This window comes from Anabrus simplex, chromosome 11 (genome assembly GCF_040414725.1).
Source record: "Anabrus simplex isolate iqAnaSimp1 chromosome 11, ASM4041472v1, whole genome shotgun sequence".
Taxonomy (NCBI): Eukaryota; Metazoa; Arthropoda; class Insecta; order Orthoptera; family Tettigoniidae; genus Anabrus; species Anabrus simplex.
Window position 1 is genome coordinate 124,459,029 of NC_090275.1, and position 144,179 is coordinate 124,603,207.

General features: G+C 40.8%; 1 protein-coding gene and 1 long non-coding RNA gene across 2 annotated transcripts; both read left to right on the forward strand.

The window, feature by feature from the left end:
• The first annotated feature begins 12,381 nt into the window (after nucleotides 1-12,381).
• Nucleotides 12,382-121,608, forward strand: LOC137502686 (mite allergen Der p 3-like). Its single transcript, XM_068229629.1, has 3 exons — nucleotides 12,382-12,482; nucleotides 43,334-43,492; nucleotides 121,453-121,608. The coding sequence occupies exons 1-3, from the start codon at nucleotides 12,390-12,392 to the stop codon at nucleotides 121,606-121,608; spliced, it is 408 nt and encodes a 135-aa protein (XP_068085730.1). The 5' UTR covers nucleotides 12,382-12,389.
• Nucleotides 121,609-126,027: 4,419 nt separating this feature from the next.
• LOC137502714 (uncharacterized) lies at nucleotides 126,028-127,349 on the forward strand. The gene is made up of 3 exons (XR_011018841.1): nucleotides 126,028-126,761; nucleotides 126,850-126,942; nucleotides 127,022-127,349. It is a non-coding gene; the product is annotated as an uncharacterized lncRNA (long non-coding RNA).
• The last annotated feature ends 16,830 nt before the right edge of the window (nucleotides 127,350-144,179 follow it).

The following is a 144,179-nucleotide window of genomic DNA, read 5'->3' on the forward strand; positions in this document are numbered from 1 at the left end:
ACCCTTGTTATAGTGACGAAGAAATTAATATTTTACGGATGGCAGAGTGGTGTCCGATAGCTAGTAACAACTGGATGATTAATCAGGTCGGTACTTCTTCTGGTTTGTTAACATTAAAACATAAACTTGGCCTTGCTGATGATTTTAGACGATCAACGCAAAACAGGAACTTGTTCTGATCCGTGATCGAAGTGATTACAATTCTCTTAAAGCAGCAGAATCACCAGTAGTCTCGAAAATATATCTTCATCGTATATTGTACAAGATTCCACATGTAACATTATCTGATCGAGAAAAACTTCGATTGTACAACGTTGTAGAAAATGAGACACCATTACCTATAAAATTTTCGAAGTTGGGAGCTGCATGATTATCCTGTTTACCACCTAAAATCAAACATAGCTGGGCTGTTAAAACATCACGTTTTACTGAAAATCCTTTGTATATTATTTGTGCATTTCAAACCCATCGTAATTTGATAGCTCACAGTTGATCACTGTAACACTCCATCTCAACGGAATTACGTATCCCTACGAAGGCATGGACATTAATTTTGAGAAAAATAAATTTGGGTTGCTCTATGAGATGTTTTGCAAATTCCAACCATCCTATTATCAGAAAGAAGATCGTCCACTGTTTTCGCCTAAAGAATTTAAAAATGAATCACCGATTGTAGTTATAGACTGTTCTTATCATGAAGAATCTAGAAGAGAATAAGGGAATCTCCTGTCGATATTCGTTTAGAATTTGAAATATCTGAAAATATTCCTGCTAACACAACAGCCTATTGTCTTATTATTCATATGAGTTATGTCACTAACAATCCACTAATGAATATTGTTATAAGGATAGCCCTTCATCATAATCATTAGTGTGTGCTTCTAGACCGTACACTACGGAACAGAAAGACTGCACAGTTTACATACAATCGTTTTGATAACAAACAAATCTGTGAATGTGCCTCACTTACTTGAGTGAGACTATTAAGATGTTCTATAAACATAGAAACTTATATCAGATGCCATAATACCTCATTCAGTGATTACCACCAGGTATTTAATCTAGGCACGCTGCTCCCTTCGCAGATTCTTTTTGGGACATCCTATCTCTCTGCAGTAAGATGACAAACGATGTAGCTTCATGCAGACGCTGTCGACGACATTTCAAGCATCGAAGCGAAAATCATATCGAATACGATTGCGATGGCCCTAACACGAAGTTTGTAAACTGTAGACAGTTTCTTTACAGTACCTGATATTGATTCAGAAAGGAAATAGAAACATGGATGACATTAAGGTAAGAAGTGCATCAAGTCCTTTGTGAAGCATAACATGGATAGCATAACATACTTTGAAGACTTAACTTCGTAAACAATTATTTTTTAATTTGAATTTTGTTGAGGGCATTACACTTTTGAAAGCATGCTACCTCTTTACAGTAAGATGTTAAGGAGTACAGCAAACTTGTCGGTAGCATAACCAAGACTGTATTATAAACGGTAGAAATTTGTTTAATTTCGTAGATAATTATATGTGTGTCTGCGGATCCTCACAAATAATGGACCACCTACTGTTTGAATGTGCAGCATTTGAAAGCAGAACGCATGACTTGAACCCTCATTTAAATTATTGCAACATTGCATTATCAAAACTGCAACCTTACCAAGAGGTACACAAAACAACACAAAAGCACGAACAAAGAACAAAATGAAAACAAACACAATACTCACCGAAAGGGCAGTAGCACAAAAATGAAGCGTGGAGGGCAAGGCATGAATCAAAAAGGGCAGGATCTTATCATTAAAGGTTGACAGGTTGCCAGGTTAATATTACTAACTACCAAATAAGAGACCAGATTAAATTTAAAATGAAGAAATTTTACTTAATAAATAAATTTAAGATAGTTTAAAAACAGTTAAATTTTACATATATTCTTTTTTTAAACCATAACGCAATTACAACTTAAAGGTGAAACACCATTATATCATTAATTCTAAATTAAGGTAAAATGAATCTGCTAGCCGTGAAGTTAATGTAAAATCTTTCACAATGTCACTAGCATGATGTGTAATTCGTATATATTCCTTTCTTTTTTGTTTTAATTTTAGGTGCTAACATATGGACATATGGACATATGAACAAAACACTCAAATTTCAAATACGTAAATGACCTTGCAGTTAATGAAAAATGGTTCAGAATGTCACATGCATGATATGATAATTATAAATACCCTTTGCTTTGATTTGTTTCAACTTCCGACTGTAAAATATGGGCCAAACTCTGAAATTCCAACCAGGTAAATTACCTTGCAGTTAATGTAAAAATGGTTTAAAATGTCTCTAACATTAAAATTTATTAATTAAAATGCTTTTATTTTACTTTCTGTACCACAGGTGAATGATATGGCTAACTTTTCTGCCTATCCTGCTGTGTAACACAATCTGCTGAAAAAATACACAGGGCAGGTTACACCAAGCACATCAATAATACCCAGTTAAGAGGTTAAATTTGCCTGGTAACTTCCACAGTTAAGCAAGAGTTCCAACAATGGCCGATAATGTAGATAACTTCTCAATACACAAGCAGACATGCCAGATAGATAATTAAATACTCTTAGACGCTTTCATGTTAGAATTCCATTATGCCAAATAAATATTAGTTCCCATTTTCACGTCACAGAAACCCCTGTATCATTTGTTTAAGTAGCCATGCTCTTACAGATATTTTATTAACTTCATTTTCCGCCCATTTGATACATGAATTCATTTTCATAGTAAAATTGAATTTGTATTTTAAATATAACCGTAGTATAGTATGTAAAATAGGGTTCCAAACAGCTTTGGATGTTCAGTAATAATAATAATAATAATAATAATAATAATAATAATTACGCAATAAAAATTTCGTTAAATTTAACATATTCTGTTTACTGCATTCCCTTTCCGTCCTCACACCTATCAAACATTTTCCTAGTCGCCACCATTTTATTTTTATGAAACTCTGAAGAACTTATAGTTCTGAGAATTTAGAGAAGGCTGAATATTCAGCCAGCATTATGTAAATATGATCGAAGCTACAAAGTTTACAACCGGCGAGCTGGCCGTGTGGTTAGGGGCGCGCAGCTGTGAGCTCGCATCCGGGAGATAGTGGGTTCTAACCCCACTATCGGCAGCCCTGAAGATGGTTTTCCGTGGTGTCCCATTTTCACACCAGGCATATGCTGGGGCTGTACCTTAATCAAGGCGACGGCTGCTCCCTTTCCATTCCTAGACCTTTCCGGTCCATTGTCGCCATATGTCCTATCTGTGTCGGTGCGACGTAAAACAAATACCAAGAAACAAAGTTTACGAGGAGATGCCAACATCTCAACCGTCTGAGCCACTCAGCCTGGCAGGGTAAGGGAGGTGATGGTATACAATTTCTACTTACTAGATTGTATGCCCAAAACAGCCTTGATTAAATTCCAGTCCTCTCGGCAGTGTTCGTATAGAGTGAGGGCATATAACGAAGTTGATGGTGACGTAAAGCCATGAGCAGACATATCGTACAATTCGACAGGGGAAGGCTTTTACCCTCTCCATTTCTACTATCACATATCATGTCATTCATTTCATTTTATCTTCCCTGGTGAGGCTGGCGTCAGGAAGGGTATCCGGTTATAACAAGCAATCTTAAAAGATTCATCTCACCACAAACCCGACACCGTAGAGAAATGGAACAACGAATGGACACATTTTAGGTCATAACGTCCTGCACCCTTAGCCAGCAGTCCGCATTTCAAATCACCCACTCTGTGACGTCACAGCTCTTTCAGGAGAAGGACTTACCGTTCGGTTATGTAAAGAAAAGCATGCATGTTTAATTAGCCTGCGCTTATTATGTCCAGCTCCGTCACTACACCAAGGAGGAGACGGGCAAATAGCCTGTGAGTGCGTGAGTAATCCGTTTTAAAATAACTTGCAAATTCGCCGTCGGAGTGTACCTTAAGCACTATCTAATCCCCTGTTTATTTCTCTAGCGGGATCCAATAGTCATTCGTTTACAGTAACCCGTGAAGTCGAGGCGAGAGTGCACTGTTATGTCTCTAGCGGGATCTGATAGCCTTTTGATTACAGTAACTCACGAAGTCGCCCCGAGAACACATTGATATGTCTGTAGCGGGATATGATAGTCATTTTTCACTCTGTGATCTCACAGATCTGTCAGGAGAATGCTTGCGCGTTCGGTTATGTAAGGATAAGCATGCACTTTTAAATCATCCGCGCTTATTATGTCACAGCTCCGTCACTACTCCAAGGGGAGACAACAAAGGGCGTGTGTGAGGTTAGGTTACCGTTCGAGGCCAAGGTTAGGTTAACACACGTGTTAACCACACCTATAAGTCACCTCACTAATTCGGCTCCTCTAAGTTTAACCTGTCAGATGTTAGGTTGGCGTTCCTTGTAACGAGGTTAGGTTAACGCATCATAACCTCAACTACCAGTCACCTAGCCGATTGGACTCCTCCATGGGGAGGCTGTGTGTGAGGTTGGTTTAGCATTCATGTGCAAGGTTAGGTTAACACGTCGTAATGACATGTTAACCTCATTTGCAGGTCACCTAACCGATTTATGGCTCCTCCATCAGCGCCCATCAATTCGGCTCCTCCAAAGGGGTCCGTGGTCTTTCTGACTTAGCATTTCTAAGAAGGGCCCGTCCGATTCGGCCCCTCCAAAGTGGCCCGTGCGTATTGACCTCGTACGGAAGGTTGTGGCGTCATAACCTCACCTATCGGTTTAAACATTCCAGGTTGACCAGTGAGGTTTGCATTGCCTTCGTACGTATGCGTGTGACGTCATAACCTCACCAAGGGGGTCAGAAAGTACTTCAGATCATTCTATGACCAATTGGGCCCTTCCAGTGGAGTCTGTGAGGTTAGGCTTGCTCTCGTACGCAAGGCCTTACTACTCAACTAGGTGTCATTGACCTCGTGGGAAAATGCTGACTCGGCACCCATTCTTTCCGAACATGCATTGCTCATCTACAAACTTCGTCATTCGAAGATTGTTTTAAATGTTAACATAGTGAACGAAACCGTTAAACATTTAATAATTGTAAATGGAATATATCTGTCTGTTAGGTCATCAGCCCATAGGTTGGTTGGATCCTCAAATAGCACCACCAAAGGCTATGCAGTTATAGGGAAACCGCAAAAACCAATGGCAGAGCCCAAATGAGGCGTACTGAGGTAGTTTGCCATTGCTTTCCTCACTGGACCAGAATATGCCATTGCAGCACGATTGACCCTATGAGCAACACCTTGCATAACACTCAGACACTATTTGTGCTCCGAATGTCATTACTCAGCATCACCCACACCCCAGTAGCTTGCATATGGCCACAGCCATGGATGAGACTGGGACTTCAGTGGAAGCTACACTTTGCTCTGACCTGTGCGAAGAGACGCATACAGAAGTACTGCATCCATCAAGAAATGGCAATAGGTGGAAAATGTAATGTAATATACGAGTTGGTTTTCATATTATTGTGATAACCCACTGATAGACAGCAACTACGTTCGTAGCACATTGGGCGAGGCGTCTGAATTAATTGCGCTCCCGCCATGGATGGGCAGTTAATTTTCAGCCATTGGAGTCTGTTCAATATTTTCTGTATTTAGAAACGTCCCCCTGGGACTGGTTTTAGATTGCTTTGAGTTCTTCTGTATCCGTGAGCTTCGTCGATTGTAAATTTATTTACAGCTCCCTGTGATTAGTTCCTTTACTTTACAAGCTCATGTTTCATAGTGCCAACTTGGTCTCAATATATCCACTTCCTTATGTAATAAACTATTGACTTTTATTTGTCATTTATCTTGCACCCCTTGAACATATTGGAGTAGTCTTGTAAGCTCTACATTAAGGGGCTTAATGCTTCGCAATTTTCATTGTTATTACTGGCATTGCTGGAATTTTACAGGTTGATGAGCCATGGCCCTTAAACGGAATCACCATTTCACTTGCCCGTCTTCCTCGACAGGATGATCCTGTTCCTGTTGATAGTCCTGCAACAATCATGGGCTGGGGACATACAGACGTGAGTACCAAGCGAGTTAGTTTGTAGAGTTAACTGGTAATTAAAACTTTTCTCGTGATCTTTGCTTCATCAGCCGTTCTTATCACAAGGAATGGGAAGGTATCCGGGGCATAGTTATTCCTACACATATTTATAAGCTATTTTTTTCAAGGTACACGACGTGGTAAGAGTCGTTTGTTACTTCAAAAAGAAGGCCGCACGTAGGTTTAGCGAACGTCCTTCGAATTATGCAGTAGTATACAAAGGGACACAGATGCAGCAAACACTGTGTTAACGTTTTATGAATCGATCTATTCCTTAGCGACATAAATCCGCTCTAGGTCCTGGAATCACCTAGGAACTGCTGCTTCAACTAGTTCATCGTTTCATTTATTTATTTTAATGAAAAGCATGCAAAAGAGAACATGTCTCCTTTTACAATATAGTTTAAAATATAGCAGTACATACTGTATGTGTATAAATAAAGTTGTAGGAATCCGCTGTCTGTAATTTCTTTTATTTCGAAATATTCCAGACATTTTCCGTTATAGGCTCGTTTTTAGTTTTTCGTGTATGCTTGTCTGCGTTCTGCCAACACGTCGAAAAGGCTGGATAGATGTAATATACTTATCTAGCAGCATGTTTTGATATGCATATGAATTAAGAACAGAGTGGGGGTTTGCAGGGAAATCGAACTATTTATTTCATATTTTATCATACAACATTGATTTTCTGTAAAATTTGTAGACTCTATGTGAAACGTCCCTTCATTTTGAATAAGTTTTGTTACTCTTCAGATGACAGAAAAATTACTATTTTCTACTGGTTTCATGCTCTGTGTCGAGTACGGAGATTCTGGCTCCTTGCCGGGGTCATTTCTGTCATAATTCCGGTAAACTCGTGATTGTTCGTAGAAGGAGAGAGAGAGACGTCAAGCTACTAAGCGTGGCTGTCAATATTTCAAGAGTACTCCGGTGTGTAGCCCATTATTTCACAGCGTAGGGTTTTTTTTGGCAATTGCTATAATTTTTACTGTCTTTCTCTTCTTGTCCTTCCGTTTCCTGTTTTAATTTCTCGCATCTTCCCTGTCGCTTTATCCTTAAGTAATAACACCGTAAGTCATCTTCGTATCTGAATAGTAAGAATCCCTGCACATAAATTCCGTCTCTGTCACTGCTTTCCAAAATACGTAACTCATATCATCTAAACATTTATTGAGGGACATTTCATACATCCACATCCTATCAGGCTCTCCTCAGTTATCCTATCTTCAATTTTCTAAACTGTCCTTCTTCCTTAACTTTTGCCTATGTATGAGAGTGCTAATTCCGAAACTTGAACTCACCTTCGTTTCAGTTATACTTTCTTCCGTGCTGTCTATGAGTTCTCCGCATAACCTACCTGTCGTTCTTTAGTCACTGGCTGTGTACCAGAAATGCCTAATGTCATATTTATACCTGGAACATAGTTCGTTATTTTATCAAGTATTGGAAATAGCACGGCTTGGAACAGCTGATCACAGCATGTAGGTCAGCGAGACAGTGTGAAGCTAGGAGCAAGTGAGAGAGAAGGGTACATGTCATCGACTCGCCTGGAATATTCTGGATCATTTTTAATATCTCGGCAATCAGTTTGAGATGTCGTAATAAAAATCACATCACTGTGAAGCCCATTAACTAGACGTCACCATATTAAAATTTTATGTTAATCGACCTACAGGTTACTGAGAAAGTGACTTGGAAAAAAGCACATTTTTCTGCAAGTGAACTGCAGTGGCATATAAAAGATAGGGGTCAACGAAACAAGATCAGTTATACATCGTAACTGAACCACGGCGGTATGTGAAACTCTATCGTCCGTAATACTGTTCGCCGGACTTCAATTGTGCGTTGATACTTGGTAATATTCAGCGTGTTCCGAAGTAACTCGGACATAAATTTCTCAACCTGTGTTAAGATTAAGGTTTGACCAGTGCTACATGAGACTTGTAAAAATTTGCTACAGATGATACTGTGACTTGAGCATTTGACCAAATGTTATTCAGACTTAGGAATTTTGTATCTGTGAGTTTTATGACATAGTAGAATTCTTGATGTCTCGAACTTGACATATTTTCGGTGATTAAATTATCGAATGTGATGTATTTATGGACAGTCATACAAGACGATTCATTGAATATTAAGGCCATTTTCCAGTAAGTTTAGACTATTTATTTATTTATTTATTTATTTATTTATTTATTTATTTATTTATTTATTTATTTATTTATTTATTTATTTATTTATTTATTCACGAAGCACAAGATACAGCTACACTGAGCAAATTTCACTTGCACTGTCAACAGACTATTTAACAAACGTAAACTTTCATGATAAAACATAAGAAACATAACAAAATATAACAAGATCAGGTACACAGCCTACTAATAACAACTGTCCAAATCGAAAACTATGAGAATGTCCATGTTCATAGCCAAGTCGTCGTGCGTGAAGATGGCGGTATAATCCCTTCACATCAACTTATCTTTAAGATACTATTTACACACCTCTCGAATACACTTTCATTTGATGCTAGATCAAGCTCTTGTCTCCTATTAATATTGTTAAAGAGTGTTGAGAGGCGGATTAGGAAAGATCGTTGAAGTATTGAGTGCTGAGTGTGGGGAATGTGGAGAAGGTCTTTGGTTCTGGTGGAGCGGGAAAGAACACGGAGAGAGAAGAGTGAGACAAGATGTTCCGAGCGGTAATGTCCATTTAAGATCCCGTGAAGGAATCTCAGGTCAGATACCTGTCGCCTGATGTGCAGCGGTGACATATTAATTGCCATTAATACCTGCTGCATAGAGAGATTTCTGAGCTTGGGGTTTCTATTCCTTAAAATTGCAGCAAAGAAGGACACTGCTCTGTCTAACTGCTTAGTATTGGAGGGGGAGGCTGTTGTCCAAATCCGAGAGTAGTAGTTTAAGAGAGGTTGAATGATCATGAGGAAGAAGTGACGAAGAGCAATGGGGTCAGAAATATCTGTGAAGCGATAGAGAATGCCTAGTAATTTCATAGCCTTGATTGTATATGTTTCTATATGGGTCTTAAATTGTAATTTTGTATCTAATATTACACCTAGGTCACGCTGTTGCGTAACCACGGTGATGGGCTTGTCGAGTAGGTAATATGATGTCGGTAGAGGAGATTTACGTGGTGTTATGGTCATGTGGCTGCCTTTTTGTTGATTGGGGGTAAGTTTCCAAGTACGGTACCAGTTCGAGAGGGCATTAAGTGAGTACTGTAGCAGAGCTGCATCTACTGGATTCCTGATCTCCTTAAATATCTTGCAGTCGTCAGCAAAGAGTAGGATATTCGCTGTTACGTTGAGTTTGGACGGCAGATCGTCCATAAACAAAGAAAACAGCAAGGGGCAAAGAGTACTGCCTTGTGGAACACCGGAGGTGACTGGTAACCATGAGGATGAAGTGCCTAATAATAATAATCGTATGGCCACAGCTACCGTTTGCAGACATTTCGATTTGACGCCATCTGGCTGTCTGCTCGTCAATTTCGACGTTCCGGTTTACTCTGTCTGCCATCTCTCTTGGGCGTCTATGGCTGAGATTTAAGGAATTTTGTCGGGTAAATACCAAATGTATCACCAGAAATCTTTTACATGCCGACATCGTACGACATGGAGTGTCGAATGGACTTTTTTTCGCCCTTCAAAAATCCGACTACCTCTGGCGGGTTTGATATTACCACTCTCTGCCAACGGTTATGTAGGAAGCCAGCAAGAAGGGTCAGAAGACTGCCATGTATATTAAATCGTTCGGATATTTTATGGAGCAAAAGAGTATGGTCTACAGAATCGAAAGCCTTCGAAATGTCTACGTAGCAGATATCCAGCTGTGATTTAGCTGCAATGGCGTGTGAAGCAAAGTTATGCAGAGTGGCCAGGTTTGTTAGACAAGAGCCACCTGGTAGAAAACCATGCTGCTTGGTTGAGATATACGTCAAAGTGAATGCGAGGAGACGCTGGTGTATAATTTTTTCAAAGATAAAGGATAGTGTGGGGAGAATATAAATTGGTCGGTAAGATGAAACATTAAATTTGTTGCCTGATTTGAGAAGTGGAACAATATTTGCCTGTTTCCAGGTAATAGGAAAATAACCCGCGGCAAAACATCTGTTAAAGAATTTAGAGAGAGGGACGCAAAGAGTGCTGGCAGTATTTTTTAGGAAAAGAGGACCTATAGTGTCGGCACCGGTGGCTTTGTTGGTACGAAGAGTTTGAAGAAGGTTATGAACTTCACTTGGTGTGGTAGTTATGCTTGATAGGGTTCTGTTTGAAGCTGTACCAACGGGAGGAAGCGGTTGGTTTTGTAAGGAAGGGGAGAAGTTGGAGAAGAAATACCTGTTGAACTGTTCATTGCGATCGGCGCCGTCTGCTGTTGTATCGTTGTGGTTCACGCTGACAGGAATCCGCTCCGTCCTTCTCCGTGTGTTAATGAGACTCCAGTAGCGCTAGGGATTGCTGCGGACGTTTTCAGTGACAGTGTCTACGTGTGTTTTGTAGTCTCTTCTGACCATAAACCTCGCATGGCGGCGGATTTTAACGAAGGTATTGTGAGTGTGTGGGTTAGGGAGTCTTTCCACAGGCGCCAAGCTCTCTTCTTATTAAATAGTAACAGTCTGGTCTCTTGTGATATCCAGTGTTGATATTTGCTGGTAGTAGCTCGTTGTGCAGGTACGAAGTCTTTAATTGCAGCTTGCAGCACGAGCCGATTCGATATCAGCTATTTCGAGCGGACTCCAGGGAAGGCATTCCAGGGCACGACACATTGCAGGCCAGTCGGCACGGCGCCAGATGTAGGTAGGGCGGTAGGATGTCCTGCTGTGAGGCTTTGAGGAGGGGTGGGGAAGGAGGAATGTAGCATCGAGAGACTGGTGGTAGCACAGGAAAAGGTTCCTGCCTGGGGTTATTGTTTTAAGTTCTAATGAGGAGAGAATGAAGTCCAGGGTGTTGGGTCCACGGGTTGGGTACATATTAAACTGTTTCAGTCCGAGGCCATTAATAAAACTGTCTATAAAGTATGTGTCACAGTTGTTACCTGACTGTCCAGTAGTTGGAGAAGACCACTTTATAGACAGGTTAAAGTCGCCCATTACAATTACTTCACCATGTGGGAGAGCTGCAATAACTGAGTCCAGGGACTGTTCAAGGTCACAGAATGGGCTGTTTGGTGGTCTGTAGTAACATCCCACAAGTACAGGGCGTCGAGAAAAGAGTAGCTCCGCCCACACTAACTCACAGTTCCGTTCGAGATCTGTCTTACGTTTACACGGTAAAGCATTGTTCACTGCTAGCAACACTCCACCACCTAGAGTAGCGCGATCACGACGGAATATGCTGTAATTAGCACTGAGTGGTAGTTCACTGTCACTAGCCCACGAGAGCCATGTTTCAGTAAGTCCGATCACGTCAACTTCTCTTAAGTCTGGCTGGGATAGTTCACAGTCAGACGACTTATTGTTTAGGCTTTGCACATTGTGACAATAGATGTTTATGTCTGTTTTCATTTCACAAGTGGTGGGACCGGGGTTTAAGTGGACATCTCCAGCGAGCAGTAGGAGGCAAAGCAAGCCCCTAATCGCTGAGCGACCGGGCCTAGGCTTGTTCGGCTCAGAGCTAGTAGGGAGGCGCCTGTAAGTGTGGAAAATGGCGCATCCAGTCAGAGGGAACGCCGGAATGTAGTAGTTTCTCTCTGCTAGTAGCCATGCAAAAGGAGAACTCACTTTTTCACTTGCACACACCGATTTCTTAACTTAAAGAGCAACAACTCTGATTATTACCACACAAACAACACAAACTGCAGCAGCACTAAGCTTGCGCGTGTCTCCTCTAACTTATAGGTTGAAGGAAACTGACATTTATTATTTACTTAATATTTGGCGTAGCAAGATTCGTGTGCGTCTCGCACTGCACAATACGACGATTTTTTATATCATTCTCAACTAAATAACGCGAATCTAAAGTGAATGTGATTTTATTTTCTTGAACATAGAATGAACTGGGAATAGTGTAAAGAGAAAAACCGTGCTTTTCATTCAAGGTGTCGAATATATTTACTCTAAACTGTTTTTCCTTTAGTTCAATTTAAGTGATCGACTGTGGCACGAACTGTGTTACTCAGTGCTATCGTTTCTGACTTCAAACATAAAATCGTGTTAGTTCAAGACTCTTTAAAAGTCAAGTGTCAATTGAACTTTCTCGCGTCATTATGATCTAACGCGTGGCAGAGAAATCTTGATGAAGTGTTGCTTTCACCATGTTGACCTGAACGAGATACGATGCAGGACGAAGCGGGAGATGGTACATCACATCAGTGGAATTCATCGATGCTGTACTACACCTCATCAGTTCTAGCTCGAATAACATCTCAGGTGATATGTGTGCATTTAATCAATACTATTTGAACTATAAATACAGTGATAAATATTGAAGTAATTTCAAAAGGTGTTAAATTCAGTCACCTACTCATAATACGACTTCATGAGTTGACAACTTTATTTTCAAGTGAACATTCAAAGAACTCTGAAATTCATAATTTTCAGTGATAATTTTTTCTTAATATTCAATTGAATATTCAAAGAACTCGGAACTTTAAAAAAGTTTTCCCATAATGATTTTATATAATTGCTCAGTGATAACAATTCTTAAACAGACTGTAGGAATTTCATTAGAAGGACTATAGGATTCAAGAAGAGAATAATTTAGGTGTTGTATTGAATTTACGAATGCTATCATATTTTTAAAAAAATACTATAGGAAATCTGAAAAAAACATTCTTTTTCAGGAACGTGATTCATTTTCGTTTACTACAAAAATATTTTGAGATTTTGAAAGTCAAATAACAATTCTTACGAGAAAGGAGTTACCATTAATTTGGTTTTACCGGCGGAATAGTACAATTCCCTGCATCTCAGACAAATTGAATAAAATAGAATAGAATACTCCCGTCTCCCAGTTCCGGATCACCTGAAACTGGGGGGAGAGCATTCGTTTATTGCAATTCATTAAATTCGATACATGACTTACATTTCTCTCTCACAATTATTGACTACTAGCTGATATACCCGTGCTTCGCTACGGGATTCTCAGAAAGACTGATTTTGTGGTTTTCCTAATTGAAATCAACATAGGTCATTACAAAAACGTAAGTATGAATGTAGCGATTAAAAGCAATGATATCATATAAAATACTCGATCAAATGGAAAGCCGCACGTTTTATCACTTTTAACGAACAGTGCTGCGGTTAGATTGCGGTCCAAAGTTCCAGAGTTGAGGTGACCAGGCCGCAGATTGCCATGAACACTCATCTGACATTATTCCGTTAAATATGCACACTGTTCATTCCAATCAGTGCCTCAGGGTAGGGATTGAATAGCCCGAATGCTATGATGATCCAGTGTGTTACGTACCAGTAGTATCAGAAAATTTATAAATCAGGGGAATGGCATGCTACTTCCCATCAATATTCAGGCAGGCTGTTAAACTCTGTACGACTGGGCGAGTTGACCGTGTTGTTAGCGGTGCGCAGCTGTGAGCTTGCATCCGAGAGATAGTGCATTCGAACCCCATTGTCGGCAGTGCTGAAGATGGTATTCTGTGGTTTCCCACTTTCACACCAGTCAAATGCTGGGCCTGTACCTTAATTAAGGCCTAAGGCACTCCTAGCCCTTTCCTATCCCATCGTCGCCATAAAACGTCGGTGTGACGTAAATCAAATAAAACACTCTGTACGTAGCAGTAATCCTATCTACCGGAGATGAGGGGCAACAGAAGACACAAAGCACGTCACGACAAACAATGGTCAATGTAATGGTATTGTTGATCAATGTTATGAGCTTTCTATATTGTAGGCCTTCACATTTAGTTTTCTTTCGACTATGCGATTTGTAAAATATTTTATACCGTAAACTGTAGTTTCTTATTCTCCGACTTAACATACCGATTTTCATTAAATACTGTTTACCTATTTTCTCGTTACTCGGCGCTGATATGGACTTAGTTACAAAAATCCAAATCACGAATATCTTTGTGATCTTAGCCAGTACGGTAACAATGTATAAGACATGAATGATAGGAAAAATAATACTATATAACCTTAGTTATGTAGCATTCATCGATTACACCTCTAATAAGAAATATTTGAGAATTATATTTTAGGCCTTCCCCTAAACTACCATTTCACTCGCCGTGAATAAAATAATTTACAGCCTAGACTATAGCGACTTATTTCCTGACATTGCATACCGATTTTCATCAAGATAGGACTACTAATAACAACAATATTTGAGAATTAAATTTTAGGCGTTCCCCTAAACTACCATTTCACTCAGCGTGAGTAAAATGATTTATAGCCTAGATTGTAGAGGCTCATCCCCCGACTTCACATACCGATTTTCATTAGACCACTATTAACATAAATAGTTGAGAATTCAATTTTAGGCCTTCCCCTAAACTACCATTTCACTCAGCGTGAGTAAAATGATTTATAGCCTAGATTGTAGAGGCTCATCCCCCGACTTCACATACCGATTTTCATTAGACCACTATTAACATAAATGGTTGAGAATTCAATTTTAGGCCTTCCCCTAAACTACCATTTCACTCAGCGTGAGTAAAATGATTTATAGCCTAGGTTGTAGAGGCTCATCCCCCGACTTCACATACCGATTGTCATTAAATTCTCTTCAACCGTTTTCTCGTGATGCGTGTACATACATACAGACAGACAGACAGACAGACAGAAATTACGGAAAAGCAAAAAGTGCATTTTCTTATTACTATGGACATGACCGATACAGAAATACCATTATTTTCAAATTCTGAGCAATGTACAGACAAAACTCTTATTTTATATATATAGATTACTATACTAAATATAAATGATTTTTTTGCTAGGGGATTTTACGTCGCACCGTCACAGATAGGTCTTATGGCGACAATGGGATAGGAAAGGCTTAGGAGTTGGAAGGAAGCGGCTGTGGCCTTAATTAAGGTGTGAAAATGGGAAACCACGGAAAACCATTTTCAGGGCTGCCTACTATCTCCCGGATGCTATAATTTATTTTGTCTTAGACGTTAACAATATTATATATTCTAGGACAACATGTACCTTAGCTTACTTAATACAACAAGTAGGGTGGGGGAGGGGAGCACGTGCCCCGGGCGGCAGATTTCAGGGGGCGGCAAAATTTTAAAAGTATATTAAAAAGAATAGAAGTTATTTAATTTTTCAAAATAATAATACCACAATTAATATTGTTTAATTTTATTATCGACTTTATTACACTGAGACTGTATACCAAGTCATTTTCTTCAAAGACACGACACAAAAAGTAACGTAATTCAGGGTCTGTAGTGAGTCTTATACTGTTATGCCTACTACTGATATGAACAATTAGTAGCCTGAGCGCTAGGCAGAGGGGTCAGGGACTCTAAAACAGTCTGATCTTGACGCGATGCGCTAGCATCTCATCTACCTGACCCCCTTTCTGCTTCCAATAAACAGTAAACTAAACAGACACCTGCAGTCTGCACATGTAGCATGCGTACACTGTTGTCTGCGTGTGTTGATACGAACCGACAGTTGTTTTATTTTATTTGCATTTAGTATTTAGCTATTAGTGTTACTGTTCATCAGCGATTGGAAAACGGAGTTGTTCAGGACGATTTGAGCTGCGTTTTTATCAGGTTCCAAATTATGGATGGCAGAAAACGACTCAGTGGAGCCGAGTATACAAAACTTGCCAAAGAAAAAACACCAAAATTATAAGCATTTTTTTAAAAACCTAATATTGATGAAGATGAAGGTTCAAAAGGAAAATCAGGTAAGTAAATATTAATTTTTATTTCAATAATTAAATTATAGCATATTACGGAAGAGACGAATTAATTGTGCCTTATAGGACTTTACGGCAAATTTTTAATATTTTATTTTGTAATATATAATATTACTGATTGAATTTTAATCCCGGCTTTTAATATTTTAGATGACGTTGAAGCTGGAGAGGAAGGCACGCAACATGTCGAACTTTAGAAGAAACTCAGTCCTACTGGTGAAGCGAATGAAAATGAATTATTATCTCGTCCAGAGCCTACAACTGGTCTTCAAGAAACGTACGAATTTTCCTGGTTCATGGCCACATAGTTTTTCAGGTTCTGAAAAGTGTTACATAACAAAAATGAGCTTTGAAAAAATCTGATCGAGCCCAATTTAAGTAATAGCAGCAGAGAAGGACGTAACTTAACAAAAGATTGGTTTTATAAATTCTCAAAAATGGAGGAAAAGTAAAGAGATCATGGTTAGGCTATAGTGAAAGTAAGAAAGATCTATATTGTGTTCAAATCAAGTGCTTTCATTAGGTAAATAGAAAGGACTTAATAATTTGAGAAAACTCAGTGAAAAATTGCCCGAACATGAAAATTCATCCAACCACAAACTTTGCTTTTGTACGTGGAAAGCTTTAGAATCTTGTTTAGGAAAGGGAGGTATTGCTGTAGAACTCCAAAACCAGGTCCATCAAGAAGAGTCTCACTGGAAGGTGGTATTGCGCTGCATTATCGATGCTAATCTATTCCTAGCAAAGCAAGGGAGTCCATTCCTACGAACTAAAGAAGACTGTGATTTCAGCGACCCATCCAGTGGAAAGTTCTTGAACACAGTAGAACTTATATCGCATTACAATGTCCCTCTTCTACAACATATTGAGCGGCATAACAAAGGGCAAATCTCGTATTTCTAACATAAAACACAATATAAGTTCCTAGAAATTATTGCCAATAACCTAAGGCAAAAGGTAATGCAAGGCATTTTCGATGCGAAATATTATTCCTTAATATTTGACTGCACTGCAGATATCAGCCACAGTGAGCAAATGACTCAAGTAGTCAAAACAAATACATCCGAGGTAGAAGAACGTTTTATTGATTCTTTCCCAGTTAGTGAAAAAACAGATGAAGGTCCCAGCCAAGAAATCCTAAAAAGATTAGACCAAGATGGACTAAACTTAGAGAACTGTAGAGGCCAATCCTACTACAATGGGACAAATATGGCCGGGAAGTGTAAAGTAGTTCAGTCCAGACTACTTCAGGAGAACGAGCTAGCATATTTTGTCCCATGTGCTGCTCACTCCCTCAATTTAGTTGGTGCTAATGCAGCCAGTGATACTATTGGGGCTCAGAATTTTTTCGGAACTTTGAACAGTATGTATTCTTTTCTTGCGGCTTCAACTTCACGCTGGGAAGTTCTCGGAAAATATGTGCCACTGACACTGAAACCTGAAAGCAATACAAGATCGTCTGCAAGATTAGATGCAGTCGGACCTGTGTATAAACAGTACGGTAAAGTTGTGCAGGCTCTAGGGGATCTTAAAAACCATGATCTCTCAACACCTCAAACTAAGAATGAGGTCATTCCTCTTTTAAAAATATTCAGAAACTTGAATTCATCGTTTTCACATGTTTTTGGCATGCTTTGTCCAAAACGTCTATAATGTCAATGAGTTTTTGCAAAGAAAAGATGTGGAAAGCTTTAGAATCTTGTTTAGGAAAGGGAGGTATTGATATAGAACTCCAAAACCAGATCCATCAAGAAGAGTCTCACTGGAAGGCGGTATTGCGCTGCATTATCGATGCTAATCTATTCCTAGCAAAGCAAGGGAGTCCATTCCTACGAACTAAAGAAGACTGTGATTTCAGCGACCCATCCAGTGGAAAGTTCTTGAACACAGTAGAACTTTATGTCCCTCTTCTACAACTTATTGAGCGGCATAACAAAGGGCAAATCTCGTATTTCTAACATAAACTTCAAGGAAACTTCAAGGTCTTTTAACGCTCTTCAAGTCTTGAAGAGAGTTTGCTCCATCTGAGGCCAGTACTGAGGGTAAATTCTTAGCATACACGAGTGATCTGAGTTCTCAGAAGAAAGAAAAATGCCTGATGAGCTGTGTGGCGATGAAGCTCCGAAAAGTACTGAGAATGTGTACCAATAGGTATGTTAGAGGTTATTGACCTGATGATTACGGAACTCAGTGACAGGTTTAAGGCTTTGGACAACATAAACAGCAAGTTTGGATTTTTGAATGGAGTTCGAATTAAAGAAATGCAAGCAAAAATTCTTAAAATGAAAGCAGAATAATTGGCAAATATTTACACTGCTGATCTCAACATTGAGAATTTAAATTTGAAATGGAAAGTTTCAAGTACCACGCTTTATCAGCTGACGAAAATTTAAAAGAACAACATCAAGAGAAATGTTAAGTCTTATTTATAAAAATAAACTAGAGGAAGGCTATCCTAACATTACTACTGCACTGAGAATGTTTCTCACGTTGCCAGTTAGTGTCATCTGGAGAACGAAGTTTTAGCTAACTCAAAATCATCAAAAACTACATGAGAAGTACAATGGGACAGGGGAGACTGTCTGTTCTAAGTATAATATCAATTGAACACAAACGAGCATCCCTTATCAACTTTGAACACATTATCATTACATTTGCAGCTAAGAAAGCTCGAAGAATTCAATTTTGGGGTACAATACACAATACATTTTTGCGCAGTTTCAATTGAGTTACACTACAAACAAATTACTTGTATTATTCATGTATAAGTGTATTAATATAAGTGTTTTAATACAAGTGTAATGTATGTATTAATATGTATAAGTGTATAAATGTAAGTGTTTTTCATAAATAAAACTTAATAGTATACATATGGAGTGTAATTTCAACGGCCACATCTAAAAGATAGCTTACGGAGGTATTATATTTCAGAGGTAGGGGCAGGGGGAGGGAGGGGAACCGGGGACGGGGGGGGGGGCGCAAACTGATCTTTGCACACACACACACACCCCCACCCTGATAAATCTGCTAGTTCCGGCCCTGTTCAAGAAAAAAAACGTACAACTAGAATTTCAAAATTAAAATGAATTAAGGCAATACGGCACACTGGCACCCTGGCGCAAGGCCATCCATATGGAGGACAGTCATCTCACCTGACTGACACAGCAAGTCACAACATTCCACTTGTACCTCTCCTGACACGATCCACTACCACTTGTACAGTCATCATATTACATCACTGCTGAGCTTGTGTCTTACATCATGTTTCTACTCAGTGCATTATTTTCATGTTACCTCTCATTACTCACTATACCATATATAATTCAAGTCTACTTGTCTATTATCACACCCATCAAAATCACATTTAATCACTACATAATCTCCCTTCTGTCTCCCACTTTCTACAAATACATCAAACTTTGGCCACACTCACTCTTAGCTACAGTCACTCAAATACCGACACTCACCAACAGATCAACCTCTTGTACCAGTAACAACTCCACTCCGTCACCTTCCAAATTATATATGATTTACAAACAAAAGGAAACCAATAACAAGCGCACTCCACCACCTACTAATTTCTACATACTCTTCACAAACCAGACCATCTTTCATAATTTATAATCACTGCAGCTATCACTCAAGATAACACCCGACCAACTCCAACCCCTAACAAAATCACACTTCACAACTAAATTCAGTAGGCCCTATACATTTTAAATCCAATTCACCCTACATTTCGAATACTCACTCCACTTATATCTTACTAATGTTCTCTGTTCATATTTAAAGTATTGTTTTACTTCTCGTTTACAATCGTCTCTCAGTAACTAATGGCAACTGGGAAATGATGAGACGCTGTCCAATTTTTTTATCTGAATGTCCTTAATATAAGTTAAAGCTTCCCTAGATGCCAACCCCAAGTCTATAACACTCCCTCCAGCCTCGACTATGTATGTTAGGTTAGCTGATTCGTCCCCCGACCAGCCCCCATTCAAAATGTATAATTCCTCTATCGCACATATTTCCAGTAATTTCTCTCCATTTTTGTTACACTCCTTGTCTTTGCTTCTCCGTCTTTCTATTAATATTCATCAATTTATTTATCGTATAATGGATTATTTACGCCAAACCTTACGTTGAAATCACCCATTATAATTATTCCCGCTTCTTCATTTCCTAATTTGATCTGGTTTACATCATCAATGACCTTTTCAAAGAAGTTTTTCTTCTCAAACGGGGACCTTGATGGATGGTTGTAACCAAAAACAATGAAACACTCTCTCCAACTCTGATTTCCTTTCTTTACCTTTACCCAAATCATTTCTTCACATCCCAATTCCCATATCTCTACCTGCTTGCATATTTCGTCTCTTACGATCACTGATATCCCTCCCTTTCAGACTCCTTTTATATTTTGTTCTACTCCAGACTTTAAATCCCGGTATTTGCACATTGTTGCCAGGAGGTAGCAGAGTCTCTACTATCCCAATAATCTCACTATCTCGCATTAGATCTCTAAATTCATCATTTCCCAGTTTGTTCAGTATACCCTCGATATTTATTAATCCTACGACCCAGTCTAGTTACTGGTTCGTGGGTATATCTGATGTCGCCAAGACCTTACTTCTCGTCATTCTTGCTTTTTCTAACTGTATAATGGATCCATTTGGGGAGCTAATTATTTCTTCTTCCAACCCCCTAGCTTCCTCAGGCCTTGTCAACACTTTTTTAGCCCAAATGTCTTTCAAATTTAACGGTGGCTTACGTTTCTTTTCTTCTTTTCTCCCTGGGTTGTCCTGCCTCCTTAGGGACCACCTCTTCTTCTAGAGTTGATTTCCTGCGCTGTTGATACTTGGTTTAGAGCGCCGCGTCATCTTTTTCACTGTCCCTGCTTTGTTGATTGCCGCACACACCTGTTGACTCGGTTCTGTTGTCGTCACTCCCTAGTCCACTGGCCTTCGCACAGCTGACTAACTGTCCATATCCGGCTCCACGAATCGCCCGCTGTTTTAAGCCTGTTACCACGGATAAATGCTTTTAGCCCCGAATGCCGCGCCTTTCCTTGATGAAAACGTAATGTTCGCATATTTTCCATTTCCCCTTGGTCGAATTATTTTTAATCCATATTTTTGTGCCTTTCAAGCTCTTTGCAGTATCCAAAAATTTTCGAACCTTCAAACTAGATAAAATACATACTTTCACTGGTCTTCTTCCCATATTCTTTCCTAATCTAAAGGCACTATCGATATAGCTCTCATTGCACTCAACCTTCAGTTTCTCCCTGATTAAGGATAGTATTCTGTCTAACATACCATTAACCCTCGAACCGGCAAGCGGTTTACCTTCAAGCGGCAAACATTTAGGCGAGTTTTTAAGCAAATTTTAGAAAATTCATAAAAATGTTGTTTTTCAATTCAGTTTTATGTGTAACATGTCATTTTATTCAGAAAAGGACGAAGAATACGATAGTAGGAAATTAAACTTACAAATTTAGTATTCTGAAACAGTATGGGAGAAGTATCCAACACACGCTAAGTATTCCAAAATAATCCGAAAGTTCTGGGCAACGTGTACGTAAAAATTAATATTATACGACGATTTTACTATATACAAAATTTACACAATTTTTTGCTGATTCAAAATATGTAAAAAGGTTTCACTACACTGAAGTATTGTAAAGTAAAATAGAACTGAAATAATAGACACACCGCACCAACACGTGAGTCTACTTATTCAGATTCATCCTCGCTCCCTTCGGGGTGGCTCCTCTTTCTTCCTGCTTTCATATTCCTCCAAAAATGTTTTAATTTATGGTAGTACTGCTTATGGACACCACAATTACATCTTGGGCACCAGAAGTGCGTGCGTGCCTTTTTTCTGCAGTAGAACAGACAAGGCTCAATCGCAGTTTCTTCTCGGGGAGGCGTACCAGCTTATGTCCCATTTCTCCTGAAGGTCCAATTGGAATGTTTGAAGAGTTCCTTCATCTATAAGACCTTCGACAATACTAACCATAAATTCCTCACGTTCAAGGGGTTTGTAGGTGTTCAGACTATAGAGTATGTAGGCATCAAAAATTACCATTACCAACAGGTTATATAATATTTCTTTCCAGTCGAAACGTTTTAGTGACATGACTTTAGAAAAATATGGATATATTTGCAAATTTGATGTGCACCACTATTTTTGAATGGTGTTTTTAGCGTTCAGACCCATATTTACAACTAGAGAAACGCATTTTTTCAATTCTGATACCGTAACGTCAACCCATCTTTGCAGACGAGAATAAGGACCCATATTTTTGGAATTCGTTTTATTTCGAATAATTTCCTGTGCGTATTTATTAGTTTCAGTAACTAAAAGATTCCAAATAGGTTGGGGAAAAAACAAATAGGAATATGTTAGAGGAGGACTGTTTCTCGGAGGGCATTTTCATGCACCTGCGTTTCGAACCTTGAACTTCTCTTCCACTTTTATTTCTGGCTCTGGAGGATAAACTCTTGTCCACTTCGGTTCTGTTTGGTCAACTGCATTTCCGTCATTATCATTATTATCATCAGTGGCTGGTTCATTGTGTTCCAGATCATCGTCAATATGTGTCGATACGACTTAGTCTAGGCTCATGTAACTCGCCACTACCTGACGAATTATTGTCAATTTCATCGTCAATTCCTTCTAAAAATACGTCCTTATCATCTTCGTCGTCCAGATCAAACAAACAATTACGAATTTCACTACTTCCTGACAATTCACTCATTTTGCGCCACGAAAGCTAATGCACATCGGACAACCACAGCAAGCACAACATAATGACCGTCTAAAAAGCGTTCTCGTTTTTCTACGTGTATATCGCACACTCTGTCACCCTGAACTACTTCAGAATTGTGCTGTATTATAGAGTAGAGTTTCTTCTTCAACATGATGCAAGATATGTCATAAATATGTTGAATGCCAAGGCGCTATCTCGGAATTAGTCAGCGCTGGCGTAATGCATCTCGATAGCGTCTCTGCCGGTTGAGTAACAGGGAAATGAGTCGCGATCGCGACGACTGCCGGTTCCAGGGTTAAAGTTATCTTCTTCTGTTTCTACCAGTCCATAGATTATTATGTTTCTCTTCCTAGCTTCCTTCTCTCGTGTCTCTTCCTTTTCTTCGAGATTCCTTAACCTTTCTTCTATCTCCAGGACTTTCGTCCTCATTTCGTCTATGTCGTTTTGTTCTGCAATACGCTCTCTTTGATATCCTTGAGTTCTGTTTGTATGAAGGTCTTCAAATCCTTAAATTCATTTTTTCTTCCTTTAACATTTCCTTGGACTTCTCCGCTTGGCATTCTTGCATGACCTCCTTGAGCTTCTCAATATCTTCCCATGACAGCCCAGGCTTAGGATTTAACTCCACTCCACCGATCACTAGTAGCGCCATCACCACTAATGAAAATACTATTTGCGTGATGTTGACACTGTTTTGCACCATTTGATTTGATTTCACTTTTCATCTGCCCTGGCATCTGCCAATAGCACACTTGTATTGATCAATTGAAACTCCCATGTTCGCACACTCCTATACCTTTCACGCGCTCAGCAGTACGCCCTTACTTCTCGCAAGCTGAAGTGCAACTGACAAATTTAATAAAGCTAAGAGTAGAAATTAACCATCTACTATTTCGTTCTTCAATTACCTTCCTCTGTAACGGCTCCTAAGAACCGCTCACTCCCTAACACCTATCTCATGCTCCTGTTCAAACATCATTTCCTTGTACATAGAAAGAGTGGAATATAATAGATGGCGCCTAGGCTAAAAGGGCTTAAATCGGAGCCACCGTTATAATAGATGCCGACTCCAGCGTAAAAGGGCTTAAATCGGAGCCACCGGTATGGTAATGTATGACGCCGTATGTGGTCAAGCCTGGATTGGAACCATGCCAAAAATAATAGATGATACACGAACGTAGAAGGAGCCTTGATCTGAACTACGCTAGTAGTAATAGGGACTTTATTTGGAGCTACCCAATAACACTTACAATACGACTTCCATACGCTGGCAATTAATTCTTCTGGTAAAAATTACAATACCTCATCATCATGGACAATTTAATAGCTGCCATGGAAGCACTCAGGCTCAGCATAAGTGATCAGAACGCTAAGATAGACAGGACAAATAGTCAAGTAGCACAGGTAAATAGGCAATTGAATGAATCCACTGCGCAATTGCAAACGCAGATAGTCGAATCTAATACTCAATTAAATGCTCAGATTGATAGACTTAACACCCAGGCGATTGAACCCAATGGTAAAATTGATGCTAGAGTTGAAGAATTAACTCCTAGTGTTAATAAAAATATGGAAGCTAGGTTTGCACAAGCTCAGTCAATTCTAGATTAAAAATTCGCGGAGGCTGATAAAGCTATTAATAATAGGCTAGAGGAATTTAAAGCTGCCCTGGAACAAAGATTTATGGGAGCAGGCGTGCGCATGGAAAGGAGATTTGCCGACTCCAGCGCAAAAGTAGAGGAATACATTAAAACTCAAGTAATGGAGTTTCTCGAGAAAGATATTAGAACAGTTCTTCCGTCGGTACAATCTTTCGCTGCTGACTTAAAAGAACTTAAAACTGAATTTCAGGAATCACACAGTAACATCTCTCAAACACAGCTTAATCTATCCCATGTGCAAGAAAATCTTAGACATTCACTTAAGGCTGATGTTAGTAAGTTAAAGAGTGAGGTAGGACTTATGAAAAGCACCCAGAGAGAGTTAGGAAAACGTATTTCTGGAAAATTGGACAGTGCACACACGCAGATAACAACATTTTGTAAGGACTTACAGAATATTTGAGTAGACTTGCAAACAGAGATCAAGAATCGATATCACGTTGTGCAATCTAAGCTAGAAAATATTTAAGATGAGGTAACTCAGCTTATATCGTCAAAGTTGGCGCCGCTTAATCCAGAATATTGTGTGAAGTCAAATGGGGGCACGACGCTCAGCAATGAGTTACACGACTTATGATGATGAACTCAACTTAAACAGCGAGATAAAAGTACAATGAACCTTGGTACTTCGAGGGATGTCCATAACACGACAACACTTATTGAAGTCCACGAAGAAAAACCGATACATTTTCAGGACGCGATGAATATATGGACCGAGAATTTATATTAAATGTCGAAGATTATTTTCAGGAAAATTGAATAGACGCTGATAGGAGACTTTGCATCGTAGAAAAACTACTAGAGGGTAGAGCTTTGTAGATTAATGTCAAAACTGATGAGGATTTTAAAGAAGCTGTTTTGAAAGGTTTTTGGGACAAAGAAACCCAGCATTTAGTCAAAATGCAACTCTACTCTAGGAAATGTAACACCTCCGTTAGTACTCCGACTACTACTTGATGCAACTCAAAAAGTTACAATTCCTAGATCCTCCATTGCCTGATCTAGAATTGATCCAAGTACCAACTTTACAATTTCCATCCCACGTGCAGGAGAAATTAGTCGCTGTGAACATTAAGACGTTGGAACATCTTTGCGGAGACTAGACACAGCAAACACGCAATCTAAGACCACTCGAATCAAGGAAATAGTTGCCAATTCTACCGAATTGATGATTCTGGAAAGAGATAATCTTAGACCTAAGGAAGAAAATAGAAATAGTCAATCTACTTCAAATAGATCTAGAAGATTCCAAACACCACGTAATATAGATAGGAACCCCTATAAACCACGAACTTCTTGGAGGAGACCGGAGAAAACTTCAGATGAACTTAGGGATTCGAGAAGAGAAGAATTAGAGAGAAAGTGGAAAGACACTAGGGAGTATATGATAGATAAGAACCGTACTCAGGAGGAACCGGGAGCCGCTTCTCCGGAATATCAGAGATACTAAGTGTCACAGAATAAAACCGATCAGGATGCCAACCTAACTGGAACAAAAACTCCAAATCCCCAATAAGGAGATTGTCTGAGAAGCAAGGAAAGGAGGAACAACTGGATACTTGTACAACAACCGTATATTATTGGCGCATTGATGACAATGAGTTACTTTATGAAGACGTACAATCACGTGTACCGATTATATTGAGATCTTTACCTGTTATTTCTACACGTATTGGTGATTTAAACGTCATTATTCCGGAGCTCAGGTATCCCTTATTTCGGATAAATTGATCGAATCACTTCATAATCAAAGTAACATTCATCTTTTACCAATAGCACAGATCAAAGTGACAGGAATTGTTCCAGATAATAGTATCAGGTGCAAAACGCAGGCTTTTGTTGAATTCAAGATCAATGGCAAGACATTTGAGCACATTTTTTAGTGGTGCCACCTCTCAATTGTAACATTATTTTGAGCTCTGATTTCAAGATCAAACACCGAGGAACTAGAAATTATGATGTCAATCTTGTCAAATTCAATAATACTGATTCTGTAGTACTACAGCTGATGGACAGAGGGGACGTGGAAGTTCAAAGAATAGGAGCCCAAATCGAAGACTCTGGTGGTGACTATATTTTGCCCGCTGAAAGCGAGGAAGCGCCAGCTGCAGGTAATAGTAGAGGGGGGATCCTGTAGTGGACGATATAGAGTCCCTACTACGAGAACATTCCATTGTCGGCCCGGAGTATTTCATGTCCTTAATGAGTGTGGCTGAAGACCCAGAGCTCAGTCTACAATTGGAGAGAGTCAAACAAGATGTTCTGAAAACATTTCCTCCTGTATTCGATAAAAACCGGGAGAGATCAAAGGTTCCGAATACCACTTAAATGTGACTAACCATTTCCCGTTTAAGGGATATCATATCCCTGAAAAGTGTCGGGACGACGCCAGGATGCTGATTCAACGAATGAAAGATGGAATAATTTCGCCTTGCGTGACACGGTACATTAATCCTCTGGCCACAGTTAGAAAGCCCAATGGCAGTATTAGAATTTGCTTGGATCCTCGCGTTCTCAATGAACGTATGATACTTGAGTACGATCGTCCTCCTCTTTTCAAGGACATTATCCGCAGATTTCATGGCAAGAAATTTATAGCTGCTTAGACGGGATTTCATCCTATTATCATATCCACATTGTTTCTCAATGGAGACTGTTCACTGATTTCATGTCACATATGTCTTCAAAAGACTCCCTTTTGGAATTTAGAACTCGTGGGCGGTGCTAATTCGACCATTAGGGGAGCATCTTTCAGATAAAATCAAAGCTATCTCAACTACTTATGTTGATGACATTCTGATAGCCTCAGACACGCTAGAACAACACGTCAAGGATGTTCATTGAGTACTGCGAGAACTACAAGATTAAATTTTTAAAATCAATGCACAAAAAGTCAGTTATTTCAGACTTCGGTCTTGTTTTTAGGAAATATGATCAGTAGAGATTGAATTCGACCTAACCAGCTAAGATACAATGCATCATAGACTTTCCAAGATCCCAAAGGAAAATAATGTAAGACAATTCTTAGGCCTTTGTCAATTTTTCGTGCAACATTTTCCAAGGTACACCGAGACTGTTGCACCTCTTCACCAACTATTATTGAAGAATAATCGGTGGAAATGGTCTGAAAAATGCGAAACGGCCTTTAATGCAACATAAAACATGCTGAAGAATTACGTTCAATTAGTTTACCCTGATTTTTCTGTACCATTCTTCATTGAGTGTGATGCTAGTACTGTTGGCATTGTTGCAGTCATATATCAGATCCTGATCATCGATTCTTGATTTCTTGCATGAGTCGAAATTGAGACCCCATGGGAGGTCGTACACCATCACCGAGCTAGAAGCCTTAGCCATTGTGTATTCACTTCAGTACTGGCATAAGATTATATATGGCAATCCCATCGCAAACTATACCGATCATAAACCATTAACTGTTATCCTTTCTTCTGACATGACCATTAAGAGAGTTACTTTTTATTCAACAGTTTAACCTAACAGTTATCCATAGACCAGGTCGCAAGAACATTTTAGCTGATGCACGTAGTCGAAATCCGAACTAAGTCGTTGTCATCCAACGCCTACAAGCAGTTGGCGTACTGTTTAACAAAAGTAAATGTAATTTCGTGTTTTAACCCATGGAAGTAATGAAAAAAATTATTATGATTTTAATAATGTTGAGTCTGTTAAAAAGATTGAAAATTGCTGGTCGATATTGAACTTTAAATATGCCAAACTCCTAACGTTTGCCTGTCTCATTCTGGTCTTTGTTTGCGGCTTCTTGCCATTGTTATTACTGCATGATGGTCGCCGCTATCTTATCTTATCAGATGACACGTTATTTATTTGGGTGGCTTTGATGATTATGATGAGATGATGGCTTGGCGACAATAGTAAAATAAGCGGGTTCTGCCGCCGCCTCCGCCTCATGGCTCCCAGAGGCCCCCTCCGCCTCCGCCTCACGAGTGGCCCTCCCAGAGGCTTCCTCCGCCTCCCCCTCCCGAGGGGCCTTCCCAGAGGCCTCCCGCGGGAAATTTGAATTGGAAAAAAGCCACGTGCTTTTTGACAGCTGTCATCGACAACAACGCATCGCTAACCTCACTGCTGCCATCTTGACGGAACTAAACGTCAGTGGTACCAACATAACTTAACGAGAGCGAGATTTGTATAGGTAAACAAAGCCACGTGCTTTTTGACAGCCACGTGCTTTTTGACAGAAACAACGTATCGCTAACCTCAGTACTGCCATCTTGACGGGCGTAAACCTCAGTAGTACCAACTTAACCTCACTAGCGCGAGATTTGAATCGGTAAACAAATCCACGTGCTTTTGACAGCTATCATCCGCCATCTTAAAACTACAGAGCACCGTGCTGCCCTCTTTATCGCAGTAGCTGCAAATTCGTCACCTGTCATCCGTAGTGCTGCCATCTTAACGGGCCTAAACCTTAGTGCTACCAACTTAACCTTACTAGCGCGAGATTTGAATCGGTAAACAAATCCACGTGCTTTTTTGACAGCTGTCAATCCATAGAGCACAGTGGTGCCCTCTTTAGCTACTTACCTTTGAAATGTGGTGGCGGATAATTTGAAAAATGCTTTTTGACAGCAGCCATCTTTAATCAAGAGAGCACCGTGCTGCCCTCGTTAGCTAGATACCTTTGAAATGTGGTGGCAGGCAATTCCACGTGATAGCAGCGATCTTTAATCAAGAGAGCACCGTGCTGCCCTCTTTGTGGCGGTGGCAAATTCCACGTACTCTTGTTTGGAAACAAACTCACGTGCTTTTTTCTGACAGTTGTCATCCGCCATCTTGCATCACAAACCTCAGTGCCGCACTCTTTAGCTAGATACCTTTTGAAATGTGGTGGCGGCAATTTGAAACATTCTATGTGCTCTTGTTTGGAAACAAAGCCACGTGCTTTTTTGACAGCTGTCATCCGCCATCTTTAATCAATAGAGCACTGTGCTGCTATCATGCGGGCAATTTCGTCAGCTGTCATCCGTCATCTTTAATTCACAGAGCACCGTGCTGCCCTCTTTATGACATGCAGTAGCGGTCAATTTGAAAAGTTCTGTTAGCTGTCATCAGCCATCTTTAATCTATAGAGCTCAGTGCTACACTCTTTAGTTGAAATATGGTGGCGGATAATTTAAAAAGAAAAATTCTACAGCAGCCATCTCTCGACGTTAATTGCACAAGATGGTGGCTATACATGACTCTTTAAAGGTGCTTATGCAAGATGGCCGCTATACATAGGTGCTTATGAGGCTCCCTTGGGATGCTTGCGCAAGATGGCGGTTATACAAGGCTCCTCATGAGACGCCCTAGGGGTGCTTGCGCAAGGTAGCAGCGACAAGACGGAGAATATACACAGCTCCTTTTGATACGGCCTAGAGGTGCTCACACAAGATGTTGGCTGCTCTGATGAAGAAAGCTAGCTTTGCATCGTGCAGGTATCTTTACAGCACTAAACCTCATTCCTTTGAAATGTGGTGGCGGGTAATTTGAAAAATTCTACGTGCTTTTTCTTAACAGCAGCTATCTTTAAACAATAGCGGCTATACATAAGCTGTTAAGGCCTCCTCTTATTTCAAGGCATAGCTCTATCGAACAATTTTTAAACCTGCATCGGGATAGCTAGAGTAAGCACGTGCTGCAGTGATGACGTCATTATGCATGTTTAGACTTGCAAATCACTAAAGAAACATAACAAGACTAGAATCGAACACTGTACTCTATGCCGTTAACTTTATCATGTGATCGGAACATTGATTTAAGTGTTTAGAACACTAAATAAGTGATCAAGACTAAAATAGAACACTGTACTCGGTACAACATGTGTTTAGAACATGTCAGAGGATACCTTTGTTCTACGAAGATTCCTTGTAGGGCTAATAGGTTAAAGGGGAAAAGAGCAAAAGGGCTAATGCGCTAATGGGCAAAAGGGCTAAAGGGCTAATGGGCTAAAGGTCTAGGGTGCCTCTCCTCTCTTTATCCGGGCTTGAGACCGGCTCTACAACTAGAGGCGGATTTAACACCCTAAGGAAGGGAGAATGTTGGGAAATAATCTATACGAATATAGCTACTCGATCGACTATATACTACAGATGGATGACTTAGTTGAGGGTAAGCGCTTACTTAATAATACCTGCACGACGTAATTCATGCTCTATTTCAAAAATATCTTCTTTGTACTGTGTGTAACCAGCATCATGATAGGCTCTTAGCAGTTGTAAACGTTTTACGAGTACGTTGGTGTCTTTACAGTGTCTTATATCTACATAGGGTAACAGAGGCTTGTTGTGAACTTTGAGTCTATATGCAGACAGTTGATGTGTAGGGACTTGTTTTGATGTAATACGTGCTTCAGCAGTAGCGTTTCTAGGTACAAACTTAACTTGTTCCGATAGCGATGAAGCGTTGAAATTTCCTTCTTCTTTACCTTGCATCTCTTCTTGAGATGTTTGCTCTGCGACAGAACGTGTAGTAGGCTTAGTAAATGAAGTAAACATCATCAAGCTGTAATGCCAATGAAACGTTAATATTTTCTTCTTCTTCTACTACTTTCCCTTTACTACTGTTTTGATCAACATCATTATCCTTATTATCATAATCATGATCTTGCCTCTCTTCATCTTGAAGTTTGTGCTTAGTAACAGAACTTGGAGCAGGCCTAGACAACAAGGGAGAAATAAAAATATCTCGCAGAGGTGAACTTTTTAAACATAAATCAGTGTTCACTGGAATATGGTTGAGCTCTTTGTATTTTGTTCCCGATGAAGCTACATTACACGCGGCTTCATGACGTTGAGCGTTGTATGCGTTCTTGAACTCTCTTCTACAATGTTTGCATTGAAAAATTGTCCTACATGATATCTCATGACGTCTCCTGTGATAGCTTCGCGAAAATGCTTTTCCACACTCTTCGCAAATATACCTAGAAATAGGTTTTCCCATGACGGACTTTTATCTTCTGCTAACAGATTCTTCTTTAAATCTACTTAACATTCGTTACTCTCTACTTCGATGATGCGAGAAGCTTAGCGATTAACAGTAAACTAACACAAAAGCGTATAACCAAGGTAGCAACAGTAAAGTTTAAGCACGTCAAGATAGCAGCAGTGAGGTTAGCGATGTTCTGTTGTTGAATTTTAAATTCCGCGCTACGACATTCCATAAGGTGGCAGCCTAGACGTTTAGCGCCGTAAATATGGCAACAGTGAGGTTAGCGATGCTCTATTTTCCTTCAAAATTAGGTTAGGGTCCGTCAAGATGACAGCTGTCAGAAAAAAAGCACGTGGCTATGTTTACCAAACAATAGCACGTGGTCGTGACGTCACGGTCATGTAATCAATCCTTAGCTCTGCGTCGTTAAGAGCAGCATTAAGATTAGCTGAACAGAGCAGCAGTATGAAAAGCAATGTTTTAAAGCGTATACACATCACCTATCGATTTTACATGCATCAAATATCGCACTAATCTTCTTCCGCTAGATCGTGCTGCTATCTTAGCATAACCTACACGTATGAACTTAAAGTATAAAGAATAGCCATGTTTCAAAGCGTGTACACATTACCTATCGATTTTGCATGCATCGACTCTCGTACTAAACTTCTTACGCTAGATTGTGCTGCTATCTTAGCATAACCTATAGGCATTACCTTAAAGTACAAAGAATAGCCATGTTTCAAAGCGTGTACACATTACCTATCGATTTTGCATGCATCGACTATCATACTAAACTTCTTCCGCTAGATTGTGCTGCTATCTTAGCATAATTTATACACATGAACTTAAGGTACAGAGAATAGCCATGTTTCAAAGAGTGTACAAATTATCTATAGATTTTGCATGCATCAAATATCGCACTAAAATTCTTCCGCTATCTTAGCATAGCCTATACGCATGAAATTAAAGTACAAGGAATAGCCATGTTTCAAAGCGTGCTCACATTACCTATGATTTCACATGAATCGACTATCATACTAAACTCCCTCCGTTAGATTGTGCTGCTAACTCAGTATAACCTATACCCATGAACTTAAAGTACAAAGAATAGCCATGTTTCACAGCGTGTACACATCACCTATCGATTTTGCATGCATCAACTATCGTACTAAACTTCTTCCGCTAGATTGTTCTGCTATCTTAGCATAACCTATACGCATGAACTTAAAGTACGCAGAATAGCCATATTTAAAAGCGTGTACACATTACCTATCGATTTGCATACATCAACTATCACACTAAACTTCTTCTACTAAATTGTGCTGCTATCTTAGCATAACCTATACACACGAACTTAAAGTACAAAGAATAGCCATGTTTCACAGCGTGTACACATCATCTATCGATTTTTCATGCATCAGCTATCGTACTAAACTTCTTCCGCTAGGTTGTACTGCTATCTTAGCATAACCTATACGCACGAACATAAAGCACAAAGAATAGCCAAGTTCAAAGCGTGTACACATCACCTATCGCTTTTGCATGCATCGTCTTTAGTACTAAACTCTTTCCACTAGAGCGTGCAACAACCTTATAAGTATGCTGCTAACTTAGTATAACTTATACGCATGAACTTAAAGCATAAATAATAGCGATGTATAAAAATCTTGTGAACATAGCAGCAGCAGCAGTAAGAATAGCAATGTTGTAAAGGCGTGTACGCATTTCCTATCGATTATACATGCATCAACTAGAGTACAAAACTTACCCCGCTAGAGTGTGCTTCTATCTTAGCATAAGCTATGTGCACGGATTTAAAGAACGAAGAATAGTTAAGTTTCAAATTGTGTGCACAAAACCTACCGATTTTGCATGCATCAACTATCGTACTAAACACATCCCGCTAGAATGTACATCGATCGCATGTGTTTGCGCTGCTACTTTAGCATGACCTATGCGAACGAACTTAAAGCACAAAGAATAGCGATGTTTGAAAATCTTGCGAACATATTAGCAGTAAGAATAGCAAGGTTTAAAAGCGTGTACATATCACCTTTTGATAATGCATACATCAACTATTGTACTAAACAACTTCTACGCGAGCGTGTGACCATCGCTTGTACGTGTGCTGCTATCTTAACATAACCTATGTGCACGAATTTAAAGCATAAAAATAGTTATGAGTAAAAATTTTGTGAACATAGCAGAGTGTTTACTACGTAGGTGCAGTCATTGAACTTTGCATGCTGAAGCAGCATACTACGTGACCGTGACGTCACGACTACATGCTCCTGTTTGGTAAACATAGCCACGTGCTTTTTTGACAGCTGTCTTCTTGACGGCGGTAAACATCAAGGCTGCCACCTTATGAATGTTATAGCACGGAATTTAAAATCCAACAACCGAACATTGCTAACCTCACTCTTGCCATCTTGATCGGCTTAAACCTTACTGTTGCTACCTTGGTTATACGCTTTTGTGTTAGTTTACTGTTAATCGCTAAGCTGTTCGCATCATCGAAGTAGAGAGTAACAAATGTTAAGTAGATTTAAAGAAGAATCTGTTAGCAGAAGATAGAAGTCCTCATGGAAAAACCTATTACTAGGTATATTTGCGAAGAGTGTGGAAAAGCATTTTCTCGAAGCTATCACAGGAGACGTCATGAGATATCATGTAGGACAATTTTTCAATGCAAACATTGTAGAAGAGAGTTCAAGAACGCATACAACGCTCAACGTCATGAAGCCGCGTGTAATGTAGCTTCATCGGGAACAAAATACAAAGAGCTCAACCATATTCCAGCGAACACTGATTTATGTTTAAAAAGTACACCTCTGCGAGATATTTTTAATTCTCCCTTGTTGTCTAGGCCTGCTCCAAGTTCTGTTACTAAGCACAAACTTCAAGATAAAGAGAGGCAAGATCATGATTATGATAATAAGGATAATGATGTTGATCAAAACAGTAGTAAAGGGAAAGTACAAGAAGAAGAAGAAGAAAATATTAATGTTTCATTGGCATTACAGCTTGATGATTTTACTTCATTTACTAAGCCTACTACACGTTCTGTCGCAGAGCAAACATCTCAAGAAGAGATGCAAGGTAAAGAAGAAGGAAATTTCAACGCTTCATCGCTATCGAAACAACTTAAGTTTGTACCTAGAAACGCTACTGCTGAAGCACGTATTACATCAAAACAAGTCCCTACACATCAACTGTCTGCATATAGACTCAAAGTTCACAACAAGCCTCTGTTACCCTATGTAGATATAAGATACTGTAAAGACCCCAACGTACTCGTAGAACGTTTACAACTGCTAAGAGCCTATCATAATGCTGGTTACACACAGTACAAAGAAGATATTTTTGTAATAGAGCATGAATTACGTCGTGTAGGTATTATTAAGTAAGCGCTTACCCTCACCTAAGTCATCCATCTGTAGTATATAGTCGATCGAGTAGCTATATTCGTATAGATTATTTCCCAACATTCTCCCTTCCTTAGGGTGTTAACTCCGCCTCTAGTTGTAGAGCCGGTCTCAAGCCCGGATAAGGAGAGGAGAGGCACCCTAGCCCTTTAGCCCTTTAGCCTATTAGCCCTTTAGCTTTTTAGCCCTTTTGCCCATTTGCCCATTAGCCCTTTTGCCCATTCGCCCTTTAGCCTATTAGCCCTACAAGGAATGTGCGGTAATCTAATCTTCTTAGAACAAAGGTATACCCTGATATGTTCTAAACACATGTTGTATCGAGTTCAGTGTTCTATTTTAGTATTGATCACTTATTTAGTGTTCTAAACACTTCAATCAATGTTCCGATCACATGATAAAGTTAACGGCATAGAGTACAGTGTTCGATTCTAGTCTTGTTACGTTTCTTTAGTGATTTGCAAGTCTAAACATGCATAATGACGTCATCACTGCAGCACGTGCTTACTCTAGCTATCCCGATGCAGGTTTAAACTTGTTCGATAGAGCTATGCCTTGAAATAAGAGGAGGCCTTAACAGCTTATGTATAGCCGCGATTGTTTAATGATAGCTGCTGTTAAGGAAAAGCAAGTAGAGTTTTTCAAATTACCCGCCACCACATTTCAAAGGAATGAGGTTTAGTGCTGTAAAGATACCTGCACGATGCAAAGCTAGCTTTCTTCATCAGAGCAGCCAACATCTTGTGTGAGCACCTCTAGGCCGTATCAAAAGGAGCTGTGTATATTCTCCGTCTTGTCGCTGCTACCTTGCGCAAGCACCCCTAGGGAGTCTCATAAGAGCAGCGGCCATCTTGTGCAAGCGTTCTTAAGCTGCCTCATAAGAAGCTATGTATAGCCGCGATCTTGTAGAATTAGATAGCTGCCAATGCCAAAGGGCCTAAGTAGGGATCGAACCGTCGATCTCATCATTAGACTATGTTTTTCTTATGCTATCATGTTCCTGATACTGCAAACCCAGGTAACAGGTGGAAAAATTTTATCCGTCTTGCTCTACGATGCACCGTTTTCGAGATATTTAACATTTTGCATTTAAGCCCCAAATTTAATGAATCTAACCAGCACGGTACGTTATACTCTCTACCATAGCTAGACCTGATCATGTTACGAAGACTTGCTTCAATACAAGCTAAAACAGAGCAAATGCCAAAGGACCTAAGTAGGAACCGAACCGTCCATCTCATCATTAGACTATGTTTCTCTTGTTCCTGATACTGTGAACCTAGGTATTTGGCGGAAAAATTTTGTCCGTTTTGCTCTACGACGCACCGTTTTCGAGATATTTAACATTTTGCATTTAAGCCCCAAATTTAATGAATCGAACTAGCATAACACGTTAGCCTCTAAGCTAGCTTTCTTCATAAGTGCAGCGGCCATCTTGCGCAAGCACCCTTAAGGCGTCTCATAAGGAGTCATGTATAGAGGCCATCTTGTGTCCACCATCTTGCGCAAGCATCCTTAGGGCATCTCTAGTCATCTTGTGCAAGGACCCTTAAGCCACCTCATAAGAGCAACCGCCATCTTGCGCAAGCATCCCTAGGGCGTCTCATGAGGAGCCTTGTATAACCGCCATCTTGCGCAAGCATCCCAAGGGTGCCTCATAAGTACCTATGTATAGCGGCCATCTTGCATAAGCACCTTTAAAGAGTCATGTATAGCCACCATCTTGTGCAATTACCGTCAAGAGATGGCTGCTGTAGAATTTTACTTTTTAAATTATCCGCCACCATATTTCAACTAAAGAGTGTAGCACTGAGGTTTGCGATGTAAGATGGCGGATGACAGCTGACAAAAAGCGCGTGAGTTTGTTTACTAAACAAGAGCAGTGGAATTTTTCAATTTGCCGCCACCACATTTCAAATGTATCTAGCTAAAGGTGGCAGCACGGTGCTCTCTTGATTAATGATGGCGGATGACAGCTAACAGAACTTTTCAAATTGACCGCTACTACATGTCATAAAGAGGGCAGCACGGTGCTCTGTGAATTAAAGATGGCGGATGATAGCTGACGAAATTGCCCGCATGATAGCAGCACAGTGCTCTATTGATTAAAGATGGCGGATGACAGCTGTCAAAAAAGCACGTGGCTTTGTTTCCAAACAAGAGCACATAGAATTTTTCAAATTGCCGCCACCACATTTCAAAAGGTATCTAGCTAAAGAGTGCGGCACTGAGGTTTGTGATGCAAGATGGCGGATGACAACTGTCAGCAAAAAGCACGTGAGTTTGTTTCCAAACAAGAGTACGTGGAATTTGCCACCGCCACAAAGAGGGCAGCACGGTGCTCTCTTGATTAAAGATCGCTGCTGTCACGTGGAATTGCCTGCCACCACATTTCAAAGGTATCTAGCTAAAGAGAGCAGCACTGTGCTCTCTTGATTAAAGATGGCTGCTGTAAAAAAAGCATTTTTCAAATTATCTGCCACCACATTTCAAAGGTAAGTAGCTAAAGAGGGCACCACTGTGCTCTATGGATTGACAGCTGTCAAAAAAGCACGTGGATTTGTTTACCGATTCAAATCTCGCGCTAGTAAGGTTAAGTTGGTAGCACTGAGGTTTAGGCCCGTTAAGATGGCAGCACTGCGGATGACAGGTGGCGAATTTGCAGCTACTGCGATAAAGAGGGCAGCACGGTGCTCTGTAGTTTAAAGATGGCGGATGACAGCTGGATTTGTTTACCGATTCAAATCTCGCGCTAGTTAGGTTAAGTTGGTACCAGAGGTTTAGGGCCGTCAAGATGGCAGCAGTGAGGTTAGCGATGCATTGTTGTCGATGACAGCTGTCAAAAAGCACGTGGTTTTGTTTACCCATTCAAATTTCCCGCAGGGGGCGGAGGAGGCCTCTGGGAGCCCTGAGGCGGAGGCGGCGGCAGAACCCGCTTATTGTACTACGGGCGTCTGTAAATGTCAGTCCTGGGGTGTGTTCCGAGTTCTGTTATTATGCGGGAACGCGTTATGTATCTTTTCCATTGATATTTCCTAATTTGGTTGGGATAGTTACCCACCTTGTTTTATTATTATTAAATCTGGTTTCCTTTAATTATGTAGTTCTTTTATTCGCGGTTGGAGCCACTGATTTTTAATTTCTAACATTAGTGCGCAGGAAAATGTACGCCTCTATTTCCGATGATTAGAGCCGACAATAGTCTCACAACATAAGGTAAATGTCAAGAGTGTTAGCACGACCAGGGATAAAATAAGCAAAGGACTACTTACGAATAATCCCAACAAAAGGCCGTCGCTGATTGAGGAAGCTCTGTGTACAAGAGGTCTAGCGAATCAACTAAAATAAGCTTAATTAACTAATTGGCTGAAATAATAACTCAAATTAAATTGATCAAACAAAATTTAATTAGGTAAATAATTTAAGAATTTTCGACCTCAAAAATAATTTCTTTTTTTATCAATTTCCACTGCACAATGAACGTGAACACCTTTCAGAATAATTAATCAAGGATATCAATTGAAAATAAATTATTTTAACACTACTCAACTTGCCAGGAGGCAGAAAATCTTTTGAACAATAAACAAACGTAGATCAATAGAAGATCAATTTTTTTTTTGCTAGTTGCTTTACGTCGCACTGACACAGATAGGTCTTATGGCGACGATGGGACAGGGAAGGGCTGGGAGTGGGAAGGAAGCGGCCGTGGCCTTAATTAAGGTACAGCCCCAGCATTTGCCTGGTGTGAAAATGGGAAACTACGGAAAACCATCTTCAGGGCTGCCGACAGTGGGGTTCGAACCTACTATCTCCCGAATACTGGATACTGCCCGCACTTAAGCGACTGCAGCTATCGACTCCTGCTCTACAAATCGACTATACGACCTATTTGGGGCACTGCAGCCAAGTCGCACCTGTAAAAAGTGCTGCGCACGATGGTAGGAAACCAATGACGACCTGCATGAACGGTACCAGCTCCCCACCATACGTAGTACAGCTGTGAAGTTTTACGATGCGCTCACTGAGAGTAAAAATCCGCTGATTAGAAACTTAGGGAACTATGATACCCCAGGTCTTCGGTACCGATACTGATACTCTAACCCCACACCACCACTAAGGAGTGCAGAACACATTCTGGTCAGCACGTAGCTCGACAAACTACCAAACAGAAATGCAATACTAGATAGAAATATTAAGAAAAAGCACCCAAGGCCCAAATTGGGTCGAAGGGCTAAAATTCCCCAATGGTACCGGGATCTCCCGGAACCGATGAGAATTTTGGCTGCCATAAATAAGAATACGGTGCAATAACTATGGTAATCTTGCTATTGATATCAGGGATAGGTAGAATTTACTACGACAGGAAAAATCCGTAATTGAGAAGTGGATTTTATGAATGGATCGAGTAACCTAACGAGTATTTGGGAATCAGAATGATATGGTTAGGTAGAGACATGCAGTAGAGCCATGTTGTTTGTGTCATTGGGAAAACAAGAATGAATATTATGGTAGACTAGGAAGTTAGGTATCGTCATGATGAGATAATATGTGATCCAGTAAAGTGAAGGTAGTTTTATTTTAGTGTTATGCGCCGAGATAAATGTGTCTATGAGAAGAGATTAAGATATTTAAAAGGAAATGGCTACGTTAAGAAAGTATTATGGTTGAAATAAATGAACTAGGTGTTGTATTGAAGGAAATTAATAATCGTCGAAGAGAACTGATGTGAGGAAGGCACAGAAGAGATGGAATTAATGAGAAATGTGTGGAGCTTAAGGCTGGATCTTGTACAGGCGGTATTGAGATCTCATCGAGGGAGCAAAAAAGTATAATGTTGACACATCTAACCTAGATTAGTGAATGTAAAGCCAAGTCCATAGTATTGGATTCAAAGAACTGAATATACGTTAGAAGAGACTTATACTATCTTCATAGTTGAAAATATATTTTTAGATGAGAGCTGTAATCGATTAAGAATGAATAGAATTAGAATTCTGTTAAAGATTTTCATTTTCTGAGGTTACGACATATGATTGAAGTACCGGTACTCAAATTATGTACGGTTAGGCTAATAGATGCAAGATTTTTACTTGGCAAGGAAAGCTATGAAACTTAGCACATCATTCGAAGGTAGTCATGATAAGCAATCATGTTGGGAACACAATTTAGTGGTCAGGAATAATTTCAAATTTAGGAAACTGGCAGATAGATTTGTGGTAAATAAGATTGTTTCAAGGAAAGTCTGTGGACAGTATTTAAAAGGAGTAAGTTCAGTCACCGGAATAATATATCATAATGTTACGTTAGCTCATATCAAACAGGTGATGATCATAATTGGAAAACTAAAATGTACCCTATTTGCAAATAGAACCATTCCCATGTGATTAATTTGATTTTAAGGCTTATGCAGTGAACCATTATTCTAATTTTCTCTTTCCTAAACATTTTATTTTGCTTTAATAAATCGTATAGTTAAGATTAACCATATGTGGTGAAATTATTTATAGGTAGGAGTTGTAGAATAGTTAGTAGGTGTAAATGAAAAGCGATATCTATCTGTTCATGTTGTTAAACCTAGTGCGTAGGGTGGAGACGTCCATCTGGGGGATTGATAGGCCATAATTTTTAAGAGCACCGTACCACTCTTCAGACTCCACGTTAAACGAAGGTATTTACCTTAACTATACTCTGAGATCATCTGAGCTGTCGGAGAATTTTAATACGCCTCTACTGGACGCAGTAAGGTGCATTGGAAAATAACAGTTTAGCCCACCTGTAGTAGAAAGGGTGTCTACGTATCTTGTTTGGATTTGCTCTTGTGAACATTGAAAACCCTGTCAATATTGCTATTATGAAACAGCCGAAGGGTTTGATATTATTACAACATTCCCCCTGTTCAAGTAAAGTTTGTTAATTGGTTCTCCGGGTTTCGACCGTGTTTTTTTAACATAGCGCAACGTAATTGGTGACTCAAGCTTCTGCGATCACCTGCCTTGGCGAACTCTTCAACGATAGAACCGTCTGGCGGCGAACTGTGGACCTCAACATTAAGAATGGTGCTTGCATGGTTTGTGCATCAAAACCCACCGTGATGTGGTAGCCGTTATCCATCACTTTTTGTTTTGGTGGGTTTTTTGTAACTTTCACCAAAATTTACTTGCAACTTACTATCCCAGGAGTATATTATAAGGTATTCTGTTGTATGGTTTCAATCTTGAGTTCTGAAACACCTTTCGAGAAGATTTCAAGGTAGCAACGTCCTTCTAATATATTATCTTGGACTTTATTCGAAGAAATTCTGGCTGTGTGAAAGACTACCTCGTATTATATTTTGAAAAATCTGTGGAAATTAAATGAATTTACTCCTATGGCCTCTTTTTGAAATGACTAGCATCTTGAATGTCGGAAGTAATTTGTAGGACTTTCTAAAGGCAGATTATCTGCACGTAATCAGGAAATTTGGTGTTTATTTGAAAGTAATATGTAAAATGTTTTGAGTCATAACCCAATTGAAATGTAACAGAATATGTGATCATCACCACCACCAGAAATCTATTTCGTACTGATGAGGAAATGGGTACAGGATTAATTCGATGCATGTCGTTTTGGATGTTTACGGGTAAGCTATTTTGTTGCTTTCTGTGTTTATGATTATTATCCTTGTGTAATTTTATTTGAGTTTTATTTGTTGAGGTTAATGTTTGGGAAAGTTATAATCTTGATCATATGCTTCTTACTGTTTGGAGTTTCTTTAAATTATCTCATTCTGGGTTGCTGTTTAACTTTAATGTTATTCTTGATATATTTGAATGCCTTTAGCCGTACAAGGAATGATCGGGTCGAATTAACTGTTTAATGAGCCTGTATTTGGCGATTTCAAAAGTATTTGTTCTAGACAATGACTCAGGAAAATTTAAAGGTAATTTTTGTGAATGTTATGTGAGTGGAACCAGGTGCCTCTACCGTTGCTTCCTATATTACTTCCTCTTTATTTGTTTTTCCGGGATTAATAGCTGCCTCTGTAAATCCCTGGTAGAGTGTCGGCCTCCGGATCCCAAGACAGCGGGTACAAACACGGCAGGGGTAGTCGGATTTTTGAAGGGCGGGAAAAAGTCCATTCGACACTCCATGTCGTACGACATCGGCATGTAAAAGATCTCTGGTGACACATTTGGTATTTACCCGACAAAATTAATTAAATCTCAACCATAGACGCCCAAGAGAGATCCGGTTTACTCTGTCTGCCATCTAGTGGGCCTAGAGTAAAACGGAACGTCGAAATTTACGAGCAGACAGCCAGATGGCGTCAAATCGAAATGTATGCAGACGGTAGCTGAGGCCATACGATTATTATTATTATTATTATTATTATTATTATTATTATTATTATTATTATTATTATTATTATTATTATTATTATGGGATAATTAGAGTTCTATGAATTTTCTTATATTTTAATTATTGTCTTGGGGGTTTAAAATTTCTTAACCTTAATTCCCTTGTTTGGTTTTTCTCTGGTTTTGAGCAAGTCTTGTTGCTGGGACATGCCTACCTTTCTTCATGGGTAGGATTTTGTACTCGATGTTGAACTGACAATGATCACGTGAAGTGGAATGGTGATTGTTATTGGTGAAGTTATTTTACTTCATTCATTCATTTTCTAATTTATCCTTCCATTTAATTTTAATATTATTACTGTTCGAGTTCTGCTGTTTCACAACCTCTAAACACAAGTGCAGTAATAGATTTCTAGGGGAAACTTAAAATTTTAGTCAGTTTAATTCGGCCTTGAAAACATAGGAAATCCATGGGATAATAAAATGGTATTGTACAAATTATTTAAGAAAATCATCATTTAATTGTAAGTTTCAATACTTGAATGTAAGTTATCAAGTCTGAAACTTTCAGAGAGCAGTAGAATTTGTTCAGTTCATTACATTATTTTCTTAATTTTATTCATGACTTGTTTATTGGCCTTCTGTAAGATTGGTATTCCTTAGTGTTGATTGCAACCATCAATTCATTTGGGTGTTGGTGTTTGTAATTACACTTGTTGTTGTCTTGTTATTGTGGGAGTTTTCTGGCCACAAGAATAAATAAAAAGAACACCAAAATAAAGACATGCATCGGCCGTTTTCGATTACTTTATATGGCACACCCTCCTTTTCGGTTGCTAAGGGAGTTCTACATATCCTCCCCCCCCCCACAATACTTGTTTCGGGATGGTAGATCATATGTGATGCACGTTTGGTTGAGAGCTAAGCTAGAACATCTCGGTCAATTTCGAAATTTTCTTTTCCACCACTTCTACCCCCATATGCCGGCGTGGGATTTAAACGGCATTCGGGGTGTCATCATTCATTTCAGCGACCCCGAAAGCAATGCATTGGACACCAGTGTTGGTGGTTTTTTAATATTGTTTTAAAGTGACCCCTCTCTAAGGATGCTACGGGTGTCTTAAGCTCACAATATATTTTTGCAGATAGTAAGTAGTAACTTTTGTTGACATCGAACCTGAAGACATGAACACACACACATACAGATATTTTTACTTATATAAATAATTTTTCTTGCAGCTCCATGGAACTCTTCCTGCTATGCTGATGAAGAAGGAGGTGGTTGTAATCAGCCCCATCTTCTGTTGGGTCTCGTATAGTTGGGCGTTCATCTTCGTTACCGACCAAGAGATATGTACCTTCATTCGTCCTGGGGACATTCCGTCAGGCACCTTTGAGGTTGGTTATCTCATATTTCCTTCAATAAATTTTCTGAAAGAAGTAGTACAATAATGCAACACATTGTATTACTCGGCCAATTTCGATTTTAAAAATTGGAATTTTTTTTGGGACATCCTTGAATAGTCGCGCTTCGTCTCGTAGAGCTTCATTAATTTGCGATAGGTGGCAGCGCTGGACACGACTCGTCGAGGCAAAGACATATGGTACATTTTTGTTTTCGCCATGAAGTTTGAAGTTACTGTACTAGAACTTGTAACCGTATCAGTTGGTTACTAACTTTCTCTCTATATTATTATTAATAATTCTATTCATGATATTTTATATTCAGATTTTCATCATTTTGATTGTATTATTGATTAAATATCACGCATCCCATTTCATCTAATCGATAAAAAATAATGCTACATTTTAAAACACATTGATATTTCAACTTGTAAGTGAGGAGATGTAGAAGCTAGCATGGTGTTGGGAAACGAGACTAATTTAGAAGATATTGCGACAGGCAAGAGGAAGTTCTCGTAAAGTTTCGACCGTTCTGGCGTGGGCAACCGTTTTTTTGGGCGGTTTGTGGGGGAGGGGGGGGTGCGAAGAAGTCGAGAGTCCCACGGCGAAAACTATGCCCTTTTGCTCATTTGTTTCCAAGGACTACCGGATGAGTCGGAAAATATCAATTCATGCATTGACGGGGGAGAAAACTATCTGAATTTGAGGCAAAACATCCTTCAAGCCAGAGCAGAAAGTAATATGGAGTGAAATAAATTTATTTAGTGAAGGTGAAGAGGAAGAAGTTTTCTTAACAAGCGGCGCTTTTGAGGGTGTAATTTTGATTTATTTAGTGGATTTGTGATGCGATAATTTAGATTAGTCCGAAATGGTGATTCTAGCCAAGGGCCGTGGTGTTTATAACGAGTGTTTGGCCTCCTCGTCCTTATGACCTGGAGATGCCTTGATCGGTAGACAGAGCTAAGAGTATTCTAGCCTTCGTCATCTTGGCTATCTTGTTTACCTGAGATCTAATAGTCTAAATACGGACGTAGGAACGTATCTTTCTATTAGATCTCAGTACGGGAGCTCGTGTCATCTTTCTCAGTATTGGAAATCTAATTTTGGGAGTGGAGTCTTGGGAATATTGCCCCAGGCCTCACAGACATAAAACAGTGTGGGCCTGATACATGCTAAATAAATATTTATTTTAATTGAAATAGAAATATATTTATGTTTAACTTTAGTATTTGTATTTCCAATTAGTTAAGTGTGAAGTGGATGCTTATTGACTTATTTTATAGATATTCATTTTACGACCTATTATGTAGTTTTAGAGTTACTTACATGTATCTTATTTCAAGTTTTAGATTATTTAATTTTCGAGTAAAACCTTGTGCTTGTGGAAGCTAGAGTTGACTGGGAAGTATTTGATACTTTCCAATAAAAAAATAAAAGTAATAATTATATGTGTTTACCAGTCGCACTGTACATAATGATGTACACGATTTCCGCAGTCATCGAGACTGTCACAATCAGCCTAGTGACCCCCAAAGCAGTGTATTCAACACTAATCTCGGTCATTTTATACTGTATAGTTTTAAGCCCTTCTCAGCTTCTACCTCAATGGAGACTGAACGTGGACTCAAACAGTATCAAGAGCGTCACAGTTCGTATAAGAGACACATAAACAATGGATTTCGACATTAATGTCGGTTACTTTCCATCATTTTTGCACGTCAGCCCCTCTCATTCCCCACCCCCAGCTGAAGCGGTGATTTTTCATCTCCATAATATTTTCTCTAAGATGGTAAGTCATATGTGTACCAAGTTTCGTTGAGAGCAATTCTGGAACATACCCACACACCGTACATCCATAATATCCGTTATATTTAGTTTCATTTTCACCGCCTCTCAACCTCCATACTGATTGCGGCTGAAGTATGACTTAACCATCCAGACTGTCACAGATCAACTCTGTGACCTCGTAAAGAACGTATTCGACATTAATATCAGTAAAAAATCGTTTATTTTTATATTTCACCATCTCCCCTAGGTGTGCTAGGGGTGTTTTACCCCAACAGATTTTTTTTCCTGATAGTAAGTCATACGTGTACCAATTTTATATGAGTGCTACGCTGGATGAAAAATACATCCGTATTTTTGGTCATTTTGAACATTTTCCTTTCACCCCTTCTAATATCCATGCCCATAGGGGCTGAACAAAGACAACCAGAGTGTCATTTATCACCTCAGTGACCTCGAAAAGTATTGACTGTACACGAATATTTGTCGTTATCTATTATTTTTTATATTTCACTCGTCTTTCTGTGTTTTTTCAATAATTCAATAATTCACCCTCTTTTCTTTACCGATTCTAACTCGCCTGCCGATGAGGACTAAACTTAACCTTAAACGGCATCCAGAGTGTCACAGTTCATCTCAGCGATCCTCAAAACTATCGTTTCCGTTTAATGCTAACATTTCAGCTCTACTTTAGAGGCTAGGGTCCTCTTAACCCCAAGGTATTATTTTTTACAGACAGTAGGTCCAGTTTTGGTTGAGAATTATGCTGGAATATACATAATATACGTCCATTATCTCGGTCATTTTGGAAATTTTGTTTTTCACTTCTTCTCACCGCTATGCGAAAGGAGGCAGAACTTGGACTTCTAAAAATTCGGAGCGTTACTATTCATCTCAGCGACCCCGAAAAGAATGGATTCGACACTATTTTCGATTATTTCTACATCTCACCCCCTCGTGGTTATTCTGGCGTTGTCATAACTCCACGCAATTTATCTCCTCGTAATACATCATAAGTGACTCAGTTTGCTTGAAATCGCTCCGTAGTCCCCAAAAGTATGGATTCAACACTAATATTGTTATATTTCGTCCCCTTATGTAAGTTTTCAAGGGGTGTCTTTCCCTCAGAGTAATTTTTTTAGATAGTATGTAGTATTTGTACCAAGTTCAGCTGACAATTATATTGGAACGTACACACAAACATTCTTAAACTCGGCCATTTGGATATTTTCTTTTCCTCACTCCCTCTCACCCGTCTACCAATTTGGGATCAACTTGGACTTAACACATTGCGGACCGGGTGCCCTTCACCCCATGCACAGCCCTGTTCCCGGCCACTTTCTAACTACCTCCAAACTGAAGTGCATGCATTCAAATAAACTGCCAGAACTTCACTAGCCTTTGAAGGACTACTGTGTTTTATTCTGGAGGCATTCCTGATTAGTAGTTGAAATGCAGTTAGGTAAGTATTTGCTGAAATCTATTTCGGCTCATAGTTTTCCGAAATATATGGTTTTCTTTTAGGGGATCGGTTGGCCAGTAATCTTTCAGATACGGTTTCTTAACCTGCCCTGTCAATATACACAAAACAATTTTTTTATTTCCCTCCTAGGGACATTAGTCCACTTTAGGTTTTACGGGATACGTTATGAGAATGTGAATTAATTCTGCTCATAGTATAAATTTGTCTGCTCAGCTACATAATGAAAAAGTCCTCACAAACATAAGTACTGATACTTGTCCTACGTTTCCAGGTTCATTAGGCCATAACTTTATATGAGGAGCACGTTCAAAATCCTCTAGTCTAGGTTTACTGTTGTCCATAACCTAGTTGTCAGAAAACACTATATTATTTACAATATTTAGAATATTTACACCCGTAACACAATTATGAGACTCGTCCTGCGCCACGTGAGTTCCACACCTTGAAGATAAGGATATCTACTCGTCATCACTTGAAACATTTCCGTTAGAATGTATTTCGTCATCGAACTCTAAATATTCAGCATCACTTCGACATTCTGAGCCTCTATCAGCACATAATACGCGAATAATTTCATCCCTGTCTAAACACGTGCGATCCGTGTGCGCTGCCATCTTGCATGGCTCTTCAAACTTTGTAAGCATGTTGTCAGGAAATGCAAAGAAAAGCTATGATATGAAGAATAATCGAAAATAAATGCGACTATCGATTGTGTAGAACCATGCATAAGAATTCTAGCACCCTTGACCTCCAAATAGTTCCGGTATATATCAAAAGATAGCACTAAACTTCAGTCTGCTGCTAACACGAGATAACTCGGGACCGGTCCACAATTTTGAAGTGACACTATTTTCCATTATTTTTATATCTCACCCTTTCCAACACCTACCCCTAGGGGTGCAAATTTGTCATAACCCCACCCAACTTATCTCCTGATACTAATTCATAAGTGTACCAGAATTTTTGGATCGGCTCCAGTAGTCCGGAAAAGTATTATTGTTCGCTTTTAGTTACTATATATACATCACCCCTCCTCTACAGGTTCCAGGGGTGTCTTATCGTAACCAGTACTTTCTCCAGATAGTAAGTCATACTTGTATCAATTTTGGTTGAAAGCTACGCTGGAACATACATAGGCTACGGTACGTCCATTATTTCGGTCATTTTTGAAAATTTCTGTTTTACCCCTTATCCCCCTATGCCACAGGGCGATGAAATATGATTTTTTTTTAAATCCGGAGTGTCATTACTAATCTCAGGGACCCCGAAATTATGGATTCGAAACTATTTTCGTTTATTTTTACTTAACACTTCCCCCGCGCCCCAAACCCCAAAGGGGACTGAACTTGGACTTATAAATATTCGGAGTGAGACGAATTATCTCAGTGCCCACGAAAACTACCGATTAGACACTATTTTAGATTACTTTGTATATCACTCTCCCCTCTTTCCTCACCTCGAAGAGGATGAACTTGGCTTAAAAAAAATAGGATTGTGACTATTCACCTCAGCGACACCAAAACCTATGGATTCGACACTATTTTCGATCATGTTTATATCTCACTCCCCCATAATCCCCACCATTTAGTGGAATCAACATGGACTCATAAAAAATCCGGACTGCCACAATTCATCTCAGCGACCCCGAAAACTATGGATTCGGTACTATTTTCGATTAATATTTATATCTCAAATCCCCTCACCCCCACCATAAAGGGGCCTGAATTTGGACTGGAGTGCCACTAATCATCTGAGCGACCACGAAAACTGTGGATTCGACACTATTTTCGACTATTTTTATATACCACTCCTCCCTCGCCCCTACCCCTAAGGGGGCTGAACTTGGATTTATAAAAATCCGGAGTCTCACTATTCATCTCAGGCACCCCCAAAATGTATGGATTCGACACAGTGTTCGATTATTTTTATATATCATTCCCCCATCGATCCCCCACCCCGAAGGGGGCTAAAATTGGACATTAAAATTTTCCGGAGTGTCACTATTCATCTCAGCGACCGCGAAAAGTATGGATTCAATACTACTTTCGATGATTTTTATATCTCACCCCCTCGCCCCCTACCCATAAGGGTAGCTGGGGTGTCTAACCCCCACGTGGTATGTCTCATGATACTAAAAATTCGGAGTGCCGCTATTCATCTCAGTGACCCCGAAAAATGTGGATTCGAGATTATTTTCGACTTTTTTATGTATCACTCCCTCCTCGCCCCCACCCCAAAGGAGTTGCTTTTTTTTTAAAAAAAAAGCTAAATAATTTATTTGGAACTTTTCAATATTACAGTTGGTTACATTTAGTCAGAAGTACCATTATGCCAATTTTTCTGAAACGTTCATACAACTTTAGAGTTTTTTTATATAATTGGATTTGATATGTATAAACATAAGTTCATCCAAATAGTTTGGCAACAAACACTTATAAACTTAACTAAAACACTCATAAGTACAAGTATGCCATACAGTTCGGAGGCAAAGGACACTTTGTCTGAGGAAGTTGGTCACCTGATAGCTGGAATGTTCCCTCACTGATGTGACTTTCCTAGTTAGCCAACTGAAACATGTCTACCAAATGAACCAAGACCGAAGGACATCCATTGTGTTGGTCAAAGATCAAAAGTGATATAGATGGCGACCAAAGGCTGCATCAAGCTGTTGATGTCGGGAAAGTGTCCATCGTTCCTTCCTCAGATGATCCAGAAAGCCGGTGAGTGTGAGGAACATTGGTTGCTTATAGCCAGAAAGGTTGTACTGAATGGCAGCGGCTAGAAACCATAGGGCTGCGTTCCTCTTCTTGCTCGATCGTTGCGGAAAGTCAAATTGCAGAAGCGCTTGTTGGAGAGAATTATCAGACTCTGCACCCTGTATTTTTTTGATAACTTTCAACGTCCATTTCCATATGACAGTAGCATTTAGGCACGTAGTAATCCGGTGAAACAAGGTGTCTGTAGAATCACAGAGAGAGCATCTGTCATCCACCAGCTGCTCATGTCTTTTCAGTTTTTGACCTGTAGGGATGATTTCATTTAGATAACTGTATACCGACACTCTCCATTCTAAGGGTAGCCAATGATTGCAGGTATTTTGCCAGATTAGTTGCCAGTTCCTAGTGGGGTGTTTTAGTTGAATGTTCGGCTCGAAGTGTCTATTTTGAAGCAGGAAGTTGTAGAGCTGTTTCACGTGATCAAAGGAGCCGTCTAAGACTTGGTTATGCGGAAGCTGTTCAATAATTGCTAGCGCTCTCTTTTAACAATATTTGAATTCACGGGTTCTTCGGAAATTGGGATCTTCTCTTAGCTGACTGAAGTGACAATCGAAGGATTCTCCTCTCATATGCATTGCCTTGATGATGTGTTTGACGAAGAGGGAACTACATTTCAGTTCCACTGCATACAGTCCTAATCCGCCAAGATGTTCCTTTAAGTTTAGCTGTTCTCGTCGCACTCTGTACCGAAAGCCTTTCCAAAGATAGTAGCTAATTGATATTTCTATGCGTTGACAGATAACATGCGGAGCAGGTAGTATTTGTGCGATGTACCAGATTTTAGATAAGGCGTAAGTGTTAATAAACCAAGTTTTTGAAATAAATTTAGCCTTCGTGCGAGATTTTCTGCAAACTGGAAGCGAATCCCGTTCAAGAGAGCATTCCAATTTAGTTCTATTGTCTCGACGATGTTCTTGAAGAAGGTGATACCCAAGATTTTGCACTTGTTGGTCGGAGGAATACCGATCTCGTCTGCACAAATAGTGCGTCGCTCCGATGCTAGTAGGAGCAGGGAGGACTTTTCAAAGTTTACCTTTGCCCCTGATGCGGTTGAAAATTCCACTAGCACACGACGCACGTCTGATAGGTCATCGCCATCTGTAAGGAGTAACGTCAAATCGTCAGCATAAGCACGCAACGTAAAGTGTTCATTGTTTAAACGAAGGCCATTCAGAGTGCTGTCCAGTCTCCGGATAAGTGGTTCCATGGTTAAGATAAAGAGCAACATTGACAGTGGACATCCTTGGCGTACAGACCTATTAATTGGAATTCGCCGGGACAATTGGCCGTTGATCAGCAGCCTTGATGTAGCCGTAAGGTGCATGCGCTTCAAGGCCGTTACAAGTTGTGCAGGAAACCGAAGATGACTTAGTATTCTCCAAAGATAATTATGCGAAATCCTGTCAAAGGCTTTGCTGAAATCTATGTTGGCAATTGCAGCAGGCTCTTCGGGAAAAGCAGAATAATAAAGAATTAAGTCTGGGTCTGCCAACAAATTATGCATAATAGTCCTACCTGGAACCCCACATGTTTGCCTAGTACCAATCAGTGTAGGAATAATCTGTTTTATTCTATTAGCTACCACTTTAGCAAATAATTTATAATCAGTATTTAGGATAGTTATTGGTCTATAATCCGACACATATCGGCAGCTTACTTTCTTCGGAATTATTATAATAATGCCTTCCGAAAATGCGGGCGGAAATCCTGCACGGAATGCGTAGTTAAGAACTTGGGTAAGGTCATCTCCAATCATAGACCAGAAGCGTTTGTACCATTCATAAGGGAAGCCATCTATTCCGGGCGTCTTGTTTGGAGCAGCTTTCTTGAGAATTTGTTCTAATTCCTCTTTGGTGATAGGTCTCATGAGGAAGGAGCGATCTTCTTCATCGACGTATGTTTCTACAAGGGAAAGCATATTGTCCACACCTATGCCAGACTCGTCATCGTCTGCAAACATTTCTGGGAAGTATCGTTCACCCTCGCGTAGCAACTCGTTTTTGGAGGTAAGAATGTTCCCCTGAGAGTCTATCCACTGGTGTATAAATTGGCGATTAGCAGATTTACGCATCCTTGCTACGTGGTGTAAAGATATCCTTTCCTTGTCCAAGAGGGAAGATCTTTTAATGTGTTGCTGAAGACGTTGTAAGTTTTTCTCTTTGAGCCGTAAGATGGTCTGTTTAATCGTTTTCATTTCATTGAACACATTTTCTCCACGTTTTTCTTTGGAATGTAAATCGCACATTACCCGCTCATAGAATTCTAGACTAGAATGAAGTTCCCGCCGGTGTTCATAATCTATGTTCCTTGCCACTGATTTCATAACCGGTTTCAATTTCTGCATCCACCAGTCCATAATATTCCTATAACGCGAAAGACTGCTTTTGCACTGATGATACGTAACACTTAATCGTTGAACATCTCCCTCAGCCCTAAAAACATGTTTATTCATTTTCCAAATCCCCCTGCCTGGCTGAGAAATGGGTAATCTGGCGAAGTTTAACGTGAATATTACGCTATGATGATCGCTGAATGCAACTGGTACAACTCTGCAGTATTCCAGAATATTTGCCTTTGTTGCAGAGATATACGCTCTGTCTATCCTAGATTTTGTATCACCGCGGCAAAATGTATATTCAACACGAGGAGCATAAAGTGTCTCCCAAACATCAGCCAACTGCATTCTTTGTACTAGCATCTGCAGTCCTGGGCAGAAGTTAAAAACACCTGTCGAGCCACGGGGTTGTAAAATGCAATTGAAGTCGCCCATCAGAAGAACAGTATTCGGTGTCGCTATATGCGGTAGAATGTCCTGAGTGAAAAATGAATTCCGTTCCTGTTTAAACAGGGAACCAGATGGACTGTACACGTTAATGATCGTGATATTATTAAAGGAAGCTGTAATATTCTTCCCGTGTGGTCCATTGTAATGTCCGTTAGGTTAATTCCTTTCCTATACACAATAGCAGTTCCTCGAGCACTATCACCAATGTTTACTACTTAATCATAATTAAATAAATAGCCTAAATGACTGCTGTTCACTTCTTGTAACAAAAGAATATCAACATCATACTCCTTTAAGAAACGTCCCAACAGACCCAACGTTGTGTCACTTCTCACTCCGTTTATATTAAGAGTGGCGAAAGTCGTTAGAACGGAAGGCATAACAAGAAGAGAGAGTAACGATAGAAACATGAGGTTGATAAATATTTTGGTCGACTGCAAAAATCACCTTCGCCTAAACAATTTTTTTTTTGTAACTTAGGGTTGTCATCCATCCGCTCAACACTTTTCCGAGGCGTACGCAAGCGAGGATCTCTACTACTTTTCACTGTCAACTCGGGTCGCTCCTCGTGGGAGACCGCCTCACGTTGCACCTGTTGTGTGGGGCTGTGCTATATTACTGTCTCGCTGTCCTACTACTTGATCAGTGTCCATCAGGTCCAAAGGACGTATAGTATTCCCTCGAGCGGTAGGTACAGGAGGAGTGCATAGAGGAAGGTTGGTGCTGTGAGTGACATCATCACTAGAGTGACGCGGATCAGAAGTTGATTCCGTATCTACAGGTAATTGAGACATTCCCATATCTCGATTAGAGGATGGGATGGCAATATCAGTAGCCTGGGAAGAAGGTACATGGTCGCCAGTGAGTTCAGTTGTTGTCTTTCAGAAGAGAGAGTTCAGCACAGATAGAATTTCTAAAAGTTCGGAAGTTCGCTTGAAGCACAGTCAGAACATCGCTGGGGTTGGTAGCACTGCCGGTGGGAGCAGACATGGCTTCATCCAAGCGGGCTTGGAATTGAGCCATTTGCTTTTCGAAGCCTGTAATTCTTTTCTTCACTTCCTTGAGGGTCATAGTTGCGCACTCGATGAGGTGGTATCCTAAACTTTCGAATTACACTCACTCGCGATTTCGACTTGCTAGCCGTCTTGCGATTTAGGCAGGTGAGTTGCGGAGCACACATACGCGCGTCTAGCTCTCAGCGCCATGTCAATATTTCAATATGACATCCCCCTCGCCCCACCCCCCCCCCCCCCCCACCCTAAAGGGGGCTGAACTTGGACTTTAAAAACTTCCCACGCGGTTTGTCAAAAGAAATCCGGAGTGTCACTATTCATCTCAGCGACCCCGAAAAGTATGGATTCGACACCATTTTAGAATATTTTTAATTGTCACCCACTCATCCCCCTAAGGATACTTGGGTGTCTTACCTCCACATGGTTTGTCAAAAACATCCGGAGTGTCACTATTCATCTCAGCGACCCCGAAAAGGATGGATTCGACATTATTTTCTATTATACTTTATATCACTCCCCCTTGCCCCCCACCCAAAAGGGGGCTGAACTTGGACGTTAAAAAATTCCGGAGTAACACTATTTGTATCACCAGTTAGTTAAGTGTGAAGTGGATGCTTATTGACTTATTTTATAGATATTCATTTTACGACCTATTATGTAGTTTTAGAGTTACTTACATGTATCTTATTTCAAGTTTTAGATTATTTAATTTTCGAGTAAAACCTTGTGCTTGTGGAAGCTAGAGTTGACTGGGAAGTATTTGATACTTTCCAATAAAAAAATAAAAGTAATAATTATATGTGTTTACCAGTCGCACTGTACATAATGATGTACACGATTTCCGCAGTCATCGAGACTGTCACAATCAGCCTAGTGACCCCCAAAGCAGTGTATTCAACACTAATCTCGGTCATTTTATACTGTATAGTTTTAAGCCCTTCTCAGCTTCTACCTCAATGGAGACTGAACGTGGACTCAAACAGTATCAAGAGCGTCACAGTTCGTATAAGAGACACATAAACAATGGATTTCGACATTAATGTCGGTTACTTTCCATCATTTTTGCACGTCAGCCCCTCTCATTCCCCACCCCCAGCTGAAGCGGTGATTTTTCATCTCCATAGTATTTTCTCTAAGATGGTAAGTCATATGTGTACCAAGTTTCGTTGAGAGCAATTCTGGAACATACCCACACACCGTACATCCATAATATCCGTTATATTTAGTTTCATTTTCACCGCCTCTCAACCTCCATACTGATTGCGGCTGAAGTATGACTTAACCATCCAGACTGCCACAGATCAACTCTGTGACCTCGTAAAGAACGTATTCGACATTAATATCAGTAAAAAATCGTTTATTTTTATATTTCACCATCTCCCCTAGGTGTGCTAGGGGTGTTTTACCACAACAGAATTTTTTTTTCTGATAGTAAGTCATACGTGTACCAATTTTATATGAGTGCTACGCTGGATGAAAAATACATCCGTATTTTTGGTCATTTCGAACATTTTCCTTTCACCCCTTCTAATATCCATGCCCATAGGGGCTGAACAAAAACAACCAGAGTGTCATTTATCACCTCAGCGACCTCGAAAAGGATTGACTGTACACGAATATTTGTCGTTATCTATTATTTTTTATATTTCACCCGTCTTTCTGTGTTTTTTCGATAATTCAATAATTCACCCTCTTTTCTTTACCGATTCTAACTCGCCTGCCGATGAGGACTAAACGTAACCTTAAACGGCATCCAGAGTGTCACAGTTCATCTCAGCGATCCTCAAAACTATGGATTAGACACAGATATCGGTCGTTTCCGTTTAATGCTAACATTTCAGCTCTACTTCAGAGGCTAGGGTCCTCTTACCCCCAAGGTATTATTTTTTACAGACAGTAGGTCCAGTTTTGGATGAGAATTATGCTGGAATATATATATATACGTCCATTATCTCGGTCATTTTGGAAATTTTGTTTTTCACTTCTTCTCACCGCTATGCGAAAGGAGGCAGAAAGTAGTATAATTGGACAGTTCGGGCGCCACCAGCTCCTCCGGCTCCCAGAGGCCTCCTCCACCACCACCACCACCAAGGCTCCCAGGGGCCTCCTCCACCACCACCAAGCCAGAGGCCTCCCAGAGGCCTCCTCCACCACCACCACAGCCAGAGGCCTCCCAGAGACCTCCTCCACCACCACCACAGCCAGGGGCCTCCCAGAGGCCTCCTCCACCACCACCACAGCCAGAGGCCTCCCGGAGATCTCCTCCACCACCCGCGGGAAATTTGAATTTGTAAACAAAGCCACGTGCTTTTTGACAGTTATCATCGACAACAACGAATCGCTAACCTCACTGCTGCCATCTTGACGGGCCTAAACCTCAGCAGTACCAACTTAACCTAACTAGCACGAGATTTGAATTGGTAAACAAATCCACGTGTTTTTTGACAGCCACGTGCTTTTTGACAGACAACAACGCATCGCTAACCTCAGTACTGCCATCTTGACAGGCCTAAACCTCAGTAGTACCAACTTAACCTAACTAGCGCGAGATAAACAAATCCACGTGCTTTTTGACAGCTGTCATCCGCCATCTTCAAACTACAGAGCACCGTGCTGCCCTCTTTATCGCAGTAGCTGCAAATTCGTCACCTGTCATCGGCAGTGCTGCCATCTTGGCGGGCCTAAACCATAGTGCTACCAACTTAACATCACTAGCGCGAGATAAACAAATCCACGCGCTTTTTTGACAGCTGTCATCCGCCATCTTTAATCTATAGAGCACAGTGCTGCCCTCATTAGCTACTTACCTTTGAAATGTGGTGGCGGATAATTTGAAAAATGCTTTTTGACAGCAGCCATCTTTAATCTAGAGAGCACCGTGCTGCCCTCTTTAGCTAGATACCTTTGAAATGTGGCGGCAGGCAATTCCACATGACAGCAGCCATCTGTAATCAAGAGAGCACCGTGCTGCCCTCTATGTGATGGCGGCAATTTGAAAAATTCTACATGCCCTTGTTTGGAAACAAACTCACGCGCTTTTTTGACAGCCGTCATCCGCCATCTTAAATCAACAGAGCACAGTGCTGCCCTCTTTAGCTAGATACCTTTGAAATGTGGTGGCGGCAAATTCCAATTGCTCTTGTTTGGAAACAAAGCCATGTGTTTTTTTTGACAGGTGTCATCCGCCATCTTTAATCAACAGAGCATCGTGCTGCTATCATGCGGGCAATTTCGTCAGCTGTCATCCGCCATATTTATTCCACAGAACACCGTGCTGCCCTCTGTAGTAGCGGGCAATTTGAAAAGTTCTGTTAGCTATCATCCGCCATCTTTAATCAAGAGAGCACCGTGCTGCCATCTTTAGCTAGATACCTCTGAAATGTGGTGGCGGCAAATTGAAAAATTCCACGTGCTCTTGTTTGGAAACAAACTCACGTGCTTTTTTGACAGCTACCATCCGCCATCTTTAATCAACAGAGCATAGTGCTGCCCTCTTTAGTTAGATACCTTTGAAATGTGGTGGCGGCAAATTCCACGTGCTCTTGTTTGCAAACAAAGCCATGTGCTTTTTTGACAGGTGTCATCTGCCATCTTTAATCAACAGAGCACCGTGCTGCTATCATGCGGGTAATTTCGTCAGCTGTCATACGCCATTTTTAATCTACAGAGCACCGTGCTGCCCTCTGTAGTAGCGGGCAATTTGAAAAGTTCTGTTAGCTGTCATCCGCCATCTTTAATCAAGAGAGCACCGTGCTGTCATCTTTAGCTAGATACCTTTGAAATGTTGTGGTGGATAATTTAAAAAGAAAAATTCTACAGCAGCCATCTCTCGGCGCTAATTGCATAAGATGATGGCTATTCATGACTCCTTAAGGGTGCTTACGCAACATGGCTGCTATACATAGGTTCTTATGAGACTCCCTTGGGATGCTTGCATAAGATGGCAGTTATACATGACTCCTTATGAGTTGCCCTAGGGATGCTTGCTCGAGATAGCGGCTGCTCTTATAGGACGGCTTAAGGGTCCTTGCACAAGATGGCTTGAGACATAAGAGGCGGAGGAGGAAGAGGAGGTAGAGAAGGAGGAGGAGGAGGAGAAGGAGGAGGAGGAGAATGATAAGACCTTAACAGCCTATGTATAGTCGCCATTTTTAAAGATGACAGCTGTCAAAAGAATTTTTCAAATTATCCGCCACCACATTTCAGCTAAAGAGGGCAGCAGGGTGCTCTGTTGATTAAGCACATAGAATTTCAAATTGCCCTCCACCGCATGCATAACAACAGCTGTTATCTTGCGCAGTAGCCTCTAAGCTAGCTTTCTTCATAAGAGTAGCCGCCATCTTGTGCGAGCACCCCTAGGCTGTCTCATAAGGAGCTATGTATAGTCACCATTTTGTGTCCGCCATCTTGCGTAAGCATCCCTAGGACGTCTCAAGCCATCTTGTGTCTCATAAGTGCAGCCACCATCTTGTAGAAATAGATAGCTGCCAATGTCAAAGGGCTTAAGTAGGAATCGAACCGTTGATCTCATCATTAGACTATGTTTTTTTCTTGTTCCTGATACTACGAACCTACGTATTAGGCGGCAAAATTTTGTCCGTTTTGCTCTACGATGCACCGTTTTCGAGATATTCGACATTTTGCATTTAAGCCTCCAAATTTAATGAATCGAACCAGCACGGTACGTTATACTCTCTACCATAGCTAGACCTGATCATGTTACGAAGACTCGCTTCAATACAAGCTATAACAGAGCAAATGCCAAAGGGCCTAAGTAGGAACCGAACCGTTGATCCCATCATTGGACTATAGTTTTGTTGTTCCTCATACTGCGAACCTGGGTATTAGGCGGAAAAATTTTGTCCGTTTTGCTCTACGGTGCACCGTTTTCGAGATATTTAACATTTTGCATTTAAGCCCTAAATTAAATGAATCGAACTAGCACGACACGTTAGCCTCTAAGCTAGCTTTCTTCATAAGAGTGGCAGCCATCTTGCGCAAGCACCCTTAAAGCGTCTCATAAGGAGTTGTGTATAGCCGCCATCTTGTGTCCGCCATCTTGCGCAAGCATCCTTAGGGCGTCTCAAGTCATCTTTTGCAAGGACCCTTAAGCCGTCCTGTCGGAGCAGCCGCTATCTTGAGCAAGCATCCCTAGGGCATCTCATAAGGAGTCATGTATAACTACCATCTTGTGCAAGCATCCCAAGGGAGTCTCATAAGAAGCTATGTATAGCAGCCATCTTACGTAAGCACCGTTAAGGAGTCATGAATAGCCACCATCTTATGGAATTAGCGCCGAGAGATGGCTGCTGTAGAATTTTTCTTTTTAAATTAACCACCACAACATTTCAAAGGTATCTAGCTAAAGATGACAGCACGGTGCTCTCTTGATTAAAGATGGCGGATGACAGCCAACAGAACTTTTCAAATTGCCCGCTACTACAGAGGGCAGCACGGTGCTCTGTAGATTAAAGATGGCGTACGACAGCTGACGAAATTACCCGCATGATAGCAGCACGGTGCTTTGTTGATTAAAGATGGCAGATTACATCTGTCAAAAAAAGCACATGGCTTTGTTTCCAAACAAGAGCACATGGAATTTGCCGCCGCCACATTTCAAAGGTATCTAGCTAAAGAGGGCAGCACTGTGCTCTGTTGATTAAAGATGGCGGATGACGGCTGTCAAAAAAGCGCGTGAGTTTGTTTCCAAACAAGAGCATGTAGAATTTTTCAAATTGCCGCCACCACATAGAGGGCAGCACGGTGCTCTCTTGATTAAAGATGGCTGCTGTCATGTGGAATTGCCTGCCGCCACATTTCAAAGGTATCTAGCTAAAGAAGGCAGCACGGTGCTCTCTAGATTAAAGATGGCTGCTGTCAAAAAGCATTTTTCAAATTATCCGCCACCACATTTCAAAGGTAAGTAGCTAAGGAGGGCAGCACTGTGCTCTATAGATTAAAGATGGCGGATGACAGCTGTCAAAAAAGCGCGTGGATTTGTTTATCTCGCGCTAGTGATGTTAAGTTGGTAGCACTATGGTTTAGGCCCGCCAAGATGGCAGCACTGCCGATGACAGGTGACGAATTTGCAGCTACTGTGATAAAGAGGGCAGCACGGTGCTCTGTAGTTTAAAGATGGCGGATGACAGCTGTCAAAAAGCCCGTGGATTTGTTTATCTCGCGCTAGTTAGGTTAAGTTGGTACTACTGAGGTTTAGGCCTGTCAAGATGGCAGTACTGAGGTTAGCGATGCGTTGTTGTCTGTCAAAAAGCACGTGGCTGTCAAAAAACACGTGGATTAGTTTACCAATTCAAATCTCATGCTAGTTAGGTTAAGTTGGTACTGCTGAGGTTTAGGCCCGTCAGGATGGCAGCAGTGAGGTTAGCGATTCGTTGTTGTCGATGATAGCTGTCAAAAAGCACGTGGCTTTGTTTACAAATTCAAATTTCCCGCGGGTGGTGGAGGAGATCTCTGGGAGGCCTCTGGCTGTGGTGGTGGTGGAGGAGGCCTCTGGGAGGCCTCTGGCTGTGGTGGTGGTGGTGGTGGAGGAGGCCTCTGGGTGGCCTCTGGCTCTGGTGTTGGTGGAGGAGGCCCCTGGGGGCCTGTGGTGGTGGTGGTGGAGGAAGAGGCCTCTGGGAGCCGGAGGAGGTGGTGGCGCCCGAACTGTTCAATTATACTAATGCAGAACTTGGACTTCTAAAAATTCGGAGCGTTACTATTCATCTCAGCGACCCCGAAAAGAATGGATTCGACATTATTTTCGATTATTTCTACATCTCACCCCCTCGTGGTTATGCTGGCGTTGTCATAACTCCACGCAATTTATCTCCTCGTAATACGTCATAGTGACTCAGTTTGCTTGAAATCGCTCCGTCGTCTCCAAAAGTATGGATTCAACACTAATATTGTTATATTTCGTCCCCTTATGTAAGTTTTCAAGGGGTGTCTTTCCCCCAGAGTATTTTTTCTAGATAGTATGTAGTATTTGTACCAAGTTCAGCTGACAATTATATTGGAACGTACACACAAACATTCTTAAACTCGGCCATTTGGATATTTTCTTTTCTTCACTCCCTCTCACCCGTCTACCAATTTGGGATCAACTTGGACTTAAACGACAACCGGAGTGTCACTATTCATTTCAGCGAACCCGGAAACAATTTTGAAGTGACACTATTTTCGATTATTTTTATATCTCATCCTTTCCAACACCTACCCCTAGGGGTGCTAATTTGTCATAACCCCACCCAATTTATCCCCTGATAGTAATTCATAAGTGTACCAGGTTTATTGAATCGGCTCCAGTAGTACGGAAAAGTGTTATTGTTCGTTTTTAGTTACTATATATACATCACCCCTCCTCTAGAGATTCCAGGGGTGTCTTATCGTAACCAGTACTTTCTCCAGATAGTAAGTCATACTTGTATCAATTTTGGTTGAAAGCTACGCTGGAACATACATAGGCTACGGTACGTCCATTATTTCGGTCATTTTTGAAAATTTCTGTTTTACCCCTACTCCGCCTATGCCAAAGGGCGATGAAATATGATTTTTTTTAAAATCCGGAGTGTCATTATTAATCTCAGGGACCCCAAATTTATGGATTTGAAACTATTTTTGTTTATTTTGACTTAACACTTCCCCCGCGCCCCAAACCCCAAAGGGGACTGAACTTGGACTTTTAAAATATTCGGAGTGAGACGAATTATCTCAGTGCCCTCGAAAACTACCGATTCGACACTATTTTAGATTACTTTGTATACCTTTCTCCACTCTTCCCCACCTCGAAGGGGATGAAGTTGAACTTCAAAAAATCCGGAATATCACTATTTATTTCAGTGACACCAAAACCTATGGATTCGTCAATATTTTCGATCATGTTTAATATCTCACTCCCCCATAATTCCCAACATATAGGGAGATGAACATGGACTCATAAAAAATCTGGAGTGCCGCAGTTCACCTCAGCGACCCTCAAAACTATGGATTCGATACTATTTTCGATTAATATTTATATCTCAAATCCCTTCACCCCCCCACAATAAAGAGGCCTGAAATTGGACTTTAAAAAAATCCGAAGTGCCACTAATCATCTGAGCGACTACGAAAACTGTGAATTTGACACTATTTCCGGTTATTTTTGTATAGCTCTCCTCCCTCGTTCCTCTCTCCGAAGGGGTTGAACTTGGTTTATAAAATTCTGGAATGTTACTGTTCATATCTGCGACCCCAAAAAGTATAGATTCAACAATACTTTCGATGATTTTCATATCTCACCCCCTCTCCACCCCTTCCCGTAAGGATGCCTAGGGTGTCTTACCCCCACGTGATTTGTCTCATGATACTAAAAATCCGGAGTGTCGCTATCCATCTCAGCGACACCGAAAACTATGGATTCGAAACTACGAGTATTATCGACTACTTTTATGTACCACTCCTCCCTCGCCCCTACCCCAAAGGGGCTGACTTTGGACTTATAAAAATCCGCAGTGTCACTGTTAATGTTAGCGACCCCGAAAGGTATGGATACGACACTATTTTCGATAATTTTCTTATATCACACCCCCTCACCACCACCCCAAAGGGGTTAGTACTTGGACTTTAAAAACTTCCAGAGTGTCACTATTCATCTCAACGACCACGAAAAGTATGGATTCAACAGTTTTTCGAATATTGTGATATATCAATCCCCTCGCCCCCCACCCCAAAAGGGGCAGCACTTGGACTTTAAAAAATTCCGGAATGTCACCATTCATCTCAGCGACCATAAAAAGTATGGATTCGACACAACTTTCGAATATTTTATATGTCACCCCGTTGCGAGCCCCCTACCCTATGGGTACATGGGGGTGTCTTACCTCCACGCGGTTTATCAAAAGAAAACTGGAGTGTCACTATTCATCTCAGCGACCGCGAAAAGAATGGATTCGACACTATTTCCGACTGCTTTGATATATCATTCCCCCCTCTCCCCCACCCAAACATGGGCTGAATTTGGACTTTAAAAAAATCCGGGGTGTCACTATTAATCTTAGCGACCGCCAAAGTATGGATTCGACACTGCGTTCAATAATTTTCTTGTATCACTCCCCCTCGCCCCCACCCGAAAGGGTGCTGAACTTGGACTTAAAACTTCCAGAGTGTCACTATTCATCTCAGCGACCACGAAAAGTATGGATTCTACACTTTTTCGAATGTTTTATATGACACCCCCTCGCCCCACTGCCTCAGTGGTGTCTTACCTCCACTTCGTTTGTCAAAAGAAATCCGGAGTGTCAATATTCATCTCAGCGACCCCGAAAAGGATGGATTCGATACCATTTTCGGTTATTTCGATATATCACTCCCCCGTCGCCCCGCACCCCAAAGGGGGCAGAATTTGCCCTTTAAAAAATTTCGGAATGTCACCATTCATCTCAGCGACCATAAAAAGTATGAATTCGACACATTTTTCGAATATTTTATATGCCACCCCCTCGCCCCCTGCCTCTATGGGTACATGGGGTGTCTTATCTCCACGCGGTTTGTCAAAAGAAATCCAGAGTGTCAATATTAATCTCAGCGACCCCGAAAAGGATGGATTCAACACCATTTTCGGTTATTTTGATATATCAATCCCCTTGCCCCCACACCAAAGGGGGCAGAACTTGGACTTTAAAAAATTTCGGAGTGTCAGTATTCATCTTAGCGGCCCCGAAATGTATGGACTCGATACTATTTTCGAATATTCTTAAATGTCACCCCCCGGCCCTAAGGGTACTTCGGGTGTCTTACCCCAACGCGGTTTGTCAAAAAACCCGGGGTGTTTCTATTCATCTCAACGACCCTGAAAAGGATGGATTCGACACTATTTCCTATTACTTTGATATATAACTCCCCCCTCTCCCCACCCAAAAGGGGGCTGAATTTGGACTTGGAAAAATTCCGGAGTATCACTATTCATCTCAACGAATCCGAATATCACTCCTCCTCGCCCCGCACCCCAGAGGGGCTGAACTTGGATTTTTAAAAATCCGGAGTGTCACAATTAATCTTAGCGACCGCGAAATATATGGATTCGACATTGTTTTCGATAATTTTCTTGTATTACTCCCCCGTCTCTCCCCCAAATGGGGCTGAACATGGACTTTAAGAAATCCGTAGTGTCACTATTAATCAAGGCAACCCCGAAAATTATGGATTCGATACTATTTTCGATAATGAGGCTGAACTTGGACCAAAACTTCCAGAGTGTCACTATTCATCTCAGCGACCACGAAAAGAATGGATTCGACACGTTTTTCGAATATTTTACATGTCACCCCCCTCGCCCCCCCCCCCGCCCTCATGGGTACGTGGGGTGTCTTACCCCTACGCGGTTTGTCAAAAGAAATCCGGAGTGTCAATATTCATCTCAGAGACCCCGAAAAGGATGAATTCGACACCATTTTCGGTTATTTTGATATATCACTCCCCCTCGCCCCCCACCCAAAGGGGGCAGAACATCGACTTTAAATAAATTCGGAGTATCACTATTCATCTTAGTGACCCCGAAAAGTATGTATTCGACACCATTTTCGAATATTTTTAAATGTCACCCCCTCGCCCCCCCCCGCCCCTAAGGGTACTTCGTGTGTCTTACCCCCACGCGGTTTGTCAAGAAAAATCCGGAGTGTCACTATTCATCTCAGCGACCCCAAAAAGGATGGATTGGACATTATTTTCTATTATTTTGATGTATCACTCCCTTCTTGCCCCCACCCAAAAGGGGGCTGAATTTGGACTTGGAAAAATTCCAGAGTATCACTCTTCATCTCAGCGAATCCGAAAACGATGGATTCGACACCATTTTCATATATTTTATATGTGATCTCCGCGGCCCCCCACCCATATTAGTGCATGGGGGTGTCTTAACCCCACGCAGTTTGTCAAAAGTAATCCTGAGTGTCACTATTCATCCCAGCGACCACGAAAAGGATGGATTCGATACTATTTCCTATTACTTTGATATATCACTTCCCCCTCGCCCCCTCACCCAAAAGGGGGCTGAATTTGGACTTGGAAAAATTCCGGAGTATCACTATAGATCTCAGCGAATCGGAAAACGATAGATTCGACACTATTTTCCTATATTTTGATATGTGACCCCCTCGCCCCCCGCTCCTAAGGGTGTCTTACCCCCACGCGATTTGTTTCCTGGTACTAAGTCGTACGTGTACCAAGTTTGGTGTAAATCGCTCCAGTGGTTTAGGAGGAGATGTAATACATACACACATACATACATACATACAAACATACAAAATGACATTTACATATATACTAGTTGTAGTACCCAGCGTTGTCCGGGTAGCTTTTGAATGTTTACCTTTAGTATTTTTATCACCAGTTAGTTATTGATTTAGTTTTGAGATGTTGATATTACGACCTATTATATAGTTTTAGAGTTATTTAGATGTATCTGATTTCAAGTTTTAGATTATTTAATATTCGGGTAAAACCTTGTTATTGTGGAAGCTAGAATTGACTGGGAAGTATTTGATTCATTCCAAAAAAGTAAAAAATAGTAATAATCTTAGCGACCCAGAAAATTCGAAAATCCACCGAAAAATTCCGGAGTGTCAGTATTCATCTCAGCGACCTAGAAAAGTATGGATTCGACACTATTTTAGAATATTTTTAAATGGCATTCCCTCGCCCCCCACCCGCCTCTAAGAGTACTTCGGGTGTCTTACCCCAAACGCGGTTTGTCAAAAAATACGGGGTGTCACTATTTATCTCAGCGACCAAAAGAGTATGGGTTCGACATTATTTTCGATCATTTCGATATATCACTCCCCTCTCGCCCCCACTCCAAAGGGGGCTGAACTTCGACTTTAAAACAATGGGTACCTGGGGTGTCTTACCCCCACGCCGTTTGTCAAAAGAAATTCGGCGTGTCACTATTCATCTCAGCGACCCCGAAAAGGATGGATCGACACTATTTTCGGTCATTTTGACATATCACTCTCCCCTCGCCCCCGCCCCAAAAAGTGGACTTTAAAAATCCGGGGTGTCACTATTAATCTTAGCGACCCCGAAAAGTATGGATTCGACAATATTTTCGATAAATTTATTATATTACTTCCCCCCTCACCCCCACCCCAAAAAGGACTGAACTTGGACTTTAAAAAATTCCAGAGTGTCACACTTCCTCTCAGCGACCACAAAGAGTATGGATTCGACACGTTTTCGAATATTTTATATCTCACTCCCCTGCCACCTTCGCCTCAATGGGTACGTGGGTCTTACCCATCACGCGGTTTGTCATGAGAAATCCGGAGTGTCACCATTCATCTCAGCGACCCTAAAAAGAATGGATTCGACACTGTTTTCGATAATTTTTTTATATCATTCCCCCTCGCCCCCACCCCAAAGGGGGCTGAACTTGAACTTTAAAAAGTTCCACACTGTCACTATTCATCCCAGCGACCACGAAAAATATGGATTCGACACTTTTTTCGAATATTTCATATGTCACTCCCTCGCCCCCCCCCCCGCCTCAGTGGATACGTGGGGAGTTTTACCCCCACGCATTTTGTCAAAAGAAATCCGCATTGTCAATATTCATCTCAGCGACCCCGAAAAGGATGGATTCGACACCATCTGATAAATCACTTCCCCTCGACCCACACCCCAAACAGGGGGAGAACTCGAACTTTGTAAAATTCTCGAATATCACTATTCACCTCAGTGACCATAAAAAGTATGGATACGACACTATTTTAGAATATTTTATGTCACCCCCTTGCGCTCCCCCGCCCCTATGAGTACATGGGGTGTCTTACCCCCACGCGGTTTGTCAAAAGAAATCCGAAGTGTCACTATTCATCCCAGCGACCCCGAAAAGGTTGGATTCGACACTGTTTTCGATAATTTTCTTATATCACCCTCCCCTTGCCCCTCACCCAAAAGGGGGCTGAATTAGGACTTGGAAAAATTCCGGAGTATCACTATTCATCTCAGCGAATCCGAAAACGATGGATTCGACGCTATTTTCGTATATGTTTATATGTAACCCCCCTCGCCCCCACCCAAAAGGGGGTTGAATTTGGACTTTGAAAATTCCGGAGTATCACCTTTCATCTCAGCGAACCCGAAAACGATAGATTCAACACTATTTTCGTATGTTTTATATGTGACCCCCTGGCCCCCCACCCAATCGGAGCTGAATTTGGACTTAGAAAAATTACAGAGTATCACTATTCATCTCAGCGAATCCGAAAACGATGGATTCCACACTATTTTCATATGTGTTTATATGTGACCCCCCTGGTCCCCCACCCTATCGTCGGCTGAATTTGGACTTGGAAAATTCCGGAGTATCACCTTTCAACTCAGCGAACCCGAAAACGATGGATTCAACACTATTTTCGTATATTTTATATGTGACCCCCTCGCCCCCCCGCCTATATGGGTGCATGGGGCCTTACCCCACGCAGTTTGTCAAAAGAAATCCGGAGTGTCACTATTGATCCCAGCGACCCCGAAGAGGATGGATTCGATACGATTTCCTATTACTTGATATATCACTTCCCCCTCGCCCCCTACCCAAAAGGAGGCTGAATTTGGACTTGGAAAAATTCCAGAGTATCACTATTCATCTCAGCGAATCCGAAAACGATGGATTCGACACTATTTTCGTATATTTTTATATGTGACCCCCCTCGCCCCCCGCCTCTAAGGGTACTTGGGGTGTCTTACCCGCACGTGGTTTGCCTCCTGATACTAAGTCGTAAGTGTACCAAGCTTGGTGTAAATCGCTCCAGTGGTTTAGGAGGAGATGTAATACATACATACATACATACATACAATGACATTTATATATATATATCTATATATATAAAGTAGCTTGTCCTGACTGACTGACTGACTGACTGACTGACTGACTGACTGACTGACTGACTGACTGACTGACTGACTGACTGACTGACTGACTGACTGATTCATCATCGCAGAGCCAAAACTACTGGACGTAACGAAATGAAATTTTGGGGATATATTCATATTAAGATGTAGGTGCTCGCTAAGAGAGGATTTTTGGATATTCCTTCGCTAAGGGGGTGAAAAGAGGGGTGAAATTTTAAAATGAGTGTGTCTATATCTCGAAAGTTTAAAAGTTTGCAAATGTAAAAATTGGTATTTAGAATCTTCTTGAAAAATAAGGAAACACGTATTTTTTTGTTTTCAGAAAATCCCAATAGGAGGGGTGAAAAGGGGTGAAAATCGGGAAAATGGGTTGAATGCCCTTAATCAGTATACCAGTACTTATATCTCAGAAACTGAAGATATTACAGACATGAAAATTGGTACTTTTGATCTCTTTTAAAAATAAAGAAACACGTACTTTTTTGTTTTTGGAAAATCCAATTAATGGGAGGGTGAAAAGGGGGTGAATTTTTAAAATGAGTGAATCTACATCTCCAAACTTTTAAAGTTTGCAGATGTAAAAATTGGTATTTGGAATCTTCATTAAACATAAAGAAACACGTATCTTTTGTTTTCGCAAAATCGCAATAGGAGGGGTGAAAAGGGGTGAAAAGGGGTTGAATGCCTTTGATGAGGCTACATATATTTCAGAAACTGAAGATATTACAGACCTGAAAATTGGTGTTTGGGATCTCCTTTAAAAATAAAGAAACACGTGTTTTTTTTGTTTTTGGAAAATCCAATTAATGGGGGGTGAAAAGGGGGTGATTTTTAAAAAGTGTATCTATATCTCAAAACTGTTACAGTTTATAGATGTAAAAATTGGTTTTTAGAATCTCCTTTAAAAGTAAAGAAACACGTATTTTTTTAGTTTTTGGAAAATCCTATTAATGGCGGTTAAACAGAAGTGACAAGTTGGGGAGAATTTTTTGAAAGATTATCTTGGAAACGTAAAATGTTACAGACGTAAAAAGTGGGTGTTTGGAATCTCCTGTAAATGTAAAGAAACATAGGTGATTTGTTTTTGGAAACTCCACTTAAGGGGAACCCAAAAGGGGTGAAATTTTAAAATGAGAATTTTTACAGTATATCTAAAAAAACATGTTACAGAAGTGAAAAATGGTATTTTTATCTCTATTAAACACAAGGAAACGTGTATTTTTAATTTTAGGAAATACCACTTGGGTGGAAAGGGGGGGGGGTGAAAGTGACTGAAAATGGTGTTGCATTCTTTTAATTAGGCTACTGATATCTTAAAAATGAAGATGTTACAGACGTGAAATTTGATATTTGCAATCTACTTTAAAAGTAAAGAAACACGTATTCTCGGAAAATCCAATGAAGGGGGGGGGGGGTGAAAGAATTGAAACATTACTTGACTTTAATTGTATGAGAATATATACATCTAATAAAAACTAAAGTTGTTACAGACGTGAAAATTCGTATTTGGATCTCCTTTAAAAACAAAGAAAAACGCGTTTTGGGGGGGAAACCATCTTGGGGGGCGGGAGTGTAAAAGAGTTGAATTCTTTCATGAGGACACATAAATCAAAAACTGAAGAAGTTAGAGTCGTGATAGTTGGTATTTAGAAGATCCTATCCTATTAAAGAAACAAGTATGTTTTGCGGGAAAATTCACTTAGGGGGGGGGGGGAGTAGTTTGAAATGAAGTGACAAAAGTAAATTATATTTATGGGGATACTTATATCTCAAAACTGAAGGTAATAGACGTGAACATTGGTGTTTGGAATCTCCGTTAAACATAAAGAAACACGCCTTCTTTTAATTTTTTTTTTTGGGGGGGGGGGGTTGGCAGTAAAAACTAACGGCGGTGGGGTGTAAAAGGAGGTGAGACCAATTGATTTTACTGTTCTTTATGTACTTATAAGGATCCTCCGTTGCTCAGGCGGCAGCGCGCCGGCCTCTCACAGCTGGGTTCCGTGGTTCAAATCCCGGTCACTACATGTGACATTCGTGCTGGACAAAACGGAGACGGGACAGGTTTTTCTCCGGATACTCCGGTTTTCCCTGTCATCATTCATCCCAGCAACACATAATAGTAATAATAATAAGAATAACATTAATAATAATAATAATAATAATAATAATAATAATAATAATAATAATAATAATAATAATGTTCCGGACCGTCGTCAAATATGCGAACCGCGCTGGAAACGGCTCCTGGACGGGTAATGACTAAGAATGCAGTCCGGCCGCGGGTTCAGTGCCGCCAAGGCACCCAATATGACACCACGCCGGATCTCCTGAAGGATTTTATCCAGATTAAAAATGATTATAGGAAAATACGGTATGGCAAAGATTTACGGACCCAACTGACCGGGAAGAATACCTGAGCCTAGCCCGGGAAGTACGAAATCGATTGCTGGAAAGGAAGATTGAAAAATGGGAGGAAACCAGCCGTAATCTAATAGAAAACGAGACAGATCGGGAATTTTGGTGGATTCTCGCAGAAAACGAGTCAGATCGCAAATATATATATATATATCTATACTAGCAAGATACCCGTGCTTCGCTACGGTATTATACTGAAATTTATAATTGAATGCTTATTGTTTTAGATATATAATCCGCCGAAATTCGCGATCTGACTCGTTTTCTGCGAGAATCCTCCAAAATTCCCGATCTGACTCGTTTTCTATTATTTTACAGCACGTTCCCTCCCATTTTTCAATATTCCTTTCCAACAATCGATTTCGTACTTCCCGGGCTAGGCTCAGGTATTCCTCCTGGTCAGTTGGGTCCGTAAATCTTTGCCATCTTTTCCGTTAATCATTTTTAATATGGATAAAATCCTTCAGGAGATCCGGCGTGGTGTCATATTGGGTGATTTGGCGGCACTGAACCCGCGGCCGGACTGCATTCTTAGTCATTACCCGTCCAGGAGCCGTTGCCAGCGCGGTCCGCACATTTGACGACGGTCCGGAACATTATTATTATTATTATTATTATTATTATTATTATTATTATTATGTGTTTCTGGAATGGCTGATGACAGGGAAAACCGGAGTATCCGGAGAAAAACCTATCCCGCCTCCGTTTTGTCCAGCACGAATGTCACATGGAGTGACCGGGATTTGAACCACGGAACCCAGCTTTGAGAGGCCGGAGCGGTGCCGCCTGAGCAACGGAGGATCCTTATAAGTACATTAATAACAGTAAAATCAATTGGTCTCACCTCCTTCTACACCCCACCGCCGTTAAGTTTATTTACCGCCACCCCCCCCCCCAAAAAAATTAAAAGAATGCTTGTTTCTTTATGTTTAAGGGAGATTCCAAACACCAATGTTCACGTCTATTACCTTCAGTTTTGAGATATAAGTATCCCCATAAAAGTAATTTACGTTTTTCACTTCATTTCACACTACTCCCCCCCCCCCCTTAAGTGAACTTTCCCGAAAAAAATACTTGTTTCTTTAATAGTAAAGGATCTTCTAAATACCAATTATCACGACTCTAACTTCTTCAGTTTTTGATTTATGTGTCCTCATGAAAGGAATTCAACTCCTTTACACTCCCGCCCTCCAAGATGGTTTCCCGCCCAAAACGCGTTTTTCTTTGTTTTTAAAGGAGATCCAAATACGAATTTTCACATCTGTAATAACTTTAGTTTTTATTAGATGTATGTATTCTCATACAATTAAGCCAATCCAATTAATTTTTCAATTCTTTCAAACCACCCCCCCCCCCCCCCGCTTCATTGGATTTTTAGAGAATACGTGTATTTTTACTTTTAAAGCAGACTGAAAATATCAAATTTCACGTCTGTAAAATCTGCTATTTTGATATATCAGTAGCCTAATTAAAAGAATTCAACACCATTTTCAGTCACTTTTACCCCCCCCCCCCACTTCACCCAGGTGATACTTCCGAAAACTAAAAATGCACGTTTCTTTATGTTTAATAGAGATCAAAAAATACCATTTTTCACTTCTTTAACATGTTAAGTTTTTTAGATATACTGTAAAAATTCTCATTTCAAAATTTCACCCCTTTTGAGTTCCCCTTAAGTGGAGCTTCCAAAAACAAATCACCTATGTTTCTTTACATTTACAGGAGATTCCAAACACCCACTTTTTACGTGTGTAACATTTTACGATTCCAAGATATTCTGTAGATACAGTCTTTTAAAAAATTCACCCCAATTTGTCACTCCTGTTTAACCGCCATTAATTGGATTTTCCAAAAACTAAAAAATACGTGTTTCTTTATTTTTAAAGGAGATTCTAAATACCAATTTTCACATCTATAACCTTTAAAATTTTGAGATATAGATACACTCATTTTAAAATATTACCCCCTTTTCACCCCCTCCCTTAATTGGATTTTCCAGAAACAAAAAATACGTGTTTCTTTATTTTTAAAGGAGATCCCAAACACCGATTTTCAGGTCTGTAATATCTTCAGTTTCTGAGATATAAGTAGCCTCATTAAAGGCATTCAACCATTTTTCCACCCCTTTTCACTCCTCCTATTGCGATTTTCCGAAAACAAAAAATTACGTGTTTCTTTATTTTTAATGAAGATTCTAAATACCAATTTTTACATCTGCAAACTTTAAAAGTTTGGAGATATAGATTCACTCATTTTAAAAATTCACCCCCTTTTCACCCTCCCATTAATTGGATTTTCCAAAAACAAAAAAAATACGTGTTTCTTTATTTTTTTAAAGAGATCAAATGTACCAATTTTCAGGTCTGTAATATCTTCAGTTTCTGAGATATAAGTACCGGTATCCTGATTGAAGGCATTCAACCCAATTTTCCCCATTTTCACCCTTTTTCACCCCTCCTATTGGGGTTTTCAGAAAACAAAAAAATACGTGTATCCTTATTTTAAAAGAAGATTCTAAATACCAATTTTTACATCTGTAAACTTTTAAAGTTTTGAGATATAGATACACTCTTTTTAAAATTTCACCCCCCTTTTCACCCCCTTAGCGATGGAATATCAAAAAATCCTCTCTTAGCGAGCACCTACATCTTAATATGAATATATCCCCAAAATTTAATTTCTTTATGTCCAGTAGTTTTGGCTCGGCGATGATGAATCAGTCAGTCAGTCAGGACAAGTTATTTTATATATATAGATAGATATAGCAGAGGTTTCAGGTTTGCCCCACGTGGCCATGATCGTTGCAGGGCCTTTTCTATGTTCCCACTCCACGCGAGATATTTATCCATTGTAATTTTATTCATCCAGGACAGAGGGACATTGTTGATATGAAGATGACCTAGTGTAGGCCTTCTTTTAGAAAAAATAATTGCCTGGTTCTTGCCGGCATTTATTTTTCTTCTGTTCCAAAGGCACCACTTCCAGAACAGTGCGGCGATGGTTTCTCCTTTCAGCTATATCATCAGCGTATTGCTGAATTTCTACTCCCTGACACTTAGGTAGATCATTTACATGTACGGCGTACAGGATAAGGGAGACTTTTCCGCCCTTAGGGACTCCAGCTCGGAGCCTCCGAGGGGTGGATTTTTCTGCGTCAACAGTGACATAAAATTTTCTATTTGAAAGATAGGATGATATAATGATGACACAAGCTCCCATACTGAGACGTCCGTATTCCGGCTATTAGAACTCAGATAGACAAGATGACGAAGGCTAGAATACTCCTAGCTCAGTCTACCGATCAAGGCATCTCCATAAGGACCAGGAAGCCGAATACTCGTTATAAACAGCGCGGCCCTTGGCTCACTTATGACTCGATGTAGAATCACCATTTCGGACTATTCTAAATTAGCATCACACAAAATCACTAAAATATTCAAAATTAAACCCTGAAAAGAGCAATTTGTTAGGAAAAACTCCTTCCTCTTCACCTTCAATGAATTAATTTTTGATTCTATTCCAAATTAGTAGCGAAGTAAGGTAAGGGTTATTCTGCCCGAAGGCAGGTCCGAACCTCCGCAGTGGTGTTCCTGAGCCGGAATTTACTTACGGTAGGGTGTCCAGTTCCTTTCCGCTCCTGAGTTCCCTTACCCCCACCAACAGCGCGTGGCAACCCATCCAACTCCTGACCACGCCCAATGTTGCTTAACTTCGGAGATCTCACGGGATCCGGTGTTTCAACATGGCTACGGCCGTTGGCTAGTAGCGAAGAAGGGGTTTTAATTGTACATTATTATCTACGAACTTAACTCTGTCGCTTGATCTTCAACTGTTAAACTCCGCATGGCCTTGCTTCTAAATCGAAGTTTCGCAAAACAAATGAGCAACGCCTTTCCTCTGTTGCCAGCGCGCTACTCCCGCAAGAACAGCTGATCCAGTACCACCACGGTAAACAGTCCTTATAAAATGTAATACCGTACTAAGGAAAACTTATAAATATGGGTTGAAAACAAATTCACAGAAACTACACTTATTAACAACATCTGACACTAATAAGAGAATATAATATTAAGAATAAAAGAGAGTGAGCAAATAACACATCACTCACCGCTAATGGCTGGCACTGCACGAAGGAGGGAACACTCCACTGATCTCCACTGGAGCCCTCCAACAATGAATCACTGTCACTATTACCATTGTCGGAGCTTTGTCCTGAATTACGGAATGGTAGGGGGCGTTGTCCATTATTATCGTACAATATTCGGAAAGGTAATTCATTAACGTATATTCAAACCAGTTCTGAAAATTAACACTATTCATCTCCTCGTAGTAATCTCTATTCTTCTTAGACTCAGCACATATAAACAGTACCAACATGTAGCGCTGTCATTGTACCTGCCCAGCCTTTTCCTACGGTATGGTTTGCATCTAACCTCATAACCTTCATAACGTCCCTTAAAAACCGGCAGTGCCACATCACTTGTCTCCATTGATACTCGCCAGCCGTAACGGAATCGTAGTTCCTTTACCACAACATTCAGTGAAGTCTTGCTTCCCAATAGTTTGCTTTTCCTCAGAAATGAAATCGCTTTTAGTGGCGGGAGTGTCCGAGGACATGTTCGTCTCGCCAGGTGCAGGTCTCTCGAGTTCACACTCATAGGCGACCTGCGCGTGTTGATGAGGTTGAAATTATGATGAAGGCAGCACATATATCCAGCCCCTGTGCCAGTGAAATTAATGGTTAAAATTCCCGACCCTGCCGGGAATCGACCCTGTGACCAAAGGCCAGCACTTGGACTTTCCCCGAGAGACTCCCGTAATTTCCCAAGAGACCCTCCTCTGCCGTAGTACCGCAGTCATAAATATGCTGACGAATGGCATTTTTCTGGAAACTGTCCAAGTTCGTCAATGGTTTGGCCCGATTCCTTTCCCTACCCGGCGTTTTAAGCTTAGAGGATCCAAGAGATGGTATTTCTCCTTTCCAACTGCCACTACTGTACGGCTTGTGCTAAAGGAAGCCATGTAGCACCGTTGTCGTTTTCTTTCTCAAAGTACTCGCGCACATTGGACACAATTTCAAGGGACTGGCTTCTCAAGAGCGTGTTTGTCCCACACCTCTCGATTTCTTACCACTTGTCTTTCCCGAACTACACTGAAACACGAAGAACTAAGTAAACTATTACACTGACGTAAATAAAACTCTGAACAATTAAACTCGCTTATGCTATACTAAACTGTAAACTATGCTATACTGTACTATACTAAAGAGATGAAGACTAATATGAAAACCACACTAATTACTGAAGAAAATGCAAAAGGTCGCGAACAGTACCGAATACCGTATAGGCTACGCTGAGCGAGATGGGTTAAGCACGTGGTGAACGTAAATATTAGAGTTGGCAACTAGGTTTCGAGATCGCGCTCTGCCAATATAAAAAGATAGGAATGACAGCTTAGGATTGGTTGGATGTCTATGTTACAGCGCATAACCCCCAGACAAAGCCAAAATCTGCCAAAACGTCAATGTAGAAGTATAGTGTGGCGATCTCTTAGCGTCAACTGTTTTGAACTCTTGGGAGTCTATGGGCAAGATGTCTACTGTGACTGCTTCTTTTGCAATGGCCTATATTGAGTTCAACGAAGTTTTGATCCACCTTAGTGTGGCTAAATAGTGCTTGCACTTCTGATTTATAGTTAATAACTTGGTGATGGGTTATAAGTTTTATATTTAAATTGTTATGTGACGCTTGCATTCTTCTTCTTTAGTCTCATTGTATTTCTGAAATTATTAATCCGTAAGTTATGTGAAGGCTCCTCCTAATACATCACCTTCGAGTACGAAGAAGCTTCCCTTACTCTACAACACAACACACTTGGACGTACCGTTTACCTTCGTACTTCAAAATTTAAATAGTTTCGCGTCGGAAATAATTTACTCCAGTAAAATATAACGTGTCGATTACGGATCTTGCCAACTTCTATATCGTAGGACTCTGTTTCGTTGATATGACAATATATTGTAGGTGCTCGATACGTGTTTGATGCTACTTGTGGCAGTTTAAAATTAATTTAAGGTACAAATATTGTTTAGTAATCTTCCTGGCTATGTAAAATATAATGCATTTGATTTCGTAAAATTTCTAGTAGTCTATTGGTGAGGCTAGCCACCATCAGGGGTGTCAATGGTGTTTAAGCGACATTATTTCCTAATAGTTTGTGTGTAACTGTAATACTTTGATTTTTAATTCTGTACCGAAGTGAATACCTAATTGCGCATTTAATTTGATGAATTCGATTTACAAGTTTGCTTGTTTCGATATTCCTAAATTCTATTATTATCTCTCTTCTGAGATAATTCGCGTTTAGTGGCTTTCTTTTCTGAACCTTGCCGCCGTTCATTGCTTAATTGTGGGACGTTGCCTTTGCTCGCTGATAGGATAAGGGCTTATTATTGTTTTGTGCATTGTTGCCATGGTAATGTGATGGTGATTACTGAATGGTGTGACCTGCAGAGTTTGTTTATGTAATATGTTTGTGGCCGTGTGTTTAAGGTGTTGAGCATGGTCACGGTAATGCATTCAACTTGTTTTAACGGATTTTAATATTTTATTTCGGGTCTCTTGATTTAAAGTGCTTATTAAGATGGTGTCAGGGTGAGAATGGTATGTGTTTCCACAGTTTCCAGTAAATAGTACGTGTCTGATAAAGTTTTGGCGGCAAAATAGTGTGATACCATAAATATTGGTAACTGACTGGTGAAAATAAGTGATTATTTATATTGGAACAGCTCGTCTTATTAAAATATTGAGACTTAATTTCGTGAACTGGCTCAGTTAAGGTTAGAATGTCACGGAAGTCCAATACCAACAAGAAAGGTGGTGCCAATAAATCAAGCAATACAAAGATAAGCGTGAGTGAAGTTATCCGCACCCAAGCGTAGGAAAATGATAACATAACCTCTGATCTTACCCCTCCCGTGAACGCTCTCTAACTCAAGTTTCGTGGACAGTCTGTTAAATCGGCTTGTGGACAAAGTAATAATTAAATTGAAGGAGAGCATTGATTTTGTCTGTTAGGTCATCAGCCAAGAGGCCTGTTGGATCCTCAAATAGCACCATCAAAGGTTATACGGTTATAATGAAACCGCAAAAACCAATGGCAGCACCAAAATGAGGCGTACTAGGCAAGATGTGGAGTGAGGTAGTTTGCCATTGCTTTCCTCACTGGGTCAGCAAGTGCTATTGCAGCACGACTGACCCTATGAGCAACACCTTTCATAACACTCAGATGCACTAGTCGTGCTCTGAATGTCATTATTCAGCACCACCCATACCCCAGCAACTTCCATATTGTCACAGCCATGGATGTCGACTGGGACTTCAGTGGAAGCTACACTTTACTCTGGCCTGTGCCAAGAGATGGATACAAAAGTACTGTATCCATCGAGAAATGGCAGCATTGATTTTAACGCAAATATTATTAATGACTTACGAGAGGAGTTCTTCAAACGAGATCGTGTCATTAAAGAACTCACACAAGAGTTCAAGAGTTACAAAATGCCAAAGACAAGGTGAACAATGAGACGAAACAATTACACCAATATCTACGACGGAACAGTGTTCAAGTACAGGGTGTTCCAGAAGTACAAGGAGAAAATGTCTACAACATAATAGAGAATATTGGTAAAGCTGTTGGATGTACAACTGAAAAACTGGACGTTGATATTGCTCGCAGAATTTCGTAGAGTAATAGGTCCCATCCAAGACCTGTTATTGTAAAATTTGTTAATAGATGGAAAAAATAGTTATTCATAGAAGGAAAAAGAATGCTAGACTACTTTCATCCTCATCAGTTGGCATTAACGCATCAAACTAGACAATCTACATCAACGATCACCTGACTCCAAGAATGGTGGTGGTGGTGGTGGTGGTGGTGGTGGTGGTGGTGGTGGTGGTGGTGATTATTGTTTTAAGAGGAAGTACAACTAGGCAACCATCCTCTATATAACACTAATCAGAGAGAAAAAATGGAAGGGGTCCGACACTTCGAAAAATGAAAGTATCGGCCAAAGGAAGGCAAGGGCCACGAAGGGCATGAAAATGAAAGAATCCCTACGACCATAGTTAATACCGTCGGGGTCGGAAAAGAACAAGAGTTGACCAAGGGAGGTCGGATAGGACAGATGGAGTGAGGAGCATGGTACAAGTAAGTGGAAGCAATGCCAAGACTCAGCTAAGGGCCCTGTGGTCGCAAATCTACGCTTCAAAGTTTAGAGCCGCTGGGGCCCCATTTAGTCGCCTCTTACGACAGGCAGGGTATACCGTGGGTGTTACTCTACCACCCAACCCATAGGGGGATCTGGCTCCAAGAGCAAGAGGATTATTGAAGGGAGCAAAGGACTTAAGAACGAAAGGGTTTAGTATGTATGGTCTAGGGAGGGAAAAATATTAGTAGTATAATTGGATGGTTCTGGCGCCACCACCGCCACCGGCCTCCCAGAGGCCACCTCCACCACCACCACAGCCAGAGGCCTCCCAGATGCCTCCTCCACCACCCGCGGGAAATTTGAATTTGTAAACAAAGCCACGTGCTTTTTGACAGCTGTCATCAACAACAACGCATCGCTAACCTCAGTACTGCCATCTCGACGGGCCTAAACCTCAGTAGTGCCAACGTAACCTAACTAGAGCGAGATAAACAAAGCCACGTGTTTTTGACAGCCACGTGCTTTTTGACAGACAACAACGCATCGCTAACCTCAGTACTGCCATCTTGACGGGCCTAAACCTCAGTAGTACCAACTTAACCTTACTAGCGCGTGGTAAACAAAGCCACGTGCTTTTTGACAGATGTCATCCGCCATCTTTAAACTACAGAGCACTGTGCTGCCCTCTTTATCGTAGTAGATGTAAAATTCGTCACCTGTCATCGGCAGTGCTGCCATCTTGGCGGGCATAAAACTTTGTGCTACCAACATAACCTCACAAGCGTGAGATAAACAAATCTACGTGCAGCTGACATCCGCCATCTTTAATCTATAGAGCACAGTGCTGCCCTCTTTAGCTACTTACCTTTGAAATGTGGTGGCGGATAATTTGAAAAATGCTTTTTGACAGCAGCCATCTTTGAGCACCGTGCTGCCCTCTTTAGCTAGATACCTGTGGTGGTAGGCAATTCCACGTGACAGCAGTCATCTTTGAGCACCGTGCTGCCCTCTATGTGGTGGCGGCAAATTCTACATGCTCTTGTTTGGAAACAAAATCACGCGCTTTTTTGACAGCCGTCATCCGCCATCTATAATCAACAGAGCACAGTGCTGCCCTCTTTAGCTACATACCTTTGAAATGTGGTGGCAGCAAATTCCACGTGCTCTTGTTTGGAAACAAAGCCATGTGCTTTTTGACAGCTGTCATCCGCCATCTTTAATCAACAGAGCACCGTGCTGCTATCATGCGGGCAATTTCATCAGCTGTCATCCGCCATCTTTAATCTACAGAACACCGTGCTGCCCTCTTTATGGCTACTACCTTAAGCACGTAGTAGCCGGCAATTTGAAAAGTTCTGTTAGCTAACATCCGCCATCTTTAATCAAGAGAGCACAGTGCTGCCCTGTTTAGCTAGATACCTTTGAAATGTGGCGGCGGCAAATTCTACATTCTCTTGTTTGGAAACAAACCTATGCGCTGTCATCCACCATCTTTAAACCACAGAACACCGTGCTGCCCTCTTGGGTCAGCTGTCGTCCGCCATCTTTAAACTATACAGCACCGTGCCGCACTCTCGCGTCAGCTGTCATCCGCCCAGCAATTCTCTTTCTATATAATAATTTCGTGTGGCTATTTCTAGCTAAGTGCAGTCTAAAGAAAATAAATCCTAGTCTGGTTACATCAGGAAGGGTAACTGGCTAAATCCTGGTCTTTCAGCGTCAGGAAGGGCAACCGGCCATGCCGTGAAACAATAGTGTATGATGTAAGAGGCTAGATAATGCTTTTTAAAATCTAAGAAGAGCATCTAGCTGTAAAACCCCGATTCTCGTGTTAGAAAGGGCAACTAGACTTAAAACAAGTTCTTGCGATTTAAAATCTGTAAAACATACTTTTAATCCCAAGAGAATCGAACCCGAGACTACCGGGTGAGAGGCATGCACACTAAACCAAACTGTAGGCTATAGGTTACATTTTTTTTGTTCCACAGTTTTTGAAGTTGTATCGGCGCAGTCATTCAGAGCGACGTGCGGAATGCATGTGTTGGCTGAAATTGTACACGCATCTTCCGGCTGTAGTAACCTTGAACGAAGACACTGCGTGGTGATAAGCTACTTGTAACTCAAGGAACGTCTTCTTAGCTGAGTAGCATTCAGCCCGTGTAAGCTCCTAACATAAAATATCATGATTGTACGGAGAGGTTAAAACACAGTGCCAGCATATAGCCCACTCCTATCGAAAGAGCCTGCACGGCGCCGGCATGTAGGCTACTCCTGTTGAAGGAGCCTGTACAAGGTTTAACACCCCTCCATCAACAGCCCTTACTTAATGCTGGCTTTTTTGCACGCCCTCGAAACTACCTAAGAATGTAATATACAATAGCAGGGAGAGGGTAAAACCCGGTGCCGGCACATAGCCTACTCCTACCGAAGAAGCCTGCACACAGCTTAACGACGCCATCCGACAAATGAATCACTCTCAACACTCTTGTACTCACAATCATTTTCGAAGGAGTCTGCATAAGGTTTAACGTCCCCATCAACAGCCCTTACTTAATGCTAGCATTTCTGCACACCCCGCCTCTTAGATCATACACCATAGTTTTACGACTGGTTACCCTTCCTGACTAGGATTTTAAATCGCAGTATACGCGATAAATTTTTTATAGCGGGTTTTATAACTAGATATCCCGGTACCGGCACATAGCCTACTCCTACCGAAGAAGCCTGCACAAGGCTTATTGCCTCCATCCGACAGATGAATCACCATCAACGTCTTGTACTCAAAATCATTTTCGAAGGAGTCTGCACAAGGTTTAACGCCCCCTATCAACAGACCTTACTTAATGCTAGCTTTTTTGCACACCCCGCCTCTTAGATCATACACCATAGTTTTACGACCGGTTACCCTTCCTGACTAGGATTTTAAATCGCAGTATACGCGACAAATCAGTTGTAGCGGGTTTTATAACTAGATGTCCCGGTACCGGCATTAGCCTACTCCTATCGAAGAAGCCTGCACAAGGCTTATTGCCTCCATCCGACAGATGAATCACCATCAACGTCTTGTACTCAAAATCATTTTCGAAGGAGTCTGCACAAGGTTTAACGCTCCCTATCAACAGCCCTTACTTAATGCTGGCTTTTTTGCACACCCCGCTTCCTAGATCATTCACCATAGTTTTACGACCGGTTACCCTTCCTGACTAGGATTTTAAATCGCAGTATACGCGATAAATTTGTTGTAGCGGGTTTTATAACTAGATGTCCCGGTACCGGCACATAGCCTACTCCTACCGAAGAAGCCTGCACACAGCTTAACGCCTCCATCCGACAAATGAGACACCCTTAAACACTCCAGTACTCGCAATCATTCTCGCTACTTCGGAAGATAGCGTGTTCGAACTCCTATTTTTGGAAGCCGTAAAAATAGCAAATGCTAGGCGAGGGGCCTGCGCGATCGTCATAACGTGTAATTACATGATCTAGCTGAATGTAGTTTTAGCTCAATACCTTTAAGTGCCTACAGGTGAGGAATACCGCGGATGTAGCTTAGTACCCTCCCGTTTAAGTCCAGAAGTCGAGGATCGCGTGCTAACTTTCCAAGGCTCGATCCGCGGCAGAACTCTTAAATTCTGACACCTCGGCATCAACAGCAGGTTCGATCCCGGCTTAAATATGTCAGCCTGCGGGACTCAGTGTAAGACCTTCAGGAGAGCTCTTGATGCATAAACATTTAGTTCCGACCGTACTGCAGTTGTCAGCGATTTTCCATCCGCTTGGTAACAAGCAGCATATTGACTCGCTGCAGTCTGCGTGAAGCGCTCACAGTTCTCTGTATGCGTTTATTACGTACACATCTCCCGTCTAAGTACTGTCTGCTGTGAATATTATTCTTCAGCCTTTATCTTAAGGTAAGCTAGAACTGTTAGTTACTGTTTGCAAAGCAACTTCTACGCTAGGTAATAGACATCTACATTCATATATGTTTGTTCTTTTCTTTTTTTAGGTACCGTTCGAGTTACAGGCTTGAAAGTACGCATTTTATTCATCCGAGTAACAGTCTGCAGCACGTGCATTTTTAAGGTATGTTTTGGAACTTTGAGTTGTAAAGATAGCTAGGCTAGCTGATGCACCCTACACTACATTCATATATGTTTGTTCTTTTCTTTTTAGATTCGACCAGAATATTATCATTCGAGTTTCAGGCTTGAATGTACGCGTTTTATTTATCCGAGTAACAGTCTGCAGCACATGCATTTTTAATGTATTTTTTCGAACTTTGAGTTGTAAAGATAGCTAGGCTAACTGATGTACCCTACACTACATTCATATATGATTGTACGTTTCTTTTAGGTACGACCGGAATATTATCATTCGAGTTTCAGGCTTGAACGCACGCATTTTATTCATCCGAGTAACAGTTTGCAGCGCGAAGATTTTAAGGTATGTCTGATCTCTATTCGTTGAAACTTGGTTTCTTCCGAATATCGTAACTTTAAGCTAATCATAAATAGTTGTTCTCTTCAATCCTCATGCTATAGACGAGGTTAAATTTATAATTTCAAACACGCACATAGCTATGTCTGTCCTCAACAGGCTGAAACTTGGTTTCTTCTAAAACATAATACCTTTAGTCTATTGATAAATAGTCGTTCTCTTCAATCCTCATGCTATAGACGAGGTTAATCTTATAATTTCAAACTCACAGCAATGTCCGAACTCTATACGTTGAAACTTGGTTTTATCCAAACATCTTAACTTTAAGCTAATCATAAATAGTTGTTCTATTCAATCCTCATGCTATAGACGAGGTTAATCTTATAATTTCCAACTCGCAGCAATGTCCGACCTCTATACGTTGAAACTTGGTTTCTTCTAAAACATCGTAACTTGAGTCTATTGATAAATAGTCGTTCTCTTCAATCCTCATGCTATAGACGAGCTTAATTTTATAATTTCAAACACACACATAGTTATGTCTGACCTCAACAGGCTGAAACTTGGTTTCTTCTAAAACATCGTAACTTTAGTCTATAAATAGTTATTTTCTTTAATCTGCATGTCATAGAAGAGGATAATCTTATAATTTCAAACTCATAGCAATGTCCGACCTCTATACGTTGAATCTTGGTTTCTTCCGAACATCTTAACTTTAAGCTAATCATAAATTGTTGTTCTCTTCAATCCTCATGCTATAGACGAGGTTAATCTTATAATTTCAAACTCACAGCAATGTCCGACCTCTATACGTTGAAACTTGGTTTCTTCCGAACATCGTAACATTAGTCTATTGATAAATAGTTGTTCTCTTCAATCCTCATGCTATAGACGAGGTTAATCATATAATTTCAAACTCACAGCTATGTCCGACCTCTATATGTTGAAACTTGGTTTCTTCCGAACATCGTAACTTTCACCTAATCTCTATTGGTTGTTCTCTTTTCAGATGTTCCCCTGCTCGCAGTGTGATGTAACTTTTACAAGACGAGATACCCTTACGCGTCATGTAAAATCGAAACATCGTGAGGCGTCTGATACGTTCACCTGCGAGCAGTGTGAGGCATCGTTTACGAGGGTAGATGCCCTTACGCGAGATAAAAAGTAAAACACCCTAGCATAACATCCGCTTTATGTGAAGTTTGTGGGGTGTATTTCGCTAATGTAGAGCAATACTAGGCTCACTTAGTAGAGGTGCATCAAATATCTACTTGCCCTCAGGTAGTAGTAGGGAAAAAGCGTGCAGCTACCGATGTAGCTGTAGAATGTACTAGTAGTAAAAAACCTAGGAAAAATGAACTTCAAACTATTCACTGCGAGCACTGTAACACTGATGTACCATCTTCGCATTTTCAGGGACACTTACGGAGTAATGCGCATAAAAATAATGCGTGTAGAATTGGTAGTAACGCAAACATCGAGGAAATTAATACAGCATTTAAAAGTAGGATTGCTAGTTACCGAATTCGCACCAGTTAAAAGTTTCAGAGCACTTCAAACTTTTAAATTGTGTTCAACCGGATGTACAACAGCTTCTTGCTAAATCTTTGTCCAATCATAGTTTATTTAAAGTTAATTTTGAACTTTTCACCTTGTACATTAAAAGCACGGATGAATCCGAAATAACGGACATTAAATCATTTGATACGAAGAATTTTGTCATAAGTGAGTCAACTAATTTTGGTGATGTACTTAGGGATGTCTCTAACATTATTTCAACTAAGAGCGAGGAATTTCAGGAAAAGGAATCAGGGTGGGCTTTAGTTGAAATAATGTATCTAGAAGTTAACATCAATAAGTACAATCCTATGCGTGGATCTTCGCACATCGAGCTGCCGACATGGATTCAGCAAAGAAAAGCTGTTGTAAACATGCAAAACATGCTTCGTCATTGTGATGTCGGCTTTAAATCCTGTGAAACGGAATGTAGCGAATAGAACATCATCGTATCCACACTATTCAACGCAACTAAATTTCGATAGTATAGAATTTCCTGTGCAGATAAAGGATATTAAGCGCTTTGAGGAACTAAATAACATTAGCATTAATGTGTATGGTGTAGAGAAAAAGTCTGTAGTAGGTCCTCTGTATTATACATGTCATAAGAAAAGTACTCATGTTAACTTACTCTATATTGAAAACAGTGAGAATAGCCACTTTTGCTGGATTAAAAATCTGAGTAGACTTGTTAGTAGTCAGTTGTCAAAACATGATGGTAAAAAGTGGCTATGTGATGGATGCTTGCAGTATTTTAGAACTGAAGATCAGTTAACGAAGCATTCCAAGAATGACTGCAATCATGTACGTACAGAGATACCTACTACAGGCAATAATGTTTTAAAATTTACAAATTTTAACAAGCAGATGTGGGTACCGTTCGTGATTTATGCAGACTTTGAAGCCATCCTCACGCCATGCAACACATGCTTACCTAATCCTGACAACTCTTTCACTAATACTACGAACATGCATGTCCCGTATAGCTTCGCGTATTACATCAAGTGTAGTTACGATAGTACGCTTAACGAGTTAGAGCTGTATCGAGGACATGATGCTGCTAAAGTATTTTTGGAAAGACTTGAAAGTGATGCAGTTCGTCTTGGTCGTATTCTAAATAGTAATATTCCTATGAAGCCACTCACCGAAATTCAGTTAAATGATCACGAACGTGCTACAAAGTGTAGATTTGTGATGGGGAAGTTTCCGAAAATGACCCTAAAGTTTTTGATCATGATCATTTAACTGGTTTCTACAGATGTGCCGCTCATTATAGCTGTAATCTTAAGTATAGAGTTCCTAAATTTATCCCTGTAATTTTTCATAACTTATCTGGTTACGACTCTCATTTCATCATTTCACAATTTGGAGCTTCAGATGAAAAAGTAGATATAATCCCTCAGAATAAAGAGCGGTACATTGCGTTTGCAAAGTCTGTAAAAGTAGATGCTGAGCATTCTATAAAACTGAGATTCCTTGACTCGTTTCGCTTTATGGCGAGTAGCCTCGATAAACTTTCTAGTCATTTACAGCCTGAACAATTTACGGAAATTCGACGCGTTTTTCCCGAAGAAGCGCAGTTTAATTTACTTCGGCGTAAGGGTGTTTTTTGTTATGAATATCTTGACTGCTTAGAACGCCTCGAAGAACGTGCCTTACCATCGGTACAATCCTTGTACAGCTCGCTGAATTCAGCAGATATTAGTGATGATGACTATTTACATGCACAACATATCTGGGAGCAGTTCCACATTCAGACGCTGGGTGAATACTCCGATTTATATTTAAAGACGGATGTACTTTTGTTAGCTGATGTTTTTGAAAATTTTCGCTGTGTTTGCAAGAAAACCTACAGCCTTGACCCATGTCAGAATTTGCTGCACCTGGGTTAAGTTGGGACGCGATGTTAAAATACACGCAAGTGAATTTGGAACTGCTAACTGATACTGATATGGTGCACTTTATAAAATCATCTATTCGAGGCGGTCTAAGTCAGTGCAGCGGGCTGTATTCCAAGGCAAATAATAAGTACATGCCGAGTTTCGATTCTAGTCAGGAATCTCAGTATATCGTTTATCTCGATGCTAATAATCAGTATGGGTGGGCGATGAGTCAGCATCTACCGGTGAGTGGTTTCCGCTGGCTAACGCAGTGTGAAATTGATGCTTTACAGCTGCACGCCCTAGGCGATGAAGCTGATAAAGGCTATTTCCTCGAAGTTGACTTACAGTACCCTAAAGAGTTACACACTTCTCATAATGACCTACCGTTCTGCCCTGAAAATATGAAGCCCCCGTACATCGCATCAACGACGAAAATGCTCATTGCTAATTTGTGCGATAAATCTAAGTATATCATTCATTACCGAAATTTAAAACAGTGTTTGCAGCATGGTTTGAAGTTATCCAAAATTCATCGCGTACTAGAATTTAATCAGTCACCGTGGCTAAAGCCATATATCGATCTGAACAATAATTTAAGAACGAATGCGGTTAACGAGTTTGAAAAAGATTTCTACAAGCTCATGAATAACAGTGTGTTTGGTAAGACTATGGAAAATGTTGGCAAACGCGTTGATGTAAAATTGATTACAAACTGGGAGAATATTAAGAAAAGGTATGTTGCTAACTATTTAATAAGTAAACCAAATTTCCACAGCTGCACCGTCATACATGAGAATTTAGTTATTATACAGATGAATCGTGTTAAGGTTAAGTATGACAAACCTACCTACGTTGGCTTCGCAGTACTTGAATTAGCTAAAACACTCATGTATGAATTCCATTACGATTATATGATGAAGAAGTACGCGCATAATGCGCAATTGCTCTACAGATACCGATTCGTTTATTTATCAAATCAAAACTGATGACTATTACAATGATATAAAGCCAGACTTGGGTAGGTTTGATACAAGTAACTATCCTGCAAATAATCAATATCATCTACCGCTAGTGAACAAAATGTTTCTAGGTAAAATGAAAGATGAATGTGCTGGGAATATTATCGATTCATTTGTAGGTACTAAATCCAAGTCATATTGCATAAAAATTTTAAATGAATTACAAATAAAGAGATTGAAGGGGGTTAAAAAGAATGTCGTTCAGAATCAGCTAAGTTTTGAAAACTATAACAATTGCATTAAAAGTAATCCACCTGTTTTGCATAAGCAAATGTCTGTCATTAGAAGCAAGAAGCACCAGTTGTACACTCATTTAATTAGTAAGGTAGCCCTTAATAATGTTGATTGCAAACGGTTTGTCATTCCAAATTCTACCAACACTCTAGCCTGGGGGCATAGTAGTATTGATCGGTACTACTTTACATAAAGCAGATTTGTGTGTGTAAACATTATGTTAGAGGTGTGTACTTACGTTACGCTGTCTTACATCACAATTCACTGTACATATTGTAGGGAGAGGTACGCTGAGAGCGTAGTACGGCAAGTTTAAACTTGTACATTCAAGAATTGCATCGAGAAGTACGCAAACATCACTACGGTAAAACGATTCGAGATAAAACTTGTACATACAAGATGTAAATAAATAATGTAGAATTGGCATGTTCTTTTATTTTAGATTAGGTATTACCTTCTCCTCCTACTCCTTCCTCTCGAAGAAGAATAAGAGCAAGAAAGAAGATGTTGATTAAATTCGTAAGTATGTTATCGTCTAGTTCGGTAAGTATGTCGAGAACAGAATTTTTTTTCCTCAAAAGTGTTTGATTCTAGTCTTGCAATGCAGTGTTCTACAATATCGAACTATGAACAGCAGTATGTGTTCAAGTATAAACATGCAGGTACGCGATATGTGCAAGATTGCGTTCGATAAAGCTATGCCTTAGCAAAGTAAAGGAAGTTATAAGAGTTGCTATCTTACGTAAGCTGCTCAAAATTTTTGTCCTACTTTTTCTCTTAGAACAAAGGTATACGCTAGATATGTTGTAAACACATCAACCGATGTCCTAATCATATGTTGTATCGAGTACCGTGTTCGATTATATTCTTCATCACTACTCTTGTAATATCTTCTTAGAACAAAGGTATTCCTTGAATGACAGCTGACGCGAGAGTGTGGCACGGTGCTCTATAGTTTAAAGATGGCGGATGAGAGCTGACGCAAGAGGGCAGCACGGTATTCTGTGGTTTATAGATGGTGGATGACAGGGCATAGGTTTGTTTCCAAACAAGAGAATGTAGAATTTGCCGCCGCCACATTTAAAAGGTATCTAGCTAAAGAGGGCAGCACTGTGCTCTCTTGATTAAAGATGGCGGATGATAGCTAACAGAACTTTTCAAATTGCCGGCTACTACGTGCTTAAGGTAGTAGCCATGAAGAGGACAGCACGGTGTTCTGTAGATTAAAGATGGCGGATGACAGCTGATGAAATTGCCCGCATGATAGCAGCACGGTGCTCTGTTGATTAAAGATGGCGGATGACAGCTGTCAAAAAAGCACATGGCTTTGTTTCCAAACAAGAGCACGTGGAATTTGCTGCCACCACATTTCAAAGTTATGTAGCTAAAGAGGGCAGCACTGTGCTCTGTTGATTAAAGATGGCGGATGACGGCTGTCAAAAAAGCGCGTGAGTTTGTTTCCAAACAAGAGCATGTAGAATTTGCCGCCACCACATAGAGGGCAGCACGGTGCTCAAAGATGACTGCTGTCACGTGGAATTGTCTACCACCACAGGTATCTAGCTAAAGAGGGCAGCACGGTGCTCAAAGATGGCTGCTGTCAAAAACATTTTTCAAATTATCCGCCACCACATTTCAAAGGTAAGTAGCTAAAGAGGGCAGCACTGTGCTCTATAGATTAAAGATGGCGGATATCAGCTGCACGTGGAAGGTAAGTAGCTAAAGAGGGCAGCACTGTGCTCTATAGATTAAAGATGGCGGATGTCAGCTGCACGTAGATTTGTTTATCTCACGCTAGTGAGGTTAAGTTGGTAGCACTAAGGTTTAGGCCCGCCAAGATGGCAGCCCTGCCGATGACAGGTGACGAATTTTACATCTACTACGATAAAGAAGGCAGCACAGTGCTCTGTAGTTTAAAGATGGCGGATGACAGCTGTCAAAAAAGCACGTGGCTGCCAAAAAGCACGTGGCTTTGTTTACCACGCCTAGTTAGGTTAAGTTGGTACTACTGAGGTTTAGGCCCGTCAAGATGGCAGTACTGAGGTTAGCGATGCGTTGTTGTCTGTCAAAAAGCACGTGGCTGTCAAAAAACACGTGGCTTTGTTTATCTCGCGCTAGTTAGGTTAAGTTGGCACTACTGAGGTTTAGGCCCGTCAAGACGGCAGTACTGAGGTTAGCGATGCGTTGTTGTCGATGACAGCTGTCAAAAAGTACGTGGCTTTGTTTACAAATTCAAATTTCCCGCGGGTGGTGGAGGAGGCCTTTGGGAGGCCTCTGGCTGTGGTGGTGGAGGAGGCATCTGGGAGGCCTCTGGTTGTGGTGGTGGTGGAGGTGGCCTCTGGGAGCCCGGTGGCGGTGGCGGCGCCAGAACCATCCAATTATACTACTAATATTAGCAAGGAAAGATGACACATCTAATGTTGTATGAAAGCTACTGAACGTGAGTTAGTAAGCTTACGTAACATAGTAGAAAGAATATTTTATGCAAATGCCTGAGAAGTATTCGTAACAAATGGACTGATTTTTCTATATTAATGAATGATTTTCAATTTCCAAACATTATAATTGTTGAAACATGGTTCTTTCCGGATGAAGACAGATATTGCAACTTAAAGGGATGTGAAGCTTAATCCCTAAAAGAGGAGCTGTCAAAGAGCAATAGGAATTCCATTTAATTTTCTACTAGCTATTAGCCACGGCTTTGCTCGCGAGGATTTGCTAAGTTGATCAAAATTAATTGTTCCTCGGCACTGCACTAAGACATTATCTGAAAACCCTAAAGTGTAAAACACTCAGCGAACAATTGCATTTCATTTACCCCGGAGCGTCTTTGTAAACCACGTTTGTGGCATTGGCTTTTGGGGTTAAGATGACCAGGCTACTGGCAGAGCTAAATGTGGAACATCCGACATGGAACATGTGAGAAAGTCCACTTTTAAGTCAAAAGAAAAAAGAGTTTCTTTATTTCTAAAGGAGATTCCAAATAGATTTTCACGTCTGTAACATCTTATCATATTTTTTGAGAAATAAGTATCCTCTTAAAGAGAATTCAACTCCTTCTTCACTTATTTTCGATCTCCAGCTTAAATTGATTTTCCGAAAACAAAAATACTTGTTCCTTTATTTCTCATACTCATTTTAAAAACTACCCCACTAATTGGCTGAGTGGTCACGTTGAGGCCGTCGGTTCACAGGGTTCCGCTTCCCCTGTGGGTGGGGGCGGTAGAATAACACCCACGGTATCCCCTGCTTGTCGTAAGAGGCGACTAAAAGGGGCTCCAAGGGCTCTAAACTTAGGAGCGTGGGTTGGCGACCACGGGGCCCTCAGCTGAGTCCTGGCATTGCTTCCACTTACTTGTGCCAGGCTGCTCACTTTCATCTATCCTATCCGACCTCCCTTGGTCAACTCTTGTTCTTTTCCGACCCCGACGCTATTAGGTTTGCGAGGGCTAGGGAGTCTTTCAGTTTCACGCCCTTCGTGGCCCTTGTCTTCCTTTGGGCGACATCTTCATTTTTCGAAGTGTCGGACCCCTTCCATATTTTCCCTCTGATTAGTGTTATATAGAGGATGATTGCCTAGTTGTACTTCCTCTTAAAACAATAATCACCACCATCACCACCATCACAGGGTTCCGCGTCCGATTACGGGCTGGGTCAGGGGTTTTAATCGCGTGTGATTAATTCATCTGGCTCGGGGACAGGTTGTTTGTGTTTGTCCCAACACTCTCCTCTTCATATTCATTCAACACACCGCATTACCAACCACAACAGGAACACGAAATAGTAATTACATTCCTACATAGGGGTTGGCGCCAGGAAGGGCATCCAGCCGTAAAACAGTGTCGATCCACATGTGCAACACAGTTCGCACCCGCGATCCCTCAGGTGTGGGAAAACGGGTAAAAGAGGAAGAAAATTCATTCGCTTCTTATTATTTCACCGCCTTATGTGGATTTTCCAAAAAAACTGAGTTCATTTATTTTGAAAGGGGATTCCAAGTACCAGTTTTAACGTCTGTAACGTCTTCAGTTTATGAGATATATGTCTCATCATATTAAGAATTGGACTCCTTCCTCACTTCTTTTCAACCCCCCTAACCCCCTAAACGCTTAAGTGGAATTTCTGAAAACTGAATTTTGTGTTGTTTTATTTTTAAAGGAAATTCCAAAACCAATTTTCATGTCTATAACATGTTAGGTTTTTGTGATATATTATAGATAATCTCGTTGCTGTAAGAACACTGGAGCTGACGTTGCCACGGTTACGGAAGTTTATTTCTATATCCAGTGCCAATATCTCCTTAAAACATTATTTCCGGGCCCGTAGGACTTACCGAGTTTTGTTCTTTGTGACAAGGGGCTTAAAATGAACTTAGTATCGTCCTTGTACGACAAATTCAATTTCGCCTATATTAGCCTATTCTTTTTATATTTTTTATATTTCCTCTCGTCGACCGCCCCCCCCCCCTCACTTCGAATTGTTTTGAAAGTAAAATACAGCCCATGTTACTCACCTGCAATGTAGCTTCCTACAGATGAAGTAATTTTTAAAACTGGTTCAGTAGTTTTTGAGTCTATCTGTTACAAACAAATATACAAATTTCTCCTCTCTATGATATTAGTATACACTGACTTAGCAAATGTCATGGGATAGTCATCTAATAGCGTGTGGAGCCTCCTCTGGACCTGCGAACTGCAGTGAGACGCCGTGGAAGTGAGTCGACAAATGCCTGGTAGTCCTCTGGACTCACCTGACACCAAATCGTTTGCAGAGCGGCCGCCAGTGCTGGTCTGTTCGTGGGTGCAGGATCCATGGCACGGAGCCTGCGTTCCAGGACATCCCAGATATGCTCGATAGGGTTCATTCCCTCTGAATTACTGACTGCCTTAGGAGAAACCAGCATGGCAAGGTTATTTCATTTAATCTGCAAGATGTATGAGACAGGAGAAGTCCCATCCGATTTTCAGCAGAATGTTGTTATACCTATTCCCAAGAAAGCCGGTGCTGACAGGTGTGAAAACTACCGCACCATTAGTTTAGTATCTCATGCCTGCAAAATTTTAACACGTATTATTTACAGAAGAATGGAAAAACAAGTTGAAGCTGAGTTGGGAGAAGATCAGTTTGGCTTCAGAAGAAATGTAGGAACACGTGAAGCTATCCTGACTTTACGTCTGATCTTAGAGGATCGAATCAAGAAGGACAAGCCCACGTACATGGCATTTGTAGATCTAGAAAAGGCATTCGATAATGTTGATTGGACCAAGCTATTTATGATTCTGAAGATGATAGGGATCAGATACCGAGAACGAAGAATTATCTACAATCTGTATAAAAATCAGTCTGCAGTGATAAGAATCGAGGGCTTTGAAAAAGAAGCAGCAATCCAGAAAGGAGTGAGGCAAGGCTGCAGTTTGTACCCTCTCCTTTTCAATGTTTACATAGAACAGGCAGTAAAGGAAATCAAAGAGAAATTTGGAAAGTGAATCACAGTCCAAGAGAGGAAATCAAAACCTTGAGATTTGCCGATGATATTGTTATTTTATCTGAGACTGCAGAAGATCTCGAGAAGTTGCTGAATGGTATGGATGAAGTCTTGGGTAAGGAGTACAAGATGAAAATAAATAAGTCCAAAACAAAAGTAATGGACTGCAGTCGAACGAAGGCAGGTGATGCAGGAAATATTAGATTAGGAAATGAAGTCTTAAAGGAAGTAGATAAATATTGTTACTTGGGTAGTAAAATAACTAACGATGGCAGAAGTAAGGAGGACATTAAATGCAGACTAGCACAAGCAAGGAAGAGCTTTCTTAAGAAAAGAAATTTGCTCACTTCAAACATTGATATCGGAATTAGAAAGATGTTTTTGAAGACTTTCGTGTGGAGCGTGGCATTGTATGGAAGTGAAACATGGACGATAACTGGCTCAGAAAGAAAGAGAATAGAAGCTTTTGAAATGTGGTGTTACAGAAGAATGCTGAAGGTGAGATGGATAGATCGAATCACGAATGAAGAGATACTGAATCGAATTGGTGAGAAGAGATCAATTTGGCTAAATTTGACGAGAAGAAGAGATAGAATGATAGGACACATCTTAAGACACCCAGGACTTGTTCAGTTGGTTTTTGAAGGAAGTGTAGGGGGTAAGAACGGTAGGGGTAGACCAAGATATGAATATGACAAGCAGATTAGAGCAGATGTAGGATGCAATAGTTACGTAGAAATGAAAAGGTTAGCACAGGATAGGGTGGCATGGAGAACTGCATCAAACCAGTCTATGGACTGATGACTCAAACAACAACAACGACAACAGGGTTCATATCGGTGCTCCTGGGTGGCCATGGCAGTCGTTGGACCTCCGCTGCATTTTCCTGGAATCATTCCCGAGCGACGTGGGAGCGATGTCGCGGCGCGTTATCATCTTGAAACACCGCAGAACCGTCTGGGCGCTGGAACGCCAAAAATGGGTGGAGATGGTCTCCGAGCAGCTCAACATACCGCGTACCATTCAAAGTCTCTTCCAGAACAACTAGGGGCCCCATTCCATACCAGGAAAGTGCACCCTAGACCATAACAGGGACACCAGCGCCCTGGACCACACCTTCGAGGCCGGCGGGATCCATCGCTTCGTGTGGTCTACGCCATACACGGTGCAGTTGAAATCGTGATTCTTCCGACCATATCACGTTACGCCATTGTTCCAGTGTCCATCCCTCGTGACTGGCGACAAATGCGCGTCGTTGTACCCGATGACGCTGGGTTAACAGTGGCACCCGTGTGCGGCGCCGGCTCCCATACCCCATAGAACTCATGTTCCTACGGATTGTCTACTAGCACGGCCTGTGTTGAATTGAGCCGTGATTTGTTGCACGGTTGCCCGTCTGTCACTATTGACAATCCGTCTCAGATGCCGTCGGTCACGGTCATCGAGGGTGGCTGGACCGCCGGTCGTTCGTCTGTTGTGGACGGTGACACCCGCATTCAACCATTCACGATACACCCTGGACACGGTTGATCGTGTGAGGCCAAATTCCCGTACAACTTCCGAAATCGCACTTCTCATCCGTTGGGCACCGACCATCATACCCCGTTCGAACGGTGTCAGCTCACGACGACGTTCCATGTTATACCTGTCATGTGCCAGCCACTGATCGCTAGGTCTCCTATACAACTGCCGCTGGCACAGGGGGCGTGTGGTGCGCAGATAAGACACTTGCGCATCAGTGCTCCGCTATCCCATGAAATTTGCTCAGTCAGTGTAAATTACTTGAAATACCGGTACTTGGTCTCTAAGTTGAAGAATGATATAACGCTCATGAACAATATTCTAAAGATTTCATAACTTTATTAGAAGATGTCTGCAATAAACATAGCAAACATATATGTATTGCTGTGCGTGATTTTAGTTTTGATAAATTAGAGCAGACTTCACTTAAGATCTAAGGAACCTCTGTGACAGCTTTAATCAGAATGCTTGCAATACAATTTTTTCCACTAGAATCACCAGTAACAGTAAATCTCTCATAGACCATGAATACATATATAAACCTTGTAAATGTAATTTTTATAACATCTTCCATGACATTGTGACCATAACATGTTCGTTTGTGCCTTAGAGATCTCACCCAAGGCTAATATAACTAGAAATCTGGTAACGTTTAAGAAAACTAATATTAATAAAATTGATGAGTTTATGTTCAAAAATCCATTAACGATTACCGAAAACGATTGTTGTGATATAGTTAAGAAAATAGTTGAGCATGTAACAAATGCTAGTAAAGAATCTTCAAATGAAAACAATAGGCAGAAAAATATTAAAAAGGCAAGTTGTGTTTGCCCATGGATAACTCCTAAACTTTTAGATCTTATTCAACAGAAAAATAAATTATACAACAAAATTAAGAGGCGAGATTAAGAATGGGACGTGGTTATGCATCATCACAACTGAAGATGGATTACACACTGGTGTATAATAGGATTCTCTAAACTTAAGAGAGAATTCGAGAACTCGTACTACATTAATAATTTAAGAAACATTGGAAAGTTATAAATGAGATATGAACAGGAAATACTAACAAAAGCAAGGATATTCATTGAAAATACATGATAAAGTAATTACAAATCCAAAAGAAATGTATACAACATTCAATGAATATTTCATTAGTATAGTGAAAGATATGGCCAGCAAAATCCAATTTAATGAACCTCCTAATTTATGGAGTGGGTCAAGTAATTCTTTGTTTTTAAGTTCAACCAATGAAAATGAAGTTGCTAACATAGCCTAATAGGAAAAAAAAACTGTGCCATGACTAATTGCGTGCGAGTTCATCGTGGCTACAAAAATTGACGAAGAAAGTGAGTTACAAAGTGAATCGACGTGATAATACAGGTTAATCAAGTAGACTAAGTTTCAGAGATATATTAAAGTCTCTACTTACTGCTAGAATAGAGAATATTCAGAGAAAATTGATACTTTAGTGTCGAAATATTCTTGTTTGTTGTAAGAAGCCATCTTGTCATAGATTTCAAACACAGTAAGGTCGCACTCCAGTTTTGAAGTACGTTGAGTGATCTAAGCGCTAACGTGTAGCGGAGAATAAAGAAAAATCAATCCGCCATATTGAGTCCAAAAGATGACGGAGAAGTCTAAGGCGCGTCTCGACAAGGCCCTGACACAACTTGTGAATATAGCGGAAGGAGGCAGTTACCTGAAAAAAGAAGCCAAGGAAACTCTGCACAGAATCGTAAGTAACATCCGAAACTTATTTGCAGAACTACAATCAGCCTTAGAGGCAAGTGAAAAGGCAGCAAAGAATACTCGAAATGAGGTTAGAACAGGTATAAGTACAGATATACAAGTAGACGTCAGCTACTCAACAGGACAACCAGCCACATCTAGCGACCCGAAGCAAGAAACAACATGTCGAAGCAAGACGCTAGCAACTCCTGTTGGACAATGGAGCATCACAGCAGTCAGGAGGCGACACCAAGTAGCCATTCCACCAACTACTCTGGCAGGAACATAACAGAGCCGATACCTAGCGGCCTCCGGATCAACTCTTTCAGCATAGACTGAAGTTACGACACGATACTCAACAACCCGCGATAACAAGTGAGTTGGAAATAGAAGTTGAAAATAAACTGGAAGAAAAAATTTCCCAAAAACTAATACAAAAAATGGAAGCCATGATAGAACATCTCACCAACAATCTAAGAAATTTAATAGATGAGAAAAACAGAACCCAAATTATACACTTAGCTGGGTCCGTGACCACAGCAAAAACAACTGAGAATGTACCAAGCGGAACTAAACCGAAAGAAATAACGCGAAAATCTCCCAACCCGCTAACTACACAAAGAGCCTTAATTAACGAAAAAGACGAAGAGATCTCAGTAAACAACGACAAAAAGGAAGTAGACTTTGACGAATCAACCGGCGACGAAAACAACCAAACATGGACAGCAAGAAGGAAGCGCCGAGGGAATCAACGGAAGATGACCCCAATAGTAGTGGGCACGCAGCAACAACCCCAACAAGAAACGGACGCAACAGACGGCCCACTTCAGGCAGCCGTACGCAAAGCGTGACTCTATATAGGACGCCTTCACTGTAACTCCACTCCGGAGAAACTTATCCGACACCTCCGGAAACTAAAGGTGACGGAAATAATAGAATGTGAGGAAATAAAATCCAAAGGAACTTTAAAAGCCTACAAAGGCATACCATTAAACGAGCTTCACAAAATCACAGTTCCAGAAGAATGGCCCGAAGTGGCCATAATTAGAAGGTACAGGTTGTTTCGTCCCCAAAGCAGAGGTGCAGAACTCGAAGCTTAACCTACTACTATGGAACGTTGAAGGACTTAAAAGCGCCTTAGAATTAACTGAAGGCGAGCTCCTAAGAATCCATGACATACTCATCCTGACAGAGACTTTCGTGACGGAAAATATAGAAATCCCCGGTTTCTACTCAAAACATATTCCTGCAAAAAATTGACCGAGGGAAGACCTACAAAAGGAATATCCTGTTTCTACAAACCAACGATAGGAAGAACATCTTGCATCTGTGAACAAGAAGACACCATAATAATGGAGTCCGAGAGAGTGACTTTCGTAGGCCTATACATCGAACCACTGACCCCGATGGAAGACATCATAGCAATCGTGATGACTGCTCTAGGAAAGACGGCCACGGGAAAAAGTATTATTATAGCGGGCGACCTAAACTGTAGGCTAGATAAGTAGGGAACTACTACAGATGATGGCTGAAGAGGGATATACACTGGTTAGTAAGACAGAAGACAACACATACTTCGCACATAATGGTAGCAGTACCATAGAATAATCCTGTACAAAGGCAACGATCTAGAAGTAACGGACCATAAGGTGTTATATTCCGACGCGGTGACACCAATAAAGAAACACTGTCCAGTGACAACTACTTTCAAATTGAAAGAGTCTACAGGCACACGACAGGAAACAAACCATACGAAAAGAACCTCCAGAAAGGTAGACGTGAGTAAAATACGTGAAAATGGAGACAAGCTTACCATCTTTGAAAACAAGATTCAGGAAAAGGACCTAGATGCTGCTGCAACAGCGCTAGAAGACATAATCAAAGCCGCAACCTCCACAAAAAACGAGAGAAAAGCAAAGAAATGGTTCGATCAACAATTCTATACAGAGAGAAAGAGAGTCATATCAGCCCTGCACGTGGCCAAACGCACTCAAAATCAGGACGACCTGATCACATATAGCAGACTCAGAAAATAATATAAAAACCTTCTAAAGAAGAACGAGACGATTTCACAGAACTCGAGACTAGAAGAATGGTGGAAGAAGCGACAGAAAACCCCTACATTGCTCTAAAGCCACGACAGTCACAATGGGGAAAATAGAGATGGCAATCTGGGAGGCTCACTTCACGAACATCCTAAACCAACAAAGGGTCAACGAAGCTCATGAAATAAGAAGACAATACGATGACATCAGAAGATTTACAACAGAGGAAATTAGAAACACTATATCAACATTGAAAAACAAGAAGGCAGCAGGCCCGGATGGGATATTTAACGAGCACATCAAAGCAGCCTCGGAAGTTTTAATCCTAGCAATCACGAACATGATGAACATATGTCTGTATACAGGACAAATCCCGGTAAGCTGGAAAACCTCGAAAATTAGAATGATATACAAGGGAAAAGGAGAGCCACTTGACCCAAACTCGTACCGGGGAATCGCGCTAGAGAATAACTTTCTCAAAATTCTGACGAATCTTGTGAATATAAGACTAGCAGAGGAAATCGACAACAAAATCCCAGAGGAACAGTTTGGATTCAGGAAAAGCCGAAGCACCCTACATGCAGTCGAAAACCTCATAGACGACATCGAGGAGGATATAAGATTCCCAAAAGGAAAATTCCACGCAGTATTCGTCGATTTTACAAAAGCGTTCGACAATCTCAACAGGACGTTAAAATGCGCCAAACTAGAACAGATGGTGGAACAAAACAAGGAACTAAGCGTCTTGATACCAACATCCTGAGTAAAAACACCATCATAATTTCAGATAACGTAACAACCTCGCAAGAAATTATACAGACAACAAGGAGACCCCCTTAGTCCCCTTCTTTTCAACGTAGCCACACATGACGTGATCCAAGCAATAAGAACTCCTGCTCCGTCCCTCAAGATTTATATATACGCAGACGACATGGTGATGGGTTCTTACGATACTAACGAACTCCAGAAAGGAATAAATGCTCTAGGAACATGGGCTGAATACAACGGACTGCAAATAAACGCAGAAAAGGCAGTACACATGGTCTTCAGGAAAGGAGGACGCCTATCCGCAAGGGACAAACTTTACCTCAAACATGAACCTCTACAAACTACGAACAGCTTCAAATATCTGGGCGTAACGGTCCAGACAACAGCACACTCATTCAGAATTCACACAGCACAACGAGCAGCTGCCGCAACCAAAGCCATCTACGACATCATGTCATTAAGCAAACTTTCCCTGGATACAGCTATAGCCCTCTTTGAAGCCAAAATCGTTCCTATTCTAACATACGGAATAGAGATAACATGGGAAAAGTTAAGCTATAAAGACCTAATACGAATGGAAAAAGTGAAAGCCAGATTCTTGAAAGCAGCCCTCGGAATTTCAAAGTACACCAAATCAAGACTAGCGTACGAACTCGCGAGAGAAACATTTCTAATAGAGGACCTGAGATGGAAATTCAATCTGCCCTGTACAGATAACTGGAAGAAACTGCGGTTAGAGAGGGAGAAGAAAAAGAAGGAGAGGGCCAGAGTTCTACTCTTCAGACGCCATGATGAACAGAGCATGGACCGGCACAAACCAGGAGCTGAGACACTTTGTAAATTCCATGGCAGTCCACGGCTACCATCACATAATCTGCAGGACGAAGACATGTCACGACCCGGACTCGATGTGCATATGTGAACTATGTGGTAAACATTGTGTCCGATATCACGTACTGTCGTGTAAGAATCGTGTGAAATCAATCATAGACTTCTGTATTGATTAATGTATCCTAATACTGCACAACTTGTGCGTAATATATAAAATAATATAATAGGAAAATTAAAAATAGTTGTAGTGAAAACTACTATGGTATTAGCAAAAATATAATTAAGAAATTGGCTTATCATTCAATTCCGCATGTAACTAAACTAATAAATAAATCTATACAAGAGTGTAAAGTCCCTAAAAAACTTAAAATAGCTAGGGTCTTACCTATGCCTAAAGGAGGGGTTGAAACTCAACTTAATAATTATACAACTACCTCTATCATTCCTATTCTGCTAAAAATTTGGAGCATATAATTAAAGATAGATTATTGACATTTCTAGATAATACTATTTTCTTTTATAAATATCAATATTTATTTTTACAAAATTCAAGCACTTACAATGCTCTCGAAGACATTGTCAATAAATTATAGGAAGCTTCGGATTTAGATCAGTTAGCATCGGTCATATTTATAGATATCAAAAAAGCTTTCGATACAGTTGATTGTGGTATTTTAATTAATAAAGTGGAAGTAGCTGGCTTGAGGGGTGTTGCGCTAGGCTGGTTTATGTACTACCTTACAGGTAGGGAACAATTTGTGAATTGTGTGAATACTAACAGTAATTACAAAATTATCTCAGTCGGTGTCCCACAGGGCTCAGTTTTAGGACCGTTCCTTTTCTTAATTTTATTAACTACGTATAGTGGTAACTTACATCGTAGGGGTAGATCATCACTCTTTGCAGATGACACCAATGTTTTCTACACCTGTGATAACATTCAAGAACTTGAACAAAATACGCAGCATGGTGCAAATTTAATTGAAATATGGTTCAACAAAATCGATTTACAATCAATCTGACAATAACCAATTATATTTTATTTCATAAATCTTAAAATTGTTATTTTTGTTCACATTTGACGTTTTTGTGCAATCAGTACCTAGACTAAAGATTGCTAAATTTCTTGGACTAATTATTTAAGAATCAATACGTGGAATAATCATGTCGAATCTATCTGTGAAAAATTGATCCCACCTATCGGCATTCTAAATAGACTGAAGTACAATGTTTCTCACGATATATTGAAAAGTGTTTTGAAAAGCGCTAATTGAGAGCCATATTACGTATATGATCCATATCTGGGCATGTTGTGATGAAAAATTATTCACTAGAGTTATTATACTGCATAAAATTGCACCACAGTGAGGTTTAGGAAAATAGAAAAATAAATAAAAATAAATTTAAAATAATAATAGATTAATTAATTTCTTCTGGCATCGGTTCTTGTATATCTAGCTTTATTTATTGTTTCTTCTGATTTACGTGAGCGTTTCCCTTGCGTGAGTTAATATTCTTGTGTCCTTATTACACTTCAAGGTTCACTATCGTATTAAGACCAAGTGGTATCTATTTGAGGCCAGTTAATTCTGCTGGCTATCTTTGATAAAAATTTAATCTGGTAGAAGCCGAGTGTGTGACATTGTCATGATATGGAACGTGTCTGTGTTTGGAAGTTTAATTTGGTTATACGTAGGGACGGCCATACCCAGAAATTGTAAACAACGTAAATTGTGCACATGATACGTATATGACTTCTGTAAATATGAAGATTAGGTCTGACTTTAGACTCGTCAGAGTGGGATGTGTCAGACCCTACCCACTGATGCTGGGGTGTATGCAGGTGAACTTGTCAGAAGCCTGACGAGTCTAGTGTCACACCTAAGACGAAATGCTGGTTAATAGAGCAAACGCCTGAAAAGCCATACATCTAATTTTTGATCTGATTTTTTTCATAGTCAGCAGCAGATATATTCAGTGTCAATATAGTTAGATGCTATATCACTTAGAATTAATGATTGAATTCAATTCTCAGGCTATGTTAGAGAATAGAGTAAGATATTGAGTAGACATGTTGTATGTATATCAAGAGTTTCTATTTAAGCCGTCGGGGCATTGCTACCCAGGTACTTGAACCCAATTGATTCTGTTTCCCTACAAGTGTGCCTCCTCCACTAAGCAACATAATTTGTCTCTCTTAGACCTTATTCTTATAGATAACACAATATTCCTCTTATTTATTTAGTGGTAAGTATTTCTTTCTTTATGGACATTTTTTTCTAATTTCACAGAATGCCTGTAATGTTCTCTTGGTTCATCAGTCTGATATAATCTTCCGTGTCTGAGTGTCTTTCGGTTTCTTACTCAATTTAGGCAGGTTCTGTTTATCCCAAGCGTCTCCCACTCCCATTCTATCTAGCATCCTTTTCATATAGGCTACCCAATCCTCATCGTGTATATGTTGGTATGCTCAATTTAGTACTTCCCTCCCGTTTCTCCTCTTATCGTTAACCGATATTTTGTTACTTTTTACCTCTATCTGCGTGTATACTCATATCTCCACATTGAATTCTGACTGCACTGTTAGCTGTACACTGTACTAACCCCACTATTAATTTTCACAACTTCCTAACCAACTTCCTCAATGCCGCATATTTCTCTTCAATAAAATGCTCTGGCTTTTACAAGTGAATCTAATACATTTATCTCGCTCTAGATAAAGCTGCCATTCGTTTCATTATTGCTCGACTTACTTTTTCCCTTCCACTTATCATTATATGTTAGTATTATTAATAAATATTCTATCTTATTTACTACCTCTAACCTTCTAACGACCACCTGTCTTTCCTCTTTAGTCCCCCTGTGGGTGGGGGCGGTAGAATAACACCCACGGTATCCCCTGCCTGTCGTAAGAGGCGATGCTCTGAACTTTGGAGCGTGGGTTGGCGACCACGGGGCCTTAGCTGAGCCTTGGCATGCTTCTACTTACTTGTGCAGGCTCCTCACTTTCACCTATCCTATCCGACCACTCTTGGTCAACTATTGTTCTTTTCCGTCCCCGACGCTATTAGGTTTGGGGAGTCTTTCAGTTTCACGCCCTTCGTGGCCCTTGTCTTCTTTGGCCAACATCTTCATTTCTCGAAGTGTCAGATCCCTTCCAATTTTTTCCTCTGATTTGTGTTATATAGATGATGGTTGCCTAGTTGTACTTCCTCTTAAAACAATAATCACCACCACTTTCCTCTTTAGTTTATTTCCCTTTTTACATAGTGTAACTTTCGTTTCCTTAATATTAAATTTTAAATTCCATTGTGGACAAAAATAACAGAAAGATATCGTCTGCAAAGACTAGGCAAGTAATTTCTTTATTGTTCGGACATGGGTTTGTCATGTTCTCATTTCCTTCATTTTCCAAAATATCGTGAATAGAAATTATGGATAATATCGGTGATAATTTCACCCTGCTTTAGACCAATTTTTAAATATATCTCTGCCACTCTAAGTCTTCTTTCGCTTTAATCGTGCATTCTACCTCCGAATATAATTTCGCGTTAATCATTTTGATTGACACTCCTATTTTAGCCATCTTTGCAACGATCGCCCCTTTGCTTACAGAGTGGAAAGCTTTCTCTAAATCGATTGCTGGTAATATAGAATGTGCCCATTTTCACTTTAAGTATGTATCTATTACTGTTTTGATGAAGAATGTGTTGTTTAAAATTCTCATTTGTTTCCAGAACCCATATGGAGAATACATAGTAAACCTCCGCCTATTTTATACGTTTTTTGTTAATATCCCAGTATAAAGCTTGCTGATTGTGTACAATAGAGTACTGCCACTATCATTATTTGTACTGGATATCTCTGCTTTCCTTTTGTATATGATACTTATTAACCGTTCTTGCCAAAATCTTGTTGCCTAACTCTTCGTACTCCCTCTGTTCTTTATAGAATTATAAACTTGATTCCTGTGGTCCATCATTCCTGGACATTTTATGGACCTTACTACATCAGATTTCTTCCTTCTACATTCGTCATTATACCAACAATTTTGATTATTTTCCCTTCTCTTTCTTACAACTATTTTGGTACCAGCTATTACTATAGCTCTATCCACCACTCTTATTGTTTCATCTGAAATGGTTCTGTAATGTATTCCTACATACTGACAGGAAAGGACTGGCAGCTTTATCTAGCACGAGATGTCTGGAGAATAAGTACGTACAACTGTGACAGTAACAAGAAACTGGACCGGAGCCTGAACAACTTCGTAAGATATACCTGTAATCTGCGACATGATGCTCATGTATCACCTTATTATATGGAGCTGTCTTGGCTCCGAGTGCACCAGCGCTGTGAACTTCACATGTTATCGCTTCTGCACAAAATACTTATACTCCCCACTATCTTTCTTCACCTCTCATCCTATCATGACCATGGCCCCTCTCTTCCCATACCTATAAAACGCACCGCTTCTTCATAATCTCTGCGTCCAGGTCATGGAATTCACTACCTGCGAACATTGGAGACAATCCCTCCCAACTCATGTTTAAAGTGGCTTTCCACGAGCATTTGTTGAGTAGATCCCGCTGACTTGATTGATAATATTGTTGAGTGAATGAAGGAAGGTCATTTGTGTGTACTTTATTTTGTGTATTTTGAAATGTAGGATTACATTATTATTATTAATAATGTACCGCGAGGTACACCTCAACCCCGTACATTAAATGAAGCGCCTTGAAGAATGCTATCTATCATATAAAAATTGAAACATCTAGTACAAGAAGATGGGACGTTGATCAAAAGATGTCTCTATTAAAGAACTGAGGTCATGCACTCTGGTGCAAAGTGAAATAACTAGAAATTTAAAGAAATGTTGTGTATATAGGTTTTTGAACTGAATTGACTTTCCTTATTTTTGATGCTTCAAGGTTTGCAACACTTCGTTCTCATCCCGCCAGCTTTGGAATCTGGCCAATCACAAATTTTCTGTATTTATTTTTCAGCCAATCATAGGCTTCTTGTAACTTTTCGTCTATCCAACAGAAATGAGAGGGTGTTTTCAGATTTTGTCCAGTGCCTTCTCGAAGCTTCCTCTCGGGTATAAAAGCTGTCACGTTTTCGAGTTAACTTGTCTTATTGATCATCGTATTACTTAGTGTGTGTGTTAAGAGAGGAGGCGGGAATCCTCATTCTTCGGCAGGCAGAACACCAGCCCAGGTAATGGCCGCCAGTTTTCTATCTCTGTAGTTTTCTCCACAAGCTGAACTCGAGGGGAAGGTTCCAAACTTTAACTATGTAACAGTCGATTTCCTAAAATTGTAAACTTTCTTCCTCCTCATTGAAAAATTCATGTAAGTTCTAAGGACTTAATCTGTAAATCGTGGATAGAGGGTGCGTCACCCTCTCGAATTCCGCTTCTATTAATCTTGAGATGACTAAAATTTTGTAACTGTTTTTCTCTTGAAAATTGTACATTAACTTGTCCATGTAGTCACCTCAGCAGTTTGGGGTTAGCCTCTGCACCATCGGGCCACAAGCCCAAGTAGGGAGGAGCGCAAGTGTTCGCCTGGGCCAGTAATTGAACATGTTATTATCAACGAAGGCCCGGTAGAATGGGTACCCTATCCCCCTGTGTAAACTGAAATTGCAAATGATATGGTCTTGTAAATTGTAGGTTGTGCCTAGAGAGGCCTAGAAATTTAATTTTATTGACCAAAGATGGACTTTTCCGTCTTGTATTAGTTAATGGTTACTGTAAGAGTTCGGGAGCGCAGCCTCCTTGGTAGAAGTTGTAGAGCATGTAAGCTCTTTTCTGGTAATGTAATATTGAGTGGTGCCTGTGGAAGGTCGTAAATTGTAACCGTTGGCGCAAAGTGCTCTTGAAAATTGTGTTTTGGGAGATATCTCTCCTTGTTAGGACCTTTGTAAATTATGAGCTTGAAGCTCAAGATTGTAAATTACCAAGATCACTGAAGAAAGAAGCAAGCCAACGTTTGGTTGCTGGAGCACAGTTCTTTATAATTTCAGGGTATATGCTATCAAGTCCTGCAGCTTTAGCGTTTCTGTGTTTGTCCAAACTTTTTTGTACCTCTTCTGGAGAAAATGGACTTGTATACTGGTCATTTGGCTGGTTGTCTTGTTTTCTCTGCCTTAGTTACGATTTAACCTGCTTGGGGAGTTTCTTATACCCTGAAATCCACGATGTTGAGACGAGGTGATTAGCTATGTTTTCCACATTAATTGAGAAGTGATTTCTTGATGGTGTGGAAGTTGGACCGGGCTTGCGAATGAGAGACCATGCTTTACTGCTGGAATGTGTGAAGTTGACCTCCCTTACAGTTGTTATCCACTTCTCTCTTCTAGCATTATCTAAGGATTTGAGGATTGCTTTCTCTTGGCAACAGTCTTCCTCACATTCAGCAGAAAAGCGACTTGTTTTCTCATTCCAATCTGGTATGTAATCCTACCGATAGCCTCGTGGAATGGTTCTTTCTGTGGCAAATTTTATCATTCCAACAAACCTACCGTAATTTTCTGAAGTTGGCGCTATCCATCTAATATTGGCAACTGTGTGCAATGCATAAGCATTCCAATCAGCGTTTTGAAAGTTCCAGCGAGGCTTAGGTATAGACCTAATGACAGGTACCTGCAGGCCAATTTTGTCAATTATGAGTCTCTGTTGACTTCGAAGGAAATTTCTCAATACTTACCTGTGTACAGCATCGTAGAATAGCTCAAGGTCTGTCTTGTCCATCCATTCAAGCAGTTTGTCACCATTCTCATCGCACTCACCATTCCCCATAAACAGTGGTGACTGTTGAAGTCTCCAAAGATTATGTTATTTTCTGTAGGTACCAGCACGAGGAGATCTGGCCAATTGACTGTAGGTGGCTTATATACAATAGTCATCAGAACATTCTGCACTTGTATACATGAAGAGAAGAAAGTTTGATTAACAGCATTTTCAAGTACATCATAGTTCATCATATCTTTCCTGACCAAAGTGACAATGCTATATTTAGGATGCTGTTGCTAATTGGTATCCAAGAATTTTATCACTACGGTTATTTTAATTCCGTTCGGATTCTTAATTGGCTGACATGGATGATGCAGGGAATGTAGTAAATGATCCCTGCTGTAGTTTTGAGACTGAAACTCGGCTAACCCCAAGGCCTCAGACTCCTTCAAAACGCGTACAAGGATTTGATCTTCCAAGGCGACAGTGGAGAATCATCAAACGGATAAGAACTGAACAAGGCATATTGTACAAATGGGGCTGGACTAGCTCTGCAGATTGTGATTGTGGTGCCTCTTCTCAGTCAATCCACCACATTGTTGCTGACTGCCCAGTTCTAGCTTTCAGAGGAACGCTAATGGGCATTCACCGCACATCGGACGAAGAAGTTGATTGGGTGAAAATACTACACCAAGAGTTGAAGTATTGTACGGACTTGTGACCACGCACATTTATCCTGAACTATACATATACAGGGTGAAGCGTAATTCGCGCACTCGGGCGTCGCAGCGCGACTCCTCACATGCCAGCAATAAAAAAATGTCTCTTACAAAATTTCGTCTTGCGAGTATATCCGGCAGAAAAACGGCGTTGAAAAGTAACAATCTGGCAACACTGTAACCACATGTAGGGTAACTACCTCTGTCAGCAGAAGCTAGTCGTACTGTACAGTTGGTGCAGTGGATAGAGTTTTGGGTTAGCATGCAGGAGATCGAGTGTTCGATCCTGGTTTGAGGCGTATGTTTTTATTTCGTAAATGTAGTCCAGGTGGTATGGTACCTGGCATCTTAATCGTCCACAGCGATTGCAGTGGGTCCTCTAGAAACCATTTGCACTTACATACTACGATCCTAGAAATGGATGAACAATCGTTTTCATTGGTCAGCTTTGAAAGGCGCCCTTTCCACGTCGTGGGCGTGAATATATTCGCACCACTTCATCTACTAGATGTGAAACCTGTTTTCTTTGTACCCTCCTCCAATGATCCCATAGATTAGTCATCATCATCTGTTTACCCTCCAGGTTCGGTTTTTCCCTCGGACTTAGCGAGGGATCTCACCTCTACCGCCTCAAGGGCAGTGTCCTGGAGCTTCAGACTCTTGGTCGGGGATACAACTGGGGAGTATGACCAGTACCTCGCCCAGGCGGCCTCACCTGCTATGCTGAACAGGGGCCTTGTGGAGGGATGGGAAGATTGGAAGGGATAGGCAAGGAAGAGGGAAGGAAGCGGACGTGGCCTTAAGTTAGGTACCATCCCGGCATTCGCCTGGAGGAGAAGTGGCAAACGACGGAAAACCACTTCCAGGATGGCTGAGGTGGGAATCGAACCCACCTCTACTCAGTTGACCTCCCGAGGCTGAGTGGACCCCGTTCCAGCCCTCGTACCACTTTTCAAATTTCGTGGCAGAGCCGGGAATCGAACCCGGGCCTTCGGGGGTGGCAGCTAATCACGCTAACCACTACACCACAGAGGCGGACCCCATAGATTAGTACCAACTATTATTCATGCCTCGTTCAGGTCCATTACATTTCGTTAGGGCCTTACGTTACCAGTAGGCCTAGCAACGTGCTCTGCGAATAATGTCCAAACTCGCTTACAATTTGTATGTGTTATCACCACGGTCCCAATAATTCTGCCTTTCAACATTGCGTCTGGTAACCGCATGCTGTTTAGTACGTATCTCAATGCATTATTATTATTATTATTATTATTATTATTATTATTATTATTATTATTATTATTATTATTATTATTATTATTATTATTATTATTATTATTATTATTGGCCGCCAATGTGGTGTAGTGGTTAGCGTGACTAGCTGCCACCCCCGGAGGCCCGGGTTCGATTCCCGGCTCTGCCACGAAATTTTTGAAAAGTGGTACGAGGGCTGGAACGGGGTCCACTCAGCCTCGGGAGGTCAACTGAGTAGAGGTAGGTTCGATTCCCACCTCAGCCATCCTGGAAGTGGTTTTCCGTGGTTTCCCACTTCTCCTCCAGGCGAATGCCGGGATGGTACCTAACTTAAGGCCACGGCCGCTCCCTTCCCTCTTCCTTGCCTATCCCTTCCAATCTTCCCATCCCCCCACAAGGCCCCTGTTCAGCATGGCAGGTGAGGCCGCCTGGGCGAGGTACTGGTCATACTCCCCAGTTGTATCCCCCGACCAAGAGTCTGAAGCTCCAGGACACTGCCCTTGAGGCGGTAGAGGTGGGATCCCTCGCTAAGTCCGAGGGAAAAACCGAACCTGGAGGGTAAACAGATGATTGATGATGATGAATATCAGATGGAAATTAGCAAATAAAAATGCGCCTCAACCCAGGATCGAACCATCGACCTCCTGCATGCCAACCAAAAACTCTACCCACTGCACTAACTGTACAGCACGACTAATACGTGCTGACAGAGGTAGTTACTCTACATGTGGTTACAGTGTTGCCAGATTGCCACACTTCAACGTCCTTTTTCTGCCGGATATACTCGCAGGACGAAGTATTGTGAGAGACATTTTTTTATTGCTGGCATGTGAGGAGTCGCGCTGCGACGCCCGAGTGCGCGAATTACGCTTCACCCTGTATATGTAAATACATTCTTCATACGTAAATAATAAATAATCTCTATGTTTCAATTGAAGGTCATCTATTGTATGAGTTTTCTGAAGCACAACTACATCCACGGGGTGATCCAGAAGGATTCTGGATAAGTAATCACTTTTTCCTTACTTATTCCTTCGATGGTAAGTAGGCAGATGGTCACCTGAGAGCCAAAGGTTCTGGTCTAGAAATGTGAGTCCTCAGAAGGACTGATTTTCTTGTTACCTAAATTGATTTTAGATAGTCATATCCCTGAGGAACTGTAGGGCAGTACGATGGTATCTTATTGTTGTAATTGCTCTAATAGCACCAACCAGAGTTCCTTTAAGAAGAGCGCACGTTGAACAGCATTGCTGACAGGAACTGAGGAGTTCGCAATGAACAGAGGTGTTGAGAAAAACTGAGCACAACAGCACACATTCAACAGAGCTGTTGAAAATAGCTGAACTCAAGAGTACACAATGAGCAGAGTTGTTTAGAAGGACTGAGCAGAAGAGCACACACTGAACTTAGTTGTTGAGAAGAACTGAGCTCAAGAGCACACACTGAACTTAGTTGTTGAGAAGAACTGAGCTCAAGAGCATTCAATGAACAGAGGAGTTGAGAAGAACTGAGCTCATGAGCACAATATGAAGAGAGCAGTTGAGAAGAACTGAGCTCAAGAGCACACAATGAACAGAGTTGTTAAGAAGAACTGAGCTCAGGAACACAATATGAACAGAGGAATTGAGAAGAACTGAGATCAAAAGGACAATATGAACAGAGGAGTTGAGAAGAACGGAGTTCAAGAGCACACAATGAACAAAGTTTTGGAGAAGGACTGAGTTAAAGAGCACACAACGAACGGAGTTCAAGGGGACAATGAACACAGTTGATGATAAAAACTCAGCTCAATAGCGCACAGAAACTGAGTAGTTGAGAAGAACTGAACTCAAGAGCACACAATGAACAGAGTTTTAAGAAGAACTGAACTCACGAGCACAATATTAACAGACTTCTTGAGAAGAAATGAGCTGAAGAGCACAAATTGAACCGAGTTGTTGAGAAGAACTGAGCTGTAGAGCACAAATTAAGAGAGTTGCTAAAAAGAACTGAGCAGAAGAACACAATATGAAGAACATTGTTGAGAAGTACTGAGCTCGAGAGCGCACAATGAACAGAGTAATTCGAAAGAACTGAGCTCAAGAGCACACAATAAACAGAGTTGTTAAGAAGAACTGAGCTGAAGAGTACAATATGTGCAGGGTAGTTGAAAAAACTGAGGTCGAGAGCTAAAAATGAACTGAGTTGTTAAGAAGAACAGAGCTGAAGAGCACACAATGAACAGAGTTGTTGAGGAGAAATGAGCTCAAGAGCACAATATGAACAGAAGAGTTGAGAGGAACTGAGTTAAAAGAGCACAATAAGAACAGAGGAGATGAGAAGCACTCAGCTCAAGCGGACTATGAACAGACTCGATGAGAAGAACTCAGCTCGATAGCGCACAGTGAACGAAGTTGATAAGAAGACAGAGCTCAAGAGCACAAAGTGAGCAGGGTTGTTGAGAAGGACTGAGTTCAAGAGCACACACTGAACTCTGTTGTTTAGAAGAACAGAGGAGTTGAGAAGAACTGAGATCAAGAACACAATGAAGATAGTTCTTGAGAAGAACTGAATTCAAGAGCGACACAATGAGCAGAGTTCTTGAGAAGAACTGAACTCAAGAGCGCACAATGAACAGAGTTGTTGAGAAAAACTATGCTCAAGTGCACACAATGAACAGAGTTGTTCAGAAGAACAGAGCTCAAGAGCTCACAGTAACCCAGTTGTAGAGGAGAACCGAACTCAGGAGCACACAATGAACAGAGATGTTCAGAAGAACAGAGCTCAAGAGCTCACAGTAACCCAGTTGTAGAGGAGAAACGAGCTCAGGAGCACACAATGAACAGAGTTGTACAGAAGAACTGAGCTCAAGGGCTCACAGTAAACCGAATTGTGGAGAAGAACTGATCTCAACAGCACACAATGAACCGACATGTTGAGGACGACTGAGCTCAGGTGCACTCGATGAACAGAGTTGTTCATAGAACTGATCTCAAGAGCGCAATGAACGGAGTTGTTGAGACGAACTGAGCTCAAGAGCGCACAATGAACAGGGTTGTTGAGAAGAACTGAGATCAGTAGCACTCACTGAACAGAGATGTTCAGAAGAACTGATCTCAAGAGCGCACAATGAACGGAGTTGTTCAGAAGAACTGATCTCAAGAGCGCACAATGAACAGAGTTGTTCAGAAGAACTGATCTCAAGAGCGCACAATGAACAGAGTTGTTCAGAAGAACTGATCTCAAGACCGCACAATGAACGGAGTTGTTCAGAAGAACTGATCTCAACAGCGCACAATGAACAGAGTTGCTGAGAAGAACTAATCTCAAGAGCGCACAATGAACAGAGATGTTCAGAAGAACTGATCTCAAGAGCGCACAATGAACAGAGTTGTTCAGAAGAACTGATCTCAACAGCGCACAATGAACAGAGTTGTTCAGAAGAACTGATCTCAAGAGCGCACAATGAACAGAGTTGTTCAGAAGAACTGATCACAAGAGCGCACAATGAACGGAGTTGTTCAGAAGAACTGATCTCAAGAGCGCACAATGAACAGAGTTGTTCAGAAGAACTGATCTCAAGAGCGCGCAATGAACGGAGTTATTCAGAAGAACTGATCTCGTGAGCGCACAATGAACAGAGTTGTTCAGAAGAACTGATCTCAAGAGCGCACAATGAACAGGGTTGTTGAGACGAACTGAGCTCAAAGGCGCACAATGAACAGGTTTGTTGAGAAGAACTGAGCTCAGGAGCACATAATGAAGAGAGTTGTTGAGAAGAACTGATCTCAAGAGCGCACAATGAACAGGGTTGTTGAGACGAACTGAGCTCAAGAGCTCACAATGAACAGAGTTGTTAAGAGGAACTGAGCTAAAGAGCACAATATGATCAAAATTTTTGAGAAGAACTGAGATCAAGAACACACAATAAACTGAGTTGTTAAGAAGAACAGAGCTCAAGAGCACACAATGAACAGAGTTGTTGAGAAGGACTGAGTTCAAGAGCACACACTGAACACAGTTGTTTAGAAGAACAGAGGAGTTGAGAAGAACTGAGATCAAGAGCACAATGAAGATAGTTCTTGAGAAGAACTGAATTCAAGAGCGACACAATGACCAGAGTTCTTGAGAAGAACTGAACTCAAGAGCGCGCAATAAACAGAGTTGTTGAGAAGAACTGACCTCAAGGGCGCACATTGAACAGAGTTGTTGAGAAGAACTGAGCTCAAGAGCGAACAATGAACAGAGATCTTGAGAAAAACTGAATTCAATAGCGACAGAATGAGCAGAGTTCTTGAGAAGAACGGAACTCAAGAGCGCACAATGAACAGAGTTGTTGAGAAGAACTGAGCTTTAAGGGCGCACATTGAACAGAGTTTTTGAGATGAACTGAGCTCGAGAGCACAATATGGACAGAGTTTTTGAGAAGAACTGAGCTCCAGAGCGCACAATGAACAGAGTTCTTTAGAATAACTGAGCTCAAGAGCGCAATATGAACGGAGTTCCTGATCAGAACTAAGCTCAAGAGTGCAAAGTTCTTGAGAAGAACTGAGCACAAGAGGTCACAATAAACAGAGTTCTTGAGAAGAAATGAGTTCAAGTGCGCACAATGAGAGAGTTGTTGAAAAGAACTGATCTCAAGAGCGCATATTGAACAGAGTTCTTGAGTAGAACTGAGCTCAAGAGAACACAATGGACAGAGTTGTTCAGAAGAACTGAGCTCAAGTGCGCACAACGAGCAGAGTTGTTCAGAAGAACTGAGCTCAATGTTATTATTATTATTCTTTATTATAATTTTTCTCCAGATCACAGTAACCAAATACCCATTCGATCCATTGAATGAGAAAAATAACAACGTTCAACCTAAGCCACCAACTCCACAAACAGAAATCGACAAAACACACTACTAATAAAATACAATACCATAAATAAATAATAATAAAGAGAAATAGACAAAACAAACTACCAATAAAAATAATACTACCCGCACTAAATGATAATAGTAGTGATCATCCCATACGTACTCCTTAGACATGCCATGAAGCCCGTCGGATACTTCGGAAATGCGACCCCTAAAGATAATGTCACCACAGTAGTCATCCTCGGTACCTTCATGCCACGTCCATCGTCTCCCGTAAATACTCCTACTCCTGTCTGGCCGCGTCATCACCCCTGGTGAGAAGACGGCCGCCCTCCCGATGATGACACGACCGGCCCTATCCGTGAGGTCGTAATGAAGGCCTCACCAACCCTACCAGATGACAATGCTTTTTTTTCTCACCATTCCGTTGTGGCCATCCCCGTGAAACTGGAGCCGCTCTTCTCCCGTCTGTCTCATATCTCCCTTCTTGGACTTATTTGGAGTGGGCCCGTCCCACCCGGTCTTCTTACGGGTATGTCCTGCCTTCCCTTACCCATCCTTCCTTACCAGCTCCCACTATGCTTGAATAGTGAGACATAAGCACCTGCTCTACTGTATACAACCCACTATCCATAATATTAATTATAGTAATAATAATATTAATAACAACAGTTTATGTAATAATAATACCGACATATTCATAGTATTAATAATAATAACACAAACAATAATAATAAAAATCATAATATCAATACTAATGACAATAATAATAATAATAATAATAATAATAATAATAATAATAATAATAATAATATAATAATAGGAGTAAAACTGTTAGCTATATCAGTCACTGTCTCAAGGTTCCTAGCATACCCTTCACGTGTCCTTATGTACTCAGCACTTTCGTCACAGTCACAATCATTGTTCCTTGACCTACTCCCCATCGATACCAAAACAGCAACATTCAGCATTTCCATTCCAACCCGCCATAACATAAACAGGGAGACCCTGCCTTTATGAAGTCACATATCAATTACCCAACTCCACATGCTTAACAATATACACCACACCTATACTCTCATTTCCATTCAATTTTATCATACTCTCTCCTTCCATTGCCTAAGCACTGTTTATTACTCACTCTTCCCCTCAACCTACATGCTTATTCCAATCAGCTACCCTTTTGTCCACCATCTAACTCACCCTCTTTCATTCTTCTCTCACAGGACTTTTTTACCGCACATGTTCAACTCACCCCCGCTTTCCCACTGCTTAATAATCCATCTCAGAATTGATTGCTCGTCCCCTCTTCCCAATATTTTCTTATGCTCGGCACTCAGTAATCTTTGCCTTTTCTTACTCATTTCTTCACAGTCACTTAATAAGTGAAAATCATCATTTACTGCCCCACAAAGTATACACACAGTCTTGTCCCTCCCTTGCAGCCACCCCTTATTCCTAAGCAATCCTAAGAGCCACCACATCATCCCATACCTTTTAGACCTGTCAATGAATCTAATATTCATCCCTGCTATCTCCTCTATTTTCGTCAAAACATTCAGCGAATTTCTCAGTCTACTTTCACCCAATAATTTCTGCCTATTAATATCTCTAATCCTCCTCTCAAGGATCTTCATCCCTCTAACTTCTGTCTTCGTCCATACCTCCCCCCCACAGGTGTCTTAATCCTATCATCTCCAAATATACGTTAATTTTTTCTAGCCATCCGCCCTTATACATGCTCTTACTTTGCTGTTCATACGCTGCCTGTAAAACCCTCCCACCTTCCTGTCTTTTTAAATTCATCCAGTATCTAACTACTGAGCTCAATAGCACACATTAAACAGAGTTGTTCAGAAGAACTGAGCTATGGAGCACACAATGAACAGAGTTGTTGATAACTGAGCTCAAAAGCACAGAATCAACAGAGTTCATGAGAAGAACTGAGCTCAGGAGCACACAATGAACAGAGTTGTTGTGAAGAATTGAGCTGAAGAGCACATTATAAAGAGAAGAGTTGAGAAGAACTGAGATGAACCGCACACAATGAACAAAGTTGTTGAGAAGAACTGAGCTCTGGAGCACAATATGAACATAGGAGCTGAGAAGAACTGAGTTCATGAGCAAAACAGGAACAGAGTCGTTCAGAAGAACTGAGCTCAATAGCGCACATTAAATAGAGTTGTTCATAAGAACTTAGCTCAAGAGCACGCAATGAACAGAGTTGTTGAGAAAACTGAGCTCAAGGGCACACAATGAACTGAGTTCTTGAGAAGAATTGAGCTGAAGAGCACATTATAAAGAGAAGAGTTGAGAAGAACTGAAATGAACAGCACACAATGAACAGAGTTGTTGAGAAGAACTGAGCTCGAAAGCGAAGAATGAACAGAGTAGTTCAGAAGAACCCAGTTCAAGAGCACACAATGAACAGAGTAGTTCAGAAGAACTGAACACAAGAGCGCACAATGAACAGAGTAGTTCAAAAGAACTGAGCTCAAGAGCACACAATGAACAGTGTTGTTGAGAACTGAGCTCAAAAGCACACGATGAACAGAGTTGTTGAGAAGAACTGAGCTCAAGCGCACACAATGAACGGAGTTGTGAAGAAGTGAACTCAAGAGCACAATATGAACATAGGAGCTGAAAAGAACTGAGTTCAAGAGCAAAATATGAACAGAGATGATGAGAAGAACTGAGATCAAGCGAAAAATGAAGAGAGTTAATGAGAAGAACTCAGCTCAAAAGCTCACAACGAATAGTGTATTTCAGATGAAAGCTCAAGGGCGCTCAATGAACAGAATTATTCAGAATAACTGTGTTCAAAGGCGCTCAATGAGCAGAGTTGTTCACAAGTCTTAGCTCAAGGGCGCAGTTGAACAGAGTTATTCGGAAAAACTGATCTCAAGAGCACACAATGAACAGAGTTGTTCAGAAGAACTGAACTCAAAAGCGCACAATAAACAGAGTTGTTCAGAAGAACTGAACTCACGAGCACGCAGTGAACAGAGTTGTTCAGAAGAACTGAGCTCAAGAGCGCAAAATGAGCAGAGGTCTTCAGAAGAACTGAGCTCAAGAGCGCACAATGAACAGAGTTCTTCAGAAGAACTGAGCTCAAGAGCGCAAAATGAGCGGAGTTCTTCAGAAGAACTGAGCTCAAAAGCGCAAAATGAGCAGAGTTCTTCAGAAGAACTGAGCTCAAGAGCGCACAATGAACAGAGTTCTTCAGAAACACTGAGCTCAAGACCGCAAATGAACAGAGTTCTTCAGAAACACTGAGCTCAAGACCGCAAATGAACAGAGTTCTTCAGAAGAACTGAGCTCAAGAGCCCAAAATGAACAGAGTTGTTTGGATGAACTGAGCTCATGAGTGAAAATGAACAGAGTTCTTCAGAAGTACTGAGCTCAAAAGCGCACAATGAACAGAATTCTTCAGAAACACTGAGCTCAAGACCGCAAATGAACAGAGTTCTTCAGAAGAACTGAGCTCAAGAGCGCACAATGATCAGAGTTGTTCACAAGTCTTAGCTCAAGGGCGCAGTTGAACAGAGTTATTCGGAAGAACTGATCTCAAGAGCACACAATGAACAGAGTTGTTCAGAAGAACTGAACTCAAAAGCGCACAATAAACAGAGTTGTTGAGAAGAACAGAGCTCAAGCGCACACAATGAACTGAGTTGTTGAGAAGAACTGAGCTCAAGAGTGCCCAATGAACAGTGTTGTTCAGAAGAACTGAGCTCAAGCGCACACAATGTACAGAGTTGTTGAGAAGAACTGAGCTCAAGAGTGCCCAATGAACAGTGTTGTTCAGAAGAACTGAGCTCAAGCGCACACAATGTACAGAGTTGTTGAGAAGAACTGAGCTCAAGCGCACACAATGTACAGAGTTGTTGAGAAGAACTGAGCTCAAGCGCACACAATGTACAGAGTTGTTGAGAAGAACTGAGCTCAAGCGCACACAATGTACAGAGTTGTTGAGAAGAACTGAGCTCAAGCGCACACAATGTACAGAGTTGTTGAGAAGAACTGAGCTCAAGCGCACACAATGTACAGAATTGTTGAGAAGAACTGAGCTCAAGCCCACACAATGTACAGAGTTGTTGAGAAGAACTGAGCTCAAGCGCACACAATGTACAGAGTTGTTGAGAAGAACTGAGCTCAAGCGCACACAATGTACAGAATTGTTGAGAAGAACTGAGCTCAAGCCCACACAATGTACAGAGTTGTTGAGAAGAACTGAGCTCAAGCGCACACAATGTACAGAGTTGTTGAGAAGAACTGAGCTCAAGCGCACACAATGTACAGAATTGTTGAGAAGAACTGAGCTCAAGCCCACACAATGTACAGAGTTGTTGAGAAGAACTGAGCTCAGGCGCACACAATGTACAAAGTTGTTGAGAAGAACTGATCTCAAGCGCACACAATGAACAGAGTTGTTGAGAAGAACTGAGCTCAAAATTTCACAATGAACTGAGTTTTTGAGATGAACTGAGCTCGAGCGGAGACAATGAACATAGATCTTGAGAAGAAGTTCACTCAAGAGCGCTCAATAAACATAGGGAAACGACGGCATTGGTACTCATAAATAGGGAAGCCCTGAAGAAGGTTCATTGAAAGCAGATTTATTCATGTAATAAAGTAAACAATGCATACAAGTGCATTGTAAATCGAGGGTACACGCATATATATATGATACAAATTCTAAACAAATATATTTCGAATTCTATGTTGGAAACGAACGCCGTGGGTTTCCGGAGAAGTTGTCAGAGACTGATAGTTATGTCGGTTTGAAAACACAGCTTTTTAACATACAAGCCCACACAGATTTCATTGGTTTTGAAGAAGATTTCGACCAAGTTGTCAATTATAGAATGCTTAAACCTTTTGCGAGAGTCAATTTCCCTCGACAAACCACTCACTATATACTATATTCTTCCCATTGGTCGGGATTCACTTCTGTCAGAAGTAGCAGTGCCCCAAGGTTGTTGCAGGTTAATCGTGCCACACAATCTACTCGTCCTTTGCCGCCCGATATTTCGTCAATCAGCACCTGCCTCTGGCTACTCTAGCTCGTTTACAACTGCCCTATAAGTGAAAAACTGCATCTCTTAGTTCTCTTGAATTCCAGATTTATCTTTATGTTATGCCAATCCTACCTTGCAAAGCTACACTGAATCTTATTCGTCTTCTGAAAATCATTCCAAACAATCTCTCCAGTGACTCATAGTCAATCGAACACAACAATCTGTTTTACGGCGCATCCACGATGGATAGGAGCGCCTTTAATGAAGGTAGCCTACACCCCCAGAAAACACCTGGTGTGAAAATGAGAACCACGGTAAAACATCTTCAAGGCTGCAGGGATTCACTATCACCAGAATGTAAATTCATTGCCACGTGTCATACTCACTCGGCATTAGTAGAGCAATTACTCCCAAGTCTTTCCAGCCCATAGTTCTTAATATTTCGTAACACTGCCCTTTCGTCCGACATCATCCAACTCACTTCCTATTGTATGGTACTCTCACCAGGATTACTTAATACGAGAACTGGACAAGAACCAACATACTTAACTATTTCTCATTTAATTTAAAGCACTTCTACCACTATTTGGGAGAATGTTCACAGCCATCGTTGTGTTCTCCCCTTGCAATCATTGTTCTGGACTTCACGAGAAAGTTTTCCTTTTGCGCCGATAAGGTTTGCATTATATTCCTTCGATCTATTCAATGATTCTCTGGCATCTACTACGTGTACACCCGATTTACCTTTTCTTACTAACATTCCTGTTCTTCAACTAAGCCCACCACCTAAATATTCACACCATTACTTCCCTCGAAGTGTTCCTCTCACCTACGTGAAATTTGCTTTCTGCTACTTTTACATTCATACTTCTACGTTTAAAAGCTTCATTATTCCATCAAGTTCCTTTATGCCATCATCAGACGCATTTGTTCCTAGGCGTTGACTTTTGCTTTCTGCTACAACAACCGTGTATTCTCATTCTATATCCCTAACCTTCTGACTGTCCACTGATTAGAACATTACACCAAACATATCCATGAACTTCCGTCTAATTTCTTTATCCTGGAAGTTCTGTTCACTTATTCTGCTGCAGACAGACTTCACTTCTGTTTCGTACCCCTGGATATACTTAGTTCATTCTGAATAAGATACTGATCTGTACAACCAGAAATGTTATCGGAATACTTGCACATTCCTAACAAACGTCCTGAATTCAAAGTTGGTTATGAAATAGTCTGTTATGGATTTGGTGCTCCTACTCTCCCACGTGTAGAGTGTAGGCTTCAAGAATGTATTGGTAACTGCTGAGACATGCTAATATAGCATGTTCGTAAAAAGCGATGTTTCCCGTATTGCTAAGAGCTTGTATCAGCTTTAGCTTGATTGACTTAAATACTTCCAAGTTTGTACTATAGAGGGCAGCACCCTCAGTTGTGAACACGGAGGGTCATTCTTTCCGGCGAGTCTGTAACTTTATCTCTTTGACTCGAATGTTTGTTGTGGTTATGAGAGAGGAATATAAAATGGACTCCCCGCAGATCCGAGTGGCTTTTCTGAGCTGGTGGATTTTGCGTGACCAATGGGTACCTATAATCCTGCTGATGAAATATTTGCGTCGTGCACGTTACTCTGACATATGTGAGACCTTTGTTTATGACCATGAGAGTCATACTACATGAGATTGTGACAAACTTATTGAATGGGGCTACTGCTCGCATTGTTGGCCGCTACGGGCAATGTCTGAATGTTTGGGTCTGTGTTCGTGAGTGTGGGGCGTAAAACGATGACGTCTCGGTCAGTTTAATTTTTCCTGTCGATATTGTTTCAGTACCTTGTGTTTGTTTTCTCGGTACGGTGTTAATTATTTGCCTTGGTCTATGTTTTGACCGTTTGCCGCCCACGAGGCCGCCATGTTTGTTTACTTAAATTCACGTGATGGGCATGCCTGTGTTTCTCTTTGGATTTGACTATTGTTCTTTGGTCCAGTGATGTTTTCTCTCTCGGCCGTCCCGATACCTGCATTCCTTTATTATATCTGCTCTGTGTTTCTTCTCCGGGATGCTTGGGGGATCTTATCTTTCTATAGCTATTGTTGTCGAGATGATGATGGAGTTTGATGGATGCGTGTGTAAAACAATGTAATTAATCTCCTGGAAGGAACGACCAAACAAATCCGTGTGGATTGTTTTCAAATTAGCTAATTATGTAGTGAAATTATAATTGAGACTGTGAGCACGTCGTAAATTAAATATTAATTTTGGTGTTTGAAAAACGCTGTGCTCACGCATTAATGTAACTACTTCGACTGAACCAAATGAACGCAAGTTTTTTTCTCTATTGGTGGCTTCATTTTCTTTTTCTTTAAAATCGTTTTATATTAATGAGCACTCATTCAAATTTTATTTGAATTTTATTGCTAGTAGTATGTTTCATCCCTGTTGTGCATTGTTAATGAGGGACGTTTCCAGTTCAGGGCTATCTTTTTGGCTTTTCCTAGCCGCAGTGCGCGCCTCGAATCTCCCGATGTGCGTATTGTATTATGTAGTATATTGTCGGTAAGGGAGGGGTGTTGTGCACTGCTAATCCCATACTAGCACTCAAGTGCACTAAATGCTCATATCCTTCAGTTCTATTTCCAATGCTCGTATTCAACATCACCCATCAGTATCCTGTCCTTGCTGTTGACGTCGCTCACTGCTTCGGGAAATTTTTCAATTTAACCTTCGGGAAATTTCACAAATTCATCCTCATCTGCACCCTCACATGTTGAATACATTGTGACAAACTCTCGTCCAAATTCATCCCACTGCTAAATATTCCCACATCATTCGTTCATTTACGTGCCCTACAGAAGCTACGTTGCATGCTATGAGGTTCCTATTGAACAGCCGTACCCCATACTCTACCCTTTTTATACCTGTTAGGAACACTCAATGACGTCCCATTTATTCGCCGGTATCTCTCCTTGCCCGAACATCGTTAACAAATATATCCAGAGGCATGCTCTTTGCTGACTCAGCCACTTCTACCTTCTCTCCACCATAAACCCTATTTATATTGATAGCTCGCAGTAAATTCCATTGTGTTCGCCTGGTTGTTTTGGAGGAGTCCCTCGCCTGTCAAATGGAAGTGGGAAAATATTATTCCAATATGTCCGAGGCTTCTTTAAAACATTCCGAGATCGATGACTTTCTGTGAAGCAGGATGTTCCCGATTTCCACATAATCCCAGAAATAATCTCTCCTCTAAAGATTTAGGGCCTGTGTGAGAAGGAGTCTCCGTGGAAAGGGGGCTCTGTTAGAATGGGTTCCGTGAGATAGGGCTCTTTAAGAAGTGAGCACACTAGGAAGGCGATTCTGTGGGTTGTCTTCGCAACCCGAGCACATGCTTTAATACATCTCAGCCTCTAGTTCCGTAATCTCACTATTTATGTGTAACGGGGCAAGATCTTTGCTCCACCATCAGAGTCACATTTACACGATGCTGTATTCAACTCTATGTTTGTTGTGTTTTTTTTTCAGGGAGATTCTGGGAGCCCCGTGCTGGCAAACGATGAAGTAGTTGGGATCGCTTCGTGGGTCCATGAGCGCTTTTATTTACCTGACGTTCACACCCGAGTGTCCTCCTACATCGACTGGATAGAGGAGCACGTGGGCCCGTTATCTAGCACCAAGTGATGAAGTTGCATCTAACCTCCTGGTACTCATTTTACTTCGGTTTCTCCTGTTTTCACCTTCTAAATAATGCAGTGGCAAAGAGTGGGAATAAGTAATTTACTTTGAGCATTTGACATATTTTTAGTTTGATTACTGTATTTTTTGATTTGTAAACATATAATTAAATAAATATTAATCTGAAGTACTAAAGTAGTTTTTATGGCTTGTGCCCCTTATCCTGACCACCACAGAACTGAAAATGTATATGATCCATGCTAGAAGTAATATTCCATGAAATAAAACGCATGAGTGCAGACACAGTGCTTTTCATTCATAAGCAATTAAAATCTATACCGGAAACCGATGTCGAAGGTAACGTGCAATGAGCCGAAGGCGACACAAACGTAACGCGGACTTCACACGATGAGCAGAAGGGAATGGAGACATTGAGTGAAGCAGTAGCAGGAGAACGATCCCACAGTTAATACCTCTACACCTACCATGTCTTATCTACACAAAAATATCTTGAGCAGTTCAAGACGTTGATGAAATGGCGTATGGATTTTAGTGCCGGGAGTGTCCAAGGACGTGTTTGGCTCGCAGGTGCAGGTCTTTTTATTTGACTCCCATAGCCGACCTGCGCGTTGTGATGAGGACGAATTGATGATAAAGACGACACATACATCCAACCCCGTGCCAGCGAAATTAACCAATGATGGTTAAAATTCCCGACCCTGCCATGAATCGAACCCAGGACCCCTGTGATCAAAGGCCAGCACGCTAACTATTTAGCAATGGCGCCGGACAAGACGTTGATGAAAACTATCTACGGAACCAAAACTTGACTCTTTATGAACTGTTTACCAAGAAAATCAATACGATCTATGGCGTCCGCAATTAGAAGAATAGATTTCCCTTAGGTGGTTCGGATAAGTGATAACATTATGAATGGTGCTCAGAGCCCCTGACAGTCTTACCAAGTACATGCCGTAATTACAGTCGTTTGGAGCCCGTCAATGCAAATCAGAGCGAGAATCATTGATCTCATTCTCCACCTACGGGAGTGTTCCATGTACAGCTTCAGCATCCCGACGTCACATTGCAGGCATTGAAACCCCTCATCGATGTTTCTTACTGGAATAATTGCAATAAGTTTGTTAAATGTCTGCGGTTCTTAATGCAATCTCAACCGGCTGTTCATACTGGTCACGGAGGAGGACTCCAAACGCCAGGGAGTCCTACAACTGGTTCAGGTACGATTTGTTTGCAATTTTTACTAGTTTCCGTACCTCTCCTACTTGTTTGAATTTATGTTATATGTTCTTTTCGGTTAGGTAACCTTTCGTTGATTTAATGTAAGTTCCCTTCGACGTGCAATTATGGCACAAATTAGATGAATACTGCTTGTCTATTTTCTTTCTCTTCTCCGTTGACTTACGTCATTTCCTTGCTTGTTGATTGGTTGCATCACCTCGACATGACTGTATGCGTCACCGGCAACTTCATTTCTAATTGGTACCGAGAATGTATTCTTCCACGCCTTTCTGCTTTTTCATTCTCTATTTCTGGTCTTGCCTTTGCCTTTGTTATATTATTAATTAATTGGAAATTATTAATATTCTTCTGGACTTCCTTTCACCCACTATTTGGTATTTTTTAAGGTTTTTATGTACTTTTGAGTATTTACTACCGTTAGTCAGTAGTAGAGCAAAGGGGCTCCCTAACAATTGTCGTCAGCACTCTTTCTGCTGCGTCAGCACACGAGGTCATTGACCCCGGTCAGGGTCATTGACCCCGTGACGTCATGACCATGTGATCGTGTTGTCATCACCACGTGCTCTTGTTTGCAAACAAAGCGACTTGCTCTTGTTTGTAAACATAGCCACGTGCTTTTTGACAGCTGAGAGCTGCCATCCTTAAACAACACCCATCCATAACCTTAGTGCTGCCATCTTTGCGGCACTAAACCTCATGGCTACCACCTTTGGCACGTGGTGGCAGGGACTTTGAAATTCCACCTGCTTTCTTGACAGCTGTCAGTAATCATCTTTAAACAAAGCAACGTGCTCTTGTTTGTAAACAAAGCCACGTGCTTTTTTGACAGTTGTCATTAAACAACAGACGAACGCTAACCTCAGTGCTGCCATCTTCACGGCACTAAACCTCATGGCTACCACCTTTGGCACGTGGGCGTGCGAAATTTGAAATTCCACGTGTTCTTGTTTGTAAACAAAGCCACAGCGGCCATCTTTAAGCAAGAGAGCATCATGCTGCCATCATGACGCGGCTAAAATCCTCATGGGCGCCACCTTAGACACGTGGTAGCGGGCATTTTGATATTCCACGTGCTTTTTGACAGCGGCCATCTTTAAACAACAGACGCTCGCGAACTTCAGTGCTGGTATCTTGACGGAGTAAAATCCTCATGGCTACCGCCTTAGGCACGTGGTGGTGGGCAATTTGAAATTCTACGTACTCTTCTTTGTAAAGAAAGCCACATGCTTTTCTGACAGCTGTCAGCGGCCATCTTTAAACAACAGAGTATCGTGCTGGCATCTTGACGGGGCAAAATCTACATGGCTACCACCTTAGGCACGTGGGCACGCGAATTTTGAAAAATTCCACGTGCTCTTCAAAGCCACGTGCTTCTTTTGACATCAGTCAGTGGCCATCCCTAAATAAGAGAGCATCATGCTGACATCCTGACGAGGCAAAATCTACACGGCTACCACCTTAGGCACGTGGTAGTGGGTAATTTGAAAAATTCCATGTGCTTTTTTTGACGGCTGTCAGCGCCCATCTTTAAACAAGAGACGAACGCAAACTTCAGTGCATACCCGATGCCTGCCATCTTGAAGGGACTATCCTTAGTTTTACGGCAAGACGCCCTTCCCGACTCCAATTGCACAAGATGGCGGCTATACACAGCTCCTTATGAGACGGCTTAAGGGCGCTTGCGCAAGGTGGCGGTTGCTCTTATAGAGAAAGCTGGCTGAAGGGGCCTACTGCACAAGATGGCGGCTGCTCTAATGAAGAAAGCTAGCCTAGAAGCTACTGCGCAAGATGGCGGCTGCTCTTATGGAGAAAACTGGCTGAGTGCACAAGATAGCACGTGGTAGCAGGCAATACACGAAAAGTACAACTTCAGTGATTTGCCTAGTGCGAAAATCAAAAACACATAGTGCACATATCGCGTAGCTAACTCGTTCAGTAAACGATAATTTACATAGTCTGCTCTGTGTTATAAGGGCAAATCGGAACAGTACTCTGAGTTTCTGCTACTGCTTGCGAAAACGTAAAGGGAAGTGATATGACAACTGTTCGTGCATACTCAAGTAAGACACTCACATGATATACATCCCGGTAACTTAACGTCCTGTTACTTGATAGACCTTAGGCGTTAGGAAGGGCATCTGGCCGTAAGACAAGTTCTTGTAATTACATCTTAGCATTGATGCTGTAAAGGTGGAAAGGGCTAGAAGCGGCCGTCGCGTTAATTAAGGCACAGCCCCCGGCATTTGCCTGGTGTAAAATTAGGAAACTATTTTCAGGACTGACGACAGCGTAGTTCGAACCCGCTGGCTGCAGCTCAGTACGCTTCTTCTAAAACAGTCTGACACCGAGGTTAGCCGGTTCAGAATATTAGCCGGCAGGATAAGGGAGGTGGTAGTGTACAATTTCCAATGACTAGATTGCGTGCCAAAAGCCTCATTAATACTCCGCACTGCTTATATAGAGTGAGGCTGTATAACGCTGTTGATGGTGATTCATCCGTCGGATGGAAGTAGACATGCTTCAGCTTGAAATATTCCTTGTTTCTTGAGCGGCTAAAACTTTGGCACACAAAGCAAGGCAGGAACACGTCGTCGAGATAGTTCTGACCTAGGTAGGAATAGAACTCGGGGACCTGTATCAGACATGTTAGGGCTAGCAGAAGAATCTCCGGGAGGAGTATCTCTTGCTAGGTAAATCGCGATTACTGGCAGTTGCTTAGGTTCCATCACAAACTAGCTTTATCTCCTAAGATGTAATGTTAAGAATCAAACCCACAACTTCAGGCTAAAGGTCAGATAAGTAAAGCGCAATGTCAGGACCCAGTCATAGCTCTAAGGTCGCCTAGGAGCCTCTCTCTTTTACAGCAGGCAGAGGATACTGTAGGATGTATTTCTACTTACAGGGGATGTGTTTGTGATCTCTTACCTAGTTCTACAAAAGGAACGTTGTTTTATTTTTACTGTATTCGCTGGGAGTTAGTGAATATTTTTAGAGTGAGCATCGAGCAAAGACAAGCTGCTTGAACTTGTGCGGTCTGGCGAGCTTATCATTGTAATGTCGCACACACAGCACTTTTCGCCCAGTACAAAGTACATCGCTCGCAACTGTATCTTAAGAAAATACCCAACAGTAGCTCAATCAGTTGTAACAAGTTCAGTCTAATAATACGTCAGCCTCGTAGTCACAAAGCCCTAGAGACTCATACTAAGCGCCTAGCTCAGAGCGCGAGGGTCGCTCCCAAGTTAACAGGCAAGGGATATCGTAGGTGTTGTTAAGAGCTCTAGATCCTCTCTTAGACGCCTCGTTTGATTTTACAGGACTAAGCGCCTAGGTCAATGCCCTACGGTCGCTCCCAAGTTAACAGGCAAGGGATACCGAAGATGTTGTTAAGAGCCCCTAGATCCTCTCTTAGACGCCTCGTTTGATTCTACAGGACTAAGCGCCCAGCTCTCAGGGCCCGAGGGTCGCTCCCAAGTTAACAGGCAGGGAATACCGTCGGCCGGCTCTCACTCTCTAGCCCTCTTGAGAGGAGCAGCTAGCGGGAGGCCCTTAGTCTACTGTTCACCCTGAAGGCCTGTGCTTAAGTAGCTTTAGTAGTTTTTGACTAGACATAGTACCGACCATTTCTTTTTTAGAAGTAGCAGTGTTAGATTAACTTTTGTTACGACTGTACTGTACTGTTCCCTACAACAAGCCCAGTTCTCTCTGTGTAAGACGCAAGTGGCAGTGTGTGTATATAAACGAATAACCAATTTACTCAACTCTCTTACTTTGATTGAAGCTCATCATCGTCTGCTGTCTACATTATTCCACTGAGATCTGCTCGTGTCGTCATTCCTGTTTTCTTCGTCCGAATTCGCAGTTTGCTGTATATCTACATTAAACGTGCACATATTAACGTATGTTTCGATGTTTTTTTCAATCCCATAAGTTTATTTTTTCCTATGCTATCCTTCAAGCTGTAAACATACATTAATTTTTTTCTAGGTACAACAAGAATTATCGTTGTCGTCATTCCTGTTTTCTTCATCCCAGTCGAAGTTTGCTGTCTTCGTCTACACTGAACGTGCACATCTTAAGGTATGTTTCGATATTTTTATCGATCTCACATATTTAAATTTGAAAAACAATCTAAAAATAGTATTTCGCTTTTTTGTAGAAAAACCGAACGGATTAACCAGGCGGCTCAGCAATCTTTAACTAAGTCAGCGATTTAAAGTGATTTGGTGATTTGGTGAAAGTATTTTGCGTCTCTGTGACGACTTTCAAGTATTTCTACACAGTGAGCTAACCGATTTAGAAATAGAACAACTAAATCAGCGATCTATTTGTCATATCTTGTGTGTCATTAGTTTTGTTGGTGAGTAATTATGACAATGAATTGGGAAAATACACATACATGTTTTTCATTGCGTATTCTAAGCGGTATTATACGAAATTCATAAAATATTTTAGATCCAAATTTTGTTTACTCTCTTGCTATAATGTTTTCGAAGAAAAAGTCATTTCTTTGCTGTCTATGCATACGGTGCTCAAACTAAACGCTAGCCTTGCTTCTTCCTTCATTATTTTCAAAGATAATCAGGAAATTCATGAAACATTTTACATTTCTTCTAAAATAACGAAACTCTTATGTTCAGACAATATTTTCGTTTGGTGTCGCAAACACATCGTCGACACATTGCTGGCTAATTTCAAAACTTTGAAGAAGGAGCAATTAATAAAGCACTCAAAAGTATTTTCCATCTTCAAATTAATCTGAGCAAAATCGACCCCTTGAATTCAGGTAGGTGTCACATTCATCTTCCTCGAGCAGTGATAACGATGGTACATTGCTATGACATTAAAACACGTCATCATTCAAAAACTTTTCGGTATAAGGATATGTTTATTCAGTTGCAACAGTCATTATATTTTGAATGTGTTTCTTTTCCTATGGATTTAGCAAACATTTCTACGTTTGAAAAAACAACCCGAATTTTTCCTTTTGTGTATACGGTGTTGACAGAGACCGTATTGTAGGGCCACCTTACTCCGCTTGTTCTCCCAAACAACATCATCTTCATCTTTTATAAGTTTACAATAAAAGCACAAGCCACTACTGCTTTATATCCAATCGTTCCCATCTGTTAAACTCTCAACTTTCACCACACAAACAAAGATATATATGACCGATATTTGCACTACTTTTCCACAGAAATCATCTTAGCTACACATGTAAATGATTATGCAACACATCTTGCCGTAAAAATTGTTCTTCCAAGCACAGAAAATGCAGAAATGAAGTGTGAGAATTATTATCGGCAGAAAACTGTTCCTTTAACTGTTTATGCAGATTTCGAATCTTTTACTGTACCTTTTGATTGCTGCCAACCACACATAAGCGAACCCTACACGGATTACGTGCAAAAGCACACTCCGTTTTCAGTAGCTGCAACACCCACTTTATAATTGAATGACGTGCGTCATAGGGACGTGTGCACACAAGACCAATATTGAAAGATCAATAACTCATAACAAATCAGAATAAAAACACAACAAACAAGGAAGAGTACTGGAACCAATCCAAAATGGAACGAGAGAGGAGTGGATCAAGGGACTACGGGACAAAGCAACATCAAAATGACACCAAAATTTTCATAAAATAAAAATAAAAATATAATTAATAAATAATAGTTACCATTATACATCAAATTTTAAGAAAATTAAACAACTCGGTGGAAGCATTAAACTTGCAAAAAAACACAGCATTAAGAAGTAAAATGAAAATTCACGTAAATCAAATAAAATTTCTAATAAATAGTACCTTTCTGCTCCCAATATATATATATATATATATATATATTGATGCATCACCTTAACTTAATAATTATTATTAATATACACATGTCTGAAGTCTGTTAATATTAAATTAATTAAAAATTTAATACAGAAAAGGGAAACTTTTGAATTGAAAATCGAGATCTTTTGACAGCACCCCAGTGGAAAATAAGACCCCACCAAACCATATAATAATGAAGAAACCCGACATATCACCATTAACACAGAACACGGCAAATACAGACATAATGTCCCCACAGAAAATACGGCCAGAAAATAAACATACGACCAAATAAAATCAAAATTTAAGACCACAACGTCATGTTAAGGAGAGACAATAAATAAAAATACCGACACATAATTTACAGGGTAGAATCAGTTCACATAACGTCACCGTGAACCAAAAAAAAATTGCAGTTTTAGAAGGAAACAGTCATATTAATATTCACGGAGCAATCCACACGATGCACTTATCGCGCCGGCGACAATTCACAATCTCCCCACTAATGACAACAATAAGTTACGTAACCGTCAGGCCAGAACAGATAACACAACAACACAAATCAGGAGCGATAAGATAAGGACCAGACTCCATATCTTTCGCACTCGGGTTGTCTAAGCCCTCGATTAAAATGAAAATGTTACAATGGCATTGTTGACAAACGTTAACGTAAATGCGGGTTTACTAAAATAATTAGAACAAGGATCTCATTAAAAGCCCGCAATAGGGATGAAAATAAACTCATTAAGCCTAAATAAAAGTTCTCAGAGAGAGAAAAACACATTTTCAAATTGACGATAATAATAATAGTAATAATAATAATAATAATAATAATAATAATAATAACTTAAAATAGAAACTAGTGTACGCGTAGTGTTAGTTCGAACACGGGCCAATGAAATGCCAAAACACACGGAAAGATATACCGAGAATTTAGATGAGAATAGCGACCAAGATCATACGTAGGAACGTGTAACCACACACACCACGACAGCAAAATTTAAAATAATTCACCAAAGAAACGGCACACGCAACAAACCATGGCCATAATCACTCGCAAAATACGGAAACAAATAAACCCAAGGGAAAATCAACTTTTCAATCAAGGCGGAGGAGAATTTAGAAATTATCTAGGCAATAATGGCCAACTACGTTACAAACACAGAACACACTGAAACATGACACCTTACCATCAAACTAAGATATATACTAAAATCACAAAGGACACACGCACGATCATATAACAGACTTACACAGAATTTGAGCACAAGGAAATGATAACGGCGTACATACCTTAATCCATGTATGCCTAGGTAAGGCAACTATCACTACAACTCACCAGTAAGAAATAAACTAAAGATATTCACATACTTACAACCACATATTTACACAAAATTACAGTAGAACTAATTTACACCTTAACAAAAATATAATTCTCCAGATGGGAATACATAGTTTTTGCAGCGGGAACGTAAGCCATGTTCTAGACAGCGTCTTCTCTCCAAACCTTCAAAAACAGAATGAACCACTTCCGAGTTCCCCGCTAGGAGCGACACGGAATAGACCGGATACTCGCCCTGGTGGTCAATGTCAAAACACACACTGCAGTAGCAAATGTAGTCTCATAGATGGCGTAAGAGTACGTGTAGCTGTCCGCAGTGCAATTACGCTCTTAGAAATAATAACACACAGTATAACTGTGTGACGAAAGGTTCACTTATCTTGGAATAGACAGAGTAGATGACCAGTAGGCCAAGCGTAGAAGGTCCTAAGGCACAATTTCTCAGTCCACGAGATACGAAGTTTTTATTAATTCAATACTTCAAATATAGTAGAATTCCAGTCTCATATAATCGTGGTATATCACAGCTCCGTGCAATAACTAGGCCGTGAACACGAGATCCATGGTGGAATGAAATAATTCACCAAAATTACCAGTGCCGATGAGAGGCACAATTTAAATATATCCCTCATAGACAGTTGATTGTCAAAGTATATGGCATAACTAGCGTATTTGTTAAATAGCGTTACATAGCTTACAAAGTCGTTTGTTCCTACGATGCATCTCTATCCTTTGTTAAGATGCATCGAGGCGAAAACTGTATAGCATGGTTGTTAAAATAATTAGAACAATTAGCACAACGCGTTCATACGCTTATTTTGTAACCAGTGCCAATTCAAATGACATTGGATGAGATGATTTTGCAGGCTGAAACTGATGAATGTCACATCTGTAAACAGCCGATTATTTTCCCACAGATTAAGGTTAGAGATCACCGTCACTTTACCGGGAAATATTGCGGACCTGCATATAATTCGTGCAAACCTTCATATCGTGTACCTAAATTTATTCCATGATTTTTCCATAACTTGTCAGGCTACGACAGTCACTTCATCGTTCGTGAATTTGCACAATTAAATTGTACAAAGTTCACTCTGATTGCGCAAAAACCTGAACGCTTTATTTCATTCAGTTATCGTGTAGATGATATTAGCATTCGCTTCCTAGATTCATATAAATATATGAACTTTTCACTTCATACACTTGTATATGTGCTTTCCAGCGACGACTTGAAATACATTCGAGAGTATTTTCCAGATTCTGAGCAATTTAAACTTTGTATACGGAAAGGTGTTCTGAACCTATGACTATATTGAGAGCTTTCAAACATTAGAAGAAACTCAATTACCTCCTCAGTCTGCATTTACAAGTGTGTTAAGTGAATGTAGTACGCCGTCACTCAGCTCATCGTCCTACGATAAGCACACGGTATCTATTTCTGATGAAGACTATTTGCATGCCTGCCGAGGATGGTCAACGATCCATCTACAGACCTTAACTTGTATTTGAAGGTAGATACACTTTCACTCTGTGATGTGTTTGAAAAGTTTCATAAAATGTGTTTATCTATTTACGGATTAGATCCTTGCTATTACTACACATCACCCGGTCTGTCGTAGGATGCGATGCTCAAGTGTACTCTTATTGAACTTGATCTTCTAACGGATGTCGACATACTTTTGTTATTTGAATGCGGCATTCGCGGCGGACTAGTTTCGCATGTCAACAGGCATGCGATCGCGAATAATCCCTTCCTCTACAACTATAATTCAGAGAATGAAGATACTTATTCGATGTATTTCGATGTCAATAATCTGTATGGGTAGGCCATGTCACAGCCGTTATCTTGTAAAGATTTTGTACGGCTAACAGGAACTGAAATTCAACATTTTGATGTTTTTGAGGCTGTTAAAGATCCTCATCGCGGCTACGTGCTAGAAGCGTCTCTTGTATACCCTTCTCATCTGCGCGATTCACATTCCGACCTTCCTTTTTGTGTTGAAACAATGATTTAACCTAATGATGCATCATAACATACTAAACTGCTTACTACTCTTTTTCCAAAAAAGCGTTATATTATTATCATACAATGTATTGTTCAATGTCTCGAATACGGCTTACAGTTAGAGTGTATTCATCGAATCGTTTCGTTCATGCAGGAAGCATGGCTTAAGCCGTATATAGATTTAAATACTGAACATCGTCAACGTGCTACAACATTTGAGAGTACGTTTTTCAGACTAATGAATAACTCGATCTATGGCAAAAGCATGGAAAATGTAAGCAAACATCGTGACATTCATTTAATTAATCAGTGGGATGGCCGCAAGTACATATCAAAACCAAATTTCAAAGCCTATCATGTTATTTGATCGTGACCTTATTTCTGTCGAAATGATCGCCTATGCCAAGCCAATTTATTTAGGAATGGCTGTCATTGATTTTTCAAAATTAAAAATGTACGATTTTCATTATGGATTTGCAAAGCAACGGTTTTCTGATCTTACACTTTTGTATATGGATATAGATAATTTAATTTATCATATTCGGAAAACGGACGTCTACGATATGATGCGAAACCATTCTCAATACTTTGACACTTCTTCCTTTACACTTAGTAATCCATTCGAATCTTTCCATACGAAAGATGAATGCGGCATGAATATCATGACTGAGTTTATTGGTTTAGCACCAAAAATTTATGTCTATAACACTCAAAATGCACAGTCTGTTAAAAAATTAAAAGGCGTACGTTCAAGCGTCGTTAGCCGTTTACACCTTCAACGCTATCGTCATATACTCACCTCTAGAAATGAAGCTTTTTGTACGCAAAAAAAGGATTCAATCACGCAAACATCATGTGTATACGATCGAACAAAATAAATGTTCATTGCCTCCTTTCGATCACAAACGTGTATGGGATAGGATTCCCTTACCAGTGTTCCATGGGAGTACAGCAACAACTTGTAAGACGGGGACAAATGCATAATCATTTAAGAAGTTAGAAGTACACCAACATTTTCAGTCAGGATAAAACTTGTACATACAAGAATTGCAATATCAATTAAGAAGGGAGAGGTACACGAACATTTTAAGATGCACATATATGAAGCAGAAATGACTACAGCAAATGATTCAAGATAAAACTTGAACATACAAGATGCAATAAATAATGTTGAATTAGCATATCCTTTTATTTTAGGTTATGTACTCCTTTGATGTGTATTACCTCCTCCTCCTTCCGCTCCCTCTTCTTCTTTGTAAGATAAAGTTTTGTTTGTTTGCTTAAATACTACATCACTCGAGGAAGAATAGACTGTTACATTTTAAAGTAAGTATGTCAAGAAAGTAGGTGTTTGTGTGTTCGGCTTCGTAAGTATGTCAAGGTCTAAGAGAACAGTATATTGAGAACAGCAGCACAGCAAGTATGTTAAAAAGGCAATTTTTTAATCTATCTACAAACGTATCTCTCTGAACAGTGTTCTGTTCTTCGATTCTAGTGTTGTTTTTTTAAATACATCTACAAAACTATCTCTTGCAAAGCAGTAAACAGTGTTCTGAACACATGTTGAAGGTAACGACATCGACTATAATATGCGATTCTAGTCTTGATATGTTTTAATCACTTATTTAGTGTTCTGAACACTTGTTGTAGGCAACAGAAGCTTCGTAAGTATGTGAACAAAGTCTTAGTGTGTTGAAAACAGCATCTTGGTAAAAAAACTGCGTTCTCTAAGATAATAGTATGTTGAGAAGGGCAGCTCAGTAAGTATGTTGAGAAGTGCACCTTGCTAGAAGATGGTAGTGTGTCGACAAGTAGCAGTGTTGTGTAATACCATTACACGCAGGAACATATTTATGGAAGTCTTACAATTGGTTTGCACTGAATTTAATATTAGAAACACTTCTTTATACAGCTCACGTCACTTTAAAAAAATATAGCAGCCATTACTCGCTTCCACTGTTTTTTCCTTTTGTCCAGCATGTGGCACTGCCAGCAAATGGCTGACAGTATTGACAGTAAAGCCTGATGCAACATACTCCCACCTTGAGTAGCAGAAGGCTACTCAACAATACCAAAAAATACAAGCCTGCTGCTTACAAATCAAGTCTGTCAGGAACTCTCACCGCTCGACCACATCGAGTAACAACTGGAGCACCACTGTTGTCATCCTTTGGTACACCTGAAGAATCACCGTTTCTAGAGAGCACAATAGGGTCATCAGCAGACACTTCCAAGGGATAAATCCTTTGTATTGGACGTAATAACTCGCCATGACCAGTTCTGATCTTCACTGTTCGGACGACACCATCCTTACCTGGTATAACTTCAACTATGTATCCCAATGGCCAGTCTATACGCTTGAGATTGTCACACCCAATCAACACAACGTCCCCCACAGCTACAGTACGGGTTCCCTCTTTTTCACGATGCAACACTAACTGCCCCAAAAATTCACTTCTGAATCTTTTCCTCAAATCCCTTTTCAAAGTTTGTCGGTACCTATACCTCCTTTTGAGGCTCTGAGTGTCTATCGTATCGAGATCAGGAACACCAATCTCCCTTATATCTTGCAGGAATAAAGAAGGGGAGAGAGGCACTAGCTCAGAACCTTCTTCCATGACATAAATCAAAGGTCGAGAATTCATCAAACTCTCACAATCACATAATGTAGTCATCATCTCCTCGTAAGTAAGACATGACCTACCCAATATCCTCTTCAATAAATCTTTGAGGAGGCACATCAAGCGCTCCCACCATCCACCCCACCAAGGTGCACTGGGGGGATTAAAACGCCATTCAATACACCTAACAGTGCTGTACTTAGATATATCCTCCCAGTTCAGAGTTCGAAGCAAATTAGAAGCCCCAGTAAAGTTCGTCCCATTGTCACTGTAAGTAACAGAACATCTTCCTCTGCGAGCCACAAATCGACGGAGTGCTTGCAAGAATGCTTCTGTCCAGACTGATGATACCAATTCCAGATGGACAGCCCTAAGTAAAGAGCCACACCCACATTTTAATCCCACCTTGTAGATATAAGGGCCCGGTTAAATCCAGTCCAACAATCTCGAACACGGCAGCATCCCGTACTCGACTGGATGGAAGTGGAGGTGAAATAACTTCAAGATGTCTTTCACTGTGTCTCTTGCATATGACGCACTTGGACAAAATCGACCTGATAGCTTTCCGACCGTTTAAAATCCAATAGCGTTCCCTGAGGTTATTTAGCAGCATTTGCAATCCTACATGTCCTTGTATCTTGTGTTCCGTCATGATTAACCTCTTCACTACCACGTGTTGTGATGGAAGTACTGCAGGCTGACGAAAGTCTTCATGGTCATCTCGGTAGGTGATCTTAGTTTTCAGCCTAATTATTCCTTCATGGTCTTGAAACACTCTGAGCGTTCGCAGTCTGTCGTCCCTTAATCCAGAAAAGGAGTCCTCTTGAATAAACCGAACAACTCTTCTTTCTGCAGTGGCATACTCTTCCACAGTTAATTCACTTCTCTGACGCAGATCTGTAGGTAAGCAGTTATTACGTATAAACCTTAGCAACCACCCCAACATGCGGACAATTCTTATAAAATTAGAGAAGTATTTGAAATACCAGTCCTTTTGGTCCTCTGAAAGCAAACAGTTAACATTCACAACAGCTGGAGATCTAACCTTTTCCATGTTGATCTCATCTTCTTTGGGATCATCATTGCGAGCAAACCACTTTCCTGGTGATTCCTTCAACCATGCAGGTCCCTCCCACCATCTAGAAGCAACTAATTGTTTAGCTTTGCAGCCCCTGGAAGGTAAATCTGCAGGGTTATGTTCCCCTGGGACATACTTGCAAGATTCAGAGTAAGTGATTTTCCTTATTTCATCAACTCTATTTCTGACAAAGACTGTCCATTTGTCTCCCCTCGTAATCCATTCAATTACTGTAGTAGAATCGCTCCAGAACAAAGTCTTCACCTTTTTCCATCCCAATCCGTCCAGAACTGACTTCGCAAGCCTTGCTCCTATAGTTGCAGCCATAAGCTCCAAACGAGGCATAGAAATCTTCTTTATAGGAGAGACTCTTGTCTTGGCTGCCAACGTTGTCGCTTGTCTCTACCCTGAGGAAAACTACTGTAGCATATGCCTTTTGACTGGCATCACAAAAGGTGTGTAAAGTGCATTCCTCTATATTCACAGGTTCCTGTACCCATCGGGGGATGCCTATTTCTTCTAAATGAGGGAGTTCTTCATACCATGACAGAAATTCTTTCTTGATAGTATCGTCATCTTCTGTATCCCAATCAAATTCCATCTTCCACATTTTCTGCAGGAGCAATTTAGGACACAACATAACAGGGCAACTAAAACCTATAGGGTCAAACACTTTGAGAGAGATCGACAGAATTGTTCTCTTGGTAATGGTGTCAAAAAGAAAATATCTAATCCAAGTCATGTTCACTTTGAGTTCATCACTTTCTCGATTCCACAACAAACCCAGTACTGCAGAATAAGAGTTATCATGAGCACTCTGACAATTGTCACTTGTCCATTCCCAACCCATAAGCTCGAATTTGGCCTTTGCCATGACTTTGACCGATTCTGACATAAATGCATTGAGCTCAGCTTCAGTGTCCATACTAGAAACAACATTATCAACATAAAAACTGTGCAGTAACTTTTCTTTAAGAGAATGATTTGAATCCTCTTCCCTCAATAAGTGGTGTTCGATTACAGATCCTAAGAGGAAAGGACTACACTTTACACCAAAAACCACTCTTGCATGCCGGAATACCCTAACCTCCAGTTTTTCATAACAGTTCCACCATAAAAAACAGAGGAAGTTCCTGTCTTCAGGGTGAATACCAATCTGTAAAAATGCTCTTTTAATATCAGCAACCACTCCTATCTTCTTTTATCTAAATCTTAACAGCACATTTGTGATGAGTTCAATCAGATTTGGACCAGTTTCAAGACATTGATTTAAAGATGGATAACTGCCTAGTTTGGCCGAAGCATCAAAAACAGGTCTGATTCTGGTAGTTGCACTGTTTTCCTTTACAACTGGTCTATGCGGTAAGTAGTGATAACAATGAACACGTTCAGATTCAGGCACTTCTTTTATAATTCCCTCAGCCAACCAATCTTCGAACACTTCATTGTAATCTCGAAAAAGGTCTTCAGATAATTTCTTCCTCATCGAACCTAGTCTCCTTTCAGCAAGATTCAGGTTTGATGGCAAGGCGGGATGCCCCTCAGTCCAAGGTAGCCGAACTTGGTATCGACCTTCTTCTGTGCGATGAACACTTTGGAGGAAATGATCTTTCACTGCAATATCTCGTTCCTTCTTCGTAACTTTCTCGACAGGGTCCGAAATGCGTATTACATCCAACCTCCACAAATCAGTAATACTTGCCTCTTTAATAAACATGGAAGTTACAAGCAAGCCTTCATTTTCTTCACTTCTCTTGGTATTAGGAATCTTTCCCATCAAAGTCCAGCCTAACAATGTCTCTACTGCAACTAAACCACACGACAGCACTTCTCTTCTTCCTGTTAAAAGTTTGCCAGCCACGTCCGCCCCAATAAGTATTTCTATAGGCCCCAAACTTTCCTCATCATCGGTGATATCTATCTTCAATTTCTTTAGCTCGTTCATCCATTCCCCTTCCGTAATATGTGAAATGTCTCCACAGATAACTTCTTAGTCTAAAGCCTCAACGTTACACCGAAATTCATCGTTCAGGTCCCCTACACGCACCCTGTAAACTTTATGTTCATTCCGTTGCGTTGTTACACCACCAAAAAGAGAATGTGAGATGATCTCCTTTCGTAGTGAAGTGTAAATCATCTTTAAAGCCGTCTTTCGCAAAAGTGTATGACTTCTGGGAGCCTGTATCCATTAAAGCACGAACACATTCAGTCTTTTTATCAGATCTTACATTTCCACGAAGAGTTTGTAACAACACCTTGGGCGAAGCGGAAACATTTGCCAATGTGATTTCCTGAGTTGCATTTTCTTCACTGTTGCTAACTGCTTTGGGGACATGTTTTTCTAACAACTGTCTGCACATTAAAACAACATGCTTCCCACCACAAATTATACATTTTATGTTTTTTGCCTTGCAATTCTTTACCATATGCCCTGACTTCAGACACATATAACAACACCCCTTTTCCTTTAACAGTTTCTGTTTACTTTCCACTGACATTTTTCTAGCGGAAAAGCAATCTGCACTGGTATGATGACCCTCACAAAACACACATTTGTCATCCTTACGTTGATTTGATGTTAATAACCCCATAGCTGTAGGAATGTAGTCGTCTGAATCCTTCCCCTTGTGCTTCAGTTTTTCTTTTGCCCCTTCGCACTTTAAGTCAAACCCAGATGTAGCAAGGTTTATTCTCTGTTCACCCTCCACCTCCGACTTCAGGAATTTCATTAACCTCTCCAGACGGTCTTTCGCATTTGTAGCGGAGGTGAATGGAATACTGCGTTGCCAAATTCTTAATAAGTCTCCGGGGAGGCACGATTCAACAAGGGGAAATAACATAGAGGCACACTTGTCCGTTGTGACACCAAGCGATTCTAGTGACCTCAACTGTGTTTCCAACTGATCATAAAGTTGAGACAATGCAATTTTGGATTTGGATTGCGAGGCCTTGTGTAAAACTAACCTCAACAGTTCACGTACATAAACCTCCACAAGAAGATCTTCTTGACCAAAACGAGATTTTAGGCTTTCAATTGCTTTGGTGTAATTTATTCGTGTTGGGGGGAAGCTCTCAACCACCTGCCTAGCACGTGATACTTTTACTGTTGCCTGTATTAAATATTGGAATTTATCCTCCACAGCTATTTCGGGATCTTCATCTATTTTTGAGAACTGACTCCAGAATGGCAACCACTCCTTTAAATCCCCTCCAAAAGTGAGGAATTCTAACTTCGGCAACTTGAATTTCTTGGTTTGTTGATTGCTAGACTTACTAGCAACACTACCTGCTTCATATTCGGGTTGTTGAACCTGTATCCCCGAAATACGCAATTTAAGGTCCAGATACTTTTTCTGATGCTCATCAGCCCCTTCCATTTCCTTGTCAATATCAGCCTCGTCATCGTCTAATAACAAATCGAGCACTTTCGAATCTAGTTCGTTCATAATCGCTATCTTACTTTGTAATAAGGTGGATAATGATTGAAGTTCCGTAATATTAACATTTTCCTCTTCAGTCAAATCACTAACCTGTTTAGCAATTTTCGTAAACGAAGTCCTTGTCGCTCTCCTATGCTTCAGTAATTTATCGAGGCTTCCGCGCTCCGTGTTCCTCGTGGGTACGATGATTTTTCCTTCTTCATGTCGTAAATGCCCTGCTACGGTCGCCACTAAATGTTGTGTAATACCATTACACGCAGGAACATATTTAAGGAAGTCTTACAATTGGTTTGCACTGAATTTAATGTTAGAAACACTTCTTTATACAGCTCACGTCACTTTACAAAAACATAGCGGCCATTACTCGCTTCCACTGTATTTTTTCTTTTGTCCAGCATGTGGCACTGCCAGCAAATGGCTGACAGTATTGACAGCAAAGCCTGATGCAACAAGCAGCTTGCTTGCTTGTCCCGTTAAATTCCGCGCTGTAAAGTTTACTTCTGTCAATATAGAAGTAGGCCATGTGCATGTGGTTAAAGATGACAGCTAACAGATGTCAAACAAAAACATGTATGTGCATAAGGTAGCAACAGTCAGGTTTAGTGTCGTAAATATAGCAGCATGATGTTATCCAGTTTAAGGATAGCCGCTGTCGGCTCTCAAAGAAGCACGTGGCTTTAATGTTGCTACCTTATGCACATACATGTTTTTGTTTGACATCTGTTAGCTGTCATCTTTAACCACATGCACATGGCCTACTTCTATATTGACAGAATATAGCCGCTCTCAAAAGAGCACGTAGCTTGTCAAAAAGCACGTGGCTAAGTTAGTAGCTATAAAGTTTTGTGGCGTAAAAATAGCGGCACGATGCTGTCTTGTATAAAGATGGCCGTTGACAGCTATCAAAAGCACGTGGAATTTCAAATTGCCCGGTACCATGTGCCAAATGTTGCAGACATAAAGTATTAGTCCCGTCAAGATGCCATTACTGTAGTTGCGATTGCCTGTTGTTTGAAGATGGCATCTGTCAAAAATCACGTGGCTTTGTTTACAAACAAGAGCACGTGGCTTTGTTTAAAGATGGTCACTGACAGCTGTAAAAAAGCACGTGGAATTTCAAATTTCCCGCCACCACGTGCCAAGTAGGTAGCCATGAAGTTTAGTGCCGTTAAGATGGCAGCACTGAGGTTAGCGATTGTCTGTTGTTTAAAGATGGCAGCTGTCAGCTGTCAAAAGGCACGTGGCTATGCTTACAACCAAGAGCAACTGGTTTGTTTACAAACAAGAGCATGCGATGATGACGTTACGGGTCAATGACCTTGGCCGGGGCCAAAGACCTCAGGTGCTGACGCAGCGGAAAAAAATGCTGACGACAAGCGTTTGGGAGCCCCTTTGCTCTACTTCTTTAGTCTTACAGCACTACTTTATGCCGTATCTGGAACCTTCTGCAGTGCTACTTAAGGACTGCCTCAATCAAGTTGTACAGGATGCAGCCCTCACTCTCTTCAAGGATCTCACCGTAATCGCTGCCACTTCTCAGTGGCAGTTTTTACGCTGCACTGTCATCCAGGGTGATACTTTGCCGCACGCAGTAGAAGGCGGCATTTCGCTGACATGTATCTTGCTACACCTTGCTCGAGGTTGTTGACCTCGGCTTCACTCGCTTCTTAGAACTGTAGCGTGACACGTCGAGCTCAATTTCGACACTCTTGCAGCTGGCTGGGCCGGCGTTTCTATTCCACTTCGGATTTGTACTAATCGTAGCTTGGACCTTGTATTCTGCACCAAGTTGTGCACCACGAATATTCTATGCAATGTTTTAGCCAGCCATGTAAATTTCTGGAAAATTGAAAATTTTTCAATCGCACTGCAGTGCTGGACTATTTGGTTGCTGGTTTAACATTTGGCAACCTATATTTTTCAATTTATCATCTTCCTGGTGGAGAATTTACTGCTGTTTCGATTCAAGCCTTGTAATCAAATATATAATCTATGTAAATCTATTGGTCATGGAGACCTCTTTAATATCAACTTTGTAATTTTTGATAGCTTTAATGTTTAATGTTCAAACGATAGAGGACATTCAACTGTCTGCCTGGTTGAGACGATATTTCTATGGTGTTCCTTGATGTCAGTACCCATTGACATGCATGGTCGGCCAAACTGTTCCTTACCGCAAGTACATGGAATTCCGTACACCGCAGGCTGCTCTGGTGGGGATAATTTGTCCTTGCTTTTATCTAAACTGTGAGCCGAAACCGATTTTTACACAGTGCTTGCGAAAAATCTTGGAGTTCCGTCTGTGGTGTTGTGAATAGAAGATCACTTCACTTTGTCGCCTTTTAGTAGTCCCTCTGGGATGCAGGACTCTATAAAACTGCACATCGTTGTAAAGATTAACTTTGAACATGCCCGTCTCACTCTCGCGATGAATTTCTAACTACCCTGTTCTTGAGCTGGATAGTGGTGACAATCCGCTATTTGTGTTGCTCTGTGTTTTAAGTCCTGCTAACTACTTTGATGGTTTTAGGAGATGCAGAGGTGCCTGAATTTAGTCCGGGAAGAGTTCTTCTACACACCACGAAGTCTACCGACACGAGGCTGACGTATTTGAGAATCTTGAAATAGCACCGGACTGAGTCAGTATCGAACCTGCCAAGTTGTGGTGAGAAGGCCAGCGCTTCAACCGTCTGAATCACTCAGCCCAGCCTCTAAGGGAACGTGTGATTTTTCTTACTAGAACACGTCCAAGAAAGGAAGGCATCCGTCCGAGTTCGTCTCCATAGGAAACGTAATGTAAGGATGCTGCTGATTTAAGTGGTCTGGAAATTTAGGACCTTCCACCCAGACCACAAATGTATCGTCAACATACCTCCACAAAATCATCGGTTTAACGAACGCCGAAGAAGTAGCCTCCTGCTAAGAATTATTCTTGAAATTACTCACCACCACTTCCCTTAACTACGCCGCCTGCCTCTTCGTACAATTTCCCATCGCACAAGAAGAGCAGGAATTCATCCAGTGGTGAAACAACTCATTAATGTCCTCAGGGAACAGATTCTCAATGAGAGGTATGACCGGGTCAGTCGGGACTTTACTGAACTTGGAGTCCACAGCAGAACTAACGAGAAGTGTATTGGGCAGAGGGGATATGGTTTACAACCTATGAACGTTAAATTGATTTAGCATGTCCTAAATGGGACTGAAGAAATTCCCTTATCTATTTCGCCACAGCATGCGCAGGAAAACGTATCACACTATGGATCTGAGAGTAATGCCCTCTTTATGCATTTTCGGCAGTCCATAAAATCTTGGCGGTACCGTGTCCACCGGAATGAGATGTTTGAAATTAAGGATTGTCTTAAGAACTTCAAAGTGGCGTTGAACACACAGTTGGTAGGGTCACGTGAGCTCAGTCAGTAAACAAGTTCTAACGACATAACCGGGATCTTGTTCTTATACTCGGCAGTGTCCATTACTCTTATCAGCTGAGAGAATTGTCACTTTAGACTCATCTTTGATTTCCTTCAGAGTTCCCCTCTTGATACATTCGACATACGTACCGCAGAAGACCTAATCAGTCTCACACTTTCCCTTCATACATCCTCGGCCTCTTTTTATTGAGAAAGAAGAAGAAAGCGAGGGTACGACTCCCGTAAAGGTTGACCAGCGCAGAATCGCTGTTTGGTGTTCATTTGTCATTGGGAATGTAGGTCAGTTCAATTAGTTAGTGGTACCAACTTGAATTAGTTTCTAGTATGACGTACCAACAACTAAACTTAGTTCCTAATACTACGTAGCACGAAGTACCAACTTGGCCGGGCGATGAAGGGGAGGGCACTGATTGCGATGTTTAATTATGGTATTCCTTTCTTCTTCTTGGGCACTCATTGCGCGCGAGGTTTAATTATACTTTTTCGTTGCTATGGTAATCAACAACTTTCTATTTAAATGGGTGTCGCTGGTTGTAGACACTGCTGCTGATCTCTACCCTCCTCTCCATTAAGGTACGTTCAGTGTCACCATAAATGTTTCTTTTTTCTATATCCTTCTTTATGTGTGTGTATTTTTCCCTGTACCACAGTGTACCGCTATCTCTGAAGCATTTAAACATGCCATTATTTGTGTTTCTTATTGATAATGAATCATGAGTTCCACTATTGCAATCAGTAAGAATAACCCAATCTATGCTTTAAAGTGTGCAATTCCGTAATAACTGTCTCCCTACATTGTTCTCGATACGTTAGGTCCGGCTAGTGACAAAATCATTGCTTTAACCTCCATTTCTTATTATTATCATTACTAACTCATCTGGCTACGTTAGCACCCGGTAGTGACAAAATCATTGGTCTGTGAACAAGCAAACGTTCGAAGCCGCAAAGCGGCTTTAGGCCTCCATGTCTTATTAATAGTAAATCGGAAGTGGCGCTGTCTATGATTTCTAGTGTTCCGAATCGCAATTACTGCTTACCTACGTCTGAACTATTTCAACGTTATGTTATAAATCTTCGGTGTATCTATATAATCATGGCTGGCGGTGGCACGAATAGACTCTGCCATTCCCTGAAGATTTGCCCCATGAAACGTCACTACCATAATTCAAGACAGCGACATATTGTTATGCTTATTTATTTCATTTCGTTACTCTTTGCCATTGCCTCATTCTGTTAGGTCCTTTCATCGCGCGTAAGTTGGCTATAACTTCTCGCTGTCTTGAATTATGGGAACAACATTTCATTGCTCTAATCTTCAACCAATGGCAGAGTCCATTCGCCCACCGTCAGCCATGATTACTATGTTACTTATCCTGGCGAGCCTTCTCGGGAATTATACCAAAGCGAGTACAATCAAAAGTGTTCACGTGCCGAGATAAGATATCATAGCAAACTTGCTAGAATTGAGAACATGATTAAAAAGCTACAAAACATGAATGAAATTTAGGGTGATAGAAATAAGCCAAGTACATGGTAAAATAAAACAGATATTGGCCAGCCACAGTGCATCGCAGTT

Bases quoted from the DNA above. Each gene is read 5' to 3' on its own strand.
- LOC137502686 (XM_068229629.1), top strand. From the start codon at position 12,390: ATGCAGGACGAAGCGGGAGATGGTACATCACATCAGTGGAATTCATCG. The intron at 12,483-43,333 runs GTGATATGTGTG...TTTTTCTTGCAG, and splicing joins TAGCTCGAATAACATCTCAG to CTCCATGGAACTCTTCCTGC. The intron at 43,493-121,452 runs GTTGGTTATCTC...TTTTTTTTTCAG, and splicing joins TTCCGTCAGGCACCTTTGAG to GGAGATTCTGGGAGCCCCGT.